Source organism: Rana temporaria, chromosome 10 (assembly GCF_905171775.1).
Source record: "Rana temporaria chromosome 10, aRanTem1.1, whole genome shotgun sequence".
NCBI lineage: Eukaryota > Metazoa > Chordata > Amphibia > Anura > Ranidae > Rana > Rana temporaria.
This window is the reverse complement of record NC_053498.1, coordinates 12,584,884-12,729,062: the sequence shown is the minus strand read 5'-3', so window position 1 is coordinate 12,729,062 and position 144,179 is coordinate 12,584,884. Positions and strand designations below refer to the sequence as shown.

The following is a 144,179-nucleotide window of genomic DNA, read 5'->3' as shown; positions in this document are numbered from 1 at the left end:
CCTCCTCCCAGTCCCCCTCCGTGTCCTCCTCCAGGCCCCCCTCTGTGTCCTCCTCCGGGTCCCTCTCTGTGTCTTCCTCCGGGTCCCCCTCTGTGTCCTTCTCCAATCCCCCTCCATTTCATCCCCTGGGTTCCCCTCTGTGTCCTCCTCCGGGTCCCTCTCTGTGTCCTCCTCTGGTCACCCCCCGTGTTCTCCTCTGTGTCCTCCTCTGGGTCCTCCTCTGTGTCCTTTTCTGGGTTCCTCTCTGTGTCCTCCTCCCAGTCCCCCTCCGTGACCTCCTCCAGGCCCCCTCTGTGTCCTCCTCCGGGTCCCTCTCTGTGTCCTCCTCCAGTCCCCCTTCATGTCCACCTCTGGGTCCCCCTCTGTGTCCTCCTCTGGGTCCCCCTCTGTGTCCTCCTCCGGGTCCCTCTCTGTGTCCTCCTCTTGTCACCCCCGTGTTCTCCTCCGATCCTCCTCTGTGTCCTCCTCTGGTCCCTGTCCTTGTCCTCCTTTGGTCCCCATCCGTGTCTTCCTCCGGTCCCCATCTTTGTCCTCCTTTGGGTCCCCCTCTGTTCTCCCAGGTCCTCAGTGTCCTCCTCTGGTCACCCCCCCCACCCCAGATTTGGATGCAGCTGCAGGCATAATTCAGATATCACCACAGAAAGACCATATGAAGGCCAGTGGTCAGCAATTGGTTAATATAAAAATAAAGAAATTCTTCAAATACTAACCCCTTTGCCTATCATTTGCACCGATACTGAGCATTTGCATGAGAACTTGTATCCTACTCTGGCTCGCTGGGTCCTCTGTGTCTATCTCTGGTCCCCCTCCGTGTCCTCCTCCGGCCCGTGTCCTACTCTGGTCACCCTCTGTGTCTTCCTCTGGTCCCCCTCCGTGTCCTCCTCCGATCCCCCTCCGTGTCCTACTTCGGTTGCCCTCCATGTCCTCCTCCGGTCCCCCCCTGTGTCCTCCTCCAGTCTCCCTCCGTGTCCTCATCCGGTCCCCATCTTTGTCCTCCTCCGGTCCCCCTCTTTGTCTCCCTCCGGTCCCCATCTTTGTCCTCCTCCGATCCCCCTCTTTGTCTCCCTCCGGTCCCCCTCCGTGCCCTACTCTGGTTCCCCCTCTGTGTCCTCCTCCGGTCCCCCTCTGTGTCCTCCTCTGGTCCCCCTCTGTGTCCTCCTCTGTGTCCCCCTCTGTGTCCTCCTCTGGTCCCCCTCTGTGTACTCCTCTGGTCCCCCTCCGTGTCCTCCTCTGTGCTCCCCGGGTCCTCAGTGTCCTCCTTTGGTCACCCCCCCCACCCCAGATCTGGATGCAGCTGCAGGCATAAATGAGATATCACCACTGAAAGACCAGGACGTCACATGACGGCTAGCCGTCTGCATATGGTTAATATAAAAATAAATAAATTCTTCAAATACTAACCTGAATGTTTAAAAAGGCTTTTCCTTCTTGAATCGTAAGGATTCAGAATAGCGATCTTGCGAGGAATGAAACCCGCTTGTATATATCTCTAAGATTTTCCTTTATTCGCTCATGTTTGGAGGTAAACAAGAAGTGTTGTGTTATACTTGATTGCAACATAAAGTGTTGATGGGGAAGAAGTGGAGGGTGGGGGAGAATAATTTAATATATAAAAATATGTCCTCCACCGGTCCCCATCTGTGTCCTCCTCCGGTTCCCCCTCTGTGTTCTCCTCCAGTCCCCGTCCGTGTCCTCATCCGGTCCCCGTCCATGTCCTACTCTGGGCCCCGTCCGTGTCCTGCTCCGTTCCCCCTCTGTGTCCTCCTCTGGTCCCCCTCTGTGTCCTCCTCCGGTCCCTGTACGAGTCCTCCTCCGGTCCCCGTCCGTGTCCTCCTCTAGTCCCCGTCTGTGTCCTCCTCCGGTCCCCCTCTGTGTCCTCCTCCGGTCCCCCTCCTTGTCCTCCTCCGGCCCCCCTCTGGTCCCACTCCTTGTCCTTCTCAGGTCCCCGTCCGTGTCCTCCTCCGGTCCCTGTCCGTGTCCTCCCATGGTCCCCCTCTGTGTCCTCCTCCGGCCCCCCTCTGATCCCCCTCCTTGTCCTTCTCAGGTCCCCCTCCGTGTCTTCCTCCCGTCCCCCTCCGTGTCCTCCTCTGGGTCCCCCTCTGTGCTCCCCAGGTCCTCATATGACAGCCAGCGGTCGGCAAGTGGTTAATATAAAAATAAATAAATTCTTCAAATACTAACTTAAAGCGGGGGTTCACCCTAAAAAAAAATTCTAACATTACATCCAGGATACTAACAACATTTACAGTATGCAGGTCTTTTTTTTTTTTTATCGCCGTACATACCGTTATATTGTGATTTTCTCCCCGGCTTCCGGGTTCTGATTCCTGCGGGACTGGGCGTTCCTATCCCTGGGCTAGATGATTGACGTCTGGTGAAACAGTTCCCATGTCGCACAAGGCGCGTCACCAGATTTCTGTAAATAGCCGAGCTGCGAGTCGGCGCTATATGGCACCTGCGCAGTCAGCTCTACACGGCGGGCGCAGGCGCTGTATAGCACCGACTCACAGCTCGGCTATTTACGGAAATCTGGTGACGCGCCTTGTGCGACATGGGAACTGTTTCACCAGACGTCAATCATCTAACCCAGGGATAGGAACGTCCAGTCCCGCGGGAATCAGAACCCGGAAGCCGGGGAGAAAATCACAATATAACGGTATGTACGGCGATAAAAAAAAAAAAAGACCTGCATACTGTAAATGTCGTTAGTACGCTGGATGTAATGTTAGAAAATTGTTTTTAGGGTGAACCCCCGCTAAATGTTTAAAAGGGCTTTTTCTTCTTGAATCGTAAGGATTCAGATCAGAGGTCTTGCGAAGAATGCATTAAAGATTTTCCTTTATTCGCTCATGTTTGAAGATAAACAAGAAGTGTTGTGTTATACGTGATTGCAACATAAAGTGTTGATGGGGAAGAAGTGGAGGGTGGGAGGAGAATAATTTAAGATATACAAAAAAAAGAGAACTATTTTATTTAGGATATCTATTCCGTCACCAACTGAATGTCAGTACTGTATACGGTGGCAGACAAATGTCAATGACCATGTTTGGGTGACGGAGGAAATTACGTAAAACACGAAGAAGCTACAATTTATTCTGAACATTGCGGTGGACCACTTACTGCCTAGACTCTGGAGAAGAAGTAAGTACCAACCTGATTTCCATCTTTTTTTTTATTGTTTAAAGTGTTACAGGTTTTTAGTTGTTTTAAAGGGGTTGTAAAGGTACAATTTTTTTTCCCTAAATAGCTTCCTTTACCTTAGTGCAGTCCTCCTTCACTTACCTCATCCTTCCATTTTGCTTTCAAATGTCCTTATTTCTTCTGAGAAATCCTCACTTCCTGTTCTTCTGTCTGTAACTCCACACCGTAATGTAAGGCTTTCTCCCTGGTGTGGAGTGTCGTGCTCACCCCCTCCCTTGGACTACTTTTTTCATGGTTTCTTGCTTTCGAATAAATAAAATATAAAAAAAAATGTCACTCATCCCTCATAACCTATAATGAATTTTCAGTTATAGGTTTTTATAATTTGTATAGCAATAAAGGGATACAGAGAGGGATTGCGGCACTTAAAAAAATAATAATATTTAGCCATTTACTTTCTGAGATTTGTTGTTTACTAAGGGGCCACGCCCAACCCATGAACAGCGACCCCACACCATAATCCCCCCTCCACCAAATGATTTGAACCAGCCCACAAAACAAGGCCCATAAAGACATGGATGAGCGAGTTTGGGGTGGAGGAACTTGACTGGCCTTCACTGTTACTTGAATTATGCAGTTTTTGCAATTTTCTATAATTATTATTATTATATTTTAATAGGTGAACATCATTCAACTAAAACTAGAAGTGTACAACTTATCACATTGGTCGTTTCACAGCTATTGTATGTGTCAGCATGAATGGAAACAATATTTGTATCATTTTTCTTCTTCTTCAAGGTAATGTGTCGTGTTTTGTTTCTTCTGGTCATGCACCGAGAAACTGAAATGACATATGGGATTTGGATGTGTGTTTAGAAGGGTAACGTGTATAAATTGGGTGTGTACAGTACTGAATTCAAGAATAGAAGGTGGTCGGGGAAATTAAAGGGGTTGTAAAGGTTCTTTAAAAAACCCCGCAAGAGCTAACCCCCGTTCTGGGAAGTGCTCTCCCAAGGGGGTTAGCTTGCGGGCGCGCTCCCATGTAAGACAGTGGCGGCTATAGTGTATCACTCTGGCCCGCCCCCCGGCGGGCCGCGTCATTGATTAGATTGACAGCAGCGGGAGCCAATGGCTGGACTGCTATCAATCTCCAATGAAGAGCCGAGAACACTTTCACGACGCGGGATATTCGAGGGCTCAAGTGAGTAAACCGGGGGGCTTGTAAGCTTCGGAAGTTTTTTTACCTTAAAGTGGAGGTTCACCCAAAAACTTAATTTTTAACATTATATTGATGCTCATTTTGTCTAGGGGAATCGGGTGTTTTTTTATAATCGAAACAGTACTTACCGTTTTAGAGAGCGATCTTCTCCGCCGCTTCCGGGTATGGGCTGCGGGACTGGGCGTTCCTATTTGATTGACAGGCTTCCGACAGGCTTCCGATGGTTGCATACATCACGTCACGATTTTCCGAAAGTAGCCGAGCGTCGGTGCGCAGGCGCCTTTTAGAGCCGCACCGACGTTCGGCTTCTTTTGTATGCAACCGTCGGAAGCCTGTCGGAAGCCTGTCAATCAAATAGGAATGCCCAGTCCCGAAGACCATACCCGGCGGAGAAGATCTATGTCTAAAACGGTAAGTACTGCTTCGATTTAAAAAAAAACACCCGATTCCCCTAGACAAAATGAGCATCAATCTAATGTTAAAAAAAAAAATTCGGGTGAACTCCCGCTTTAATGCATATGATGCATTAACCACTTAACCCCTGGAACATATTGCTGGTCAAAGACCAGGCCAGACCAGGTTCCCAAACAAAATTGGTGTCCTTTTTCTTCCCCACAAATAGAGATTTATTTTGGTGGTATTTGATCACCTCTGCGGTTTTTCGTTTTTGCGCTATAAACAAAAACAGAGCGACAATTTTGAAAAAAATGAATATTTTTTACTTTTTTCTATGATAAATATCCCAAAAATATTTTAAAAAAAAGTTTTTTTCCCTCAGTTTAGGCCGATACGTATTCTTCTACATATTTTTCGTAAAAAAAATCGCAATAAGCGTTTATTGATGGGTATGCGCAAAAGTTATAGCGTTACAAAATAGGGGATAGTTTTATGGCATTTTTATTAATATTTTTTTTTTTTTTACTAGTAATGGCGGCGATTATCGATTGTTTTCGGTAATGCGAGAATATGGTGGACTCTTCGGACACTTTTGACACATTTTTGGGACCGGTGGCATTTTATGAGCGATCAGTGCTATACAAATTCATTGATTACTATAAAAATGCCACTGGCAGGGAAGGGGTTAACACTAGGGGGCAGGAAAGGGGTTAAGTGTGTTCCCTGGGTGTGTTCTAACTGAAGGGGGGGTGGACTGACTGGGGGAAATGACAGATCGCTGTTCATACATTGTATGAACAGACGATCAGGCATTCCTCCCCTGACAGGACCGGGAGCTGTGTGTTTACACACACAGCTCCCGGTCCTCGCTCTGTAACGAGCGATCGCGTGTGCCCGGCGGCGATCGCGCCCACCGGGCACGCGCGCCAGGATCAGGGACGAGCAGGGCGCCACTATTGGCTGTTCGGAGAGATGTCGTATAGCTACGTGATCTCGCCCAGCAGAGCCGACCTGCGGCTGGTCGGCAAGCAGTTAAGGTGAAAAAACGCAAAGCTTTACAACCCCTTTAACCACTTACGGACTGCCCACCGTGGATATACGTCGCTACTTTGACGGTAAAATATTTTAACCACTCACGGACCTTTGGACGACAATATACGTTGGCTGTTTGAAGAGGGATATCTCTGTTATGGCAGCAGCTGGCTGACTGACATAACCCTCTTCTTCAGCGGGCGGTCCGGTTTCCAATAATGGTGGTCTCTGTGACGGATTTGCTTCAAGATCACTGTTATCGGTGTCGGGAGAGGGGGCCCCCCCACCCGCCACTCTCATGTGCCCTCCGCCACTTACCGAAGCCATTGCCAGGGTATGGAGACGAGTGAGGGTAAGATGGCCCCCACCTGTCTCCATACCATAGCAGGGCGGAAGGGATGTTAAAACGTCACTTCCACCCATAGCTGTTAAAGCGATTTTTTTATTTATTTTTTGCATTTTTGTGTAAATATGAGATCTGATGTCTTTTTGACCCCAGATCTCATATTTAAGAGGACCTGTCATGCTTTTTTTTCTATTACAAGGGATGTTTACATTCCTTGTAATAGGAATAAAAGTGACACCATTTTTTTTTTTTAAAAGAACAGTGTATCGCCACGATCGGTAGAGCGAGAGCAATAATTCTAGCACTAGACCTCCTCTGTAACGCAAAACATGCAAGCTGTAGAATTTTTTAAATGTCGCCTATGGAGATTTTTAAGGGAAAAAGTTTGTCGCCATTCCACAACGCAATTTTGAGGAGTGACATGTTGTGTATCAATTTACTCGGCGTAACATTATCTTTCACAATATAAAAAAAATTGGGCTAACTTTACTGTTGTCTTATTTTTTTATTAAAAAAAGTGTATTTTTTCCAAACAAAAGTGCGCTTGTAAGACCGCTGCCCAAATACAGTGTGACAGAAATTATTGCAATGACTGCCATTTTATTATCTAGAGTGTTTAGAAAAAAAAATGTATAATGTTTGGGGGCTCTAAGTCATTTTCTAGCACAAAAAAAAAGTTTTTAACTTGTAAACAAATCTCAGAAAGAGGTTGGATCCTTAAAGTGTTAGTAAAGGAATATTTTTTTCTTTTTTAAATAACAAACATGATATACTTACCTCCAATGTGCAGTTAGTTTTGCACAGAGTGTCCCCGATCCTCGTCTTCTGGGGTCCCTCGGCGGCTGTCTCTGGTCCTCCCCGCAATTAGTCACCACAGTCATGCGAGAGCTCGAATGGTGGTCAGTAATTGCGGGCGCGCTCCAGTGATACAGCGAGCGGACATAGCTCGGCCCGCCCCTCGGCGCGGCGCGTCATGGATGTGATTGTGATTCAATCCATCCGCTCCAGCCAATCAGCGGCCAGGCTGAGTGGCGAAGAGGTTCGTGGGACCGCGCGCGTGACTTTCGAGCGGTCAGGTAAGTATAAGGGGGGCTCGGCAGTATCAGATGTTTTTTCACCTTAATGCATAGATTGCATTAAGGTGAAAAAACATTTTCCTTTACAACTCCTTTAAGTGGTTAACTTGTAAAAACCAATAGCCAGATTCAGAGAGACTTACGCTGACGTATCAGTAGATACGCCGTCGTAAGTCCGAATGAGCGCCGTCGTATCTATGCGCTCATTCTTAAAATGAGATACGCCTGAATTTTGCCAATATATGACCGACGTAAGTCTCCTACGCCGTCATATCTTGGGTGCATATTTACGCTGGCCGCAAGGGGCGCTTCCGTTGATTTACGCGTTGAAAATATGTAAATGAGCTAGATACGCCGATTCACGTACTTGCGCCCGTCGCTGTAATCTACGTCGTTTACGTAAGGCGTTTTTCCGGCATAAAGTTAGACCACCAAAAAGCTGGTCTAAGTCGTTTAGGGTATGGACGTCGGAAGTGCCATCGGATTTTACGTCGTTTACGTAAGTCGTACGTAATTGGGGCTGGGCGTAAGTTAGGTTCACGTCGTACGCATTGAGCCGTCGTATCGTAGGGAGTATTTGCGATGTGATTCTGAGCATGCGTGCATGCGCCGTTCGTTCGGCCATGCATTCACATGGGGTCACGATTCATTTGAATACAACACGCCCACTGCCTTGCTACTTTGAATTAGGCGGGCTTACCGCGGCCCATTTACGTTACACCGGCGTACATATGGGAGCAAGTGCTTTGTGAATACAGTACTTGCCTCTCAATGTTACGTTGGTGTAGCGCATATGAGATGCGCTACGCCTAACTAAAGATGCGCATGTCTCTCTGAATCTGGCTACAAGTGTAAAAAATAGGCCCAGTCTTATTTAAACCACCACCATTGCAGCTGTTTGTAGTTCTTTTGGCCCTACACCAAAAACTTCCAATACTAAAGGAGACACTGAACAAAAAATTAGCAAATGGGCAGGTTGGCTTGAAAATACTATGACAAATCAGTGGCTGAAAATCTGCATTATACTTTTATATATATATATATATATATATATATATATATAGATTTATATACTGTGTATATATATATACTGCTAACTCATTCTTACTCATGGTAAGAAGTAAAAGTAGAATCCAACAACTTCTCTTATTTGTTCTATTTTGATCTGTGACAAATATCGTTGAACGTTTTTTTTATATCTATGCAAAAATAAAATAATAAAATCCTGGGTTGATACTGCCAAAAATATAGCGTTGTCCTGTGCACGCTGCTGTCTTATCTTATGGAGGGAAAGAAATTACCTGCTGTTTGTAGTCCACATCAAGAGAGCAAACTGGTGTGACAATACTGCTGCTCCTCCATAGATAACAGTGGTCACACTAGGGCAGGAAGTGTGTTGCTGGTGGGATCACCAGGTAAAAGTAAAGGGGAAAAACGTCTTAAAGAATAGACATGTGCACAACAAAAATTTTCGTTTTTTTTTTTGTTCCGTTTCGTCTCATTCCGTAGATTCGTAAAGATTTGTAATTTCGTAAGACTCAAGTTTTCCTATTCGGACCCGTTCGTATTTCGTAACAGTTTTATTTTCGTATATACTGAATGATTCGTAAATTCTGTCTAATTTATTTTCGTTGATTTGAAATTCGTAATTTTGTTAGATAATAATTTTCGTTTAATGTATTCGTAATTTTGTACTTTCATAAATACATAGCAAAAAGCGGATAATCCATATTAAAATAGACTTTCTCTTAAGCCCCGTACACACGGTCGGACGTCTTGCCAACAAACGTCAAAATTAGCGTTTTCCCAAAAATCCGACCGTGTGTACGCTCCATCGGACAAACTTTTTCGGTTTCAAAAGTCCGGCCAACTCCCTTCAAAAATCCACTGAAAAGTTTGTTTGAAGTCCGATCGTGTGTACGAGGCTTTACACTGTCCAATGTGACTCAAAAGACACACAAAAGAGATAAGCTGATTGGCTAAGATATTAAGTAATCACTCACTAACTACACTGCCCAGTGCCCTTTCGAAAGAACGATACAAGTACACAAATTTACGAACAGACAAAGAAACGGTTTTACAAAACACACAGATGAAAATACAAACATACGAATGAAAATACAAACAGACAAAGAAACGGATTTACAAAACACACAAATAAAAATACGAACATACGAATGAAAATACGAACAGACAAAGGATTTAAAATACGGAATGCAAATCGTTCGTTATAGATGTCATTTTCGTTCTTTTGCATTTTCGGTGTTTCGTATTTTAGTAAGATTATCCAATCATTTGTTTGTATTTTTGCTTGTTCGTTATTTTGCTTATTCGTAATTCCGTAATTTTCGTATTTTGGGTCTTTCAGCTTTTCGGATGTACGAAAACTAACAAATTCGTACGAAAATTCAGTGTGAAAGGGGCCAAAGAAATAAAAAATGGGTGACAAGTGTTGTGACGGTATCGGTATGATATCCCCGTCAAAGATTCCCTTCTTCCATAAGAACATCACCCAATATTCCACTATCAGGAATATTCCTGAGATCGCCCATTAAGCCACACATTAGTCCAGGCTTACTGCTAGAACAAGACAGAGTTTAATGTTGTAACACACACAGCTTATATGTCATTTCCAAAACTGTTACAATGACAAATCTCCGCCCCCCCCTTACACAGTGGGGGGTCTTCAATACAGCTCCCTTGAAATAAAGATATTTCTTTGAACTACTCAGTATCTAGCCGGTTCGGCTCCGCATATAGAGAGATAATTACCACAATGAAGCAATCAGCATAATTAACATGAGCCACTTATCTAATCACAGTAACCAGTAAACACAGGGCTAGAACAATTAACATTTGAAACAGGGCTGGCTGCAGAAGGGTAAATACAATTAACAGCCTTAAACAAGCAGGGAGGATTAACCTGAAGCATATAGGTAAAAAGTCCTTCACAATGGCCCCCCTTCTTCTCCCTGCTCCGGAAAACCCGGTTGGACCTTTCCTGGTCCAGTAGGGTTGACAGGTTCAGAGCTTTTAGTCCGAGGTTAACTCCGTTTGGCGTGACTGACCTCCCTTGGCAACTGCTTCAGACTCAGGTATGCCACCGGGTCGTCAGATCACACGCCGGTCAGTCCCCAAGTCTTTGTGCGATCTGCAAAGTCACCAGAAGTCAGTGTGAAGACGGCGAATGGGTCTGTGCGCCGCCATCTAGGTGTCCCGCTATGGGAGGGGCAGGTTATGGCTCTGAAGTGACAGTCACAGGAGATTCATAAAAAGAAAAAGTTATATTTGTTGAAATGCTGTAGCACTGGTGCTCAGAGTCCGGGGGGGGGGAAGGGGACTCAGAGCCCCATAAGGTCAGCCACCCCCTGCTCCTTCCGCAGCCGCCGGTTCTCCTCTTTGAGCTTCTCCAGCTCCATCTCCAGTTCATGGAGCCTGGGGGGGTCAGCCCGCTGTGACCTCAGGTGGTTGTTCTCCTCCTCCATGCGGCTTATGCACTCCTCCAGCTCTATGTACTCACGGATCAGATCCTGCTTGCTCATGTCCTGCAGGCTTTCCACGTGGTCCTTCATCATCAGGAACTGGGTGGTAGTGTAAGGGGCCACCGGTGGGCCCTTGGCGAACACCTCGGCCCGCATCTGCGGCGCCCGCTGCGATTCCATCTCCTCCAGTCGCTTCTTCTCCTCCCAGGTCCGCTGGTTATATGACTTCCAGGACCTCTTCTTCTTGGAGGGTAGCTGGCGGTGCCTCTTTCTGCCCAGCTCCCTCCAAGGCCCCTCCGGCTCATGGCTGTCGCCCATGACCAGCTGACAATGGTGTTCCCTGTTGTCCGTAATAACAGATTGTACCATGAGGGCTTCGTAAGGGGTGCCCAATGGTTCTTCCTGACCCAGCTCCTGGGGATCCCAAGCCGAGTCTACACAATGGGCTGCTGCTGGTGGGCGGTACCCAGGTTGAGACCAATTTGACCTGGTGTTGTCATTCATGGGGCAATTCTGCTTGAAGTGACCCAACTGTTTGCACCGGAAGCAGCGTTGTTCGTTGTCCTCCTGGCGTGGGTAGCGAGGGCTAGATGTCATCGGTCTGTTAGGCGGTTGGTATCTAGCGGCTGGTGGGTGTGAGGGCGCCGTTGGTTGTGGAGGTTGTACCCGTGGTGTGACCTGGTTTGTCTTGCGAGTATCCGCATATTCATCCGCCAACTTCGCGGCCTCTGGTAGAGTTATGGGCCTGCGATCTCTCACCCAATCCTTGACGTCCGTCTGGATGTGATTGTAAAATTGCTCCAGGAGCATTAGTTGCAAAATGTCCTCTGCGGTGGTGGCCTGGCTGCTGTTAACCCAGTTAGAGGCCGACAGGGACAACTGGCATGCCCATTCCGCGTAAGAGTCTTTCATGGTTTTGCGTGAGTCCCTGAACTTCTGTCGGTGGGACTCTGGGGTTACTGCATAACGAGCCAGGAGCACTTCTTTAACCCTGGCGTAGCTATGGATATCCTGATCTGGCACGGTCCGGAAAGCATCAGAAGCTTTGCCTGACAGTTTGCCCGACAATATTGCAACCCACTCTCTTCTAGCTATTCGGTGCAGGTTACATTGTCGCTCAAAATCCGCCAGGTAGTTATCAATTTCACAGTCCTTTTCATCAAAAGCTTTAAAAGCGCTAAACGGAATCTTCCTTGTGTCTGCTGTGCTGTACTCACTGTTTGGAGGATGTGCGGCTGCTTGTTGGACTGCTGCCAGTTTTAACTGTAGTTCTGCGTCCCTTATTTGTTTATCCTTCTGTAGTTCTGCGTCTCTTATTTCTTTATCCTTCTGTAGTTCTGCGTCTCTTATTTTTTTATCCTTCTGTAGTTCTGCGTCTCTTATTTGTTTAGCCTTCTGTAGTTCTGCGTCTCTTATTTGTTTATTTTCCTCCGCTAACAGGTCCATCACTTTCAGCACCACATCCGGCGTTGGGTTCGGGCCGAACCACGCTAGCTTCTCTCTCATTAGCTTGTTGGCTGGCGATTCCTCCTCCTGAATCACTGGTGTCTCCATCTCTTGTACTGCTGGCGTTGCTGCAATCCCGTCCTCCTGGTCTATCTCCATTGATTCTGCTATGATGACCCGCTTGGTTTTGTTGCTAGCAATCCTTCCACGAACTTCCAGTAGTTCTTCCAGTGTCTGCTTGGAATCCGGGTGTGAAGGGGAATAGAAGGGAAAATCCCACTGCTACCAACCAATTGTGACGGTATCGGTATGATATCCCCGTCAAAGATTCCCTTCTTCCATAAGTACATCACCCAATATTCCACTATCAGGAATATTCCTGAGATCGCCCATTAAGCCACACATTAGTCCAGGCTTACTGCTAGAACAAGACAGAGTTTAATGTTGTAACACACACAGCTTATATGTCATTTCCAAAACTGTTACAATGACAAATCTCCGCCCCCCCTTACACAGTGGGGGGTCTTCAATACAGCTCCCTTGAAATAAAGATATTTCTTTGAACTACTCAGTATCTAGCCGGTTCGGCTCTGCATATAGAGAGATAATTACCACAATGAAGCAATCAGCATAATTAACATGAGCCACTTATCTAATCACAGTAACCAGTAAACACAGGGCTAGAACAATTAACATTTGAAACAGGGATGGCTGCAGAAGGGTAAATACAATTAACAGCCTTAAACAAGCAGGGAGGATTAACCTGAAGCATATAGGTAAAAAGTCCTTCACAAGTGTTCACGGTAATTGATAGTGATTAAGCGAATTAGGAATATGTCATCCATTGAGGGTTTAAGTCTGTTTTTAAGGATACTATCTCTACTTTTCCACTATGTTTAATTCTTACCGAGAAAGGATGCATGATTTAAAAGAGATATTTTAAAGTGGTTGTAAAGCTTTAAATTGCCCCGCCCCCCCGGCCCTCGCGTCATTGGAGTTGATTGACAGCAGAGCGAGCCAATGGCTGTGCTGCTATCAATCTATCCAATGAAGAGCCGAGAAAACCGGGCCGAGATCAAACCCATTCTCGACGTGGTACTTTCAAGGGCTCAGGTAACTAAACTGGTGGGCTGGGGGGCCGGAAAACATCAGAGGTTTTTTCACCTTAATGCATAGAATACATTAAGGTGAAAAAACATGAACCTTTACAACCCCTTTTATTTTAACCCACATTTTGTGGATGAGCATTTTCAACCTCAAAACTCTTTTTTTTTCTTGTTTAACAGCAACTTACACTGTTCAGCAAAAGGAATTTAATTTCCCATCCGAGATCCAAGCATTGATTGGTTCCTGTGTGGAGATCCCTTGTGCGGTAAGAACATCTGCAACAGAACCCAAGAATGACAAGGTGGTGTGGCACATAGTGAAACGTAATCCTGGTTCCACCAGGATTATATACAGCTCAGATCCTTCTGAAATATCAACAGAGTATAAAAACCGAGCAGCACTCATAGGCAGTCCAGAGGACAGCTGTACGCTCCTAATTCATGAAGTGACAAGAAAAGATGAAAAGACGTATTATCCAAGCGATAGAAAGTTTCCGTATAAAAGAAAAGTTTCGGAGTATGTTCAGTTACGGGTTACAGGTAAAAAAATATTGAACGTTCCATTTGGCATTGTGTTTTTCAGAGGAAAAATAATCTCAAACATTTTCCATGTTCCCATGTACATGGGTGTGAAGGATTTAGGGAATCACAACGAGTACCAGAAGGAGTTGTGACCTTAAGGACATAGGCTGGGTACCAGGGTCTTTGAGATGACCAACTAAACATTTTAAAGCTTGCACAAAACTAATTTTAATTTAAAGGAAATCTCTTGAAGTGTAGGCATATACCAGGACAAGTACATTCAATGGCCTTCAAAACCCTTCTGAGCCCTATCCTGGTACTGCTGAAACTTTCCCACCCCTTTCTGCCTCCCGTGTAGTCCTATCTGCCAGTGATGCTGCCCATCCTAGTAATAGGTCAATAGGAATGTTGAGGGCAGGCCTAGTGGCTGGCTCCAATGCTAGCCAGAAGTGTTGGAACTTTGCCTGCCAAAACGATCCTGCATTTGACGACAGTGCCGGATTTATAAGGGGCAAAAAAGGAAATTGCCCCAGGCCCCCTTATCATGTGTATTCTTACAGTCAATAAAATTGAGGAAAAAAATCTGAATAAGTGTCTTCTTCAGAACCTAACATAAATGTACTGCATTTATCGATGTATAATATGCACTTTTCCCCCTGACAATAGGGGGAAAATCACGGGTGCGTGTTGTACGCCAATAGTGTACCTCGACTCGGAGGGGAAGGAGGGAGACGAGCGCCGCCGAGCGCCGCCAGAATTCACCAAGCCGCCATCTCCTGTTTACTTGGCTCGCAATCGGCTCTGACATCACACACAGTCCCGCCTCCGCCACCAGCATTGGACCAGTGTTCTGTCAATCGCAGGAGCTGGTCCAATGCTGATGGCGGAGGCGGGACTATGTATGTGACTGCCGACACGACTGAGCCGAGCGAACAGGAGATGACGCCTCAGTGATTCCCTCACTGCACGAGGGATGGTGAAGCTAAAAATGGGCATCAGGCTGCATTGATGAGAGACAATTAGATGGGCACATAGGCTGAATTTAGGCTGCAGATGGGCACATAGGCTGCATTGAGGCTGCAGATGGGTATTGATCAGGCTACAGATGGGTATTGATCAGGCTGCAGATGGGTATTGATCAGGCTGCAGATGGGTATTGATTAGGCTGCAGATGGACACAAATAAGGCCGCTTTGAGGCTGCAGATGGACGCTGACCATTTTTTTGCTTCAAAGTGGTTTATTTAAAAAAAATTATTCCTGAAACTTAGACCCCTTTCACACTGGTGCTGCCCATAGCGTCGGCGGTAAAATAGCAGTAAAACGCTGCTATTTTACCATGGGATTTGCGGCACATTTCAGCCGCTAACGAGACACTTTTAATCCCGAAAAAGGGTTAAAACCGCCCCCAATGTGCCGCTACAGCGGTGTATTGCCGGCACAACAGTGGCGCTGCCCATTGATTTTAATGGGCAAGAGTGCATTAGTAGCGATGAGTTCACTGCTCCTAATGCACGCCAAAGCTGCTGGCAGGAATTTTCTAACTCCCTGCCAGCACACCGCTCCAGTGTGAAAGCCCTCGGATTTTTACACTGTAATGAATAGAGCAGCTGTTTAAGGGCAGATTGCAGGTGCTATTTTTAACGCTATAGTGCCTGCAAAACACCCTCAGTGTGAAAGGGGTCTTAAATTGAAGGTGCGTGTTATACGCCGACAAATATGGTATATTTTTTTTAGAACAAATGCTCTATCATTCATTTCAGTTCCCTTTTTTTATCTGTCATATACTTGAATATCTATGTTGAGGGGCCCCTAAACCTGAATTACCCCAGACCCCCCAAGGTCTAAATCCAGCACTGTTTGGTGGTGGTATTCCTGTTCTTGTTGAATGTCAAACATTTCATAATAATACTAATCATAGTATCTCATACTTTTTTTCAGTTGCAAACTTTCAATCTTTACTTTTCTTCAGAAATATTTAAACATAACATATAACCATAACTCTTTAAACTTCATCAATAGATGTTCCACCTCATCTGGTGTTGTCCGTGCCTGGAGAGATAATTGTCGGAACACCAACTTTGGTCAACTGTTCTGTAGAACATACCTGTTCCACCAGTCCACCTTTTTTGAACTGGAACATCTCAGGATTGCCCTTGTCAGAGTATAACAAGGACCTTGGGAACGGGAAGTATCTAAAAACATCTGAACTAACCTATCTATCTTCTGAAGATCATAAGGGTTCAAGCATCTTTTGTACAGCAACATTCCCTAATGGGCAAACAAGTCGAACTTCAGCTAAACTCAACATTATTAAAAGTATGTTAATTAGTGTATTACTGTGGTAGAGTCTAAGACATTAGTTTGTTGGTAACATTTGTTTGGAAAAAAGTATTTTCAACTTTTTTCCTCTTTTGGTATATCTCAGTGATTCTTATCTCCTCTAGGCTCTTTCAGACACTTCCTGTCTACATGCTCTAGTTCCAGTTATGGCTGCCCAACCCGGCTCTGTACTTGTTTCCTGTGACGATGGTGGTCCAGACCTGTGTAATGTGTGTTGGCATGGCTGGTTGTAGTCTCCCCCAAGGGCTCATGGGAAGATGACAATACAGAAGCAGAGACTGGGACAGAACAGTGTCACCCAATAACAGGAAGTGCCTGAACAAGGACATTTAAGTTAGGATCACCAGGGAGGATTAGTTAAATTAAAGATGCAGATTTAAAATGATTAAAGTGGAACTTTAGTCAGAAAAATAAGTCCTGTTAGATCAGTTCAGGCTGGCCCCTTTTGCAGGTATATGAAAACATTTAAAAATAAGTGCCTATACTGTTGAAAATCCAGAAATATATTGTCTCACCCTGCTCTGCACATGCTCAGTTGTTTTCTGTTCTCGGCACTGTGCCAAATTTGTTGAATACAATCTGCTGACTGCCCAAAGATTTACTGCTTCTCACGGTCTCTGGGCTTCAGCAAAATGGCCACCTCCAGCAAGAAGAGACAGGAACAATGCTGGATTAACAGTGCACACTAATTTTGGTAGCGTAATTATTAATGTGACATGTATGTTCCTTGCTAAAGAAGAGTATTTTTGTCAATTGGTTATGGGTAAAGTTCCACTTTAAAATTACTTTTGAGAGGACGTTAACATGTTAAAGCTCGTATGAGATTTTAGTAATCGGGTCATGTACTTTTGTGTGATTGGGTCTGATTAAAGCTTGGTGATAGGATGGTAGTCTGGACCGTTGTTGGACATTTAGGCTACGCCGACGTAGTGCAGAGCGGCAAGCACAGTATTATCAAAGCACTTGCTCCTGACGTTGCGCCAGCGTAACGTAAATTCTTTGGTGTAAGCCGGCCTAATTAAAAGTAGGTGGAAGTGGGCGTGATCCATTTAAATGATGCGTGACCCCATGCAAATGATGGGCCGAACGAATGGCGCATGCGCCGTCCCGTGGAAGCATCCCAGTGCGCATGCTCAGAATCACGTCGGAAATACTCCTTAAGATAAGTTGAATCACTGCCTATGACGTGAACGTAACCTACGCCCAGCCCTATTCACGTACTACTACGTAAAAGACGTAAAATACGACGGCTGTTCCCTGGTCCATACCTTAACATGACTTACACCTGCTTTATGAGGCTTAACTTTACGCCGGACGTAAGCCTTACGCAAACCGCGTATATGATGCGCCGGGCGCAACTACATTCGTGAATCGCTGTATCTCCCTCATTTGCATATTTGCAATGAGGCGGCCAGCTTAAATATGCGCCCAAGATACGCCACGTAGGAAAGTTACGTCGGTCGGAGGAAGCCTATTTTCAGGCGTATCTAATTCTATGGGCACAGCGCATAGATACGACGGCGCACATAGACACTTACGCGGCGTATCTTGAGATACGTCGGCATAAGTGCTACGTGAATCCGGGCCTAAATGTTTATTTCCTTGTATTTGGTGCTTAATGCACAGCACTGAGAACCAACAAATCTGGAAAACAACCTGCCCAAAAAAAAGTTATAGTAGTGGTTATAAATAGACATTTATAATAGAACATTAGTTTTGTTCCGAATTAATATTTGAACAAATTTTTAGTTTTTCAGAGATTCAGATATTTCATTACAATTCATTACAATTGTAAACAAATTTTACCGAATGCTCCGAATAACGTAACTAAATTCGTCCCCATTTTTGGAAATTCAGACTGAAATTCAAATCAAATTTTACATTGAACTCCAGTCGAATTCTAACTATACATAATGCTGAAATCACAGACTGTGTATTATTAGAGTACCATTTCGAAATAATGCAGTTTTTGTTAATCCAACGGTGATCTAAAAAGTCATTGCAATCATTTAATGAAGATTTTTCTTTTCTTTGTTCACTTTGCTGCATTCAAATCGAAAACAATATAATTTTTTTGTTTCGAACGATTTGAAAATTTATTGATTTGATCGTTTTGAATTGAAAAAAATCTGTAAATTCAAAGAAAATTGTAAAATTCCGTATACGAAATCCGAATACAAATTCTTAATACGAATTGAACGAATCAACCAAAATTAACTAAACAAAATAACTAGATCAACTAACCAAAATGAAATGAAACAAAACAATTGTTTTCATCATGCACTTGTCTAATTCTAAATAATAGCAATGAAACAAATTTCATTACAATTCATTACAATTTAAAACATTTTTACCGAATGCTCCGAATAACGTAACTAAATTTGTCCCAATTTTGGAAATTCAGACTGAAATTCAAATCAAATTTTACATTGAACTCCAGTCGAATTCTAACTATACATAATGCTGAAATCACAGCCTGTGTATTATTAGAGTACCATTTCGAAATAATGCCGTTTTTGTTAATCCAACGGTGATATAAAAAGTCATTGCAATCATTTAATGAAGATTTTTCTTTTCTTTGTTCACTTTGCTGCATTCAAATCGAAAACAATATCATTTTTTTTTGTTTCGAACGATTTGAAAATGTATTGATTTGATCGTTTTGAATTGAAAAAAATCTGTAAATTCGAAGAAAATTTTTAAATTCTGTATACGAAATCTGAATACAAATTCTGAATACGAATTGAACGAATCAACCAAATTTAACTAAACAAAATAACTAGATAAACTAACCAAAACGAAAGGAAACAAAACAATTTTTTTCATCATGCACTTGTCTAATTCTAAATAATAGCAATGAAAATTGAATTCACAAAATAAAGGAAGAAATGCAATGAAGTCAGAGGGGCGCTATAACAAAAATATACAGTATAGTGATGATTACTACAGCAGCCTACGGTCAGCACAGGTGATGATAAAACTAGCAGATAAAACAATCATTTTAGATTGATTTTATAAATAAAATAAAAAAGATTTAATGATGGTTCAAACAGCTGGCAAACAAATTTACAGATGCAATGAAAACTGACCAATTAAAAGTGATAAGGATGATGATGATATATATATTTTTTCTTTTTTTTACAGTGGAAAAAAATGTGAACAAGCATATTAGGATGATTATAATTGTTGCATGCCTAATCTCATTGTTACTGACCGCCTTCTGCATTTGGAGGTACAGTATACTATTACCGATTAGTAATATTATACAGAAAACGATCATAGAAATGCTGTATTCATTTTTTTTATTAATTGACACAATTGATTGAAATGTGGAAGTCAACATTTCTCAGCCCACCGTTTCTTCTTTAGGAATGAACAAAACTTCCTGTGTTCAGTACACAGGCAGTTGTGTGAATTCTGTTTGAAATGTTTTGCTCATTCTTGTTGTGACCATTATTAAATTCTATGGGGGGGGGGGGGGTGTTGTTGTTAAATTCTGGCTATTTGTTGGACCAATAAATAAGATATTGTCAAAGAAAAAAAAAAACATGGAAGGCTGGACATTGCCATTAGGGACTGCAGGGGAGAGGACAGAGCACTCAACAATGGCTGGTAATGCCTGGGAGCCGTGACATCACCCATAAGTTCTGATGGCCCATCCGTTGTTGGCATTGCTTCCTCTTCCCTGCAGCAGTTGCTGACTGACACGGGGGAGCTGGATCATTTGACATGGGTTAATCAGCAAAGGTGTTAGGCTAGGAGGAGGGTGGGTGGGGGGCATTTTTAAGACTAGTTAGGTTTTGCCTGAAAATCTACTTTAAAGCGATTGTAAAGCTTTAATTTTTTTTTTTAAATAACAAACGTCATACTTGTTTTGTGTTTTGTGCAGTTCGTTTTGCACAAAGTGGCCCTGAACACCGACTTCTGGGGTCCCTCGGCGGCTCCTCCCCACATCCCCCTGGGAGAATCACTCTCCCGGGGGGTTACCTTGCAGGTGCGCTCCGGAGTCCAGCATTCGGTGTCCATGTATGACTCGGCCCTGCCCCCCCCGGTGCCCGTGTTATTGGATTTGATTGACAGCAGCGGAAGCCAATGGCTGCACTGCTATCAATCTATCCAATCAAGAGCCGGGAGAGAGGAACACCATGTCCCCTCCAAGGGAAATTTGTGGTTCAGGTAAGTAAAACAGGGGGGGTGACTGCCAGGTGTTTTTTCACCTGAATGCATAGGATGCAACATGAGGGTTTACAACCCATTTACACCGTGGTCGGTGTTTTTGTCTTGCCTTTTGCACTTGCAATACTTTTTCTTTATAAAGACATTTTCTTGGTACTTTTATGACTTAGCGTGCCATAGCAGAGTGCTAAGTTTGTTTCTTCATTTGCCACTGAAATATAAGTTCAATTATGTCTCATGGTGTTTGTCGACTAAATCATACTGCCTATAAATGACACCAAACCTTTCTCTTTGTTTAAGATTCCTTCTAGGTAACCAAGATTCCACATCCAGAGCCCCTAATTCCTATAGAAGAAAAAATGATTCTTTTGAGACAAAAGGCACCAAGGTAAGTGTATCTGAAGGAGTAGCAACCTAGTTAAAGGCAACCCCCTCCAACCTATTAAATATACAACTTGTTTATTCGTTTGGAGGTTCAAGTACTTGGGCGCATAACCAATTAAAATCCACCCTGCTAAGGTCCATTAAAGACCATTAAAAAGTAAATTCTGACTGGTTAAATAGGTTCCTGCACTTAAAGTGTCCCTGTCACTTATTCACCCAAGTAAAAAGTGTGATAGACTCAGAGGCTTTTGGAGGGAACTGAATGCTAGCCTCTTGCCTACCGACTATGTGCCCTGGCATTTGAGGGAGCTGCAAGCAATTGGGAAGGTATTCTGTTATTTAACGCAAAAGGACTTATTAAAAAGGCAATGATGGTCTCTGACAACTTGGGACTCATAGGGGTTTGGACGCTGTTGCCCACGGCCCACCCGTTCCCCAAGGTACCAAACCTTGGACATCCCTCTGCTACATTTCTTTGGCTTTAATGTTAGTTCCACAGCCCTGATGCGGTCTAACACAGTACCCAGGTGGAGTAGATGTTCCTCCCAGTTATCGCTGTAGATTGCAATGTCATCCAGATATGCACAGGTTTAATTCTGGAGGCCATCAAGGTGTTGATCTACCATCATCTTCATCCCAAATGGCTTGACCTTAGACTGGTACAAGCCAAAGAGGGTGATGAATGTTGACCTCAAAACAGATTCCGGATCCAGAGGAATCTGCCAGTACCTTTTGCATAGAAACCAAGTTTTTTTTGTCAAAGCTTAAAGGGGTTGTAAAGGTTCGATTTTTTATTTTTTTTAAATAACAAACATGTCATATTTACCTCCACTGTGCAGTTCGTTTTGCACAGAGTTGCCCCAATCCTCCTGTTCTGGGGTCCCTCAGCAGCTCTCTCGGCTCCCCCCCACTTCAGATAACCCCCTCTGGGAAGCGCATTCCCAACGGGGTTACCTTGCGGGCTCGCTCGCAAGTCCTGCATTCGGCATCCATAGCCACCAATTGCAGGACTCGGCCCCGCCCCTTGGGGCCTATAATAACTGAGAGAAGAAATGGGGAATGAGTTAGGACTAACTGATAGTTATTAAAGGGTTATGCATTTTTGGGACGCGTTTTATTAAAAAGAAAAAGAAAAAAAAGATGTATATATATATATATATATAGTAAAATTGTGTGGCAGGGGAAGGAAGGGCAAGCCAAAGACGTGCTATGTATGTCTTCTATAATTTGGTAAAAAAAAATTGAGCATATGTAGCATGCCTATGGTATGAGATTGGTTAAGATATGCGAATATTAATCTTGCTATGAGAGTGTTTTTTTTTAGAAACTCACTCAGAAAATCAACAAATCTCCAAATAAATCATTGTTTAGTAATTTTTTTTCCTTATACTATATTATATATAGGATGCCAGGTATACGGATCTTATGGAGAGAGAAAATACAGTTTATTGTGTAATAGAGGTAAGGAAGTTAAAATAATCATGATTTATTTCATATATTTTCTAATTATTTCTGGTATAAATATCCACGTGTGACAAGGAGAAATTTATATAAAGATAAATCACATATTGATACTGCAATTGATCCAACTGTTCTTATTTTCTACAGCCAGGAACTCGGAAGATGATACAAGGAAAGAGCAATTTAACTGAATACAAAAACACATATGAGTATATGAGGCCCTTATCCGGAACTCAAAAACTCTAAATACTGTCTAAAATATCAAATAAAAGTCCTTTTCAATATTAATACATGAGTAATGAAAGCGGATTTGTATTTCCCCCCAGTTTTTTTTTTCCGGGGGGGGGCAAGTCTACACCCTGATTTGGGCTTTCATAGGTATTCTAAATTCTGCATGAAACTAAAATCAGAGCGAGTTTCAAGAATTTCAATCTCCAAACTTACCTCTAGAAACTAACCTTTCTTTATTTCTCATATAAAATGTACATTTCTCACCTCTGTCCAGCATCTATAGAGACAGAGAATGAAGTTGGGTACCGAGACAACATAAGTCCTGTGCACATACAGTATCTGGCAAATCAATGGTCAAAAAGGACTTGGAAGTCCTAGTAGATGATAGGCTCAGCAATGGCATGCAACGCCAAGCTCCTGCTAACAAAGCAAACAGAATATTGGCATTAAAAAAGGGATCAACTCCAGAGATAAAACAATAATTTTTCCGCTCTACAAGACTCTGGTCCGGCCGCACAATGTGTCCACACACTAGCAGCCAGACTCCCTTTGTTATCCTGGATGTTCTTTTGTGGTAAAATAAATGTGGCCTCTGAGGAAAAGGACTTGATCCTTAAAACACGTTAGCCATTCCTAGACCCTTTGAGGTCTTCCCTATGGTGATTTGGTGCATCTCTAGTTCTGCTTGTGCATGACATGTGTTTGTGAGTATTCACTTGTTGTTTATTTCTTAATAAAATAGATTCATGGTAATGCACTAGGTTGATGGGCCCTCTCCTTTGTTGTTTTGTGTTCTCTTTTTATACCCAGTGCCTACCAGCATTGTCTATGTGACCCATGTTCCAGGTGTGTGCTTCTTTGCATGCTTCAGCCAGCTACTTGTTCTGTGATCTGTACTTCCTTAATCCTACACACTTGCACCTGCACCCTGCATCCTGTGACCCCTTTGTGATTCTGTGCAACTCAACCCATTCTCCATGCCCTTGTGTGTTTGTACACTCTTGCTTGCCTGGTTTGTGTTACCCAATGGCCTTTGAGTCCTGAACTCCAGAACTGCTAAGGACTCTCTCCAGTAACCTACTCACAGTTCCTAGTAGTTGCATGCTCAGGTTAGTCAGAGGGCCACAACCTGGACCTCACCTGCAGCCAAGTCCATCTCCACCATTAGGGATGAGCTTCGAGTTCGAGTCGAACTCATGTTCGACTCGAACATTGCCTGTTCGCCTATTCGGCGAACAACGAACAATTTGGGGTGTTCGCGGCAAATTCGAAAAGCCATGAAACACCCTGTTAAAGTCTATGGGAGAAATCTAAAGTTCTAATTTTAAAGGCTAAAATGCAAGTTATTGTCCTAAAAAGTGTTTGGGGACCTGGGTCCTGCTCCAGGGGACATGTATCAATGCAAAAAAAATATTCCTTTAAATTTCGTACCTGGGGGGGGGGGGGGTGTAAAGTAAGCATGTGAAAAAGTGCATGTTTCCTGTACTTAGAACTGTCACTGCGCAAAGTGTCTTTTCTGAAAGAAAAAAAGTCATTTAAAACCGGACTTGCAGCTATAATGAATTGTCGGCTCCTGGCAATTCAGAGAGAATTCATTCATAAAAAAAAAGCGTGGTGGTCCCCCCAAATTTAATTACCAGGCCCTTCAGGTCTGGTATGGATATTAAGGGGAACCCCGCCATCAATTTAAAAAAAATGACGTGGGGTTCCCCCCAAATATCCATTCCAGACCCTTCAGGTCTGATGTGGATTTTAAGGGGAACTCCACCCCAACATTTTTTAAAAAATTGCATGGAGTTCCCCCCTTTATCAATAAAGGACTTTTTTCCACGGTGTGTGTGTGTGTGATTTTTACAACTATTTACACTTCCTTCGTGAAATGGTAGGGGTACAATGTACCCCATTACCAATTCACATAGGGGGGGCAGGATCTGGGGGTCCCCTTTGTTAAAGGGGTCTTCCAGATTCTGATAAGCCCCCTGCCCGCAGACCCCCACAACCGGCCAGGGTTGTGGGGATGAGGCCCTTGTCCCCATCAACATTGGGACATCCTACCCATGTTGAGGGCATGTGGCCTGGTACGGTTCAGGAGAGGGGGGCGCACTCTGTGCCCCCCTCTTTTCTGCGGCTGGCCAGGTTAACGTGCTCGGATAAGGGGTCTGGTGTGGATTTTTGGGGGAACTCCACGCCATTTTTTTTTATTTGGGGTGGAGTTTCCCTTAAATTCCACACCAGACCTGAAGGGTCTGGAATGGATATTTGGGGTGAACCCCACGCCATTTTTTTTTAAATTGACGGCGGGGCTCCCCTTGATATCCATACCAGACCTGAAGGGCCTGGTAATTTAATTTGGGGGGACCCCCACGGTTTTTTATTTTTATGAATGAATTCTCTCTGAATTGCCGGGAGCCGACAATTCATTATAGCCACCAGTCCGGTTTTAAATGACTTTTTTTCTTTCAGAAATGACACTTTGTGCAGAGACAGTTCTAAGTACGGGAAACATGCGCTTTTTCACATGCTTACAGTACTTTACACCCCCCCTAGGTACAACATTTCAAGGAATATTTCACTTTTATTGTTTAACTCATTATTAACAGCATTATTAAATTCACTGCTCCCGAAAAAACTGCAGTTTTTAAAACTTTGTTTTGCATTGATACATGTCCCCTGGGGCAGGACCCAGGTCCCCAAACACTTTATAGGACAATAACTTGCATATTAGCCTTTAAAATTAGCACTTTAGATTTCAAATGTTCGAGTCCCATAGACTTTAACAGGGTTCTAAAGTTCACACGAACATTTGGTGTGTTCGCAGGTTCTGGTGCGAACCGAAAAGGGGGGTGTTTGGCTCATCCCTATCCACCATTAGGGGCTCTGGTGAAGACAATACGGCACCTTAGACTCTGTGCCTTAGCACTTCTAAAGGCTCTCACTTCTACTCTTGAATGTTCACCATGGGTTCACTCCATCAGTGTCTTCAGGTATCCAACCCAGATTCCACATAGTCACCTGTGTCTCCTCTGTGGCCAACGCTGCTACCTGGTTTCAGCTGCTGATATCAACTCCTGATTGCCTAGTCTTCTTCCTAGTGGGAGCAAATTCCCTGATCCATGACAGATCCAATCCACAATCAAAACCGGTTGGGAGTGATGGAAAAAATCTGAAATGTTTCACATTGGACCTGCATATGCATGCCAAAGCTGCTGGAAGCAACCTAGACTGAGGTTAACTGCAAATGTAAAGACTCTAAAGCCTCATACACATGATCGCACTTCCGACTATTCTGTGGATTTTTGTCCGAAGGGGCGTTAGCCGTGAACTTGTTCTGCATACACACGGCAGAACTTTTTCAGCCAACATTTACCAAACCACATGGTTTTTCAACTCTTTACCGTCACTCTTTGGGCAACTTCTGCTATTGTTGTCTGATGTTTAGCATTGGTTCTGAGCATGCTCGTTTAAACTTTGGATTTTAGTCCGATGGACTTGTGTACACACGATCGGATGATCCTCCATCGGACATTTGTTGTCGGAAAGTTTGAGAGCATTAACAGCGAACATTTGTCTGTTGAAAACTGAAAACAGTTGGCCCGATGGAGCGTACAGATGGTCGGATTGTCCGATCAAACACGTCCGTCGGACTATTGTTAAAAAGTATGATCGTGGCGCGATGCAGGGAGGACTTGCTTGAGCAGAGCTCCGTTGGTCGCGGTCCCTCCGGGCGGATTACCCAGGGCTAAAACGCACTTTCAGCGGCGATTTCACCCAGCACCCCTGTGGGAACACTTTGTGCATGCCATCAGCGCGGAAGAAGGGGAAACGGAGCTCCGGCCATTGCCTCACAAACTTCCTTATTGATATGGAGCAAAGACACAGCAAGGTGTCCCAAGATGGCGCCGGACAGCACGAGGAATCACAGGCCCACAAAGAATTTACATCCCCATACGTCCACTCTAATCACCAGAACAGTGAGTACGATGCCCCGCTCTCCAAAGCAGACTTGGATGCTAGCCTGACCAACATTTTTAACAAATTGGTGGACAAGATAGAGAAGGAGGTTCATAGCTCCACGGCAGCCTTATCACAAGAAATAGCTAACATTGGCAACCGTACTGACATGTTAGAGACCAAACATGATGAGCTCTCCCTAGCTCACAATGACCTCAGAAAGGATTATGAAAACTTGGCTGACAATTTTGCTTTTATGCAAGCACAGGTCGAGGACCTTGACAACCGTAATCGACGCCATAATATCAGGCTTCGCGGGGTCCCTGAATCAATCACAGACCTTATGCCAGCAGTAACAAAATTTTTTCATAACCTCCTGCCGGATAAACCCCCATCTGCTTTCACCTGTGACAGAATTCACAGGGCACTTCGCCCCAAACCTCCCTCTGACAGCCCCCCCAGAGATATCATCATGTACATGAGAGACTTCCTGGTCAAAGAGGACATTATGAGGGCCTCCAGGAACACACCCAATCTTACAATGGAAGGCAAGAGAATCCAGCTATACCCAGACATATCCCCTGCCACCCTGGACAGAAGGCGTAGGATGAAGGAGGTCACAAATGTTTTACAAACAGCCAGAATCAAATATAGATGGGGATTTCCATTTAAGCTCACGATCCCACATAATGGATCAACATACACAGTATTTAATGTCATTGAAGGCAAAGAACTATTAATAAAATTGGGCCTGCTGGCCCAAGACCCCCAAATCCGCCCCCCATCTACGCCCAGGCCCTCACCAATCTGGTCTACTCCTCCCACCAGACGCAACCAGAGGGATCAAAGAAGACTAATCAACTCCTTTCAGAACCAGCACTACTAAGTCCATCATGAACAATGAACAGTCCTAACATCTAACCTATTCTTTAAGACATACCCTATATCTGATTTTCTTGTACCTGCATACTGGTCGGGGTCTCCTTTTGTTTTTTTTTTTTTTTTCTTTTTCTTTTTCTGTTTTTTTTTTCTCCTCCTCTAGATGGAAATACTCACCAGAGACACCTCAAGATTCTCAGATACATCCATCCATGCAACAGCGAACTTCTTAAACTACTCACCAGTTCTGAATCTATCTTTGTTGGACTGTATGGATCTGCACACTGATCGAGTGTGTGTGGTTACCCCATCAGGTTATGTTGTACACACTCAGTTTTATGTTTCTCACCAAGTATGCCAGTGGTTATATTTGTTCTATGGTTATATCTCATTATGACCATTTTGTTCCAAACCAACTATATCTAAATGAAGCGCATATTTTACACTCTATAGTGGTGATATTGTCTGTGATATCTATAATTATCCACAATACGCACTATAATGGTTATTGGTGCATGTTGCACCTCATATATGGCATTGACAGTTTCGCCACAATGCACTCATCTTTAAAAATTAAAATGCCCGGTGCACCCGCCGCCGCTTGATTGACCCCACCCCTACAGCTACACTCGGCTGCTGCCCCATCCCCATATGGGGCATCGCCCGGCCGGCTGTTGGGATAAGGACATTTTGTCCTTCTTTCTGTTCTTTTTTGTTTTATTTTTTAGTGACAGACTTTTCTCTGTCCCCATTATCTGTATGTTCCTAAACAGATTTATGATACTCACTTTAGAGGCTTATGAGACCTCACGTTTGTTTTACATGGTACATGACCCACAAGACATGTGGACCCATACATTGCTATACTACTGTTACTTTAATTTTCTATATAACTTGCTGCTCACCAAGGTGCATATATATTTTGAATTGTTGTTGATACCCACGGGGTTGCTGACCACACTCCTGACAGGAACTGTATACGGGCCCGGTCGGGATGGTGGTCCGCCCCTGGAATTATATATAGAGATGTCGTACTTTCAGAAGTTATTTCATGTAAGGTTTTCCCATGAATCTTAAAATTATATCTCATAACACGCAAGGCTTTAACTCCCCCCAGAAACGGAAAAAAGCGTTTCAACACTACAAAAGACTGGGGGCGGACATTGTCCTAATCCAGGAAACCCACTTTGCCACTTCTAAACACCCCACCTTCTTTAACAGATCATATAATCAATATCATTATACAACTTTTACCAATAAAACACGAGGGGTAGCGATATTTATTAGAAATACAGTGGTTTTTGACATTCAACACATCTATAAAGACCCAGATAGCCGTTTTATAATTATTAAAGGCACCATTAACAACAAAGTAATCACAATTGCGTCTGTTTATGCCCCGAATGATGCACAAACTACATTCTTTTCCAAATTTTTTGACATCCTAGATAAATTTCAAGCCCCCCATGTCATCTTGGGAGGAGACTTCAACCTGGCCGCACACCCTGCCCTGGATAGGAGCAGGATATCCCCCTCCTCTAAGGCATTTTCTAAATCCATTAACAGACTCATTAACAAGTTCCAACTTATTGACTCATGGAGAGCACATAACACTGGTATTAAATCCTATACGCATTATTCACACCCTCACGATTGCTATGCCAGGCTGGATTACATCTTCTGTACCCCAATTTTATTAGCCAACTCATCACAAGCACATATACACCCCTGTCCTTGGTCCGACCATGACATTACTTCGTTTTACACGTCCCACATAGGCCTGGCCCCCTCTATATATAATTGGCGACTTAACGACTCACTCCTAACAAACCCTGACATCAAGAACGCTATAACTACCCATATTGAGAATTATTTTTTGGAAAATATAAATGTTGACACCCCCCCTACCTCCCTCTGGGTTGCCCATAAGGCGGTCCTGAGGGGTCACATTATCCAAATTGCGGCGACAAAAAATAAGGAGAGACTAGCGGGAATTAAAAGTTTAACTAAGGATCTAAATGAACTGTACAAAAAATTACAACACTCCACTTCCCAAGATATTACTGATCAGATACAAGCTAAGCGTCGAGATCTCGACCTAATACTATCCGCCAATACCGAAAGATCTTTGAGATTCTCGAAGGCCAAGTTTTTTCTGCACAGTAACTCCCCATCAGCCATGTTTGCTAGGAAGTTAAATCAAGATGGAAACCCCACCCATATATATAAATTAAGAGATAATAATGGGAACCTCATCACACATCCTCAAGAGGTTTTAAAAATTTTTACCACCTTTTACAAAGATCTGCTATCTGATTCAGGTGGCAGACCAAATGCTCTCTCCAAATCCTGGCTGGACAACCTCCAGCTTCCCACCTTAGATCAAAACCAAAAAGACTCGCTAAACGGTCCCTGCACCGCAGATGAAATCTCCCAAATTATAAAATCACTCAAAACATCCACGGCCCCGGGTCCAGACGGATTCACTTCTTCCTATTACAAAAAATTCTCCCCTCTTCTAGTCCCCAACCTAACAAACCTTTTCAATCACATCCTTGAGGGTAACAATTTCCCAGAAGAAATGCTCCTTGCGAACCTTTCCCTGATCCCTAAACCAGACAAGGACCATACTCTCCCCCAAAATTATCGTCCCATTTCAGTATTGAACAACGATCTAAAGATCTTTGGCAGGATACTAGCTGACAGACTAGCTAAGGTTATATCCCCCCTAATTCACCCAGATCAAACTGGTTTTATACCAGGTAGACAAATAGTAGACAACATTAGATTAGTAACGAACATTGTCCAAGATGCCAATCTAAATTCCAAGCGAGCCTGTCTCCTAAGCCTTGACATCCATAAGGCTTTCGATAGCGTTAGCTGGTCCTACCTAAATGATCTTCTCCCGAGATATGGAATCTCAGCCCAATTTCTGCAAGGATTTAACGCTTTATACCACTCACCCCAGACTCGTGTTAAAATTCCGGGCAACAACTCGAACTTCTTCCCACTAGGCAGGGGTACGAGACAGGGCTGCCCACTATCCCCACTCTTATTCGCACTTGCCATAGAGCCTCTGGCACAGGCCATTAGAACCAATACGGATATCAGAGGATATATTAAAAATGACTCAGAATTTAAGATAAGTATGTATGCAGATGATGCTTTAGTGTTCATCTCAGAACCTTTGTTGTCCATACCGGTCCTCCTAGATACCCTAAAAATATTCCATGATATATCAGGCCTTAAAATTAACGCCAATAAATGTTCTGCCCTTTCACTTAATATTCCCTCTGATATGCAAAAATTATTACAACAAAATTTCCCTTTTATATGGTGCCCCCTCTCTTTCAAATACTTGGGGGTTAATATTACAGCCTCACACTCGCTACTCTATAAATCCAACTTCCCTCACATTATAGCTCGAATTGAAAACCTTCTTAAATCATGGTCCTCATATCATATCTCTTTCTTAGGAAGAGTTTGTGCGGTTCGAATGACTATCATACCTAAAATACTCTACTACTTTCGCTCCCTCCCTATAACAGTCCCCAAATCCAAGATAGAAGGCCTTCAGAGAACAATAAATAAATTTCTATGGGCAGATAAAAAGCCTAGGTATGGCTATGCACTTTTACACCGCCCCCAGTCCATGGGTGGTTTGGGACTCCCAAATCTCTGGCATTACTATTTAGCTACTAAATTATCCCAGATTTCCCAATGGTTCCCCCCCTCATATGATATACCGTGGAAAAGATTCGAAGCTAGCTCGATCCTCCCTTTCCATCTTCAGGGAACTATTTGGTCCAACAACATTACATACATGAAACTCTCAAAACTTAACAGAATAGTTGCACAATTACTCCAACTATGGCTGAAAATCAAAGATATTTATCTTCTCTCCTCACCCATCTCTCCCCTAACCTCCTTCTTAGGAGATCCTAGGCTCAGGCTTTCCTTTGACAACAGACAGAGGTTCTCTGCATGGATTGATAACAATCTCACCACACTATCCTCACTTCTAACCAAGTGGGTATTTAAACCCTTTACACAGATACAGAGAGAAAATGGCCTACCCTTCAGAGAACTAGAAAACTATGAATTAATCAAATCTTTCTATGCCCAACATTTCTCTCTCACCATTCCCTCCACGAACACAACATTTGAAAGGATATGCATCTCATCATCCAGGGATAAAGGGATGATCTCCCGCATATATTGCTACCTTAATAACCTTAACCTACAAGATAAATCCAATCAAATGCTCCATTGGGAGAGTGATCTTAACATTACCTTCACCCCCGATACATGGCACGCCATGGCAGAAAATCTAAGAAAATGTAACAAGGCCATATCCTTCAGAGAAACACCAACGAAACTCTTTACCAGATGGTATCTCACCCCTACAAAGCTACATACATTTTATACCTCAGTTTCCCCGAACTGCTTTAGAGGCTGTACGGAACCGGGCACACTACTACACACCTTCTGGAGCTGCCCCTCCTTAAGTCATATTTGGAATCTGGCGGCTGCCAGATTCAAAGACTCCTCGGGCCATACAGTCACCCCCACCCCCCAAATATGTATATTATATGACAAGATCCCAGAGATCCCCACCCACTCTACTAGACTATTTCACTCATTATGCAGCTCCATTCAGTGGATGATTGCACTCAATTGGAGATCTAGTAGTGTCTCCTGGACCCAGGTACTTGAGAGAATGGAAACCCTCAAACTCTCCGAAAAAGTTTATCACACACTTAATGATAGCATTCAGACCTATAACACTAAATGGTCATGTTGGAATATTCCACCACATTATTAACCCCACCCTATCTACCTTTCGGTGTGCTCCCTTTATTCAAATCCTACTAGACAACTGATTCTACCAATATCTCTTTTTGATGTTATGATATGCAATGTACCCCACATATGTTCTTACCCACCATTCAATAACTTTGTACTGACATCTATCTTTATCAACCTGTATGATTGTCCATGTATTACTACTATTATTTTCTTCATTGAAAATTTTCAATAAACTTTTGTAAACAAAAAAAAAAAAGTATGATCGTGTGTATGGGCCTTTAGAAAGAACTCAGACATATTTAAAAATGTATTCAATCAAGTACACAGTCCTTTACTGTCTATGTTGTGCTGAGTGTTATGAGGAAGTGCAAGATGAAGGGCAGCAAAGGGTCATCTTTGTCATAACAGAATCTTTCACAATCTTTTGCAACATCACCTTCTCTACATATACATTTCCTATTAGCTGTCAAGGGTGGTTAATAGAGCTGCACAAGGTCATGGAACTATCTGGCAGTCCAGCTACTCTTTGCATGATTCAAATTTTCTTAAAACCCAAATTTGTTATGTTGAAGTTATGTTGAGTTAGAGGGGGCGACCTAGGATCCGACTTCGGGTCGCCCCAGGTCACCCCTAGTCGCCTCAAGTCACGTTGCATGAATAAATTAATGTAAGTGAATGGAGCCGTCTTAATGTACACTACTGCAGTCGCTCTGACTTGAAAAAAGGTTCCTGTACTACTTCAATCCGACTTGTAGGCGACTTGTACCCATTGATTTCAATAGAAGTCGCCTCCAAGTCGGATACCCGTTCAGAGTGAGGCAACTTTACAGGAAGTCGCCCCAGTGTGAACCTGTTCTAAGGCAAGCCCCTCCCTCCCACAGGGGAACTCCACGCCAAATTTTAAATAAAAAACTGGCATGGGTTCCCCCTGTAGGAACCTACCAGGCCCTTAGGTCTGGTATGAATTTCAAGGGGAACCCCCTACACCGAAAAAACGGCATGGGGTCCCCCCCAAATCCATACCAGACCCTTGTCCGCACACGCAGACTGGCCCGTCGGGAAAGGGGGTGGGGATGGCGAGCACCCCCCTCCTGAGCCGTACCAGGCGGCATGCCCTTAACATGGGGGGGTGCTTTGGGGCAGGCCCCCCCACCCCAAAGCACCTTGTCCCCATGTTGATGGGGACAAGGGCCTCTTCCCGACAACCCTGGCTGTTGGTGGTTGGGGTCTGTGGGCAGGGGGCTCATCGGAATCTGGGAGCCCCCTTTAATAAGGGGGCCCCCAGATCCCGGCCCTCCACCCTATGTGAATGAGTATGGGGGACATCGTACCCCTACCCATTCACCTGGGGGAAGAAAAATGTCAATAAAAAAACACTACACAGGTTTAAAGTAGTTTATTAGGCAGCTCCGAGGGTCTACTTCTGACTTCAGGGGTCTTCTTCCAACTTCTCCCTTCTGCCGGGCACCACCGCTGTCTTCTTTCAGCTGTTTTACCAGCAGGGGCCCGGTTTTCTCCCTTCTTCCGACTTCGGGGGGTCTATTTCCGACTATGGGGGGGTCTTCCTACCTCTCTGCTCTCTTCTCCCGCTCTCCGGGTTTTTTTCTCTTCTGCCGGGCACCACCGCTGTCTTCTTTCAGCTCTTTCACCAGCGGGGGCCCGGTCTTCTGCGTCGCCTTCTTCTCTTCTTCTCCTCTTCGATGTTGACTCGACGCTCCCTCCTGCTGTAATGCCGGGTGTGCAGTGTGCAGCGATTTATATAGGCCTCTTATGACGTTACAGTCCCAGCATGCTCGAGGTGGTGACGACAAAAGGGGGCGGGGTAATTATGTCATCACCACCTGGAACTAGATCTCCTGAAGTTGGAAGAAGGGAGAAGACCAGGCCCCAGCTGGTATAAGAGCTGAAAGAAGACAGCGGTGGTGCCAGGCAGAAGGGAGAAGTCGGAAGAAGACCCCCAAAGTCGGTAGAAGACCCCCGGAGCTGCCTAATAAACTACTTTAAAAACCTGTGTAGTGTTTTTTTATTGAAAATTTTCTTCCACCAGGTGAATGGGATGTACCCCATACTCATTCACATAGGGTGGGGGCTGGGATCTGGGGGTCCCTTTATTAAAGGGGTTTCTACGCAGAAGTGAGTCTGACTTTGCACTCAGGCTTTAGTAAATAAACCCCATATTGTATAAGACAGTAATATCCAGATAGATATGGATGGACCCCAAAAAAAAAACGCTCCGCTTCGATGGGAGGGGTCCTGTTGACTGCTGTCTCTTGGCTGTGACAGCTGTTATATAGGCAAGGATGGGGCCACCCAGTGACATAACCGAGTGACCCCGCCCCTTCTGACGTTGTGTGCCGTCAGAGGGGCGGGATCATCTGGTTACGTCAGCGGGTGTCCCCGCCCTTGCCTATATAACAGCTGTCAGAGCGAAAAGACAGCAGTCCGCAGGAGGCCTTCCATAGAGGCAGAGTATTTTCTCTGTCGGGCGGCGTGAATGACGATGGATGTACATCACAGGACACTTTTTTTTCTTTTTTAATAAAAACATTGTCAAACTGTCTTTTGTGGTTTTTACTTTTTGACACTTTTTTTGGTGAATGGGTAGGGGTACAATGTACCCCAAACCCATTCACATAGGAGGGGGGGCAGGATGTGATTTTTATCTATATTGCCGGGAGTCGGCAATACATTACAGACGCAAGCAATTTTAAATGACATTTTTTCCATTAGAAATTTTATTTTGGTGCGGCACTGTAATATAAATCATACAGATGTGCCACTTTACAGGCAGACTAAGGCCGGATCTATCCGCTGGGATTGATCCGCGGATCAGTTCCAGCAGACAAATCCGGTCGTGTGTACAGCCTAGCGGACATTTTTCGGCGGAGATTTCTGCAGCCGACGGTTTTCAAGCGGATAAAAATTTCTTAGCATGCTAAGAAATCTATCCGCTGGAAACCTGTCTGTTGGACTGATCCGGTCGTCTGTACAGACTCACCGGATAAGTCCAAGCGATCCCCATCCCTCGCATGTGTCGAAGTGATTCGACGCATGCGTGGAAGTATTTACCTTCCAGGGTCGCGCACGTCGCGGCACGTCACCGCGTATGTTTTCCGCTGGGATTTTGATCTGATGGTGTGTACAGCCCATCAGCCCATCAGATCAAAATCGGGAATCAGTGATGGAAGGTTGACCAGTTCGCTGCTGTTACCAGGAGGATATCTTTTAATATTGAGCCCATAAGATCTCCGTTATAGAGATCCAACCTATCTGGTAAGCGGCCACTTTGCACTTTTAGTATCCTGTGTTTGCAGCTTGGAAACAAAGGAGGAAGATTTGTATCTTTGCTTCCTGGATCATCACCAAGCTTTAGGAGCTGTTCATAATTGGACTTTTCCTTTTCATCTTAATTGGACTTTGTTGTTCCCTATGGACTTTTTTTCTTTTATTTCAGAATATTTTTTAAAAATATTTTTCTTTCTTTTTTGCACTGTGTTTTGCAATATTTTAGGTTGCGCATCTATTTTAACTTTTTTACATTAATACATGTCCCCTAGGGTAGTACCCTGGTCCACTTACACTTTTTATGGCAATACCTTGTATATAAACCTTTAAATACAGCACTTTTGATTTTTCATGTTCGTGTCCCATAGACTTTAATAGGGTTCGCGTGTTCGCACACATTTTTTGCCTGTTCGCATGTTCTGGTGCGAACCAAATCAAGGGGGGGGGGTGTTCGGCCCATCTCTACTTACAACTACTCCAAGGCGTACCAGGACATTTTGGACAATTTCATGGTCCCAACTTTGTGGGAACAGTTTGGGGATGGTCCCTTCCTGTTCCAACATCACTGCACACCAGTGCACAAAGCAAGGTCCATAGATCCAAGACATGCACAGAGTCCTGACCCCAACCCGATAGAACACCTTTGGAATGAAGTAGAGTAGAGAATGCAAGCCAGGCCTTCTCATCCAATATCAGTGCCTGACCTAAAAAATGTGTTTCTGGAAGAATGGTCAAACATTCCCATAGACACACTCCTTAACCTTGTGGACGGCCTTCCTAGAAGAGTTGAAGCTGTTATAGCTGCAAAGGGTGGGCCAACTCAATATTGAACCCTACAAATTAAGACTGGAATGCCATTAAAGTTCGTGTGTGTGTAAAGGCAGGTTTCCCAATACTTTTGGTAATATAATGTGTGTGTGTTATTATTTTTTTACATTACATAACTAAAGACAATTAAAGGGATTTTAAAGGTTCTTTTTTTATTTTCTAAATAGGTTCCTTTAAGCTAGTGCATTGTTTGTTCACTTGCCTTTTCCTTCGATTTCCCTTCTAAATGTTTTTTTTTTCTTTGTCTGAATTTCTCACTGCCTGTAAGCTTGCCCCCATCATCTGGCTGGGGGTTAGTCAGCCAGAACAGCTTACTGAGGAGAAACAAGAAGTGAGAAATTCAGACAAAGAAAAAAAAAACATTTAGAAGGGAAATCGAAGGAAAAGGCAAGTGAACAAACAATGCACTAGCTTAAAGGAACCTATTTAGAAAATAAAAAACGAACCTTTACAACCCCTTTAATGTAAAAAAAAAACGATATTCCCTATAGGATGCTGAAGATCAATAATATCAGAAACAAACATCTTTGATTGCTAAGCAGGTAGGTAAGTTTCAGCTTTATTACCTTACATTGAGCCAGGAAGCATGGATAAAAACAAAGTACCAAAATGTACATTGGAGCAAAACCAAGTTCTTTTCAGAGTTACGCTATTACTTATTTCAGCAAGTAGTGATGACATGTTGAGCCAGGGCAGCCATCAGAAATGTTTGGGCCCCTTACACAGCTTTAAGCCTGGGCCCCCTCGAGCCTGACCACCAACATTTCCCATGGCTTGCCCATGGGGAGCTGCGAGATCGTTTCTATAGTGCACAACACGGCTACCCTTCACCCATCCTGCCTTCCTCTGGCCCGCGCGGGCCCCTTACAGTTGTATTGGCTGTATCCCCCTGATGGCGGCCCTGTGTTAAGCACATGAGACCATTTAAGTCACTGCTATTCCTTAAAGGCCAACTTCCATCATCATGTGAGAAGTTCAAAGCAAAATGAAGTACCATTAAAGGGTAAAACTAATTTAATATAGCAGAGGACTGGTGAATCCACAAAAATAAGTAAAAATGTTGAACGTTAGGCAATGCTGTATCCTGGCCTAGGCCAACATGGCCCAGGCCTAGGGCAGCACAGAAAGAGTCCCCGCCGGCTTCCGCTACACTGTTAGGGTAGCGCCAGTCATATGGGCAGGACTGGGCTGAGAGGCAAATTAGTCCAACGCCCCCATAAAGCAGCCACCCTGCTTCCGGTATGTGGACGGCCGGAATTCCGCAACTTTGGGGGGGGGGGGGGCTGCGTTGCTTCTAATTTTGACTATCCTATCATCCTGGACCACAAACCTTCCTCACTGTGCTATATGCTTTCTGCTGTACAATTGGCATTGATATATCTTCTTAGTCCTCTCCATAAAATTATCAGAAATTTGTGCTTAAAGTAGAACTATAGGCAACACTTTTCATTTTGGATACTAGTGTCCCCACTCGAAAATTTCAGGGTGTGTCTTAAACAGAAAGGGGTGTGACCTTGCCAGGAAGGGGTGGGCCATATTTTAATTAGGGGGTGCACGAGTTTAGTCAGGACTAGAGCAGCACAAAACCTAAATACACTACTGACGTTAGAGCTTTAAGCCTCTCGCACCTTCCAGAACGTACTGTTAGCATTACCAGGCTATTATTTGACAGAGCAAGCAGGCCAGTTAGATTTGGGAATTATTGAAAATGTAAAATATCCAACATCCATGGCATCCATTAATTGGTTAAGACCTGGACCATTATGCAGGTTAAGGACCTTGCCCCTTTTTGCGATTCGGCACTGCGTCGCTTTAACTGACAATTGCACGGTCGTGCCACGTGGCTTCCAAACAAAATTACAAACAAAATTGGCGTCCTTTTTTTCCCACAAATAGAGTTTTCTTTTGCGCTATAAACAAAAATAGAGCGACAATTTTGAAAAAAAAGAATAATATTTTTTACTTTTTGCTATAATAAATATCCCCAAAAAAGATATAAAAAAAACGTTTTTTTTCCCCTCAGTTTAGGCCGATACGTATTCTTCTACCTATTTTTGGTAAAAAAATCGCAAAAAGAGTTTATCGATTGGTTTGTGCAAACTTTATAGCGTTTACAAAATAGGGAATAGTTTAATGGCATTTTTATTAATATTTTTTTTTTTTACTACTAATGGCGGCGATCATTTCGTGACTGAGACATTATGGCGGACACATCGGACACTTTTGACACATTTTTGGGACCATTGTCATTTTCACAGCAAAAAGTGCTATAAAAATGCACTGATTACTGTGAAAATGTGAAGGGGTTAACCACTAGGGGGTGCTGAAGGGGTTAAGTGTGACCTCATGTGTGTTTCTTACTGTAGGGGGGGCGGGGCTGGACGTGTGACGTCAGTGATCGTCGTTCCCTATATCAGGGAACAGACGATCACTGCCACTGCCACAGAGAAGAACGGGGAAGGTTTGTTTACACTCACCTCTCCCAGTTCTTCAGCTCATGTGACCTGATCGCGAAACACTGGCAGCAATCGGGTCTGCGGGTCCCGCGGGCGCGGTCAGGGAGCTTCGGACCGGGTCGCGAGCTGGGCTCTTAAAGAGGACGTATATATACGTCAATGTGCCTAGCTGTGCCATTCTGTCGACGTATATCATCGTGCAGCGGTCCTTAAGTAGTTAATTCTGTACTTCTTCCACCTGTCAAAGTTTTTAGTGAACAGAATTTCCTAGAACTGATCAATATCTTGGAATTTATTACTATTTGTGTAGTTCAGAAGAATGTGTTGAAATCAGAAGTTGGCTTTTCTGAGGAAGTTACAAACTGACCGCAATGGTTCATAGGAGTTATTACTTATAACAGTGAAGTTCCTTCTCTAACATTGCCATATTCTCTTCCTTCTCCGAGTCTGACTGCTGAATCTCTGTGAGTACCAGTTTTATTGTCATTATTTTACTTAATATTCTTTCTATTAATTCTCGGTGAATGTAGAAAGTGATATCGTTTTTTCCTGGAAACCGTTCTCTAGCTTCACACCATAGTATACCATAAAAATTTACATTTATGATGTTGTATATGTAGCAAGGTCCCAGGCCTCCTTCAGTCTAATGAGAACTTCCAGGGCCAGAGATAGCTGACATCCTTCTGTATATGGTGGGTTGTGAGGCATGGTGGGTGCAAGGTAGTTAAAGTTATTGGGTGCCAGACACTTCTTGAATGCAAAAAAAGATTTTATTTCTCTTAACAGACTTTTTGGAGGAGAGAGGGTTAGGGCCAGGACACCTTTAGGCTAAGATGACCAGATTTTTAAAATGAAATCCGGGGACATATATTTTTTTTACTAGTAATGGCGGCAATCAGTGACTCTCTGCCCATCGCCGCCGCCTCACAGCCTGTTAAGTCTTACTCTTCGGGCCCCCCCCGACTACTACTCGATGGGGAGCCGAGGAAGATCACTCCGCCAGGGAAAGCAAGGAGATAAGCAGGCAGGCTGCTGGCCGGGACTTCAGCCAAGGCAGAAGAACATCTGAGCGGAGCTGAATGGCCATGCCCACGTAACTGAAGAAATATTCCCTCCGCTCCAACCAGCACATGATCATCAGAAAGGGGCACACATAATAGAAAAAAATACACCCCCCTAAGCTAGTAGGAGCGGCAGAGCGGGGGTGTGTAATTCAGAATTTTTATTTTTAATTCTGCACTGAATGTCTTTGAAATTGCCCCAGCCCCTGTTCAAATCCAATCCGGGGACAAAACTGGGGACAGTGTCCTCAATCTGGGGACTGTCCCCGGAAACCAGGGATGTCTGATCACCCTATCTCAGGTAGTTGCAAGATTTACCCTTAGGTAGTTGCAAGATTTATTGGCAAACCTTGAGACTTAAACAACAGGAGGACAGCCATGCATAACAGTTCTATTACTTCCACTACAATCACTTCTGGTAGTTCTTCAGATTACTGAGCTCCCAGTCTCTCTCACTAGACTAGATAATTCACTGCCACTGAATCCTTTGATTCCTCAAGCGTCACCCTCACCTCTCTTCCCCTATCTTGGCACTCCAGATACTTCTCAAGCGTCATGCCACTGGCCTGCTCAGTCCCTGGCTTGACAAACAAGGCTGCTCTGCAAGCGTCACCTCCGCTGGCTGGGTCCCTGGCTTGATACCCACTGAAGTTTCCAGATTTTTCACAGTCCCGGGGTTGGTGAGAATTCTGCTCCGGTACTTGCTTCAGTTACTCATGGTGGTCCCTGGTAAAAAGGTGGTTGGTGCCTTATTGGCGACAGCTTCCCCTCTACCTCCGACCACGACAGGTTCTCCGGCTGGGAGAACCGTGACTTTTGGTTGGACTGCAAGCTGCTATCCCAAACCTGTACTGCTCACTTGCTTCTGGATAGTCCCTCAGACAGCCTAGTAGCCAGATGTGCCCAGTATAGACCCAATCTCTGGCCTAGCAGCCTGGGCATTACAACACACGTCCGCCCAGACAGTTGTCCAGGTGGCACAGACCATCGATCACCTGACCTCACCCAAATATATAGGTTCTCCTAGCAGTCTAAGGGATTCAAGAAAACCCCTGCCCATTGGCTGAGACACCCCACATACCCATAATATAACCTTGCATGCCCCTCTCCTATCTAGTACCACCAGGTACCTGGCCACCTAGCAGTATAAGAGAAAAATGCAACAAGGCCAGACTTAGGGAGAAATCAATTGATCTCTAACAATTAGCCAAGATGACTATTCCTGGCAAGTAAATTTTGGGGAGCAACCCTGCCTAAACCTCAGGGTGCTACATATACAGTATCTGTGAAGGTTCTAATTTATCCTGGTTGTGGTATATCTTGTAGAAATGAGTCACATTCAGCTGGACTTGTTGGAAACCTTAAGTAGCTTCTCCAACCCACTTATTCAGTTCATTTGAAGTACTGAAGACTAGTGTTGCTCACGAATATTCGTATTGCGAATATTCGGCTCGAATATGGCATATTCGAGTATTCGCGAATATCTCGAATTTCGCGGCCAATATTCGCTATTCCGAATATTCGCATTTTTTTCAATTTTATTTTTAAAACAGATCACATCCTAGTGATCTCCATCGACGTCTAAAAGCATTGCTGGTATGATTAGAGACACTGGGCCGAGTAGCTGAAGCGATCATTTTATATTGCCGAATATTCGCAATGCGAATATTCGGCAATAGGAATATTGCGCGATTATTTTCTCCGCCCATCTTTTGCATCAGAGTTCTCCTACCACAGTTGTTAAAATTTCGCTATCATTTTCGCATCCGCATTAGCGCAATTTCGCAATATTGTTTTTTGGATAAAATGTCACGAATATTCGATTTCAGAATATTAGCGAATACTTTCTCCGCCCTTCTTTTGCATCGGAGCCAATCAGAGTTCTCCAACCAAAGTCGTCGAAATTCCGCAATCAATTTCGCATTCGCATTTGCGAAATTTCGATAAAATATCACGAATATTCGATTTCAGAATGAGCCAATCAGAGTTCTCCTACCGCACGTGTCGAAATTTCGCAATTATTTTCGCATTTGCAATAGCGAAATTTCGCAAAAATTTCATTTGGATAAAATATCACGAATATTCGATTTTAGCGAATATTTCTCAAATATTCGGCTATATATTTGTGATTAAAGTGACAAGTGCTTCCGCGCTATTATAGATCCTTAAAATACAAACACCTCAACAAATAATATACAGTGCAGCAAAATCTAGCAGTGTTTTACCAAACACAAAAATAGAGATAAGATAGTGAAAGTGATTCTGCGCAACGTATCTCACATTGCTGTGACACATAAATATAACACAAATCAAAGTGAAATAACACTGAATGGGTAAATATATATCCACTAAATAGTCCGTGTATACAGGTGGTATAGGAGAGCTGAGTCCTGCTCAAATAGTGTCTAAAACTACTAAAATAAAATAAAAATCCGAACCAAAAAATGGTAAATAAAAGTGATGTGGAAGAAAACCAAAACGAATCCTTCAGTGAAACAAATTCAGTGAAACAAAATTATTCAAAATTGTATAAAAGCTGCCAAATGATCCAATCAATATGCTGAGTATGCTGGATTAGATGTAGAGTGAGTGACCAGCAGATGAAGATCGAATCCTCCACTAGGCTCACTAGCCTCTTACCTCTAGGTAGATATAGATGAGCATCCGATCTCTCACACCGTGGTAATCTTTAAAGGGTAGTCCCTGTCCTTTCTCCCCTTGCGCTGGCACAACGTCTATAGATCCGTATAGTACTCCGCCAAGGCCGAGATGCCGAGAGCGGTTCGCTGCTGCGACTAAGCGCAGTCCGCCCCCTGGAGGTGGTACAGAGGGTGGATGGCACCAAGAGGCACAAGCTACCAGCAGGCAGGGTAGAGCTTGTGTGGAAGTCCTGTAGAACTGGAGCAAGGACTGATGGGTATCAGGGTCCAGCAGAAGAAGACTGGTAGAAAGTCCAGAGCAGGCTGAGGCTCAAACACAGGCAAGCAGACAATCCAGGTCACAGACTGGGGATCAAGGCACTGGAGACAAGAGGCAAAACTGGATCACAAGCAGAAAGTCAAAGCGCAGGAGACTAAAGGTGAATCCGGGTCACAGGCCGAGGGTCAAACACAGGAGGCAGGAACAAAGTCCATAAAACAAGCCAAGGTCGGGTGCAGGAGAAGATCAGAGTAGGTCAGGGTCAATCCGGGTCACAGCAGGTAATCAATCAATCAATCAGGAATCAGGAACTCAGCTTAAGACAAACCAGCTGGTTTGTCTTAAGCTTCCTGTACCTGAGTTCCTGATTCCTGATTGATTGATTGATTACCTGCTGTGACCCGGATTGACCCTGACCTACTCTGATCTTCTCCTGCACCCGACCTTGGCTTGTTTTATGGACTTTGTTCCTGCCTCCTGTGTTTGACCCTCGGCCTGTGACCCGGATTCACCTTTAGTCTCCTGCGCTTTGACTTTCTGCTTGTGATCCAGTTTTGCCTCTTGTCTCCAGTGCCTTGATCCCCAGTCTGTGACCTGGATTGTCTGCTTGCCTGTGTTTGAGCCTCAGCCTGCTCTGGACTTTCTACCAGTCTTCTTCTGCTGGACCCTGATACCCATCAGTCCTTGCTCCAGTTCTACAGGACTTCCACACAAGCTCTACCCTGCCTGCTGGTAGCTTGTGCCTCTTGGTGCCATCCACCCTCTGTACCACCTCCAGGGGGCGGACTGCGCTTAGTCGCAGCAGCGAACCGCTCTCGGCATCTCGGCCTTGGCGGAGTACTATACGGATCTATAGACGTTGTGCCAGCGCAAGGGGAGAAAGGACAGGGACTACCCTTTAAAGATTACCACGGTGTGAGAGATCGGATGCTCATCTATATCTACCTAGAGGTAAGAGGCTAGTGAGCCTAGTGGAGGATTCGATCTTCATCTGCTGGTCACTCACTCTACATCTAATCCAGCATACTCAGCATATTGATTGGATCATTTGGCAGCTTTTATACAATTTTGAATAATTTTGTTTCACTGAATTTGTTTCACTGAAGGATTCGTTTTGGTTTTCTTCCACATCACTTTTATTTACCATTTTTTGGTTCGGATTTTTATTTTATTTTAGTAGTTTTAGACACTATTTGAGCAGGACTCAGCTCTCCTATACCACCTGTATACACGGACTATTTAGTGGATATATATTTACCCATTCAGTGTTATTTCACTTTGATTTGTGTTATATTTATGTGTCACAGCAATGTGAGATACGTTGCGCAGAATCACTTTCACTATCTTATATATTTGTGATATATCGCGAAATCGAATATGGCGTATTCCGCTCAACACTACTGAATTCGTGGTTTGGAGAACCTGCAAATTGTCTTGACCATAAATCTATGTTTTTGTGGTATACTATGGATGTGAAGCTAAAGTAAAGATTCCAAAAACTCCAGCAAAAAAAAAAAACGATAGCACCTTCTACTTTTACCAAGCATTAGTAAAAAGAATATTAAAGCGGGGGTTCACCCGTACATAACACTTTTTCCCCTTAGATGGATGCTCGTTTTGTCTAGGGGAATCGGCTAGTTGTTTTAAAATATGAGCCGTACTTACCGTATACGAGATGCATCTTCTCCGCCGCTTCCGAGTATGGGCTGCGGGACTGGGCGTTCCTATTTTGATTGACAGTCTTCCGAGAGGCTTCCGATGGTCGCATTTATCGCGTCATGATTTTCCGAAAGAAGCAGAACATCGGTGCGCAGGTGTAGTATAGAGCCGCACCGACGTTCGGCTTCTTTCGGCTACTAGTGACGCGATGGATGCGACCGTCGGAAGCCTCTCGGAAGACTGTCAATCAAGAAGGAACGCCCGCTCCCGAAGACCCATACCCGGAAGCGACGGAGAAGATGCATCTCGAAAACGGTAAGTACAGCTCATATTTTAAAACAACTAGCCGATTCCCCTAGACAAAACGAGCATCCATCTAAGGGGAAAACTGAAAAAAAAACATCATTTGGTGAACTCCCGCTTTAAGTGTGGTAGAGGCAATAGCACAAAACATTTGTTTTTAATGTAAATTCGGTTTGCTTGTCTACGAGGACTGTTATTGCTTTCTGCATCTCCTTATGCAAACACAAAGCAGAAACCAGTAGATTAATTAGTTTTAACTGGTAGAGTTAAGGTAGCCATAGAAGAGAGGATGTGGTTACAAGAGAGGTTACAAACATGGTCTGACCTACCACAGGAATCTTTGATGGCCAGTGCAAAAGTACAAGAAAATACTTTACTCATTCTTTATGGCTATAGAAAGGGAGAAGTGAATGTAAGCACCGATGTATTACAGATGAAACGTTTTGGACCAAGACTATCTTTACATACAGTGGGGATCGAAAGTTTGGGCACCCCAGGTAAAAAAATTTATTAATGTGCATAACGAAGCCAAGGAAAGATGGAAAAATCTCCAAAAGGCATCAAATTACAGATTAGACATTCTTTTAATATGTCAAAAAAAGTTAGATTTTATTACCATCATTTACACTTTCAAAATGACAGAAAACAAAAAAATGGCGTCTGCAAAAGTTTGGGCACCCTGCAGAGTTAATATCTTGTACTGCCCCCTTTGGCAAGTATCACAGCTTGTAAACGCTTTTTGTAGCCAGCCAAGAGTCTTTCAATTCTTGTTTGAGGTATCTTTGCCCATTCTTCCCTTACAAAAGTCTTCCAGTTCTTTGAGATAACTGGGCTGTCTGTCACGCACTGCTCTTTTAAGGTCTATCCATAGATTTTCAATAATGTTGAGGTCAGGAGATTGTGAAGGCCATGGCAAAACCTTCAGTTTACGCCTCTTGATGTAATCCCCCGTGGATTTTGAGGTGTGTTTAGGATCATTATCCATTTGTAGAAGCCATCCTCTCTTTAACTTCAGCTTTTTCGCAGATGACATCAAGTTACCATCCAAAATTTGCTGAAATTTTATTGAATCAATTTTTCCTTCTACTCGTGAAATGTTCCCTGTGCCACTGGCTGCAATAAAACCCCAAGGCATGATTGATCCACCCCCATGCTTCACAGTTGGACAGAGGTTCTTTTCATTAAATTATGTGCCCTTTCTTCTCCAAACGTACCTTTGCTCATTCCGGCCAAAAAGTTATATTTTAACCTCATCGGTCCACAGAACTTGTTTCCAAAATGCATCAGGCTTGTCTATATGTTCATTTGCAAAGTTCAAACGCTGATTTTTGTGGTAAGGACGTAGAAGAGGTTTTCTTCTGATGACTCGTCCATGAAGACCATGGCCCGGATTCAGAAAGGAGATACGAGTGTGCGTGGTTGTAACTATGCGACTGATTCAGAGAATCAGTTACGCATAGATTTTCCTAAGATCCGACCGGCGTAAGTGTCTTACCGTCGTATCTTAGGCTGCATATTTACGCTGGTCGCAAGGTGGCACTTCCGTACCAGAGGGCAAGCAAACTGAGCATTTTGGCTTAACGTGGTGACGTCCTTCCAGACGCTTTTCGTCATCAATGGACGTTCTCAATGAGAACGTCCATTGATGATGAAACGCGTCTGGGAGGACGCGCAGTGATGTCACCACGTTAAGGAGGAAGGGCTCCTTGTATCTGCCGGCTGGCTTACTCTGATTTTAAACCAAACGTTTTTACTGCAATGTTTGTGAGTACCTCTTATTTGTACTTTTAATAAAATGCCTTTTATGTAACGGAATCACGCTATGGTGCACCCTTCTTTTGTTTCATAAACTGTGCATATTGGAGAGTGTTACCCATCGAGTTTCTGAGAGCTGCTTCTCCCCCGGGATCCTGTGGATTAAAGGCTGTGGCTGGGTTATAGCCAAACGCTCAGTTTGCTTGCCCTCTGGTAAGCGGCCTCATTTATTGGTGGAGGGATCACTTCAGTCAAATTTTACCTGTCACTGTGGTGGTGTGGCGTTTCATTAATACCTGCATGAGTGTATCCACTAGAGGATCCATACTGACTGTTTTGATGCTGTTAATATTCATTTATGGACTGACCAATTTACCTCAATCGTTATTATTTATTTAATTATAATTTGTATTTGCTTGCAGTCTGATGAGCCACTGAGGGATGGCTGAGGCAGGCAGAACTAAGCTTGTTGTATTCAGATGAACGGAGATACCAGAAGCCAGGCCAGGGGTCAAACACAGGTAGGTCAGTCCAGAGCATATACAGGGGCGAGCCAAGGTCATACACAAGTAGGGTCCAGGTACAAGCTGAAGGTCAAGCCAGGTGGTCAGGAAGCAGAAGCAGAGTTCTGAAGCAGGCCAAGGGTCAAACACAGGAGATCAGAAAGCGAGGTCAAGGCAAGCCGGGTCACAACGTATAAGCACGGATCAGGAGACAAGGTCAAGGTACACAGGAGACTGAGGCCCCATACACACGATAGAATTTATCCGCAGATACGGTTCAGCGGACCGTATCCGCGGATAAATCCTCTCTAAGATTTCAGAGGATTTCAATGCGATGGCGTGTACACACCATCGCATTGAAATCCGCGCTGAAATCCTCTGCCGATGACGTGTCGCGCCGCTGTCATATAAGGAATTCCACGCATGCGTCTATTCATTACGGCGCGTGCGGGGAATCCCTTTGGACGGATGGATCCGGTAAGTCTGTACAGACGAGCGGATCCATCCGTTGGAATGGATTCCAGCAGATAGATATTCTGTGCATGTCGACAAATATTTATCTGCTGGAAATCCATTCCAGGGGAGATTTATCTGCGGATAAATATCCGTTGGCGTGTACACACCATAGGATCTATCCGCAGAAACCCATTTGATGGGATTTATCTGCGGATAGATTCTATGGTGTGTATGGGGCCTCAGGAGATAATCCAGCAATGAGCAGCTCCAGCAGCAGGCTTAAATAGACCAGGAAGTTAGTCATGTGATCTGTTCAGGTTACAAGGAGGAAGTACCGCCCACCTTAGTCACGCTGTGCACCATGGCGGCCATGATTGTGTTGGGCGGAATTGCCAGTCCTTCTTCAGCCATTTCCCTGACAATATAGCTGTAAGTGGTTCTGTGCTGGCAGGTTATTTTTAATGTGCTAAATGATAAACGATCCTTTAAAAATGTAAAAGATTGTACAGTATGCATTGGATCAGTTAAAGTCTATGTCAAGGCTAAACTTTTCTTTGTAGGTTAGAATAGAGTGGGGGAAGGGTTAGACCTCCTAACAGCTTCTTACTGCTATCTGAGACTTCTTTACAGAGATTTCCAGTGAAAGACAAAACGAGGCAAACTCTCCAACAGCAACGCAGGAAGAAATGATGAAGTTTGTAAATAACTCGCAACTCAATTCTACCGTTTGAAGATTTTTGCCAATATGTAAAGATGTTCCTCTTGTATTGTAACTGATGACTAATTAGGCTTTCATCTTTCTGTAGAGAAGTAAATATAAGTGAACCCAAGAAAAGAAAGAGAAACAGAACTCTGAATAATGAAACCGGCGTCCTGTTATTTGTTAGGATACATTTTCATATTTCTTCTTCAAGGTAATATAAATAGAATGAATAGTTTCTTATCAATTTCCAGCATATTTTTATGGCTATGTTTTAGTTTTTTCTACATTTTTATTGAATTTTCACATTGTACAGCAAAATGTAAAACAAAAAAATAAACAACATAAATAAGGAAAAAATTATAAGACTTTAGTTTGTCATGTTAATTAGACCAACCATGTTGCCATTTAATTTGTTTGTCTGAGCTTCTGGCAAACAGTCGAAACCAAAGACCTAATGCATTGGTATAATATGAAGGCTCAAAACTAAGGCCTGGTTCACACCTAAGCATTTTTTTTAATTTTGCAGAAAAACACTACAGTCCATTTAACATGGCTTCCTATGGGTCGCGTTCACATCTGTGCATTTTATAGAAAGCGCCAGGGACCAGCAGGTTTTGTTTTTGTTTCTATACACTTCTATACACTACATTACAGGTCTTGACTTCTGGTATATTAGGCCATAATTTGTACCCACTTGAAGAATATTGTACTGAACAAGGTTCACTCTCACATACTCTTTCGAAGATGTATTCCCACTTAGTTTCACCTTCAGAAGACTACCAGTTACCCTTTCTGGGTAGAACTTTTTCAAAAGGGCAGCGCACCAACATGACCCCCCTTTTTCAATAACTTTTATCTTTATTGCCGAGACCCGACAATTCATTACAACTGCAAACAGTTTTAAATTACTTTGCTGTGGGACTGTTCTAAACACGGGAAAAATGCGCCACTTTACAGGCATACTATAGACATTTAGCTATAGAAATTTAAAGGAATATTTCACTTTTATTGTTTCACTTTAAAGGGGTTGTAAAGGTACAATTTTTTCCCCTAAATAGCTTCCTTTACCTTAGTGCAGTCCTCCTTCACTTACCTCATCCTTCCATTTTGCTTTTAAATGTCCTCATTTCTTCTGAGAAATCCTCACTTCCTGTTCTTCTGTCTGTAACTCCACACAGTAATGCAAGGCTTTCTCCCTGGTGTGGAGTGTCGTGCTTCCCTCCCTTGGACTACAGGAGAGTCAGGACGCCCACTAACACACAGCTCCTTTCTCTATCTTCAATGTAGAGAGCGTACTGACTCTCTTGTAGTCCAAGGGAGGGGGGCGAGCACGACACTCCACACCAGGGAGAAAGCGTTGCATTACTGTGTGTAGTTACAGAGTGACAGGAACAACACAGAGATCGCTGTTCCTGATCTCTAGGAACAGCAAATCTCCATGTTGTCCCCTGTCAGAATGGGGATCTGCTTTGTTTACATAGGCAGATCCCCATTCTGCCTCTCTGTACCGCTGGTCCACCGGGCACATGCATTGGCTCCTCCTTTGTGCAGTGGGAGCGCGCCCACACTATCTATTGCATGAAGCGATATAGGTACGTCGTTTCACGCAATAGAGCCGCTCTGACGCAGTACATATTCGGTATCTCAGGTGGATATTGGATGCATACATTTTAGAAGAAGTTTTTATACCCCACAACAACAGTGTAGCACTACCTTAATAATTATCAGAATGTATAATTGTTGGGGTAGTTTGCCAGCACATTTAAATAAAAAAAGTTAATCAAGGATGGTATGGCACCTCCAGACAACAGCAGTGGCAACCAAATAATCATTAACGCTTTTTAAGGATCTTGCCACAATATGGATATAAAACAAGTACACAGTCACTTTTCTAAGATGAACCTGTTTCATGAAGGAAAAAAAAACATGACCTGTAAGCATTGTTATTAGGCTTGGCTTCAATTCCTCGCCCATATTATCTATGATATCTTTTACACTGATGTGGAATTATCTCTGTTTTTGTTTCTCATAGCGGTGTCATCAGATGAGGACAGAAAGAAATGGTCCTTCTCATTTATAGACTCCATTAAAGCACAGAAGAATTCTGATATGTCCATTCCCTGCACATTCACTTCTCCTAAAGACAGCAAGAACATCAATCTGATTTGGTATAAGTACGATGTTTCAGGACACCCCCAGGTCTTCAATAGTAAAGACCCCTCTCGGGTTATAGAAGAGTACAGAGGACGGACAAGTCTTGTTTCTACAGGAACAAACAACTGCACACTGAGAATCAAGGATGTGAGAGAGACAGAATGGTTTTATCCAGGAATAAGTGAAGACATAAATTCCTACAGCCTTAATAACAGCCAGAATGCCATGGTCAAAGTCACAGGTAATGTTGTATTCCCTTTATTGAATTACACTAATGACAAAGGAATGTCAACACAGTGGCAGTTAGTAAGAAAACTCCTTCCATCCATCTCATGTTGTATAAAAAATGATCTGTAGAAGTAGAATGTGTTCATAAGAAATCTCTCTCTCCATGATCACCTCCAGGACTTCTCCAGAGCCTCCCCCATTCTCTGCAACTCTTTACCCCAACCCGTTCCCCAATCTCCTGCTCTGTCCACATGTAAATGATCCCTGAAATCTCATCTCTTCAGAGATCCACCTCCACCCAACAACTGAACTTTTACATTCTCCGTCAGTTTTCTCCCATACATTTGTTACTTTTGTACCACTTGCTCTTCACTTTTACATTGTAATTACTCATGAGCAGGGCTCTCTTAAAGCTCTTGAAGTCACGTGATCGTGACGATACGCGTCGGGATTGGTAGGCAGGACACACCACAGCATCTGACGAACGGACATACGAGTTCGCCGCTCGTAAGGATTGTTGCAGAGTTCCTGTATCTATATGTGAGTTTTAACTTTTGTTTTTAATAAAATCGGTTTACATTGCTGACTGGGCTATACTATGGGTATGTTTCTTTCACCCCTTTCCCATTACAACGCCACCTGAGCGCTCCACCTGAGCTAATGAGAGAGGGATAGGAGTTACCATAAGCCCACAGCAGCTGAGACAGCGTTACACACTGAAAAATCCTGGGGAGATCAAAACAGCCAGCATCTGAACCCTGAGAATTAGTGGAAAGAAGCAGAGGAAAGATAGAGGGACCGACGAGTACGGTACTCGTGGATATGAGTCTGAGATCTCTCACTCACATGTGAGTGCACTCCCACCCGCCAAGATCCCAATTGCTAATATCTTTTTTGTGACGGTATTTCACCATCAGCCTCTTTTTGTCTTTTTGCTTTGTTTTTTCATGTTAAACATTGGATGGAGATTTACATGTGTTATTTGTGGACTGTAACCATCTAGACCAGTTTGACCTGGACATATTGTGGTCAACTCGAGGTGAGCAGCTGGGTTCACCAAAGGTGTTTACATGTAACTTTGGTGTTGGCTCAACTATCCTATTTCACCTATATTACGGATCTAAGGGTCTCATATATACTTCCTTCAGACCTTTTTCCCTGTACCTTTTGCATTTTCATTTTTTGATTTTTATTTTTACACAATACCTGCACCGTTGGAGATTAGGATTTATCTCTGTTTGGAGCACACTAATACACGGCAGGACTGCACTGGATCTGGACCTCCTCAGAGTGCAGATTTTTTCATTAAGGACTATCCTTGTATTGGTTTTATTGCTATATATGTCTTATAATACTGTTTTCACTAAATAATATTTTCACTAGTCACTTATAAATATTACCGCCCATTACATACTCCCTGCCCCACACTTTACAGCGCAAGTATTGCAATTTAATCTTTCTATTGTATCTGTCCTGTCTTACTTTCTTTGCATTGCACAAGCTTTTTATGCCAAACAATTCCTGTATAATAATACAATTGTGTTCAAAATAATAGTATGTTTAAAAAAGTGAGTAAAGCTCAAAATCCTTATAATAGCTATTATTTCCATACATGCACATACATTGAGAACACTGCACAGTCTTAACAGGCTGGTAGGAGAAACCAATTCAGACTAATTGCTACCACATGTTTGAGCTCTTTAGAAAAGTACAGGCATACCCCCACGCATATAACACAATGTTTACTATGAAGCCTCGTAGACACGACCGAGGAACTCGACGGGCGAAACACATCGTTTTCCTTGTCAAGTTCCTTGTTGGGCTGTCGAGGAACTCGACAAGGCAAGTTTCTCCATTCCCGTCGAGGAAAAAGAAGACATGCTCTTTTTTTGGCTCGACGGGATTCTCGACAGTTTCCTCGTCGGAAAATGTACACAGGACCGGTTTCCTCGGCAAAAAAAAAATCCCAGCAAGTTTCTTGCTGGTTTTTGCCGAGAAACTCGGTCGTGTGTACGAGGCCTCACAAGTATAAAAGTCTATATAAATATTGTCACTTTTTCCATATTTAGAAGGTATAAATATTTTAACCACTTCCAAACGGCCGTACGTCTTTATACGGCCTAACTTTAAAGATTGATATCTCGGTAACGGCAGCAGCTGCTGCCACAATCGAGGTATCCATCTTTAGTGTCAGCGGTTCTGTTAACGATAACTGCGGTCTCCGCGTCGTATTCGCCGCGAGATCACCGTTATCGGCGGCGGGAGAGGGCCCCCCCCTCCCGCCGCTCTCCCGCACCCTCCGCCGCTTACTGGAGCTGTCGGTAGCGGCGGAGGAGATCGGGACCGTTCGGCAGCTGAGCGGGGACGAGACTGAAGGAAAAATCTCCTTCGCCCGTCCCCATAGCTCTGCTGGGCGGAAGTGACGTCAAAACGTCAGTCCCGCCCAGCCTCTTAAAGAGACAATTTTTTTTTTGTCATTTGAAAAAATTACAGTTTCAATTTTTTTTTTTTTTTTTTGCATTTTAGTCTAAATATGAGATCTGAGGTCTTTTTGACCCCAGATCTCATATTTAAGAGGACCTGTCATGCTTTTTTCTATTACAAGTGATGTTTACATTCCTTGTAATAGGAATAAAAGTGACACCATTTTTTTTCCAGTGTAAAAAATAATAAAATAAATAAAAATAAATAAGAATTATTTTTTTTTTTTTAAAGCGCCCCGTCCCGACGAGCTCGTGCGCAGAAGCGAACGCATGGCCTTGTACACACGACCGAGGAACTCGTCGGAAAAGACACATTGTTTTTCTCGACGAGTTCCTTGTTTGGCTTGTCGAGAAACTCGTCAAGCTTTCTTTGTCAAGACCAAATCTCCTTGTTCTCAAACGCGGTGACGTACAACACGTACGACGGCAGGGCAAGTTCGATTCCACTGGCACAACTCTTGGGGCTGCTTTTGCTAATCTCATGTTACTGCGTGTTAAGTAAAAGTTTGGTGAGAGTTCAGTCTGTTACAGTGTGACAAATGTGCTATCTCCATTACAAACGCTACTTTTACCGAAGGTGCGCTCCCGTCTCATACTTTATTCTGAGCATGCCTGGGTTTCGAAGCATACACACGAACGTGTTTCTCGTCGAAAACCAGCCCGACGAGGAACACGACGAGGAAATTGAGACTCCCGGCGAGGAAAAAGAGAACTTGTTCTCTTTTTTCCTCGTCGAGTTCCACGACAGTTTCCTCGATGAAAAACGTACACACGACCGTTTTCCTCTGCAAAAAAGCTCTGCCACCAAGTTTCTTGATGGATTCTATCGAGGAAAACGGTCGTGTGTATGAGCAGGGGGTGGGCTGGGCCGGGGGGCAGGGTGGCAATTGCCCCCCAGGCCGCTCTGTCGAGGAAAATGGTTGTGTGTATGAGGCCTCAGTAATAGCTTTGCTTGGGCTTATGAGGAGATTGACATTGGGGATGATTTACTAAATGCAAATTGTCAGTTTATGTTGCAAGGAGATTTTCCCCAGAGCTTAGTGAATGTGGTGAAAATTCACTTTGCAAAGATTGATTGGATGAAGAAAGTCAACAGAGCTTCATCTCATTTACTAATCTCTGGGGAAAATTCACTAAAATATGACTAAAACTATTGAGATGACTACATCGCGACTAAAACTAAAATGACAATTTAGTCAAGAGTATGACTAAAGCTAAATTGAAAGTTGATGTCAAAATTAAGACTGGCCTGTAGTGCATGTTCAAACCTAAATACCATAAATAATAACATATTCGATTTTTTACTTCATCAGTATGTAATGAGTTTGTAAATTGTGGAAAAATACTTAAATAATGCATTACAATTTAACTACATCCATTAGATTTTAGATGACTAAAATTTGTTTTTAGTAGACTAAAATTATTTTAGTTGACTAAAATGTACTTCAGATTTAGTCGACTAAATACAACTAAAACTAAAACAATTGCAGAAGACTAAAATGGGACTAAAACTAAAATGCAATTTAAGTCAAAAGACAAAATGCCGCGTACACACGTCCGTTTTTTGGGTTCTAAAAAATGACGTTTTTAAGGGTCTAGAAAAAAACGATTTTTTTTTCAACTTGATCATTAAAACGGCCTTGCCTACACACGATCGTGAAAAAAAAATGCTCTAGCAAAGCGCGGTGACGTACAACACGTACGACGGCACTATTAGGCTGCATTCACACCTGAGCGTAGAGTTTTGCGGCGTTTTTTACCGCGATTTGCTGCGACAAAACGCATCGTTTTTTACCGCGATTTTGTACAGGTCTAGGGTCACCAATGTAAAACGCCCAAATACGCTCAATTCGAGCGACAAAAAAGGGTCCAAAACTTGTTTGGGCTTCAGGTGTTCGGCGTCAGGCGTTTTGTAGTGGAGATGTAAGCCATCTCCATAGAGAATAATGTATTTTTTCCCCTCTAGCGTTTTGGGGCGTTGCGCTTCAGGCGACAAAACGCTCAGGTGTGAATGGCCACTATAGGGGAAGTTCCATTTGGATGGCGCCACCCTTTGGGCTGCTTTAGCTGATTCCGTGTTAGTAAAAGACGATTCGCGCTTTTCTGTCTGTTACAGCGTGATAAATGTGCTTACTCCATTACGAACTGCAGTTTTACCAGAACGAGCGCTCCGTCTCATAACTTGCTTCTGAGCATGCGCGTTTTTTTCACGTCGTTAAAGTCCACACACGACAATTTTTTACAACCTTAAAAACGACAACGTTAAAAACATCGTGAAAAAATAGAGCATGTGCGGAAAAAAACTGGGCATTTTTTAGATCGTGAAAAATGCTCTGAAGCCAGCACACGATCATTTTTAATGACATAAAAAAAAAAAAATGTTGGAACCCGAAAAACGGTCGTGTGTATGCGGCATAAGACTAAAACGAACTCGAAATTTGCTGCCAAAATTGTATATGCTCCAGACATAAATAGTAGAGCGGGGACAAATTAATCCTTAATACTTTTTATTATCTTACTACAAAAAGGCACTTCCTTTTTTAAATTCCCCAAGATGATCCTCTTTCATGAAGCAAAAAATAAAAATAAAAGACCCGTGTACCTTACAGTATATGTATCTTCCTTGGTTATAGTCACCTTCCATTATTTGTCCCTTATTATCTATGATATATTTTACACAGAATTATGTCTGCTTTTGTTCTTCATAGTGGTGTCATCAGATGAGGACAGAAAGGAATGGTCCTTCTCATTTCCAGACTCCATTAAAGCACTGAAGAATTCTGATGTGACCATTCCCTGCACATTCACTGCTCCCATAGACCTCAGTGAGGTCAATCTGGTTTGGTTTAAGTATCAACGTATAGGATACCCCCAGATCTTCAATAGTAAGGACCCCTCTCAGGTTATAGAAGAGTACAGAGGACGGACAAGTCTTGTTGATAACGGAACAAACAACTGCACACTGAGAATCAAGGATGTGAAAGAGACAGAAGGGTTTTATCCAGGAATAAATAAAGAGATAAATTCCTATGACCTTAATAACAGCCAGAGTGTCCAAGTCAAAGTGACAGGTAAAGATGTTAAAAAAAAATGTTAAAATATAACTAAAGGCAATGATTTTTTTTTTTTTTTGTGACAAGCTGGTGCACGGCAGTGACTGTGAAGAGGAATTTTATTTAATGATTTGGAGACACTGTCATTTCTCTGGATGCACTTCTTTCTTCTTCCTTGTTTTTTTTTTTTTTCAGAGACTTTGATGACATAGCGAACCAAAACTTTATATACATACTAGCTGAATACCCGGCGTTGCCCGGTCTTCCTATCTTAACCTTTTGGGGAGGAAAATCATAGTAATATAAATATACCCATCTTTTATATAAGGGTGTAGGTAAGGGTTAATTTAACTGTCATATATTTTTATTTGGCATATAAGTAATATGTGTACCAGGTATTATTGAAATATCTCCAGGCGTACAGAAGTTATGTGGGAACATACATTTCCCATTGATTTGCATGGGACTTTAACCACTTAAGCCCCGGACCATATTGCTGCCTAAAGACCCAAGGGGTTTTTACAGTTCAGGACTGCGTCGCTTTAACAGACAATTGCGCGGTCGTGCAACATGGCTCCCAAACAAAATTGGCATCCTTTTTTCCCCACAAATAGAGCTTTATTTTGGTGGTATTTGATCACCTCTGCGGTTTTTATTTTTTGCGCTATAAACAAAAATAGAGCGACAATTTTGAAAAAAATTCAATATTTTTTACTTTTTGCTGTAATAAATATCCCCCAAAAACATATATAATTTTTTTTTTCCTCAGTTTAGGCCGATACGTATTCTTCTACCTATTTTTGGTAAAAAAAAACGCAATAATCGTTTATCGGTTGGTTTGCGCAAAATTTATAGCGTTTACAAAATAGGGGATAGTTTTTTTGCATTTTTATTTTTTTTATTTTTTTTACTACTAATGGCGGCGATCAGCGATTTTTTTCGTGACTGCGACATTATGGCGGACACTTCGGACAATTTTGACACATTTTTGGGACCATTGTCATTTTCACAGCAAAAAATGCATTTAAATTGCATTCTTTATTGTGAAAATGACAGTTGCAGTTTGGGAGTTAACCGCAAGGGGGCGCTGTAGGAGTTAGGGATCACCTAGTGTGTGTTTACTAGTGTAGGGGGGTGTGGCTGTAGGAATGACATCATCGATCGGGTCTTCCCTATAAAGGGAATCACCCGATCGATGCGCCGCCACATTGAAGCACGGGGAAGCCGTGTTTACACACAGCTCTCCCCGTTCTTCAGCTCCGGGGAGCGATCGCGACGGAGCGGCTATAAACAAATAGCCGCGCCGTCTTCCCGGATCGCTCCCCGAGGGGACCCGACCGCCGCAAGTCGCGGGGGGGTCCCGATCGGACCCCCCACCCACGTCTAGGCAGGGACGTACAGGTACGCCAATGTGCCTGTACGTGCCATTCTGCCGACGTATATGTACATGCGGCGGTCGGGAAGGGGTTAAACAAAAACCCCGACCCTCACAAATGGGGGTAGTTAAGGGATAAATGAACTATCCTATAGTTTAAGTGGACATATAAGTAACATGTGACCAAGTGTTATCGAAATATCTACAGCCGTTTGGAAGTTATGAAGTAACATGTATTTCTCATAGAGTTGAATGGGACTTTAAAGAAAAACCCCGACCATGGCAAATGGGGGTGGGTAAGGGTTAAACCACCTATCCTATGTTTGTTGCTGACATATAAGTAACATGTGTGCCAAGTTTCATGTTAATATCTTTAGCCGTTTGGACGTGATGCTGGAACATACATACATACACACATACATACATACACACACGTTGAGTTTTATATATATATAGATATAATTCCAATGTTCAAATTCTAATCTGAATTGTTGACACTATCACATCAATGTATTTTGTGTTGATCATTTTTATGACAGTGCAACACCCTTTTAAGTGTATTTGTGTTATATAATATGTTTTTTTTTGTGTGGGTAATAGTAAGTGCAGCTGTTTTGATTTTTTCATTTTATTATTTGTCTTTTAAAAATGTTTCCTTAGGAATTCTAGGTTCTGTGACAGTTCTGAGGTTTAATTTCTAAATCTCTAAATAAATACAACAATTGGGGGACAGTTGGGAGCTATGGGGCTTATCTCCTAAATCTGTCTCTCCAATTAGTTTAGTTTTTCTTTGTTAATGTTTTTTTTATCTCCTTCTTTATATATATATATATATATATATATATATATATATATATATATATATATATATATATATATATATATATATATATATATATATATATATATATATATATATTTTAGAAATATAGGATGTAATGCTCAGGAACCCTTAATCCAATGAAAATGAAGGGATTGTATTGGACTTATTCAATAGCACCAACATGCTGCATTATTACTAGGGATGAGCCGTACACCCCGGTTCGGTTCGCAGCAGAACATGCAAACAGGCAAAAAATGTGTTCGAACACAAAGGGCCTGGTAATGGACTAAGGGGGAACCCATGCAGTTTTTTTTTCAATGAATTTTATCTGTATTGCTGGGACCCGGCAATTCATTATAGCGGCGAGTAGTTTTGAATTACTTTTTCCTTTAGAAATTTCATTTTGTGCAGGGACTGTTCTGAGCACGGGAAACATGCGCTACTTTACAGGCATACTATAGACACCCCCCAGGTACAAAATTTTAAGGAATATTTCACTTTTATTATTTCACTTTAAGCATTATTAAAATCACTGCTCCCGAAAAAACGGCCATTTTTAAAACTTGTTTTTGCATTGATACATGTCCCCTGGGGCAGGACCCAGATCCCCAAACACTTTTTATGACAGCAACTTGCATATTAACCTTTAAAATTAGCACTTTAGATTTCTCCCATAGACTTATAACCCCTGGGACGTCCTCGACTTTGTGCGGTAATATCTGAATGATGCCTGCAGCTACAGGCATCATTCAGATATCACTGTCTTCAGCCGGCGATTCTCTGCATGATAAGAACGATCAAAACGGCAGTTCCACCGCTTGATCGTTCTTATAGGCAGCGGGAGGGGACATGCGGTGCTCCTCCGGGCTCTCCCTCGCCATCTGGGGCCCGGAGAGTGAATCGGTCGGCGCTGGCTGGGAAGCATAGACCTCTATGACCGCCGGAGGCCCAGGAGCGACGTTATGACGTCACGCCCACTACCGCTAAACAAAGCCGCAATCGTGGCTGTCGGCCTGAGATCGGTGAATTTTTTTTCACAATCTCATGCTTGTAAGCCTGGAGGAGAGATGTGGGGTCTTTTTGACCCCACATCTCTCCATAAAGAGGACCTGTCATATGGATTCCTATTGCAAGGGATGTTTACATTTTTTGTAATAGGAATAAAAGTGATCAAAAAAATAAAATGTAAAAAAAAGTGTAAAAAAAATAAAATTAAGTAAAATAAAAAAAATAAAAAAATAAATTTTAAAACGCCCCTGTCCCCGATAGTTCGCGCGCAGAAGCGAACACACATTCAAGTCCCGCCCACATACAGTATGTAAACGTCGTTCAAACCCCACATGTGAGGTATCGCCGCGTGTGTTAGAGCATGTGCAACAATTCTAGCACTCCTCTGTAACTCGAAAATAGTAACCTGTAAAAAATGTTAAAGCATCGACTATGGAGATTTTTAAGTACCGAAGTTTGGCGCCATTCCATGAGTGCACAATTTTAAGCATGTCATGTTAGGTATCTATTTACTCGGCGTAACATCATCATTCAAATTATACAAAAAAATTGGGCTAACTTTACTGTTTTGTTCTTTTTTAATTCATGAAACCGCTTTTTTTCCCCAAAAAAGGTGTTTGAAAAATTATTGCGCAAATACCGTGTGAGAAAAAAAGTTGCAATGACCGCCATTTTATTCCCTAGGGTGTCTGCTAAAAATATATATATAACGTTTGGGGGTTCTGATTTATTTTCTAGCAAAAAAAAATTGATTTTTACATGAAGGAGAGAAGTGCCAAAATAGGCCCGGTATGGAAGTGGTTAAAGGGTGTTCCGCGGCTTTTCCCAATTATCCCTCGAACACCCCAAATTGTTCGCTTTTTGGCGAACGGGCGAGCAGACAATATTCGAGTCGAACAGATAGGCCATCCATAATAATTGCAGAAAGTATTTGTTATTGTATGATAGACTTCCCAGTGCTGAAGACACATGTGGTCAAAGGTTTTATCAAAAAAGGGATTTACCCAATAATGTTTATTGATATACAGTTAAAAATTCGATATATAAAAATTAGGACTGTGCAAATTAACTTTTAATTAATCGATTAATCTTAAATTTTTTTGATCGATTAAAATGATTTTGGTTGGTACTCACCTCTCCAGGCTTCTGGGCCTTCAGGGAGTTCCGTCGGAGATCCAGTAACGTCACGGACACCGGCGGGGCTTGCCGTGTCTATCTGAAGGGCTCCTTTGCTGTGCCTTACTATCTGCCACACGCAAGGGCTGTTACACTTCCCTCTATCACTTCCCTCTATCAACCTGGGATTCTACAACCATCCACTGGGAGTTGTGATAGTTCCCTTCATGGGACATCTACATGCCGACGGACTGATGTTAACCCCTCCTCATCTGGATTCAGCAGTGGCATCGTTGTACACATTTTTATACCAGTATCATACTTAGCTACATGTTTTTATGACTGCTTTTGGTACCGTTTGGTATTACTCGCACCATTTTTACAGTTTATGTAGCTACATCGATTTTATCTCCAGTGCAATATTTATTTGGTGACCTACTTGAAGACTATAAAAGTTTTAATGCTATTCCCATCGAGCGCTGCCTTTGTGTGTTTTTTGTATCCTTCTATCCATTTTTCCAGTGGTTGGTACCTGCACTGGGAATCAGCCTGCAAGGAGATCAGCTAAAAGTAGTTGGATCTGTATGTGCGTTATAATTAATCACAATTAGTCGACTAATCGATTAAAAAAAAACGATTAATCGAACAGAAACATTTTGATCAGTAACAGCCCTATTTTTAATTCATGAAACCGCTTTTTTTCCCCAAAAAAGGTGTTTTAAAAATTATTGCGCAAATACTGTGCGAGAAAAAAAGTTGCAATGACCGCCATTTTATTCCCTAGGGTGTCTGCTAAAAAAAATATATAATGTTTGGGGGTTCTGATAAATTTTCTAGCAAAAAAAAATAGATTTTTACATGAAGGAGAGAAGTGCCAAAATAGGCCCGGTATGGAAGTGGTTAAAGGGTGTTCCGCGACTTTTCCCAATTATCCCTCGAACGCCCCAAATTGTTCGCTATTCGGCGAACGGGTGAACAGACAATGTTCGAGTCGAACAGATAGCCCATCCATAATAATTGCAGAAAGTATTTGTTATTGTATGATAGACTTTCCAGTGCTGAAGACACATGTGGTCAAAGGTTTTATGAAAAGGGATTTACCCAATAATGTTTATTGATATACAGTTAAAAATTAGATATAAAAAAAATCCATTCCATTCCATAGGTAACTTTTGACTACGTTTTCCTTCAGCACCCCAAAAGTCTATTATACAATGACAAATACTTATTTCATATAATGAGCTTCTCAGATTTTTTAGTATCTCCATGGCTTTCCATTCATAGGCAGGCAATTTGTAGTAGACTAGACTGTAGTTTGCTCACTTCTACCACTTACAGTAGATGAATTGGATATGTTTTGATAGAACATATATATATATTTTCAACATTTGTTCTTCTCTCAGGTTGCTCTGATGACAAATCATGTGAGGACTGGAAATTTACATTCCCATTAGTTATTTTTGCTGTAAAAGGTTCCTGTGTGGACATCCCCTGCACATTCACCCGTCCTGAAGATGCTAAAGATTATAATTTCTTCTGGTACTCAAGAGATGATCAGGCCAAAATCTTCAACAATAAAACCCCGAATGATGTGGCCGATGAATACAAAGGACGGACATTTCTTACTGGGAATACAGAAAATAATTGCTCCATAAAGATCATCAATGTGGAGAAAACAGAACGTTATTATCCAGGAATAAATATTGATATCAATTCCGATAAACTCGAAAATAGATATGTTTTAGTGTCTGTGACAGGTACTTATTTAATAATATTCAACAGTCCATAATGTAAAATATTCATTCAGGATTTGGTTTACAAAGCCATTCTTACTTAAAGTGTCAATGTAACAATAGAAGAAAGGGATCTCATGTGTTGTTAAAGTGAACCTGTCATAAAATTAGAAATGTTGTCTGTGAAGGTTTATTGATCCCCCTCCGCACTCTGTGCTTCCTTCCACTGGCCCCTATGTGACAGCAAGACATGGTGGTGATAGAGGTTGGTTTAGGTTGGAAAGGAAGAGGAAAAGACAAGGGAAGCACTCCCCTAGTGTAAAACCTCCTTTATTTTGACACAAAAAGAAAAAACTATTTAGATGCACTCAAGTTGTGCTACTGCCTGAAGAAGAAAGCCACACCCCGAGAAACGCTTTTCAATATCCATAGCATCTTGGAGTACACAGACTTGTGTTCTGAGACCCCCTCGACACATTGGTCTGGCATTTACAGCCGCCTCGGCTCCACACCGCACCACCACAAGGTTCAGTGCTTGAGTTGCGGGACTCTCCATCCTGAGTCCCTTGGCTCAGAGCCCCAGGCTGCAGGCGGCGCACATTGTGGATCAGCCATTCAGCTTGGTGGATGGGCTCCATTTCAACTGTGACAGGCGTGTTGTTACCTGGAACCATGTGAGTGCATTTTAACTGCTTGCCAACTAGCGTACGACTATATACGACGACAGCATGGCACGGACAGGCAAAGGACATATATATACGTCCCCTTTAAGAAGCCGGCATTGTGGGTGCGTGCGTGCGCTGCCGGGAGCTCCGTGACTCCGATCACAGGTCCCGCTGACTCGCTGTTCGTGGCCATAACTGAGATCGTGTCATGGGGAGGAAGAAGGGGGAAATGCTTATGTAAACAAGCATTTCCTCAGTCTTCTTAGTGACAGGACACTGATCACACCTTTCTGTAATAGGAAGCTGTGATCACTGTAGTGTCACAGTAAGCCCATCCCCCCTACAGTTAGAACTCATCCCTAGGCACACTTAAAGGGCCACTAAAGGATTTTTTTTTTAGCTAAATAGCTTCCTTTGCCTTACTGCAGTCCTGGTTTCATGTCCTCATTGTTCGTTTTTGCTCTGATGTTGCTGTAATTCCTCTCTGTTCTGGACACTTCCTGGTTGTCTGTTTCCTGATGACCACAGTACTGGGAGATTCTAGTTTCATTTTCCAAACCATCACTGCTCTATGGCTCTGTACATGCACAGAGGCAGGATAACATGCAAAAACGAAACTAGATGCAAAAACGAAACTAGAGGTACATTATATGATTGATTTTTATCTATTTTTAATCAATTTTAAAAGGAATCAGTTAACTATTATGTCTCTATACCCTGTAAACAGTCATTTAAGCAAAAAAAATGTTTTTCCTTTACAACTCCTTTAACCCCTTCAGCACAACCTAGTGGTTAACCCCTTCACTGCCAGTGTAATTGTCACAGTAATCAGTGCATTTGTATAGCACTGATAGCTGTTAAATTGACAATGGTCCCAAAAATGTGTCAAAAGTGTCCGATGTGTCCGTCATAATGTCGCAGTCATGATAAAAATTGCTGATCGCCGCCATTACTAGTAAAAAAAAAATATTATTAATAAAAATGCCATAAATCTATCCCCTATTTTGTAGACGCTATAACTTTTGTGCAAACCGATCAATATACGCTTATTGTGATTCTTTTTACCAAAAATATGTAGGAGAATACGTATCGGCCTAAACCGAGGAAATTTTTTTTTTATTATATATTTTTGGGGGATATTTATTATAGCAAAAAGTAAAAAATATAGTTTTTTTTTCAAAATTGTCGCTCTAATTTTGTTTATAGCGCAAAAAATAAAAACCGCAGAGGTGATCAAATACCACCAAAAGAAAGCTCTATTTGTGGGAAAAAAGGACGTCAATTTTGTTTGGGAGCCACGTCGCACGACCGCGCAATTGTCAGTTAAAGCGACGCAGTGCCGAATCGCAAAAAGTGGCCCGGTCATTTGGCCAGCAAAATGGTCCGGGGCTTAAATGGTTAATGTTTATTCTTATTTGTGTAAAAATAAAGGAGGTTTTACACTAGGGGGAGCTCTTCCCTTGTCTTTTCCTCTTCCTATCTTCCATTACAGATTCCAGCACAGATCTTGTTGGCAATTTTTGTTGGGAGAACAGCTGAACCCAGTGAAGGTCACCCAATCACTGGTTGATTAGGTTGAAGAGCACAGGACTGGAACCCTTTTTTCCCAGTGGTTGCTAGAAGGAACCTATAAAAGTCAAATTTATATCACAAGGATTTATTTTTCAGATAAAATGTTTCTATTTCTGATTTCAGACACACCACCAGAACCATCAATATCAGGAACTGAAAATCTGGAAGACAAGAAGATGGTGATCATCTCCTGTGCTGTAAATCACACCTGTCTCTCCCATCCCCCGACTCTTACATGGAACATCACTGGTCACCCCATAATGGAGAATCATAAAGATCTGCATTTTCTAGGAAGGTGGACGATGGAGTCCAGAATGACCTATACTGCTTCCTATACAGATGACAAGACGGTTCTGCAATGTGCAGCTACTTTTCCTAATAATAAAACATCTGTTAAAATAATTACACTAAATATTAAATGTAAGTAAATGTAAATTTACATATGTGTGGGCAGTGCCTACTCTCCCTGTAGATGAGGACTCTTCTGTGAACGCTCTCACTAATTCCTGGGACCAGGCGGGGGCGTGGTCATGCGTTAATCAGCACTGAGACGACGCTCCGTACTTAGAAGTGAGCCATTCACCTTACACAGATATACATTAAACTTGAGGTTCCTTACTGTGAGACACTCTTCCCATGACACTGTAGACCTTCTCCTCCTGAATGCAGAATTTTGAGGAGGACACCACAGAGCAGGTGTCCCCCACTCCACCAGACCAACTTCAATTGTCACCTCACTCCCAGTGACCATGTGGTAGTCCTGCGGTCCACAAAGTGCGGACCTCTATCTGTAGACCACGTTAACTCTTTAACTCTCTCGTACCTCCATCTAAGTCCATAGGTTCTCTGGGTTCAGCCCTGGATACTCTATGGGCCCTGACCTTTATAGACAGAGTCAGTACATCAACCCCATCGCTAACCAGAGGACACCGACACCCACGCCCAGTACCACACATGCTGGCTGGCTGTTATTGCGTTTCCACCAGTCCTGGTTACCCATAGCATGTTAGACATGACTTCCTGACAACTCATCTTTATGGTTAAAGAGGAACTGCGGTCTGCTCACATAATTTATAATAAATACATCTTTGCCATTCTGAACTTTCCCTCCAACCACTTTCCATATTAGTTTATATATATTGTGATTCTGTACTTGCCAAATATGCTTCAGAAATCTCTCTCCGCTGAGTCTGGCTGCAACCATTTCAACTGTGGGCAGCTGAATCTGCTGCCTGTTCACTTCCTGGATTAACACAGACACAGAGAGGCGCACCTAGAGCCCTGCAGCTCTCATTGGCCCTCTTATGACTCACCCCCTTTCCTTCCTTGCAAACTCTCACAAGAGCGAGAGAGAGAGAGAGAGCTGTGCATCATGTCATAATCCTGGGCTAATGACCAGACAGGAAACAGGAAGTGGGCTGTATAAGGTATTTACTGGCATAAACTATCCAAAGTAAAAACAACAAGAGCAGAAGATTTAGTAGATGAAAAGTAGAAAAAATTACTTAAAGCGGGAGTTCACCCGAAAAAAACATTTTAACATTAGATTGATGCTCATTTTGTCAAGGGGAATCGGGTAGTATTTTTAAAATCGAAGCAGTACTTACCGTTTTAGAGAGCGATCTTCTCCGCCGCTTCCGCGTATGGAACTGGGCGTTCCTATTTTGATTGACAGGCTTTTCGACAGTCGCATACATCGCGTCACGAGTAGCCGAAAGAAGCCAAACGTCGGTGCGGCTCTATACGGCGCCTGCGCACCGACGTTCGGGCTACTTTCGCAAAATCTTGACGCGATGTATGCGACCGTCAGAGACCTGTCGGAAGCCTGTCAATCAAATAGGAATGCCCAGTCCCGCAGCCCATACCCGGAAGCGACGGAGAAGATCTCTCTTTAAAACGATAAGTACAGCTTCGATTGTAAAAAAAAACACCCGATTCCCCTTGACAAAACAAGGCTTAATCTAATGTTAAAAAAAAAGGTTTTTGGGTGAACCTCCACTTTAAATTCCGCTTCAACCCTTCAAGTGGCACTCTTTCTCCTCCTTTTGTGTTACAATCCCAGTTTTTTAGATACACCATATACCTCCATGTACCCCTTTGAAAAGACTTTTGACCAGGCAATTAAAGTGTTACTAAACCCACAACAGTAAAATCAGTCTGTATATGCAGCAAAGCATGCTTGTTATACTCACTGTGGAACCTAAGAGTATAATTCTATGTAGTGTGTTAAAAGGCTGTTTAATTCGGTCTCCTCTGATCCTCTCCTTCTTCTACAGTCCCCAGTCCATCTCCTGATAGAACAGAGTCTTGGGGGCACTCTGCACATGCTTAGTTTTGTATGTAATGCTTTGTTTTTGTTTTTCTTGGGAGGGTTCATGGGTCACAATCAGCACTGTCCAGACAGAGGGTCAGGGGCCCTGCAGCCTCATAGGACAGTCAGAGGAGAATGAAAACCCCTCCTACAAGCGTTAACCAGACACTGATAGAAGTCACAAAACTTCTATATACTGCTGATGAGAAAAGGTTTTTTATCAGTTTATATTTACTAAAATAATTGCATTTCAATGTTCTGTGTACTGGGGGAGATCAGATATAGTGAATGCAGGATCCTGGGTTTAGTAATGTTTAGCAGAAGTTTTCTGAAGCTTCTTAGCCAGTACAAATTAATACAGCACAGTCTCTCACAGTTCTTCTTACACAGTCCTAATATAAGGTGACCAGATTTTTAAAATGAAATCCGGGGACATATATTTTTTTTCTCTGCCCCCCGCCTCACAGCCTGTCAAGTCTCACTCTCTGGGCTCCGGCTACTCCTGGGTGGGGAGAGGAGGAAGATCACTCCACCAGGGAAGGCAAGGAGATAAGCAGGCAGAAGGTTGGCCGGAACTTAAGTCAAGGCAGAAGAACATGTGAGCGGAGCTGAATGGGCATGCACCTGAAACTGAAGAAATATTCCCTCCGCTCCGACCAGCACATGATCATCAGAATATAATGTAATTCAGATTTTTTTTTTATTCTGCACTGACTGTTTTTAAAATATTGCCCCAGCCCCTGTTCAAATCCAATCCGGGGACAAAACCGGGGACAGACTTGGTCCAGGGTCAGTGTCCTCACCAGACTGATATTCTGCAAAAGGTACAGGGATTGGACTGCTAAGGACTGGGGTAAAGTTATTTTCTCTGATGAATCCCCATTCTGATTGTTTGGGGCATCCAGAAAAAACCTTGTCCGGAGAAGAAAATGTGAGCGCTACCATCAGTCCTGTGTCATGCCCACAGTAAAGCATCCTGAGACCATTCATGTGTGGGGTTGCTCCTCAGCCAATGGAGTAGGGGGCTTACTCACAATTTTGCCTAAGCACACAGCCATGAATAAAGAATGATACAAAATCATCCTCCGAGAGAAACTTCTCCCAACCATCCAAGAACAGTTTGGTAAGGGACAATGTATTTTCCAGCATTATGGAGCGCCTTACCATAAGACAAAAGTGATAACTAAGCTGGGGGAAGAAAACATCAACATTTTGGGTCCATGGCCAGAAAACTCCCCAGACCTTAATCCCATTGAGAATTTCTCAAGAGGCAGGAGAACAAAAGAACTCCACAAAACTCCAAGCATTGATTATGCAAGAATGGGCGGCCATCAGTCAGGATGTGGCCCAGAAGTTGACTGACCTTATGCTGGGGCGAATTGCAGAGGTCTTGAAAAAGAAGGGCCAACACCCTCCTATGTGGAAAAATGGGAGAGTGATCTTGGTTTTCACATGGATTCATCCAAATAGGACAAAATCTGGGCCAATACCAAAATATCTTCTCAAAATGTAGTAGCCCTAGAGGCAAACTATAAAATATTTATGCGTTGGTATCGGGTCCCTGTTAGGATTCCGAAATATGCTCCCCAATATTCTCCACTTTGCTTTCGCGGCTGTGGTGATCCAGGAATACATTTTTATATCTTTTGGGATTGCCAGGTAGCAAAAAATGATTGGAAAGAAATCTTACAAATTCTCTCAAAATTATTCAAGAAAACTATCCTCCCAGATCCGACAATTGCGCTTTTCTTGCATAATCAATGCTTGGAGTTTTGTGGAGTTTTTTTGTTTTCCTGCCTCTTGAGAAGTTCTCAATGGGATTAAGGTCTGGGGAGTTTTCTGGCCATGGACCCAAAATGTTGATGTTTTCTTCCCCCAGCTTAGTTATCACTTTTGCCTTATGGTAAGGCGCTCCATAATGCTGGAAAAATACATTGTCCCTTACCAAACTGTCGGAGGATGGTTTTATATCATTCTTTATTCATGGCTGCATGCTTGGGCAAAATTGTGAGTAAGCCCCCCACTCCATTGGCTGAGGAGCAACCCCACACATGAATGGTCTCAGGATGCTCTACTGTGGGCATGACACAGGACTGATGGTAGCGCTCACATTTTCTTCTCCGGACAAGGTTTTTTCTGGATGCCCCAAACAATCAGAATGGGGATTCATCAGAGAAAATAACTTTACCCCAGTCCTTAGCAGTCCAATCCCTGTACCTTTTGCAGAATATCAGTCTGTCCCTGATGTTTTATCCTGGAGAGAAGTGGCTTCTTTGCTGCCCTTCTTGACACCAGACCGCCCTCCAAAACTCTTCTCCTCACTGTGCGTGCCGATGTCCTCACACCTGCCTTCTGCCATTTCCGAGCGAGCTCTGCACTGGTGGTGCCCCAATCCCGCAGCTGAATCAACTGTAGGAGATGGGCCTGGCGCTTGATGAAGCCTTCGTCACAAATGCAGTGGATTTTTTTTTTTATAGGATTACGTTTATTTTTTCATGGCAAAGAGGGACTTTGCAATTAATCGCAATTCATCTGATCGCTCTTCATAACATTCTGGAGTACATGCAAATTGCCATCATAAAAACTGAGGCAGCAGACTTTGTAAAAATTAATGTTTGTGTCATTCCCAAAACTTTTGCCCATGGTGCTGCTCTTCTTTTTCTCCTACACGGTGCAGCAGTCCTTCCTCTATTCCCATGTGGAAGAGAATGAGGCTCTGAGCCTTTCCCTTGTATTTATGGCTCACCAAGACGGAGGAGATCCATGAACACCTGGGAGTGGGCAGACTGAAGCCTTGGGCAACTTACTGACTCACTACATATTACATTACAAAGCACAGTAATACAGAACTTTATCTCTTGTAAATATTTTCTTTCAGCAATATATTTTATGCTATTTTATTTATATGAGAGTATATTAACTGTGCCATATATTATCTATTACTACACAGATCGTCCTAGGAGCGTTACCATATCAGTTGATGATGACAAGAACGCACAAGAAGGTGATGATGTCACATTACTTTGTTCAAGTCAAGCCAATCCTCCGGTAAATAATTACACCTGGTACCGGATTGGTGAAGGTGGGAAATTATTACATGGACACGGGGATAAAATATCTGTGAACGATACAACAACTGAAAAATATATCTGCGCTGCAACTAATTATATGGGAACAGAAGAGTCCTCTGTGTTCGAGTATTCTAAGCAATGTGAGTACTACAAAAATAATGTATACTACTTCTATTTATCTTTATTTCACTTCCATATGTTTCTATTATTTAAAGCAGATCTCCAATGAAACCGAAAAAGTACAAAAATAAAATATCCTATTAAAGGATTGAAGGGGTTGTAAAGGTAATTTTTTTTCCCTAAATAGCTTCCTTTACCTTAGTGCAGTCCTCCTTCACTTACCTCATGCTTCCATTTTGCTTTTAAATGTCCTTATTTCTTCTGAGAAATCCTCACTTCCTGTTCTTCTGTCTGTAACTCCACACAGTAATGCGAGGCTTTCTCCCTGGTGTGGAGAAAGCCTCTTGAGGGGGTAGGGGGCGAGCAGGAGTGTCAGGATGCCCACTAACACACAGCTCCTTTCTCTATCTGCAAAGTAGAGAGTGTCCGGACACTCCTGCTCGCCCCCTCCCCCCTCAAGAGACTTTCTTTACACCAGGAAGAAAGTCTCACATTACTGTGTGGAGTTACAGACAGAAGAACAGGAAGTGAGGATTTCTCAGAAGAAATAAGGACATTTAAAAGCAAAATGGGAGGATGAGGTAAGTGAAGGAGGACTGCACTAAGGTAAAGGAAGCTATTTAGGGGGGGGGGGGATTTACCCTTACAACCCCTTTAAGTTAAATAAACAGATTTTGCTACAATACTCACCTCCAAACCACAGCTCTCCCCCACAGTGCTTATTTTCCATCACTAGATGTCCTCAGTTTTCCATGTTGAATGACAGCCGGGATCGTTCAACCTTATTCATCTGAGCCCAGGCTGTCATGGGCCCACCCTCAGTTTGTTGAAATTCAACAAATTCGTTTATATCAGAAATATTCGAATTTACAAAAACCTGTTTGACGAATGTTTTCTAAAAGTCATACATTCGTAAATTTGTAAATTTGTAAATTTGAAAATCCGAAAATTAAAAAATTTGAATATTCAAAAGAACGAAAATCTGAAAATAACAAAAATCCAAAATAATAACTAACTAACAATAATAACTATTACTAACTATTTAATTATAGTTATTGGAATTTCCTTTCAAATTTGGTTGTTAGTGAATTCCTAAATGAATGGAGCGTAACAAATTAATAATAATAAACACTTTTTTTTTATTATTTATTATTAATTTGTTAAGTTCCATTCATTTACATGCGGTATTCATTATTTCGGATAATTTGTAACTTAAAATAAATTTGTATTTGTTACGTTCACTAACAGCCAAATTTGAAGGGAAATTCCAATACCTATAATTTAATAGTTAGATATTATTAGTAAGTTATTATTTTGGATTTTTGGATTTCCAAATCCTCAAATTTCTGAATTTTCGGATTTCCGAATTTCCAAATACCTCATCTAAACGAATGGATAATAATGAATTCGATTTTTTACGAATATATACAAAATAACAAATTTCAATCATAACGAATGACCCGGAAAAACAAATAAAAAAAACAAATGAAACAAAAGAACAAATTTTTCGGCAGCGTACATGTCTAGTGATTGGACAGTGAAAGGAGAAGCAGCAGGCTGATGAGCTCATCTCACTTATCACTTGCCCCTTATTAGCATTTTCGTTTGTTGGCATATGAGCACCTGCAGCACAGCAGACTGCTTCACCTTCTCTCCGGTAAGCGGCGGAGGGCACTGGAGAGCGTCAGGAGTGGGGGCCCTTTCCTATCATCGATAAAAGTGATCTTGCTGTGACTCCGCCGTAGAGACCACTTTTATCTTGAAGCGAACCGCCCACTCTTGAAGGGGATACCGGGGTTATGGTAGCTATCTGGTACCATAACAACGCATTTCCTCTTCAAAGTTGAGTTGAGAGGTATCTTAATATAGTGCGGTCTTACCCCGAAGGGTCCCGACGCACATGGCAGAGTTCCTGGGAAAAGAGGACCCAGGAACCAAAAGCAGCACAGAGCGGCAGAAAGGGTGGAAGAGCGGCTACGCGGGAAAGGCTTGCGTGAAAATTCAAGTCTTCCTGCAGAAGACTGGAGCTCAACAGGGAGGCTATTCCATAATACGGCACCCTGGTGGGAGAAGGCCCGACCACCACGCCGAATCTTCTTGGGCACCGAGATGTAGAGGAGATCTCTGCCGGTAGATCTGAGTGATCTGACACAAGCTCGTTTGTGAAAACAAGAGCAAAAATAGCTAGGGGGCAGGCCTCTTATAATCTTAAACATGATACATCCTGCCTTAAATAAGGTGCGATAGTGGACCGGCAGCCAGTGCAAGGCACGGAGGACAGGGGTGATATGATCCCTCAATGGGACATTCATGAGTAACCTAGCCGCAGTATTTTGAATAAGTTGAAGCTTCTGCACTAATATCTTTGGCAATCCCAGATAAAGAGAGTTGCAGTAGTCGAGGCAGCTACCTATCGTAACACAGATGACAGTTTTAAACAGCCCCCAAAGTAGCGACGTAAAACGAAGGCGGGTGGTCCGGAAGAGCTAGGAGACGCACGTGTGTGGTGAGAGGAAGGATGGAGGTGGTAAAAGAAAAGCGCTGAAGCACCTGGAATTGGGATGTACTGAGTGGGCTGGATTCAGATACATTGGGCGTATCTCTGCGGCAGTGTAACGTATCCGATTTACGTTACGCCGCCACAAGTTTTTCAGACAAGTGCTTTATTCACAAAGCACTTGCCTGTAAAATTGCGGCGGCGTAGCGTAAATCACCCGGCGGAATTCAAATTCGGCGGGTAGGGGGCGTGTATCATTTAAATGAAGCGCGTCCCCGCGCCGAACGAACTGCGCATGCGCCGTCCGTAAAATATCCCAGTGTGCATTGCTCCAAATGACATCGCAAGGACGTCATTGCTTTCGACGTGAACGTAAATTACGTACAGCCGTATTCGCGAACGACTTACGCAAACAACGTAAACATTCAAACCTCGTCGCGGGAACGACCGCCATACTTAACATTAGTTACGCCTCATATAGCAGGGGTAACTATACGCCGGAAAAAGCCGAACGCAAACGACGTAAAAAAAAAGCACCGGGCGAGCGTTCGTTTCTGAATCGGCGTAAATCCTAATTTGCATATTCCTCGCGTAAAACATACGGAAGCGTCACCTAGCGGCCAGCCTGAAATTGCAGCCTAAGATCCGACGGTGTAAGACACTTACACCTGTCGGATCTTAGGGATATCTATGCGTAACCTGATTCTATGAATCAGTCACATAGATACGACCGAGCGCAAGCAGAGATACGACGGCCTATCAGGAGATACGCCGTCGTATCTCTTTCTGAATCTGGCCCAGTGAGTCTTGAAGTGTGCTGACCTGGACTTTGATACTCGGTTTTGACTGGACCAGATCAGGCAATTCAGTTCAAAGCTTCTCCTGATCCTCTGTAGTAGGGGGGGGGGGGGGGGGGTCACGGAGATCTGGCATTTGTTACCATTTTGGTGATGGATCTCACAAGATTGCTTCATGACAAGAAAATCTATTATATGGAAGAATTGATCAGAGACTTTTATGCACGGGTGTTTTAAAGTTCTTTTCACTTCACCAGTACACATCAATGCAGTTGTGTGTTGATTTGTTCACTGTATCTGTTATTGTATTTTCTTTAGGTTTTTTATGTGGTAGCAGGTGGGATTAATTTTTTGCCTTTATTTATTATCACATTTCGTGCATTTAATGGGTTATTTATTTACTCACATTTATCATTTGTCACTATGGGTCTATGCACTTTTTGTGCTACTGTTATGTAGTTAGCGCAACCTATATTTATTTTAACCTCACCTACTATGTAACTATGTATGTAATATGACAGTCTCTATTAGAATCCCCTCTTACATCATAATTCAGAGGGCTGGATTCTGCCTAAGGGCCATAGTTTGGAGACCTCTGGCATAGATCATGAATACTAAGGTTATACAGAAGATTTATTATTATCACCCTTTGAAATGTATGTTTCCTTGCAGATAATCCAAGTTACGCATATTTGGCTTTCCTTGGCGTCATCTGCCTTCTGTTGCTTGCACTGATCATCTACTTCTGCTGGAGGTAGGCTGATTTTTGTTAGATTTATGGTCCTTTCACACCTTACTGCACTTAAAAACTCACCGCAACACATTGAAAATGTGAGCGCGCCTAATTTAAATGGCACACGCCCATTTAAATTGGCCCGCCTTGCGCCGGAGGCCGCCGGCGTAGTTTTCATCGCAAGTGCTTGGTGAATCAGGCACTTGCGATGAAAAATTGCGGCGGTGTAACGTATCTAGGATACGTTACGCCGCCGCGATTCTACGTGAATCTGGCCCTATGTACCCTTGCAGTGACCTGAGTTGATCAGGTGCAGAAAAATGCAGGTCACTCCACATGGTGTGAACGAGTCATAAAAACTATTCCTGGCCTTAAAAGTACTTAAATTGAACTATGGGCAACAATAAAAAAAAATATAACACACTGCAGTCTGTCACTGGCATTAACAGTGTTTTTGTTTATTTGAGTCCCCTGTATTTTATTTTTCTTACTCAAAGATCCTGTCAGTAGATCTATTTATTTCCAGTTTCTTGAAAGGCCGGGTTCACACTGGTATGACACAACAGCCCTCCTTGTGACAAATCATCATGCCACGGGCGGTGACATTACAAGGGGGCACCAGGTGGCCATGCCCCATTGCTATATAAGTAATGGCACATAGCGGATCTATCATTGTAGCGGAAGGGGAACGTCAGGAGAACATCGGAGGAAGAACCACAGAGGGGGAAAACAGCGGAGAGGGGAGAACCAACAGTGGAAGAAGACAGCGGAGAGAGAAGAACCAGCAGCTGAAGAAGACATCAGCGGAGGAAGAAGAACCGAAGGATAAAGACATCAACGGAGGGAGAAGAAATCGGAAGGAGAAGAGACGCTGGAGCTGCTTTAATAAATTACTTTGTCAAAAACCTGTGTACTATTTTTCTTTTTGCCACTTTTTTGGGTGAGTGGGTAGAGGTACAATGTCTCCTATACTCATTCACATAGTTTGAGGGGCCAGCGATCTGGGGTCTCTGCCCGCAGACCCCAACAACCACCGCCCAGGTTTGTCGGGAAGAGGCCCTTGTCCCTATCAACATGGGGACAAGGTTCTTTGGGGTGGGGGGATAAGGGTCTGGTATGGATTTTGGGGGGGACTTCACTCAGTTTTATTTTATTTTATTTTAGTGTTGGGGGTTCCCCTTAAAATCCTTACCAGACCGAAGGGTCTGGTGTGGTCTTGAAGGAGGACTCTATGCCTTTTATTTTCAATTTTGGCGTGGGGTTCTCCTTCAAAATCCTCAGAGCACAAGTGGCATGCCAAAGTCGGATCAGTTAAAACGGCGATGCGACTTTGATCCAACTTTAATGATGTTCAATGGGCTGAAATAGAATCAAAGTTGGACCAAAGTAGTGCAGGAACCCTTTTCAAAGTTGGACCGACTTGTGTCGGACCAGTTAGGACGGCTCTCCTAGGGAACCATTGATTTATACACGTCATGCGACAAGTGCTCTCAATGTCTGAGGCCTCGTACACACGACCGGTTTCCTCGGCAGAGTCCATCAAGAAACTTGGTGGGAGAGCTTTTTTGCTGAGGAAACCGGTCGTGTGTACGTTTTTCATCGAGGAAACTGTTGAGGAACTCGATGAGAAAAAAAGAGAGCAAGTTCTCTTTTCCCTCGACGGGAGTCTGAATTTGCTCGTCGAGTTCCTCATCGGGCTGGTTTTCGACGAGAAACTCGAGCGTGTGTATGCTAAGAAACCCGCGCTTGCTCAGAAAAAAGTATGAGACGGGAGTAAAAGTAGCATTTGTAATGGAGATAACACATTTTTCAAGCTGTAACAGACTGAAAACTTTTACTTAACACGCAAACACATGAGATTAGCAAAAGCAGCCCCAAGAGTTGTGCCAGTGGAATCGAACTTCCCCTGCCGTTGTATGTGTTGTATGTCACCGCGTTTGAGAACAAGGAGATTTTGTCTTGACAGTGTGTACGCAAAGCAAGCTTGTCGAGTTCCTCGACAAGCCTAACAAGGAACACATCAAGGAAAACGATGTGCCTCGCCCGACGAGTTCCTCAGTCGTGTGTACGAGGCCTGAGTGTTTGCCGTACCAGTGTGAACCCAGCCTCAAGAGTGACAAAACTATTTGTTCTGCAGTTAGATCACTGAAGCATTTCCCTAAGATTACCTGTAGGGTAGCTTTAGATGAACACAAATGGTTGCATTTATAAAACAATTATTGCACAGCAATTTGCCTAGTAAAAGTGCATGTAAATCCCTTTTGTACAAATGGGGCAAAAACAAGTGCTATTAGGATATTTCTTGTGTTGAATGAATTTAAAAAGAAAAATTCCACATTTGCGCACTAGATGACTCTAAGCCTAGGTTCGCACTGCTGCGAATTCAAAATCGCGGTAAAATGCGCGATTTTACTGCGATTTCGCACCCGCGATTTTGCCGCGATTTTGCCGCGATTTCGGCCGCAATTTAATGTAAATCGCGGCCCGAAATCGCAAAAAGTAGTACAGGAACTACTTTTTGAAATCACAGATGCGGCGTCGCACTGATTAGGACAGTGCCATTGCCGACAATTGCCGCCGATTTGAGATGCGATTTGACATGTCAAATCGCATCTCAAATTGTTCCAAATCGTACCCAGTGTGAACCAGGGCTCAAGGGGAGATTTACTTAAGCTGGAGCGCTCAGAATTTGGTGCTGTACCTGGTAGCCAATCAGCCTCTAAATTCAGCTTGTTCAATTAAACTTTGGCAATACAACCTGGAAGCTGATTGGTTTCTATGCAGAGCTACACCAGGATTTGCACCGTGCAGTTTTAGTAAATCTAGTAAATTTAGTAATGAGTAGTTATGCTTGACAGCATGTAAGAAAAAATATTAAATATATATATATTTATATATGTATATATATAAATAAAATAAAAAAAAACTATAATTAATTCTGTTACTCCTCTTCCTTTGCAACCACAATGACAATCCTACTTCTTGTTTCCAATTCTTAGAAAGAAAACATTCCTCGGAGCAGCGAGTCCTCAGGTATGATAAGAATTTTATTTTTCTCAGATTATAGTTACTTTCTCTTCTGTATAAATAAATATATAGTGAATCTGGTGAAAAAGTAAAATTCCCAAATAATTGAAAACGTACAGTATACAGTAAAGTGGTCTTTCCCCAAACAACACCCAGGGAGAGTCAGTCGGGATCCCACTTTAAAGTTGAAGTTTAATCTGCTTACATTCTCCCATCCCATCAAAATGCTGATGAGATTTTTTAAATAAAACCTTTCTGATTTCATTACATAGCTTATTTTAGAATCCGTGATGTCATCACTGGGTCTCTGTGCTCTGTGCAATAAAGGCAGTATGTGGTTGGTAGGAGGGGCCAGCAGGGTGCTGTACAGAGCTTCCTGAAAACATCTCAACACCCGGCCTCTGTACTCCTCTCAGCCCTCAGCTCAGTGAGCTGGCTCTGTCTTGGGTGGAGTTATGTAAATAGAAAAAGGGCTTAATGGCTGGATGTCAGTCTGGAGGAGTGGACGTTTCTAGGCAGGCTGTTTTTGCATGCAGGCCGACCTGTGACAGCGTCTCCCCCCAGGGATGTAGTCCCAAGGGAGGAGGCGAGCACGCTGACTAACCCCCAGCCAGAACGGCTCAGATGATGGGGGCAAGCTTACTGAGGAGAAACAAGAAGTGAGAAATTCAGACAAAGAAAAAAAAAACATTTCAAAGGGAAATGGAAGGAAAAGGTAAGTAAACCAACAATGCACTAGCTTAAAGGAACCAATTTAGAAAATAAAAAACAAACCTTTACAACCCCTTTAAAGAAGGATCCCACTATTTTCAGGGGGGCACTTATAATCTATTCAAAAAAAGAAAAAAAAACACCACTTTATCCAGATCACTATAACTCTGGGGAATGTGAATTAAGCAGTAGGGCTCGCCTTGATTATTCCAATAGAGAATAAGTCTCTATGATGACATCTAGGGGGACAATAAGGTAATACACGTTCTGAAATAAATCTCAGAAATACCAGTATTAAAGATAAATAATAATATGAATATCGACCTTTGAGTTTAAAAAGTTAAATTTTTTTCAGTATAATTCTTTATATCTCCCGAGCAGCCCTCTGATACGACATACACTTCTCTCAGGAAAAGGGAAACAGAGGATGAATATACTACAATACAGGTAAGTCACACTTGAACATATAGGAATCACGGCAAACGCACAACATGCTTGCGTTATTTGTTAATTAGAGCTCAAATGCGGTGCAATTTTGCTGCGACTGTCACAATTGTGCCTGGCTCAGTGCCAAAATTTGCAACATGAGCTTCTTTTTTTTTTAAAGGGGTGTTTATTTATACGTTTCGCAATTAAACACAAAAGTCATATTACAGTAAAGTGAATAAAAAGGGAGAGGGGGTAACAAGGCACCAGTTACGCTTTGCATAAAACAAGCACATTTTTGGGGTCTTGCTGACCCATTGAGAGCAATGTCATGACACAATAATCACAATCATAATCCCAAATCCCTGGGAAAGTATCCCCCTTTTTCTCCCATAGCTGTTGCTTGATTTGCTGGTTTTGGACCCTCTGGTTGCGAACAGCCACGGAGTAATCTGGAAATAGCGAGACCACCGCATTGTTTATTTTGAGGCTCCCCTTCAGGCGAGCGGCATGAAGGATGGAATCCCGGTCTCTGTAGTTCAGCAGATGGATCACCATGGTGCAGGGAGGATTTCCTACTGGAAGAGGCCGACCTGGGACCCTTTGGGCCCGTTCAATCTCGAAACACGCGGATAAGTGGTCAAGGCTGAAGTCCTGCTCCACCCAACTCTCCAGGAAAGCCACCGGGTCAGACCCCTCCACCCATTCAGGCAGACCCACTAACCACAAGTTGTTGCGGCGGAGTCAGTTCTCAAGGTTGTCCACCTTATTCTCTAGGGTTGTGATCTTCCCGCCAAATGTACTAAGTTTAGGCAGTATGAGGTTAACAGTGTCCTCCAGATCACTAATGCAGCGTTCGATTTCAGTAACCCGACCCTGTATCTTTTGTAAGACTTGCTGCATGATTGCAAAATGATTGCTTAATTTCAGCCAGCATCCCCATTAGATCAGTATAATTTACCTTGATGGTACAAAGAACATCTGACAGTGTAATCCCAGGCCCGCCGTCTGTGCCGACCGCACCATCAAACGTCATCCCCTTCATGCTCGGCAAGGGATATTTAGAAGGATGTATGCGGAGGGTCCGGGACACCCAGAGAGGACTGCGGAGAGGAATCAGAGGCCTCCCCAAAGAGATCGGAATAGATGCAGGTGAGACATACTGTAGTGTGCTGCTGTGCTGCAGTGGCCATCTTGGCAGGAGCATGTAGTGATGTTCATCTTGGGCGGCGGTTGCTTCTTATGAATGCCCATCCACCAGAAATACACACCTCACTGCAGAGCAGGGACTCTCGGCATCAGGGTGGGATTTGTGGTTGGTCAATTCGGACGCTTGTGACCCAGGATGGCGTAGGATTGTTGCAGGAGAGACCGGAGCTGCTCTGAGATGCGTCCGTTCACATGCTCCGCTAGGCCATGCCCTCAACATGAGCTTCTTTAGTGTGTTTTTAGAGTGGAGGGAGGCCCATTCAAAATTAATGGTGCCACTTCAAAATGTGGTCCAAAAATGTGATGTGGCAGCGGCACTCAGGTGTGAACGGAGCTGAAGGGTGGAGTTTAGGTTTAGATATTTTTACATAGTTCCATTGGTCCAGCTTGGAGCAGTGTAACTATGTGTCTACCATACCTGTGGGATCCCCATGGAAGCTGGGGTCTTGTGCCAAGTGGCTGCCCTACTGTTTAGTAACCACAGGAGGTGGTTCAATTGTTCACAATCAATACATAACATTGTGATGTTCTGAAGGCTCTGTGATGCTCAGAAGCAGCATGGTATGAGCTAAAAATACCCTTTAGTGCCCATTCACCCTTGTGTTTTGCAGCAACTGATGGTAAAACATGAGTACTGCCACACGTTCCAGCTATCCATGGGAACGCGACAACTCTATATTCTGTGCATTGTGGTGCTATTCATTGTGAATGAAATCCCAGTGCACGGTACAGTAGAGTGCGATGACGCACAGCACTCCACACATACCATGCATTGTGGTGTGCTGCATTACTATTAAAGGGTCATGTGTGTTTTTTGATCTACAGTGCATCTGGAAAGTATTTACATCACTTCACTTTTTCCACATTTTGTTATGTTACAGTCAAAATTGTTTAAATGTATTATTTTCGTCAAAATTCTGCAAACAATACCCCATAATGACAATGTGAAAAAAGTTTGTTTGAAATCTTTGGAAATTTATTAAAAATGATAAATTCCCATTCCCAAAGTACATAAGTATCACAACTTTTTTTCAATACTTTGGTGAACAGTGGCGGTGCGTCTATAGAGGGCACTGGAGCGCTGGTCCCTCTATATTGCATTGCATGAATCTATGTTATTGTTGCCGGCCGCTGCCGCAACTATTCAGATGGCCGAACGGTGAGCGCCGACCACCTGAATAACGGCAGCTGGTTGGCTGTGCGGAAGTGCCAGACTGGGCGACAACAGAGGACTTGGAGACAGAGGGCTGGGTGATAGCAGGGGACTGGGCGACAGCAGGGGACTGGGCAACAGCAGAGGACTTGGTGACAGCAGAAGGCTGGGTGACAGCAGAGGGCTGGGTGACAGCAGAAGGCTGGGTGACAGCAGAGGGCTGGGTGACAGCAGAGGGCTGGGTGACAGCAGGGGACTGGGTGACAGCAGAGGGCTGGGTGACAGAGGGCTGGGTGACAGAGGGCTGGGTGACAGGGGGCTAGGTGACAGAGGGCTGGGTGACAGTGCGCTGGGTGACAGGGGGTTAGGTGACAGAGGGCTGGGTGACAGCAGGCAGAGGACTGGGAGAAATTGGGTTGAAAACTTACATTCAGGGCAGTGCTACAGGAAAACCAGATACCATCTTGATCTTTGTCAGCTAACAGAACTTTTTTACTTCTATGTAAAAGTCTAAAGATAGAAATTAATGAAGTTGACAAAGATCAAGATGATATCTGTTTTTCCTGTAGCACCGTACTGAGTGTAAGAAAATTGAGCAGAGCAGTTTTCAACCCAATTTCTCTCAGTCCAGTCAGTGACTGCATAGAAAAAAAAACAGCATTTTTAGAGCCTTTTTTTTTACCTCCATGTTGCTCTGCCCAGAAGGACTGTGCGATCATCCCTGAAGCCTGTTACTCCGTCTCTGCAGCTGGGGGAGCTGGGGGAGGCATCTGTCAGTGTACCACATCATGCAATAGTTCCCTCCCCGCTCCCCTGCGCGATCCCCGGCCGGCAGCATACATTCTCCGTCCACCCCCATCTACACTCCCACCGGTAGCGCCCTCCCTGGACCCTGGATAGGGCCCTAGGTGAATGTGGGGCCCCTGGGCTATGCCCAGGGGTGCCCGCTCAGAAAGACGGCCCTGGTCCAGAGCGCTCTGGAGCAGGTTTTCATCAAGTATGCTACATTCATCCTTCCCTCGATCCTGACTAGTCTCAAAGTTTCTGCCACTGAAAAACATCCCCACAGCATGATGCAGCTGCCACCGCCATGCTTCACTGTAGGGGTGGTATTGGCCAGGTGATGAGCGGTGCCTGGCTTCCTCCAAACATGACACTTGCCATTCAGGCCAAAGAGATCAATCTTTGTTTTATCGGACCAGAGAATTTTGTTTCTCATGGTCTGAGAGTCCTTCAGGTGCCTTTTGGCAAACTCCAGGCGGGCTGTTAGCTGTCTTTTACTGAAGAGTGGCTTCCGTCTGGCCACTCTACCATACAGGCCTGATTGGTGGAGTGCTGCAGAGATGGTTATTCTTCTGAAAGGTTCTCCTCTCTCCAGAGAAATTCTGGAGCTCTGTTAGAGTGAAAATCGTGTTCTTGGTCACCTTCCTGACTAAGGCCCTTCTCCCCCGATTTCTCAGTTTTTAACGGGCGGCCTGCTCTAGGAAGAGTCCTGGTGGTTTCAAACTTCTTACATTTTCAGGTAATGGAGGCCACTGTGCTCATTGGAACCCGCAGAAATTTTTCTGTACCCTTCCCTAGATCTGTGCTTCGATACAATCCTGTCTCGGAGGTCTACAGACAATTCCGTGAACTTGATGGCTTGGTTTGTGCTCCGACATGCACTGTTAACTGTGGGACTTTATATAGACAGGTGTGTGCCTTTCCAAATCATGTCCAATCAACTGAATTTACCACAGGTGGACTCCAATCAAGTTTTAGAAACATCTCAAGGATGATCGGTGGAAACAGGATGCACCTGAGCTGAATTTTGAGTGTCAAAGCAAAGGCTGTAAATACTTATGTACATTTTTTATTTTTAATACATTTGCAAAGATTTCAAACACACTTCTTTTACGTTGTCATTATGGGGTATTGTCATACTATAAGTCGCTGATCATGGTCACTACCAGTTTTATGTCTATGGCTGTGTAAATTACAGAATATATTTACCATAGTTTGTAGATACTATAACATTCACACAAACCAATTAATATATACTTATTGAGATTTTTTTTTTTTTTTTTTACCAAAGACATGTAGCAGAATAAATTTTGGACTAAATTTATGAAGATTTTTTTTAAATGTAATTGTATTTGTTAATTAACAGAAATGAGAAAGTATTGGTATTTTAAAAAAATATATATATATTTTTCATTTTATTTTATAAAAAAAAAACAGTTGTGATCAAATACCCCCAAAAGAAAGCTCTATTTGTATGAAAAAGCGATGTAACTTCATTGGGTACAGCGCTGCATGGCCGTGTAATCACCAGTTAAAGTAGCACAGTGCCAAATAGCAAAAAATGCTCTGGTCATGAAGGGGGTAAAACTTTCTGGAGGTCAAGTGATTAACATATTAATGCACCAAAACATATCACTAAAGTGTGATATACAGGCAAGACATCTTCTATTTAATAAAAAAGAAGACCATAGGATGTCTTCTTAACTTATCTTTCCCGCCGCAGGGTACAACTGGAATATCACAGTAACCCAATCTTCACCCATCACGGCGGGTTGGTGCCATGCCAGACCTTCAAGGACATGGTCCTCTCTATATGTAGGGTCCACTGCCTTGGACCTGTATAGCGCCATGCCGGAGCAAACCTTTGGTACAGCAGTGTGACCAAGGTGCTGGATCCCAGGGCCCAGCTCTCCCGAGAGAAGCGTTACAGGCAAAACCTCGTTCTTCCATACCAAGGCTCAGGTATCATCCACCTTTGTCTTTGTTTAAAGACTTTTTTAATGGATCCGATAGCGAAGCTCTCTGACCCTGACCAGGTCATCTATGGAGCACTTTTTAGCATAAGAATTAACTGTGACCAACACCTTAGACACTGGCGAAAAAACTGAGGTACTCCCTGTATGGAAGGGGTTATATAGGGAGGGGACTTCCTGTCTTGATTATGCCAGTGTCCATCACCTGAAGGTGGGCGTATAACCCATATAGTAATTACTATGGTGCTCTGTGTCCCGTGATGGACGATAAAGAAAATGCTCTGGTCATGAAGGGGGTAAAACCTTCCAGATGTCAAATTGATTAACATATTAATGCACCAAAACATATTGATAAAGTGTGACTCAGCTGTAAAAGGGGCCAGGTTTGTGCAGTTTTCTTTACTGTAATCTAGTGAGTATAGGCAGAAAATCAGGGAATATTAATGTATATAATGTATTAATTCATTCAACGAGGGAAGAAAATAAATATTGCATATGTGTACTGTACAGCACAGATATAAGTTTTAATTAAAATAAAATATATATATTTTTTAAATGTAAATTTTTATCCCAATATTTCTACTTGATGTGCCTGATTTATTTTACAGCCCGCACCCCCTGGTGGACCCATTACCCAAGGCAGAGATGTATCTAAAAATGCTGACTATGAAAATCTTCACAAGAAGACCTAAAAAAAATCTGAAGATTATATTTCCTCTGCTTTATAGGGAAATAATAAAGCGTTTGGGGCAATTTTTTTTCCCTAAATCCATTGTTTTACCGAATAGAAAGATACAATGAAATGAGGATCAGGATAGGTGTATATTGTGTGTGTGTGTGTATATATATGTGTGTGTGTATATATGTGTGAACTGAAATGAATATCTGTGCATTATAAATATAGTATTAATAATAAAAAAATATGTGCAATATTTTAGTTTAATGCTGAACCCCAGGCAAACGGTTACAGTAAGTGTTTTTCTTTTTTATTTCTATGTATTTAGGGTGGTTTATTTTATTGATTTTCCTTTATAAATATTTTTTTCCTTCCTTTTAATGTGTATATATTTAATTATTATACATATATATATATACATATATATATATATATATATATATATATATATATATATATATATATATATATATTTTACATTTTTTTCTCTGCCTGATTTTATTATTATTTGTGTGACATACATAGAGGGAAGGTTCAGGATAATTTTAAGCAGCTTCTGTAACACTTGGGTGTGCAATTTAAAGTATGAATAAAAGCAAAAATGTTTGTTTTTTTTTCTCAATTTTGAATAGAGAGGTTTTTATTGCTGTCTGTGCCCCCATTAGGGAGATTCACCAAAACAAGAATAGCCAATAAAACTGCCAGTGGAGACTTTGGAGAGATTTTCTCGCACTTCCTGTTTTGACTAAGGGGACAAGAATTGAACGGAAATCTCCCCAATGGGGACACAAATGGCAATAAGAAAAAAAAAGTGACAGGGGTTATAGCTCTCCCTGGCTCTATTTATTATGGTTTCTACTAGGGTTGTCCCGATACCACTTTTTTAGGACTGAGTACAAGTACCGATACTTTTTTTCAAGTAGTCGCCGATACCGAATACCGATACTTTTTTAAATGTGTCCCCAAATGCAGCCATGTCCCCCCACAGAATCACAGATGCAGCCATGTCCCTCTAGCCATGTCCCCCCACAGATGCAGCCATGTCCCCCCACAGATGCAGCCATGTCCCCCCCCATTATCCAGCCATGTCTCCCCCCCCATTATCCAGCCATGTCTCCCCCCCCATTATGCAGCCATGTCTCCCCCCCCATTATGCAGCCATGTCTCCCCCCCCATTATGCAGCCATGTCTCCCCCCATTATCCAGCCATGTCTCCCCCCCATAGCCCGCCATGTCTCCCCCCATTATGCAGCCATGTCTCCCCCCCATATCCCGCTTACCTGCATCCCCGCTACCGCCGACTGTGCAGTGCGGGCCCAAGACATTGTGCTGCCTGGGACCAAGAATGAAATGCTGTCCCCCCCCCCCCAAATAAATCACGCCCAAAAAAAAAGCCCCAATATTCATGATTTTATATCATGATAACTAAAGGGGACACGTCATGGCTCTATACATGTATAACAGGAGGGGGCTGACGGGGGTTGCTGACACAGAGGGGGCCGACGGGGGTTGCTGACACAGAGGGGGCCGACGGGGGGTTGCTGACACAGAGGGGGCCGACGGGGGGGGTTGCTGACACAGAGGGGGCTGACGGGGGTTGCTGACACAGAGGGGGCCCCACATTCATGATTTTATATCATGATAACTAAAGGGGACACGTCATGGCTCTATACATGTATAAAAGGAGGGGGCCGACGGGGGTTGCTGACACAGAGGGGGCCGACGGGGGTTGCTGACACAGAGGGGGCTGACAGAGAGGGGGCTGACGGGGGTTGCTGACACAGAGGGGGCCGACGGGGGGTTGCTGACACAGAGGGGGCCGACGGGGGGGTTGCTGACACAGAGGGGGCCGACGGGGTTGCTGACACAGAGGGGGCCGACGGGGGTTGCTGACACAGAGGGGGCCGACGGGGGGTTGCTGACACAGAGGGGGCCGACGGGGGGGTTGCTGACACAGAGGGGGCCGACGGGGGGGTTGCTGACACAGAGGGGGCCGACGGGGGGTTGCTGACACAGAGGGGGCCGACGGGGGGGTTGCTGACACAGAGGGGGACGACGGGGGGGTTGCTGACACAGAGGGGGCCGACGGGGGTTGCTGACACAGAGGGCGCCGACGGGGGGTTGCTGACACAGAGGGGGCCGACGGGGGGGGTTGCTGACACAGAGGGGGCTGACGGGGGTTGCTGACACAGAGGGGGCCCCACATTCATGATTTTATATCATGATAACTAAAGGGGACACGTCATGGCTCTATACATGTATAAAAGGAGGGGGCCGACGGGGGTTGCTGACACAGAGGGGGCCGACGGGGGTTGCTGACACAGAGGGGGCTGACAGAGAGGGGGCTGACGGGGGTTGCTGACACAGAGGGGGCCGACGGGGGGTTGCTGACACAGAGGGGGCCGACGGGGGGGTTGCTGACACAGAGGGGGCCGACAAGGGGGTTGCTGACACAGAGGGGGCCGACGGGGGTTGCTGACACAGAGGGGGCCGACGGGGGTTGCTGACACAGAGGGGGCCGACGGGGGTTGCTGACACAGAGGGGGCTGACATAATAAAAAAAAGTATATATATAATATTTATATATATATTTCTGTTACCTCCATCCATGAGAGCTCTTATCTTTGAACTGTTGTGCGGCACCACCAGCTATTTCAGATATATCAATTTAAAAATGTTATTGCAAGCAAATTATAGCTGTTTTATGATAAAACAGCTATAATTTTCTTTGCAATAACATTTATAATTTATATAACTGAAATAGCTGGTGGTGCCGCACAACAGTTCAAAGATAAGAGCTCTCATGGATGGAGGTAACATAAATACTTTTATGCTGGTTATTACCTTCCTTAAACAAAGTGCCCTACCTTTCCTGTGGCAGAGGCACTGGCGGGCAAAATATGGTATCCGATGATGGTACAGTAGTTGTAGCACGCAGTAGGCTGGCTCTGAGCTGTTCTTCCGAGAGTCACTGACTCCACCCCCCGGGAGCAGGGAGTTGAGCATGTAGCCGGCGGCGCCGTGAACTACAACTCCCATAACCCCTAGCGGCGACCATCTCACGCGACGTCACCTGACAGACTGACGTGAGTCAGGATTTCATCCCTGCTTCGGCGGCGGCCAGAAACTCCAGTACAGACACAGGCAGCGGAACGGGCTGGCAGGGGTGTCAGAATGCGGCTCCCCTAAATGTGTAATACGCGCCGGGAACATTACAGCTTAGAATAGCTGTAATGATTGGCGCCGCGCATAGTCACTCCCCTCGCTCGGGATTGGACAGTTCACCCGAGCAAGGGGGAGTGTCTATGCGCGGCGCCAATCATTACAGCTATTCAAAGCTGTAATGTTCCCGGCGCGTATTACACAGTCGGCGGTAGCGGGGATGCGGCGAACGGCGGCGGGAATGCAGCGTGACGGTGACGGCGGCGGCGGGGGGAGGGGAGTATTCTATTTGGGTATCGGGGGTATTTTCGGGAGTACGAGTACTCCCGCAAATACTCGGAATCGGTCCCGATACCGATACTAGTATCGGTATCGGGACAACCCTAGTTTCTACTTTAAAGCCAATTGCACTCCTAAAAAATCATTCGTTTTGAATTTCCAATTGACTCCAGAGCATTTTGTCAAAATGGCAAAATTTTTACTGAAATCTTTAGATCTTTACATTTGGCTCAAATTTTGGGGAAATCCAAACTCTCAGGCCCGGATTCACATAGGAGAGCACATCTTTGTGCGGGCGTAACGTATCCTATTTACGTTACGCCTCCGCAACTTTGACAGGCAAGTGCAGTATTCACAAAGCAAAGTGGCGGTGGCGTAGCGAAAATAGGCCGGCGTAAGCCCGCCTAATTCAAATGTGGAAGATGTGGGCGTGTTATGTAAATTTATTGTGACCCCACGTAAATGACGATTTTTACGAACGGCGCATTCGCCGTCAGTGAAAGTATCCCAGTGCGCATGCTCCAAATTAACCCGCAAAAAGCCAATGCTTTCGACGTGAACGTAAATGACGCCCAGCCCTATTCGCGAACGACTTACGCAAACGACGTGAAAATTTTGACGCTGTTCCGACGACTATACCTAACATTGGTACACCTCATCTACGCCTCATAGAGCAGGGGTAACTTTACGCCGGAAAAAGCCTAACGTAAACGGCGTATCTGTACTGCATCGGCCGGGCGTACGTTCGTGAATAGGCGTATCTAGCTGATTTACATATTTCTAGGCGTAAATCAGCGTACACACCCCTAGCGGCCAGCGTAAATATGCAGTTAAGAAACAACGGCGTAGGGGACTTCTTTGAATCAGGCGCCAAGATACGACGCCTCAAACGCCGTCGTATCTCCTACGTGAATCCGGCCCTCAATTTTCATCTCTAAACTTTACTTTAAAACCAGTTATAAACAAGCCCCCAGCCTACAGACCCCCACAACCACCGGCCAGGGTTGTGGGGAAGAGGCCCTTGTCCTCATCAACAGGTGTCCTTAGTTACAAAGGTTTATTGAGATGGATGGAGAGGATATTTTCAAGACATAACTGACAGATGTCCGATGTACTGTATATATTCACGAGTCCATTAACAAGACATGTTTGGGTTTAAAATTAACTTGATAGGAATCCTGTGTACTGCAAAACTTTTTTGAAACTTTTGTAACTTTTTAAAATTCCTATAACAGTTCAAGCTAGACAAAGAATGATGTAAATACAGGCAGATTGCATGAAGATCCCCTACAATAGAAGGAGTTATAAATATGGTGACATTTTTAGAGATTATGCAAACATTTTATATGATGTCAGCAAAATAAATATATGGATTTTTTTTACAAAAAAAAACTTGATATGAATGGGAATCATGTGTACTGCAAAACTTTGAATAAAACTTTTCATAAAGTGCTTGACTTTACTGCAGGTAATTATTTATTTCAGATGATAAGTACTCATATGGAAAGGTAGAGAAGAGCTTTCAATGCTTAAAAATGTATAATAATAATCATATACTGTAAGGGATGGTAATTTACTGTTTAATTAGCCTTAACTAATATTTCCACTTTATTTTACATCCTGTCGCCAAAGGCAGAGTTGTATCGAATTACACTTAATATGAAAAACATTCATCGGAAACCTTAAAGTGGATGTAAGACGCCTTTCACACTTCTGCGACTTCAAAATCGTGTGATTTTACCACGATTTTTCTGGCCACGATTCGCGGCCGCAACTTTGCAGCAATTTCAGGGAATGCCTGTGTGAGTGGCATCAAAATCGGACCAAAGTAGTGCAGGGACTACTTTGAAGTCAGAACGACTTGAATTGGTACTAATATGAATGGTTGTCATTAGAAATCATGGGAAACGACTTGTCATGCTACTTTGCCATCACAAATTGTAAAAGGGGCCTAAACCCAATTCATGAAATTTGAGCTGGACACATATATCTGCAGTATTTTGTTATCTCTCTTCAAAGAACTAAGTCCCGTAGTGTAACAGCTCTGGTGAATGTGAGTGAACCACAACTGCGGTTAGCAAGGATTTCAATGCACTTCCTTATGTGAGAAATCAGTATTGGACCCCAGGCGTCACTCCACACAAACAGAAGTTTGGGGGTTCTCTACATCATCTCTCACTCACATAAAGGAATGAGTTGAGCTACTAGGGGTGTATGCATTACAACATGCGACCAAACCCTAGCGATAAAAAGATACAATTCACGTGGAGATTCCAATGCACAACTGTATGCAAGTGATTATCAGTATTGGACCTCATGCGTCACTCCAATTAGAGAACAGGAGTTTGGGGGTTCTCTACATCATATCACTTAAACATACCGTAGTGCATTTGGCCACTAAGGGAGTAGGCATGAATTATCTTCAACCCTTAGCATAGAAAAGTTAAAGCGAACATGTTCAGTAACTTAGGGCACAGGCCCTTTACAAGTAACAACTTATGTCAAGCACGTAGTAAATATGGATAGTGATAGCAACTAGTAATTACATAAGAGAGGCATATATAGCTCAGCTTATTTGTAAGTATATGTTCCTTTAAAACAGCCAAGGCACAACACTCAGTTCCAAGTAATGAGATGATACTTTACAAGCCAACGTTAAGTACAGCAATTGTTCAGCAACAATATGTGTAGCAGATCTTCATAAAACACTACAAGTTAATCAAGTGTTACTTATCCGTTTGCAGGGCTTGTGACATGGGATTCTGTAGTGTAGGATGTCTGCAAGGAATTCCTCTTAGGGTGCCAGTAGCAATGGTTGTCCGGAGATAGATAGGATAGTGGCTTGTAGGCATGGAGACTCCTAGTAAGGTATATTGTAGCGTGGAGAGCATTGGCAGCAGTGTTGTAGTGTGACGGAGCTACGGCTGACAATAATAGAACGGGGTGTATCATACACGCCATTCTGTTTATACACAAGCAGCATGTGTGCCGAATGCAGCTGATTGCAATCAGCAATCATTAAAGTTCATGTGCATGTAAAGGTAGGTGTCCTAATATTTTTGGTAATATAGTGTGTGTGTGTGTATATATATATATATATATATATATACAGATATATATACAGTATGTCACAAAAGTATCTCACAAAAGTACCTCACATTTTTGTAAATATTTTCTTCTATCCTTTTATGTGACAACACTGAAGAAATTACACTTTGCTTCAATGTAAACTAGTGAGTGTACAGCTTGTATAACAGTGTACATTTTCTGTGCTCTCAAAATAACTCAACACATAGCCATTAATGTCTAAACCGCTGGCCGCAAAATTAAGTACACCCCTAAGTGAAAATGTCCAAATTGGGCTGTCGCAGCGTCTCCTCGCTGGGATGTAGTCCCAAGGGAGGGGGCAAGCACACTGACTAACCCCCAGCCAGAATGGCTCAGATGATGGGGCAAGCTTACTGAGGGGGAATAGGAAGTGAGAAATTAAGACTAAAAAAAAGGAAAAGGTAAGTGAACCAACAATGCACAAGCTTAAAGGAACCTATTTAGAAAATAAAAAAACAAACCTTTACAACCCCTTTAAAGGCCAACTACCATCATCATCATGTGAGAAGTACAAAGCAAAATGAAGAACCATGAAAGGGTAAAACTAATATAAATATGGCGGAGAACTGGTGAATCCACAAAAATACAAGTGAAAAAGTTGAACGTTAGGGCTTTGAGCCTCTCGCCTCTTCCAGAACTTACTGTTAGCATTACCAGGCTACTGTATTATTGGACAGAGCAAGCAGCCCAGTTAGATTTGGGAATTGTTGAAGATTTAAAACACCCAACATCCATTAATTCTGTACTTCTTCCACCTGACAAAGCCTTTGAGGTTATTAGTGAACAGGATTTTAAAGAACTGATCAATAGCTTGGAATTTATGGCCATTTATGTAGTTCAGAAGAATGTGTTGAAAGGAGAAGTTGCCTTTCCTGAGGAAGTTACGGACTGACCGCAATGGTTTATAGGAGTTATTTCTCATAACAGTGAAGTCCCTTCTCTAACATTGCCATATTCTCTTCCTTCTCCGAGTCTGACTGCAGAATCTCTGTGAGTACCAGTTTTATTGTCATTATTTTACTTAATATTCTTTCTATTAATTATAGGTGAATGTAGAAAGTGATATCGTTTTTTTCCCCTACAGTTCTTAGAAACCGTACTCTAGCTTCACACCATAGTATACCATAAAAACACACATTTATGGTGTATATCGGTGAAGGGTCTTATTTATCCTGGTTGTAGTATATCTAGCAGAAATTAGTCACATTCAGCTGGACTTGTTGAAGACCTTAAGTAGCTTCTCCAACCCACTTATTCAGTTCATTTGTACTGAAGACGTGGCTTGGAGAAGCTACACATTGACCATAAATCTATGTTTTCGTGGTATACTATGGTGTGAAGCTAAAGTACAGTTTCCAAAAATTTCAGCAAAAAAAACGATAGCACCTACTACATTTAACATGGATTAGTAGAAAGAATATTAAGTGTGGTAGAGGCAATAGCACAAAACATTTGTTATTTTAATGTAGATTCGGGTTGCTTGTCTACGAGGACTGTTATTGCTTTCTGCATCTCCTTGTGCAAACACAAAGCAGAAACCAGTAGATTAATTATTTTTAACTGGTAGAGTTAAGGTAGCCATAGAAGAGAGGATGTGGTTACAAGAGAGGTTACAAACATGGTCTGACCTACCACAGGAACCTTTGATGGCCAATGCAAAAGTAAAAGAAAATACTTTACTCATTATTTATGGCTATAGAAACGGAGAAGTGAATGTAAGCACCGATGTATTACAGATGCAACATTTTGGACCAAGACTATCTTTACATATATGCATTTGATTGGTGAACTTGATAATATTGTTGACAAGAGTTGACAATATTTGTCAGGAACGAGTATGGAGATCGAAATGCTAAGAGGGCTCCCCTTGCGGCTGAGTGCAGCGCGACCCTGGAGTTGGGAACAGGGAGCGCGGTGCCCACAGAAGCACGGTTGGCCAGGTGCTTGCTTGCAGTCTGATGAGATCAGCCACTGAGGGATGGCCGAGGCAGGTAGAACTGAGCTTGTTGTATTCAGATGAACGGAGATACCAGAAGCCAGGCCGGGGGTCAAACACAGGTAGGTCAGTCCCGAGCATATACAGGGGCGAGCCAAGGTCATACACGAGCAGGGTTCAGGTACAAGCCGAGGGTCAAGCCGGGTGGTCAGGAAGCAGAAGCAGAGTCCAGAAGCAGGCCAAGGGTCAAACACAGGAGATCAGAAAATGAGGTCAAGCCAAGCCGGGTCACAATGGATAAGCACGGATCAGGAGACATGGTCAAGGTACAAAGGAGACAATCCAGCAATCAGCAGCTCTAACAGCAGGCTTAAACAGACCAGGAAGTTAGTCATGTGATCTGTTCAGGTTACAAGGAGGAAGTACCGCCCACCTTAGTCACGCTGTGCACCAAGGCGGCCATGATTGTCTTGGGCGGAATTGCCATTCCTTCTTCGGCCATTTCCCTGACAATATAGCTGTAAGTGGTTCTGTGCTGGCAGGTTATTTTTAATGTGCTAAATGAAAAACGATCCTTTAAAAATGTAAAAGATCGTTGGATGGATTACAGTATGCATTGGATCAGTTAAAGTCTATGTCAAGGCTAAACTTTTCTTTGTAGGTTAGGATAGAGTGGGGGAAGGGTTAGACCTCCTAACAGCTTCTTATTGCTATCTGAGACTTCTTTACAGAGATTTCCAGTCAAAGACGAAACGAGGGAAACTCTCTAACAGCAACGCAGGAAGAAATGATGACGTTTGTAAATAACTCGCAACTCAATTCTACCGCCAAATTGCAAAGATGTTCCCCTTGTATGTAATCAACTATTGACTAATTAGGCTTTCATCTTTCTGTAGAGAAGTAAATATAAGTGAACACGAGAAAAAAAAGAGAAACAGAACTCTGAAGAATGAAACCGGCGTCCTGTTACTTGTTAGGATACATTTTCATATTTCTTCTTCAAGGTAATATAAATAGAATGAATAGTTTCTTAACAATTTCCAGCATATTTTTATAGCTGTGTTTTTTTTTCTAAATTTTTATTGAATTTTCACATTGTACAGCAAAATGTAAAACAAAAAAATAAACAACATAAATAAGGAAAAAATTATAAGACTTTAGTTTGTCATGTTAAAGCGGAGGTCCGTAAAAAAAAAAAAAAAAAATTAAAAGTCAGCAGCTACTAACACTGTAGCTGCTGACTTTTAATAAGGACACTTACCCGTCCTAGTCGCCAGCGATGTCGCCCCCTGCCGAGGCCGATCCCTCGATCCTGGCAGCTCCAAGCGCCGCCATCCAGAGTAAGGGAAACAGACAGTGAAGCCGTGCGTTTCACTGCCCGTTTCCTACTGCGCATGCGCGAGCAGCGCAGTGCTTTGTGAATGGGCCGGCTGCTTTCTTGGATACACACAGTTCCCAGAATGCAGTGCGCCCCATTCACAAGAAGAAACCGAGGAAGAGAATCTACTGCGGAAGATGAAGAGGCAGATTTGGCACTTCCACATAGCAACAGCTATTTTTAGATTTTTGGTGGAAATTTTTTTTTCAGGGTGGAACTCCGCTTTAATTAGACCAACCATGTTGCCATTTAATTTGTTTGTCTGAGCTTCTGGCAAACAGTCGAAACCAAAGACCTAATGCATTGGTATAATATGAAGGCTCAAACTAAAGCCTCGTACACACGACCGAGGAACTCGTCGTAAATGAAACATCGTTTTCCTAGACGAGTTCCTTGTTAGGCTTGTCGAGAAACTTGACAAGCTTTCTTTGCGTACACACTGTCAAGACAAAATCTCGTCGTTCTCAAACGCGGTGACGTAAAACACGTACGACGGCACTATAAAGGGGAAGTTTGATTACACTTCTGAGCATGTGCGGGTTACTAAGCATCGAAAACCAGCCCGACGAGGAACACGACGAGGAGATTGAAACTCCAGACGAGAAAAAAGAGAACTTGTTCTTTTTTTTTCTCATCAAGTTCTTCGACAGTTTTCTCGATGAAAAACGTACACACGACTATTTTCCTCTGCAAAAAAGCTCTGCCACCAAGTTTCTTGATGGATTCTGTCAAGGAAAACGGTCGTGTGTACGAGGCCTTAGGCCTGGTTTACACCTAAGCATTTTTTTAATTTTGCAGAAACACACTTCAGTCCATTTAACATGGCTTCCTATGGGTCGCGTTTACATCTGTGCATTTTATAGAAAGTGCCAGGGACCAGCAGGTTTTGTTTTTGTTTCTATACACTTCTATACACTTCAATGGGTCAAAAAACGTATATGTTGAAAAATGCATTTGTGGAATCAGGATTTTGGCCTACATTACAGGTCTTGACTTCTGGTATATTAGGCCATAATTTGTACCCACTTGAAGAATATTGTACTGAACAAGGTTCACTCTCACATACTCTTTCGAAGATGTATTCCCACTTAGTTTCACCTTCAGAAGACTACCAGTTACCCTTTCTGGGTAGAACTTTTTCAAAAGGGAAGCGCACCAACATGACCCCACTTTTTCAATTACTTTTATCTTTATTGCCAAGGCCCGACAATTCATTACAGCTGTTCTAAACACGGGAAAAATGCGCCACTTTACAGGCATACTATAGACATTTATATATAGAAATTTAAAGGAATATTTCACTTTTATTGTTTCACTTTAAAGGGGTTGTAAAGGTACAATTTTTTCCCCTAAATATCTTCCTTTCCCTTAGTGCAGTCCTCCTTCCCTTACCTCATCCTTCCATTTTGCTTTTAAATGTCCTTATTTCTTCTGAGAAATCCTCACTTCCTGTTCTTCTGTCTGTAACTCCACACAGTAATGCAAGGCTTTCTCCCTGGTGTGGAGTGTCGTGCTTCCCTCCCTTGGACTACAGGAGAGTCAGGACGCCTACTAACACACAGCTCCTTTCTCTATCTTCAATGTAGAGAGCGTCCTGACTCTCTTGTAGTCCAAGGGAGGGGGCGAGCAGGACACTCCACACCAGGGAGAAAGCGTTGCATTACTGTGTGGAGTTACAGTGTGACAGGAACGACACAGAGATCGCTGTTCCTGATCGCTAGGAACAGTAAATCTCCCTGTCAGAACAGGGATCTGCCTTGTTTACAGTTCTGTCTCTCTGTACCGCTGGTCCTCTGGGCAGGTGCATTGGCTCCTCCTCTGTGCAGTGGGAACGCGCCCACACTATCTATTGCATGAAACGACGTACAGGTTTGTCGTTTCACGCAATAGAGCCGCTCTGACGCAGTACATATTCGGTATCTCAGGTGGATATTGGATGCATACATTTTAGAAGAAGTTTTTATACCCCACAACAACAGTGTAGCACTACCTTAATAATTATCAGAATGTATAATTGTTGGGGTAGTTTGCCAGCACATTTAAATAAAAAAAGTTAATCAAGGATGGTATGGCACCTCCAGACAACAGCAGTGGCAACCAAATAATCATTAACGCTTTTTAATGATCTTGCCACAATATGGATATAAAACAAGTACACAGTCACTTTTCTAAGATGAAGGGAAAAAAAACATGACCTGTAAGCATTGTTATTAGGCTTGGCTTCAATCCCTCGCCCATATTATCTATGATATCTTTTACACTGATGTGGAATTATCTCTGTTTTTGTTTCTCATAGCGGTGTCATCAGATGAGGACAGAAATGAATGGTCCTTCTCATTTACAGACTCCATTAAAGCACAGAAGAATTCTGATGTGACCATTCCCTGCACATTTGCTGCTCCTAATGACCGCAAGAACATCAATCTGATTTGGTATAAGTACGATGTTTTAGGACACCCCCAGATCTTCAATAGTAAAGACCCTTCTCAGGTTATAGAAGAGTACAGAGGATGGACACGTCTTGTTTCTAAAGGAACAACCAGCTGCACACTGGAAATCAGGAATGTGAGAGAGACAGAATGGTTTTATCCAGGAATAAGTGAAGACATAAATTCCTACAGCCTTAATAACAGCCAGAATGCCATGATCAAAGTCACAGGTAATGTTGTATTCCCTTTATTGAATTACACTAATGACAAAAGAATGTCAACAAAGTGGCAGTTAGTAAGAAAACTCCTTCCATCCATCTCATGGTGTATAAAACATTCTCTGTAGAAGTAGAATGTGTTCATAAGAAACCTATCTCCATGATCACATCCAGGACTTCTCCAGAGCCTCCCCCATTCTCTGCAACTCTTTACCCCAACCCGTTCCCCAATCTCCTGCTCTGCCCACATGTAAATGATCCCTGAAATCTCATCTCTTCAGAGATCCACCTCCACCCAACAACTGAACTTTTACATTCTTCATCAGTTTTCTCCCGTACATTTGTTACTTTTGTACCACTTGCTCTTCACTTTTACATTGTAATTACTCATGAGCAGAGCTCTCTTAAAGCTCTTGAATTCTATTGTATCTGTCCTGTCTTACTTTCTTTGCATTGCACAAGCTTTTTATGCCAAACAATTCCTGTATAATAATATGTTTAAAAAGTGAGTAAAGCTCAAAATCCTTATAATAGCTTTTATTTCCATACATGCACATACATTGGGAACACTTTACAGTCTTCACAGTCTGGTAGGAGAAACCAATTCAGACTAATTGCTACCACATGTTTGAGCTCTTTAGAAAAGTATATAACAAAATGTTTACTATCACAAGTATAAAAGTCTATATAAACATTTTTCCATATTTAGAAGATATACCGTATTTATTCGAGTATAACGCGCAAAATTTTATACCCCAAAAAAAATCAAAGTTTGGGTGCACGTTATACACGAGGACTGGGGTGGGGTGGCAGTGGCGTTCCACTTTAAACCTAGCCTTTTGTATCACCTTGCCCCCCCCCGCCGCCGCCGCCGCTGCCGCTGCCGCTACCGCCGCCGCCACCGAAGCCACCAACGCCGCTACAACGTTAATCACCGCGGCGCTGGGGAACATTACAGACAGCTTTAGTTTGAATAGCTGTTTTCCCCGCCGCGCGTAGACACTCCCCCTTGGACGGATCTGTCCAATCGCGAGCAAGGGGGAGTGTCTATGCGTGGCAGGGAAAACAGCTGTTCAAACGAACGCTGTCTGTAATGTTCCCGCGCCGCGGTGATTAACAGTAGGTGGCTGCATATACAGGGGACATGGCTGGACATACGGGGACATGGCTGGTTATACAGGGGACATGGCTGGACATACAGGGGACATGGCTGGACATACGGGGACATGGCTGGTTATACAGGGGACATGGCTGGACATACAGGGACATGGCTGGACATACAGGGGACATGGCTGGATATACAGGGGACATGGCTGGATATACAGGGGACATGGCTGGATATACAGGGGTCAATACATTGTCAATAAATTATTTTTGGCAATTACAATGATTTTATACCGATTTTTAATCGAAAATTAGGGGTGCGCGTTATACACGTGTGCGCGTTATACTCGAATAAATACGGTACATATTTAAATGTATCCAAGTCCATCATTCTCAGAGATATAATCCATTCATTTATTTGTTAATATTTGTTAATTGATGAATATTAGATATTAGACTAAAGAAAACTTTCTAACATTTGGCATAAAAAGCTTTTGCAATGCAAATAAAGTAAGACAGGACAGATACAATAGAATTCAAGATGGTGTACTATTCACGGTGTAATATGGCTTAAGTTCAGTGTTTAGGGATCGTCTGACAAACTGTCTGTGGCCCCTAGACCCAAAATAGAACGATCTTGCTTTTATCAGTCTACAAAATGTTGCGCCACTTCTATTTAGGCCAGTCAATGTGTTCTTTGGCAAATTGTAACCTCTTCAGCACATGTCGGTTTTTCAACAATGGGACTTTGCGGGGTCTTTTTGCTGATAGCTTGGCCTCACATAGGTGTCTTCTAATTGTTACAGTACTCACAGGCAACTTTACACCTTTTTTAAACACCCTGGAGCTGATCATTGGCTGAGTCTTTGCTATTTTGGCTATTCTTCCATCCATTCAAAAGGTAGTTTTAAGTTTTCTTGCATGTCTTTCTGGTTTTGGTTGCCAATTTAAAGCATTTGAGATCATTTTAGCTGAGCCGACTATCAGTTTCTGCACTTCTTTATATGTTTTCCCCTCTCCAATCAACTTTTTAATCAAAGCATGCTGTTCTTCTGAACAGTATCTGAAACAACCCATTTTACTCAAATTTTCAGAGGGCAATGCACCATACCAGGCATGTACATTTGCTGCCTCCCTCCTTAAATAAAGGCCACCTGTGTGACAGTGACACCAGTTTTTTTTTTTTTTTTTACAGACTGAATGACCTTACTAATTGAACTCCACACTGCTATTATTCCAATTAATGATTCAATTACACAGAACCAGCAGCATGCCGTGGCTGTTGGGTCTTTTGGTTTTCTATTGCTCTACTACACCTACTAGTAAATTATTTGCCATGTAGAAATATAATTTATACCAACAACAGCGATTGATCTGGTTAGTGATGTTGGACTGCTATTATTTTGAACATGTGTAATATAGGGTACAGCGCTCATATAATTGAAAATAGATTCTAATAGTGAACAAATCAATAATATAACCGTGATAACTAATGAGTATTGAAAAATGCAATATCACAAAAATTAAGAATGTAATAGAACCAATCTATATATAACTCTAAAAACACCAAAAGTGAACACAAAAACTGAAATAAAAAAATGAATAAAGAAAGGAAGGGTTTACACTAATTGTGATGAGTGAAAAAAACACGTGGAACCAATCCACATGGAAAAATAGTCCCAAGAGAGTTAATCCAAATGATCATCCATATGCTGGGTAAAGGGATAGAGTAAACCTCATCCACCAGAAAAGACACCCGGAAGTAGTATTGTAGTCTCCTTACCCTGTTTAGATGACCACTATGACGGTGGTCTCAGCAAACATGGGGATTTTAGGTCTCCCTCTCTGTGGTGTATCTGAAGTGCTATCTTGGGAACACAGGCAGTGCACGATCAGCTCATGGAGAGTCCCATTAGTAATCCACTGAGAGGGATCTCTTGGGAAAGACGGATCCAGTAGGCTGTGGTGGGCAATCCTTAGTCATCACTACACATAGAAGGCAATGGGGATCGCTGCACTTTGTTGTGTCTGTAGAGAGATGTGCCATTCCTCTGCTAGCAATCCACCCAGCAGCGCTCAACCAGGGTACACGCCCTCTATAGGACAAGAATGGACAGGTCAGCCTTTTCCTCCATACTCCCTGCGATCTCCTCAGACCCAAAGCTTGCTCCTCGTACTTTGTAGCCATTAACTGAGACCATGGTCATGGAGTTGAAGTAATAGCTTTGCTTGGGCTAATGAGGAGATTGACATTGGGGATGATTTACTAAATGAAAATTGTCAGTTCGTGTTGCAAGGAGATTTTCCCCAGAGCTTAGTGAATGTGGTGAAAATTCACTTTGCAAAGATTGATTGGATGAAGAAAGTCAACGGAGCTTCATCTCATTTACTAAGCTCTGGGGAAAATTCACTTGTAACATGAACAGCCTATTTGCCTTTGGTACATCAACCCCATTGCCTTTCAATGGTCCACTCGTCTTATGGTGGAAACCGAGGACATTTAATAATATTACATTTAATATGTACAATATTCTAAATTGTCAGGGCAGTTTTCAGAACATTAAAAAATAAAAATAAATAGTCAAGGATGATATGGAGCCTCCAGACCAGTGTTAATTTTGACAACGAAAATATTTTCGTCAACTAAACTAAAACTACTTCTACTACAGTACTACTCAACTAAAATACAACTAAAACAGCTGAGATGACTAAAACTGCATTTTAGTCAAAAGACTATGACTAAAACTAAATTAAAATTTGATGTCAAAATTAAGACTGATCTGTAGTGCATGTTTAAACCTAAATTTCGATTTTTCACTCAGTCAGTATAAAATGAGTTTGTAAATTGTAGAGAAATGCTTAAATAATGCATTAAAATTTAACTACACTTATTAGATTTTAGAATACTAAAATAAGTTTTAATCTACCAAAATGTACTGGAGATTTAGTAGACTAAATACAACTAAAACAATTGAAGAAGACTAAAATGGGACTAAAACGAAAATGCCATTTTAGTCAAAAGACTAAAGACTAAAACTAACTCGAAATTTTCTGCCAAAGTTATATATGCTCCAAACATAAATAGTAGAGCGGGGACAAATTAATCCTTAATACTTTTTATTATCTTAATACAATAAGGCTATAAAACAGGTGCACTTCCTTTTTTAAATTCCCCAAGATGATCCTCTTTCAAAATAAAATAAAAGAGCCGTGTATCTTATATGTACCTTCCTTGGCCCAGATTCTCAAAGGAGATACGACGACGTATCTCCAGATACGCCGTCGTATCTCTGTGTCTGAGCCGTCGTATCTTGGCGCCTGATTCAAAGAATCAGATACGCCAAAATTTCACTAAGTCTCTTACGCCGTCGTATCTTAACTGCATATTTACGCTGGCCGCTAGGTGGCGCTTCCGTTGTTTGCAGCGTTGAATATGCAAATGAGCTAGATACGCCGATTCACGAACCTACGCCCAGCCGACGCATTACAGATACGCCGTTTACGTTAGGCTTTTCCCGGCGTAAAGTTACCCCTGCTATATGAGGCGTAGATGCGGCGTACCAATGTTATGTACAAACGTTGTTCCCGCGTCGAATTTTGAAAATTTTACGTCGTTTGCGTAAGTCGTTCGCGAATAGGGCTGGGCCTCATTTACGCTCACGTCGAAAGCATTGGCTTCTTGCGGGTTAATTTGGAGCATGCGCACTGGGATACTTTCACGGACGGCGCATGCGCGGGGTCACATACAATTTACATAACACACGCCCACATCTTCCACATTTGAATTAGGCGGTCTTACGCCGGCCTATTAACGCTACGCCGCTGCAACATACGGAGCAAGTGCTTTGAGAATACTGCACTTGCCGTCTAAGTTGCGGAGGCGTAACGTAAATCGACTACGTTACACCCACACAAAAATACGCCGCTGTACGTGAATCTGGGCCCATGTCTATAGTCACCTTCCATTATTTGTCCCCTATTATCTATAATATATTTTACACAGAATTATCTCTGTTTTTGTTCTTCATAGTGGAGTCATCAGATGAGGACAGAAAGGAATGGTCCTTCTCATTTCCAGAATCCATTAAAGCACTGAAGAATTCTGATGTGACAATTCCCTGCACATTCACTGCTCCCATAGACCTCAGTGAGGTCAATCTGGTTTGGTTTAAGTATCAACGTATAGGATACCCCCAGATCTTCAATAATAAGGACCCCTCTCAGGTTATAGACGAGTACAGAGGACGGACAAGTCTTGTTGATAACGGAACAAACAGCTGCGCACTGAGAATCAAGGATGTGACAAAAGCAGAATGGTTTTATCCAGGAATAAATAAAGCGATAAATTCCTATGACCTTAACAGCAAGAGTGTCCTGGTCAAAGTCACAGGTAAAGATGTTAAAAAAATTGTTAAAATATAACTGAAGGCAATGGGTTTTTTTTTGTGACAAGCTGGTGCACGACGGTGACTGTGAAGAGGAATTTTATTTAATGATTTGGAGACACTGTCATTTCTCTGGATGCGCTTCTTTCTTCTTTCTTGTTTTTTTCTCAGAGACTTTGATGACATAACTAACCAAAAATGTATATACATATATAATTCCAATGTTCAAATTCTAATCTGAATTGTTGACACTATCACATGTATTTTGTATTGATAATTTTTTATCACAATGCAACACCTTTTTAAATGTAATTGTGTTATATAATATATATTTTTTGTGTGGGTAATAGTAAGTGCAGCTGTTTTGATTATCTTTAAGTCCCCTTTCACACTTATACGACTTGTAGCGCGATTTTGGACTGCAAAATCGTATGACAAGTCATTCTTCATGATTTTCAATGACTACCATTCAGACTGGCATGACTTTAAGTCGTGCCGACTTCAAAGTAGTTCCTGCATTACTTTTTTTCTGAAGTCGGGTCAAAGTTAACAGATCCAACTTTGGTATGCGACTTGTACATGACTTGTGCACGAAGGGGAACTCCACGCCAATTTTTTTTAAACGGCATGGGTTTCCCCTTCATGAGCATACCGGGCCCTTCAGTCTTGTATAGATTTTAAAGGGCACTCCCATGCCTAAAAAACTGCGTGGGGTCCCCCCCAGAATCCATACCAGACCCTTATCCAAACACCAGCCTGGCCGGTCAGGAAATGGGGTGGGGACGAGTGAAAGCCCCCCTCCTGAGCCGTACCAGGCCACATGCCCTCAACATGGGGGGGTGGGCACCTTGCCCCCATGTTAATGAGGACAATGGCCCGTTCCCAACAACCCTGGCCGTTGGTTGTCGGGGTCTGTGGGCGGGGGACTTATCGGAATCTGGGAGCCCCCTTTAAAAAGGGGTCCCCCAGATCCCGGCCCCCCCCACCCTATGTGAATGAGTATGGGGGTACATCGTACCCCTACCCATTCACCTGGAAGAAAAGTGTCAAAAAAATAAACACACTACACAGATTTTTAAAATCATTTATTAGTCAGCTCCGGGGGTCTTCTTCCGACTTCTCCGCTCTCCGGGGGTCTTCTTCTGACTTTGGGGGTCTTCTCCGCTCTCTTCTTCTGCTCTCCGCGCTCCCCGGTTCTTCTCCCACTCTCCGGTGCCTTCTTCGGGGCTGCCGCCGCTATCTTCTTTGAAGCTCTTTTACTAGCGGCGGCCAGCCCAGTCTTCCTCGTCGCCTTCTTCCCAGCATGCTTCGGGTGGTGACGAAATAAGGGGGCGGGGTAATTATGTCGTCACCACCCGGAGCATGCTGGGACTGTGACATCATAAGAGGCCTATATAAATCGCCGTGCACCGCACACCGGGCATTACAGCGGGAGGGAGCGTCGAGTCAACATGGGAAGAAAAGAAAAAAAAAGAAGGCAGAAGGCGATGAGGAAGACCAGGCTGGCCACCTTATTAAAGAGGGCTCCCAGATTCCCATAAGCCCCCGCCTGCAGACCCCGACAACCAACGGCCAGGGTTGTCGGGAAGGGGCCCTTGTCCTCATCAACATGGGGGCAAAGTGCTTTGTGGTGGGGGCACGCACCCCCCCATGTTGAGGGCATGCAGGCCCGGTACCGCTCAGGAGGGGGGGCACTCGCTCGTCCGCACCCCTTTCCTGACCGGTCGGGCTGGTGCTCGGATATGGGTCTGGTATGGATTTTGGGGGGACCCCACACCCTTTTTTCGGCGTGGGGGTTCCCCTTAAAATCCATACCAGACCGAAGGGCCCGGTATGCTCATGAAGGGGGAACCCATGCCGTTTTAAAAAAAAAAAAAATTGGCGTGGAGTTCCCCCTTATTGGGGGATCAAAGTCGCGTCCCTGCTCATTGAAGTCGTAGTTGTGGGGCAAAGTCGGATCCACAGTCGTATAACTGTCTTGTTAAAATGGCGGACGCGAATCGGGGCAAATTTGCGGTAAAATTGTGCGACTTTGAAGTCGCACAAGAGTGAAAGGGGCCTTTAATATTCGTGCACTAATTTTAGTGTAGGATTTTCTCATTTTATTATTTGTCTTTTAAAAATGTTTCCTTAGGAATTCTAGGTTCTATGACAGTTCTGAGGTTTAATTTAATCTCTAAATAAATACAACAATTGGGGGACAGTTGAGAGCTATGGGGCTTATCTCCTAAATCTGTCTCTCCAATTGGTTCAGTTTTTCTTTGTTAATGTTTTTTTACCTTCGTTATATATATATATATTTTTTTTTTTAAGAAATATAGGATGTAATGCTCAGGAACCCTTTATCCAACGAAAATGAAGGGATTGTACTGGACTTATTCAATAGCACCAACATCCTGCCTTATTACAGAAAGTATTTGTTATTGTATGATAGAATTTTGCGGTGCTGAAGATACATGTAGTCAAAGGTTTTATCAAAAGGGATTTACCCAATAATGTTTATTGATATACAGTTAAAAATTAGATATATAAAAATCCACACCACATAGGTGTGGATGTTTGTATAGCTAATTTTTTTGTTTACAAAAGCTTTATCTATAGCTAATTTTTACCTGTATATCTAATAAAAGTTGTTGGGTAAATCCCCTTTAAATATAACTTTTGACTACGTGTTGCTTCAGCACCCAAAAAGTCTATTATACAATGACAAATATTTATTTCATATAATGAGCTTCTCAGATTCTATAGTATCTCCGTGGCTTTCCATTCATAGGCAGGCAATTTGTAGTAGACTGAGATTGGAAGTTTGCTCACTTCTACCACTTACAGTAGATGAATTGGATACGTTTTGATGGAACATATATATATATATATATATTCAAAATGTTTTCTTCTCTCAGGTTGCCCTGATGACAAATCATGTCAGGACTGGAAGTTTACATTCCCATACACTATTGATGCTGTAAAAGGTTCTTGTGTGGAAATCCCCTGCACATTCACCCGTCCTGAAGATGCTAAAGATTTTAATTTCTTCTGGTACTCCAAAAACAAACAAGCCAAAATCTTCAACAATAAAACCCCGAGTGATGTGGCCGACGAATATAAAGGACGGACATTTCTTACTGGGAATACAGAAAATAATTGCTCCATAAAGATCATCAATGTGGGGAAATCAGAACATTATTATCCAGGAATAAATGAGGATATCAATTCCCATAAACTCAAAAATAGAAATGTTTACGTGTATATGACAGGTACTTATTTAATAGTATTCAACAGACAGACAACAATGCAAAAGATTCATTCAGAATTTGGTTCACAAAGCCACCCTTACCTAAAGTGGAGTTCCACCCAAAAATGGAACTTCCACTTTTTGGAATCCTTCCCCCTCATGTGTCACATTTGGCACCTTTCATGGGGGAGGAAGGAGTAGATATCTGTGTAATACAGGTATTTGCTCCCACTTTCGGGCATAGCTCACCTCAGTGATCAAGGTGACCTACACCACTTCCGGTGCCTACTCTGTCCTCCCCCGCTGTCTTTTGGGAGACACACAGGTCCCAGAAGAAAGCCAGGACCAGTGAGGACCCGCAGCGTGACTTGCACACGCACAGTAGGGAACCAGGAAGTAAATAGCGGCGGCGACTGACAGCTTGGCTTCGACTGCCGACATCGCGGGCACCCTGGACAGCAGTATTTGTAGCTGCTGGCTTCTAATATATTTTTTCGGCGGACCTCCGCTTTAAAGTGACAATGTAAGGAATGGATAGAAGAAAAGGAGCTCATGTGTTGTTAAAGTGAACCTGTCATAAAATTAGAAATGATGTCTATGAATGTTTATTAAACCCCCTCCGCACTCTGTGCTTCTTTCCACTGGCCCCTATGTGACATCAGGACATGGTGGTGACATAGAGGTTGGTTTAGGTTGGAAAAGACAAGTTGGAAAAGAAGGGGAAAAGACAAGGGGCTAGATTCACATAGATCAGCGGATCTATCTGATTTAAGATCCGCTGCCGCAAGTTTGAGAGGCAAGTGGGTAATTCACAAACCACTTACCTCCAAACTTGCGGCGGCGTATCGCAAATCCCCCGGCGGAATTCAAATTCCGCGGCTAGGGGGAGTGTACTATTTAAATCAGGCGCGTCCCCGCGCCGATTTAAATGAGCATGCGCAGTCCGTGAATTTTCCCGGCGTGCATTTCTCCCACTGACGTCACTAGGACGTCAGTGGTTTAGACGCTTACGTAAACAACGTCCATCCGTATTACAGAACGATTTACGCAAACAACGTAAAAAAAATCAAAATCAACGCAGGAACGACGGCTATACTTAACATTGGCTGCGCCTCATAGAAGCAGGGGTGAGTATACGCCGGGAAAGCCGCTACGGAAACGTCGTAACAACACTGCGTCGGGTCCGCGTACGTTCGTGAATTCGCGTATCTCGCTGATTTACATATTATTCAGCGCGCCATTTTTAAATTGAAAATAAGATCCGACGGTGTAACACAGTTACACCTGTCGGATCTTAGCCATATCTATGCGTAACTGATTCTATGAATCAGGCGCATAGATACGACCAGTGTAAGTCAGAGATACGACGGCGTATCAGGAGATACACCGTCGTATCTCTCTGTGAATCTGGCCCAAGGGAAGCACTTCCCTAGTGTAAAACCTTAGTTTTGACACAATAAGAAAAAATATTAAAATTAATTAACAATGTGCTACTGCCTGTCAGCTGAACCCAGTGAACCTCACCCAATCAATGGTTGATTAGGTTGAGGAGCGCAGGACTAGAACCCTTTTTTTTCCGTGGTTGGTAGGAGAAACCTATTAAAGTCAAATTTATATCACAAGGATTTATTTTTTAGATAAAATGTTTCTATTTCTGATTTCAGACAGACCACCAGAACCATCAATATCAGGAACTGAAAATCTGGAAGACAAGAAGACGGTGATCATCTCCTGTGCTGTAAATCACACCTGTCCCTCCCATCCCCCGACTCTTACATGGAACATCACTGGTCACCCCATAATGGAGAATCATGAAGATTTACATTTTATAGAAAGGTGGAGAATGGCGTCCAGAATGACCTATAATGCTTCCTATACAGATGACAAGACAGTTCTACAATGTGCAGCTACTTTTCCTAATAATAAAACATCTGTTCAAATAATTACTCTTAATATTAAATGTAAGTACATTTTAATTTACGTGTGTGTCTACTCACCCAGTAGACTCTTCTGTGAATGAGCTTGCTAATTCCAGGGACCAGGCGGGGCCGTGGTCATGTGTTAATCAGCATTGAGGTGGCGCCAATGCTGTATTCTGACCTAGGCCAACAAGGCCCAGGCTTAGAGCAGCACTTTGCAGGGGGTCAGCACGGAAAGAGTCCCCGCCAGCTTGTGCTACACTGTTAGTGTATGTAACGCAAGCTGCTTCTAATTTTGACTGTCCTATCATCCTGGACCACAAACCTTCCTCACTGTGCTATATGTATTCTGCTGCACCAGTGGCATGGTTATATCTTCTTAGTCCTCTCCATAAAATTATCAGAAATTTGTGCTTAAAGTAGAACTATAGACAACATTTTTTTTTTTCATTTTGGATGGAGTAAGGGAGGGTTATAGCCCCTGTCAGTTTATTTTTTACCATCCCTGTCCCATTGCAGAGATTTCCCTTCACTTCCTGCCCCATAGCCAAACAGGAAGGGAGAGGAAATCTATGCAAATTAAGGGAATTCATTGCCCCCCCCCCCCCCCCCCAGACCGTAAGAACTAGTGTCCCCACTCGAAAATTTAAACAGAAAGGGGTGTGGCCTTGACAGGAAGGGGTGGGTCATATTTAAATGAGGGGGTGCATGAGTTTAGTCAGGCCTAGGGCAGCACAAAACCTAAATACACTACTGGCGTGGTGCTCTGTACTTAGAAGTGAGCCATATACCTTGCACAGATACACATTAAACTTACAGCTCTTTACTGTGGACACTCTTCCTGTGACACTGTAAACCTTCTCTTCCTGAATGCAGCATTTTGAGGAGGAGACAACAGAGCTTGTGTCCCGCTCCACCAGCCCAACTTTAATTGTCACCTCACTCCCAGTGTGGTAGTCCCGTCGTCCACAAAGCGCGGACCTCTATCTGTAGACCAAGTTAACTCTTTAACTCTCCCGTACCTCCATCTAGGTCCATAGGTTCTCTGTTCCATGGGTTCGGTCCTGGGTACTCTTGGGGCACTGACTGTTAGGGAGGGAGTCAGTACATCAACCCCATCACTAACCAGAAGACACCGTAACCCATGCCCAGTGCCACTCTTACGCTGGGTGGTTGTTATTGCGTTCCCCAGTCCTGGTTACCCATAGCATGTTATACATGACTTCCTGCCAACTCCTCTGTATTGTTAACCCTTCAGTGGTGGCACTATTTCTCGTCCTTTTCATCCCCTTGTGTGTTAAAATCCCAGTTCTTCGGATATGCTTTGTACCTCCATGCCCCCCTTTAAAAAGATTTCAGACCAGGCAATAACGGTTAACAGAAATTTACTGAAGCTTCTTTGCCAGTACAAGTTAAAGCGGTGGTTCCCCCTTAAAAACAACATTTTTTTATTCCACTGCCCCCCCACATTCCATCACGATTAATGCTCTTAATATTTTTTTCCTGCTGTACATACCTTAGTACAGCATCTTCACCCGTCCATCCGGGTTGCGAGTCCCGCGGGAGTGGGCGTTCCTCACAGGCTGTTGATTGATGTTTTCCCCAAAAACGAGCTCTCCCCCCGTCGCGTAAGCCGCGTCACGATTGGCGAAAGGAGCCGAACGCCGATGCGCATGCGCAGTATAGCGCTGACTCGCCGTTCGGCTCCTTTCGCCAACCGTGACACGGCTTACGCGACGGGGGGAGAGCTCGTTTTTGGGGAAAACGTCAATCAACAGCCTGTGAGGAACGCCCACTCCCGCGGGACTCGCAACCCGGATGGACGGGTGAAGATGCTGTACTAAGGTATGTACAGCAGGAAAAAAATATTAAGAGCATTAATCGTGATGGAATGTGGGGGGGCAGTGGAATAAAAAAATTTTGTTTTTAAGGGGGAACCACCGCTTTAAATTAGAACAATTGGCAAAACTTTTTTTTTTCATTTTGTAAAAGCAAGGGAGGGTTATAACCCCTGTCAGATTTTTTTTTCACCATCTGTGTCCCATTGGGGAGAGTTCACTTCACCTCCTGTCCCATAGCCAAACAGGAAGGGAAAAGAAAACCCTGCAAATCAAGAAATTTAATGGGTTCTATAGGTCAGTGTTTCAAAACTCCAGTCCTCAAGGTGCCCCAACAGGTCATGGTTTCAGGATTTCCTTTAGATGAAACGGCTGTGGTAATTACTAAGGCAGTGAAACTGATCAAATCACCCTGTGCAAAATAATGGAAAGCCTGAAAACATGACCTGTTGGTGCGCCTCGAGGACTGAAGTTGAAAAACACTGCTCTAGGTCACCATTGGAAGATTTCCCCTCTAATACTTTTGTGAGGACAACCCACAATTTGGGATTTTCTTTTACTTTCACTTTCAATGATAATGGTAAACAGGACAAATAGAGAGGATAAATCTCGCTATTGGCGGTACAGATAGCAATACAAACTGACACGTGTTCTAATCACTACAATATCCAAAACAGAAAATTGTACTTTAATACAGTCTCTCACAGTTCTTCGTACACAGTCCTAACACTAGCTAACTCCGGCTGCCCATGTCATGCCTTCAAGAAAAACTGAGTTCATTCAGCATAAGTCCATTAACTGTAGAATCCTTGCCCGGGGAAACCCAAAATCCCACTAGGCGGCCACATGCTCCAGTAGGACTACATGGTGCAGCAGTCCTTCCTCTGTATTCCCATGTGGAAGAAAATGAGACCCTGATGCCCCATACACACGACCGGGTTTTCTGACAGGAAAACTACGAGGAGAGCATTTGGCTGGGAATCCCTGACATGCGTATGCTCCCCTCGCTGTTTTTCCAACAGGAAACCTGCCAAACCCGCCGGCAAAAAAAAGAGAACCAGCTCTCTTTTTTCCCGTCGGGATTCCCTACTGATTTTTTCCCTTCGGAAATCCCGAGCGTGTGTATGGGGCATAAGCCCTCCCCTGCTATTTATGGCTCACCAAGAGGGGGCAGAGCCATAAACACCTGGGAGTGGACAGAAGTAACCATTGTCCATTGGGCAACTTACTGACTCACTACGCAGTATATTGCAAAGCACAATAATATAGAACTTTATCATGGTTCACATTATCAGTAAAGAGCACAAAAATAAAATGTACTTCATTTTTAAATTACACCCCTGTAAGCACCTCCTTGTGTGTTTATTCTGGCCTTCCCTTCAGTTTTGCACTGGTGTAAAGGGCAGTGTTGCCAACCTACCAATTTACTGGCACGACACCCAAAATTTACTGGCACAGCCACATTTTTACTGGCATTTCACAAAAGGTACTAAATTACATTTTTAGGTTAAAAAAATCAGTATTTAGGCTACAAACAAGTACGCTAGGCAAATAGCAATGTGATTTAAGGTAGATATTAAGGTAAAAAAACATATTTTTGTTATTTTCGATATAATAAGGGCAAATTATTTAGTCACATCACCCCCTGCTTCCATCCCCCTCTGCCACCAACACCCCCTGCCTTCACCCCCCTCTGCCACCAACACCCCCTGCCTTCACCCCCCTCTGCGGTGCCACAATCTCCCCCTGCCTCCAATCTCCCTCTGCCTCCAATCTCCCTCTGCCTCCAATCTCCCCCTGCCTCCAATCTCCCTCTGCCTCCAATATCCCCCTGCCTCCAATCTCCCCCTGCCTCCAATCTCCCCCTGCCTCCAATCTCCCTCTGCCTCCAATCTCCCCCTGCCTCCAATCTCCCCCTGCCTCCAATCTCCCTCTGCCTCCAATCTCCCTCTGCCTCCAATCTCCCCCTGCCTCCAATCTCCCCCTGCCTCCAATCTCCCTCTGCCTCCAATCTCCCCCTGCCTCCAATCTCCCCCTGCCTCCAATCTCCCCCTGCCTCCAATCTCCCTCTGCCTCCAATCTCCCTCTGCCTCCAATCTCCCCCTGCCTCCAATCTCCCCCTGCCTCCAATCTCCCCCTGCCTCCAATCTCCCTCTGCCTCCAATCTCCCTCTGCCTCCAATCTCCCCCTGCCTCCAATCTCCCCCTGCCTCCAATCTCCCCCTGCCTCTAATCTCCCCCTGCCTCCAATCTCCCTCTGCCTCCAATCTCCCCCTGCCTCCAATCTCCCCCTGCCTCCAATCTCCCCCTGCCTCCAATCTCCCCCTGCCTCCAATCTCCCTCTGCCTCCAATCTCCCCCTGCCTCCAATCTCCCCCTGCCTCCAATCTCCCCCTGCCTCCAATCTCCCTCTGCCTCCAATCTCCCTCTGCCTCCAATCTCCCCCTGCCTCCAATCTCCCCCTGCCTCCAATCTCCCCCTGCCTCCAATCTCCCCCTGCCTCCAATCTCCCTCTGCCTCCAATCTCCCCCTGCCTCCAATCTCCCTCTGCCTCCAATCTCCCCCAGGCCCCCTGCCTCAAATCACCCCCTGCCCCCATTGTCCCCTGCCTCCATCCCCCTCTGCGGTGCCACCAACAACCCCTGTCTCCATCCCCCACCCTCTGCGGTGCCACCATCCCCCTCTGCCTCCAATCACCCCCTGCCTCCAATCACCCCCTGCCACTAACACCCCCTGCCACTAACACCCCCTGCTTCCAATCACCCCCTGCCTCTAATCTCCCCCTGCTTCCAATCACCCCCTGCCTCCAATCACCCCCTGCCTCCAATCACCCCCTGCCACTAACACCCCCTGCTTCCAATCACCCCCTGCCTCTAATCTCCCCCTGCTTCCAATCACCCCCTGCCTCCAATCACCCCCTGCTTCCAATCACCCCCTGCCTCTAATCTCCCCCTGCTTCCAATCACCCCCTGCCTCCAATCACCCCCTGCCTCTAATCTCCCCCTGCTTCCAATCACCCCCTGCCTCCAATCACCCCCTGCCTCCAATCTCCATGCGCAGTTCCAAGCCCAACCGATCACGGACATTTACGAACAGGGAAAAATAGTACAGTTTTTTTACGAACTGTCTGTAAAAATATGGACGGTTGGCAACACCGGCACAGGGTTCTCTCCTGTGCTAAGATTACTTACTCTGCATACTGTGAGCTTCTCACAATGTGCATTGGAAGCTGCCACAAGTCAGATAGAGCCCACCTTATTTCCTGGCTGAAGGACGTCCAACAAAATCGCTTTCCATCCCTCCCAACTTTTTGAGGGACACCTATTAGCAAAAGTAGGTCACACCCCTTGCCACGCCCCCTTAAAGGAGAATTGTACTAAAAAACAAGATTTGTTAAACCCACAAGTGTTTTTTTTTTATACCACTACTATTATTTCATATTGGCTTTTGGAATTTATAAATGCAGCAATTTAGAACTCAGATGAAAGGTTTAGCTCTGGGAAACACTGTTTGATAGATAAAAAGGGCATTTTATATACAATTATATGGATCAGACCAAAATGAGGGACAAATGAGGAGGAAAGAGGGACAGAGGGACATTGCTCCAAATCAGGGACAGTCCCTCGAAATCAGGGACAGTCCCTCGAAATCAGGGACAGTCCCTCGAAATCAGGGACAGTTGGGAGCTATGTCTTTGCCCCAGACTAACTGTCCCCAGTCTACCCCTTTCATTCCATGGTTTTCATTTTTACCAATCATGGAGACTCAGCATCACAAGTAGGGCATTACTTAGGGTGGGATGTATGGAAATGCAGTCTGCCTGGGACCTAGGGTGACCACATTTCCAAATCGCCATTGAGGGACACCCCCCTCTCTCACGTTCCCCAAAAAAAGATGAGCAGGGGGTGGGGGAAATGTAGTCTCGGGATTGATGGGGAATTTGGAGGTGGGTTATTTGTCAGGTGAATGTGCCACTTGCCACCAGATGCAGTGCCTCTTGCCACCCATAGCCTGCCACCAGATGCAGTGCCTCTTGCCACCCATAGCCTGCCACCAGATGCAGTGCCTCTTGCCACCCATAGCCTGCCACCAGATGCAGTGCCTCTTGCCACCCATAGCCTGCCACCAGATGCAGTGCCTCTTGCCACCCATAGCCTGCCACTAGATGCAGTGCTGCTGTCACTCCCTCTGCATGAGCCACGTGCGTAGAAGGAAAGTGGCATCGCTATCTAGAGAGTGAAAATCACACCAGTCCCTGTCACTTTCCGCTGGGTGCCGGAGAAGGAGGAGGTGCCAAGGTGGGTGGGGACAGCGGTGCTGCACTAGGCGCAGGCCTCGCTCCCGGTCTCACTGTCTGAGAGTAAATTGTCACTGGTTGCAAGACGCCAGGCAGCGCCGGCCCTAGCAACCAGTTCCGGAAATGTAGTTAGTAGGGGGTGGCTGTGTCCTCTATTTCATTCCGGGACATTGTATTGTCCCTGAATGAAGGTGCCCGGGACCAGGGACAGACATGTCAATTGCGGGACAGTCCCGGGCAATCCGGGACACGTGGGCACCTTACTGGGACCACCCACTCCTCCAGACTGACATCTATCCATCCATCAGGGCATTTTGATATTTCTGTAACTCCTCCCAAGAAGCAGCTCACCGCTTACATCAGGACTGAGGGCTCTTGACATGCTGTGATGTTTTCAGGAAGCCATGTACGTCCCCTCCAGCCATAAAACATGTTGTAAACATTTTCTTTCAGCGATATATTTTATACTATTTTATTTCTAGTACTATATAAATCATACCATAAATTATCTATTACTGCACAGATCGTCCTAGGAGCGTCACCATATCAGTTGATGATGATGACAAGAACGCACAAGAAGGTGATGATGTCACATTACTTTGTTCCAGTCAAGCCAATCCTCCGGTAAATAATTACACCTGGTACCAGATTGGTGAAGGTGGGAAGTTATTACATGGACACGGGGATAAAATATCTGTGAAGAATACAACAACTGAAAAATATATCTGCGCTGCAACTAATGAAATGGGAAAAGAAGAGTCCTCTGTGTTCGTGTTTACCAAGCAATGTGAGTACTACAAAAATAATGTATACAGTGAGTGACCGCGATATTGTGTCAATCTCGCTCCCTTTCTCGGCGAGATTGACCACCTACGAGCCCCATCGCGGGAGCCAGCGCCGAGCTGGCTTGCCGCGATGGAGACAAAGCCGTCATAGAAGCGACGGGAGATCCGACTTGGATTCCCGCCAATTCTAGCGTCGGCATTTGGTATGCATTCCCGAGGGTCGCATACACCGCGTCCCGATTTTCCGAAAGTAGCCGAACGTCGGTGCGCAGGCCAGTGATGTATTATGGCCTAGGCCGACAAGGCCCAGGCCTAGGGCGGCACTTTGCGGGGGGGGCGGCGAAAAAGCGATGTCCTCATCCCACCCTGTCCTCATCCCACCCTGTCCCCCTGTCCTCATCCCACCCTGTCCCTCTGTCCTCCTCCCATGAAAATGATAGGGCGGGTCTTAAAAAGGAAGGGGTGCGTCATATATAAAGTAGGGGGTGCGCGAGTTGCACCAGGCCTAGGGCGGCACAAAACCTAAATACACCCCTGGCGCAGGCGCTGTATAGAGCCGCACCGACGTTCGGCTTCTTTCGGCTACTCGTGACGCGCTGTATGTGACCGTCGGAAGCCTGTCAATCAAATAGGAACGCCCAGTCCCGAAGACCATACCCGGAAGCGGCGGAGAAGATGTATCTCTAAAACGGTAAGTACTGCTTCGATTTAAAAAAAAACACCCGATTCCCCTTGACAAAATGAGCCTCAATCTAATGTTAAAAATAGTTTTTCGGGTGAACTCCCGCTTAATGGGCCAGATTCTTGTAGAATCTGCGGCGGCGTAGCGTAAGCCATTTACACTGCGCCGCCGCAAATTACTGGAGCAAGTGCCGTATTCTCCAAGCACTTGCTCCGTAATTTGCGTCGGCGTAGTGTAATTGGCCCGGCGTAAGGCCGCGTAATTCAAAGGGGGCGGCTTGTATTCAAATTAAGCGCGCCCCCGCGCCGATCGAACTGCGCATGCGCCGGGCGGAAAAAAAGCCCAGTGCGCATGCTCCAGCTCACGACGGAAAACGTCAATGACGCCGACGTGAGCGTCATTGACGTAAAGTCGTATTCGCGAACGACTTACGAAAACGACGTAAACGACGGAAAAACCGACTCTGACCCGACGCCATACTTAACATGGCATACGACGGACCAACGTAAACTTGCCCCTCAGTATAGCAGGGGCAAGTTTACGCTTACGGAAACGTCGTAAAATCACTGCGTCGTGCGCGCGTACGTTCGGGAATCTCGCGTAACTAGCTAATTTGCACAGACGACGGGGAAAACGACGATGCGACACCTAGCGGCGGGAAAAAAATTTGCATTTAAGATCTGACAGCGTAAGAGCCTTACGCCTGTCGGATCTAATGGGTATCTATGCGTAATTGATTCTAAGAATCAGTCGCATAGATACCCTGGGCCAGATTAGGACTTACGACGGCGCAAATGGCGTTGCACCGTCGTAACGCCTTTGATAATCTGGCCCTAAGGTTTTATATGCTGTATCAGCACTTTGGTTTTGAATAAAACAGTGTCTTGAATCTTATATTTGTTGACATCATTACCCTACTTCTGTGAATATGAAAGTTTGTTTACTGATACTGTACATACAGGGGAGGGCTGGCGGCCTTAGGCCTGGGGGGGCAAGTCCAGTCGAGTGGCCCATAGAGCGTGGAAAAGTGATGGATCGAGGAAAACAGTCTAAGATTTTTCATGATCACAACAGTCCGCACAGAGCCTCCCCTTACATCAGAGTCCGCACAGAGGCTCCCCTTACATCAGAGTCCTCACAGAGGCTCCCCTTACATCAGAGTCCTCACAGAGGCTCCCCTCACATCAGAGTCCACACAGAAGCCCCCCTTACATCAGAGTCCGCACAGGGGCCCCCCTTACATCAGAGTCCGCACAGAGGCCCCCCTTACATCAGAGTCCGCACAGAGGCCCCCCTTACATCAGAGTCCGCACAGAGCCTCCCCTTACATCAGAGTCCGCACAGACCCCATATACATAAGAGTCCGCACTTCCTGTCCAGTGCCCACACATGCCCAGGGAGTGTGGGCAGGGCAGACTCAGAAGGAGGAGGAGCAGATGAGCTCTATTTCTCCTCATGTCTGTGCAGAGAGCGAAGGGGATGTCAGCGCTGGTGTGCGCTGAGGCTGAGCTATGTGTGAGACGAGACATAGCTCAGCTCTGCAGCCATCTACCTTGGAGCTGACACAGGCACGGCTGCACAGTGGGAGGTGAGCAGCGTTTGTGACCTGTGTTAACAGAGCTTCAGCAAGCATATTCCTGCTCTGCAAAAACAGCATTTGGTAGTGGCAGGCCGGAGGCTGTGCATAGTGTCACCAGCCTGGGGGGGAGATTTCCACCCTGCCCCCCCTGCCAGCCCTCCCCTGTGTACATAGGATTTAGGATACAGCATAGATCACCTAAATCATAGGTTATTTCACTGCACATTCATGTTAAAAGAGATTCCTCCGCCCCTTAGGTTTGGGTTGATAAAGTAGATACAAAGTTGGTGACTCAAACCTCAAGGAAACGTACAGAAAACCACCAACTTATCAGGAATTACGAGCTGCTTCCTGTGGGGCTGGTAATTGTACGGTTGTTAATGTTAGTGCATGTATCTTCCATGGAGACCCAAGGCTTGATGTAATTATCAAGAGGGGAAGATCACTTTATAGACGGAGACATCTAATGAAAAAGTAGAAGTTTTAGATCGTATGCTAATGAACTGATATAAATAATGGAAGAAGAAGAAGAAGAAAAATGGTAAAGAGAGGACGGTAACGTTTTGTTGGGTTAAAAAGGGGAACTAGCAATGATTACTTCACAACAAGATGCCAGAGATATCAGGTAGTGTAAGTGCCGATGTGCGTAAATACTTCCTCATCGCCTATGTCCTCTTTCCACGAAATTTAATAATACATCTATTTTCTCTTTCAATGTATCCTTTAACTACTTAAGACCCGGACCAAAATGCAGCTAAAGGACCAGGCCAGGTTTTGCGATTCGGGACTGCGTCGCTTTAACAGACAATTGCGCGGTCGTGCGACGTGGCTCCCAAACAAAGTTGGCGTCCTTTTTTTTCCCCACACATAGAGCTTTCTATTGGTGGTATTTGATCACCTCTGCTGTTTTTATTTTTTGCGCTATAAACAAAAATAGAGCGACAATTTTGAAAAAAATGCTATATTTTTTACTTTTTGCTATAATAAATATCCCCCAAAAATATATAAAAAAACGTTTTTTTTCCTCAGTTTAGGGCGATACGTATTCTTCTACCTATTTTTGGTAAAAAAAATCGCAATAAGCGTTTATCGGTTGGTTTGCGCCAAATTTATAGCGTTTACAAAATAGGGGATAGTTTTATTGCATTTTTATTAAAAAAACTTTTTTTACTACTAATGGCGGCGATCAGTGATTTTTTTCGTGACTGCGACATTATGGCGGACACTTCGGACAATTTTGACACATTTTTGGGACCATTGTCATTTTCACAGCAAAAAATGCATTTAAAATGCACTGTTTACTGTGAAAATGACAGTTGCAGTTTGGGAGTTAACCACAAGGGGGCCCTGAAGGGGTTATGTGTCACCTAATGTGTGTTTACAACTGTAGGGGGGCGGGGCTGTAGGTGTGACGTCATCGATTGTGGATCCCTATAAAAGAGATCACACGATCGATGACACCGCCACAGTGAAGAACGGGGAAGCCGTGTTTACACACGGCTCTCCCCGTTCTTCAGCTCCGGGGACCGATCGCGGGACTCCAGCGGCGATCGGGTCCGCTGGTCCCCGCGGTCCCAGTCACGGAGCTTTGGACCGGGTCGCGGGAGCACGCCCGTGACCCACGGCTGGGCCTAAAGATCAACGTACATATGCGTTGATGTGCCCAGCCGTGCCATTCTGCCGACGTATATGTGGCAGTCCTTAAGTGGTTAAAGTGAACCTGTGCCCAGACTATGCACACTAAAGAACCGTGTTTCCCTGAAAATAAGCCCTACCCCGAAAATAAGCCCTACCCCGAAAATAAGACCTACCCTGAAAATAAGACCTTGTTTAAAATGCTTGTAAAATCCTATAATCCAGTGGTCCCCAACCTTTTTGGCACCGGGGTCCGGCTGCGTAAAAGAAAATTATGCCAAGGCCCTGTGAGGGGGGGGGGGTGTACGCACACGCAGGGGGTAACCAATTTTTTTTTGCAGGCAATTTATCAGGGCAATAGCTGGTGTTCTGCTGTTGGCGATTCAATCATCACGGAACCGGTATGGTGCCAGAATGATTGAAGCGCATTATTTCTTATATTACATTGTAATATAAATGAAATAGTTCAACTCACCATAATGCAGAATCAGTGGGAGCCCCGAGTGTGTCACTTGCCACGTCGCCTGCCACCAGATGACCAATTCCACTTGCCACACTGCCTGCCACCAGATGAGCAATGCCACTTGCCACACTGCCTGCCACCAGATGAGCAATGCCACTTGCCACACTGCCTGCCACCAGATGAGGAATGCCACTTGCCACGCTGCCTTCCACCAGATGCTTAATGCCACTTGCCACACTGCCTGCCACCAGATGAGGAATGCCACTTGCCACGCTGCCTTCCACCAGATGAGCAATGCCACTTGCCATGCTGCCTGCCAACAGATGAGCAATGCCACTTGCCACACTGCCTGCCACCAGATGAGCAATGCCACTTGCCACGCTGCATGCCACCAGATGAGGAATGCCACTTGCCACGCTGCCTGCCACCAGATGAGGAAAGCAACTTGCCACACTGAATTTTAACTCAGATCACACTGGGGGATTCCTGACAGGCAGGGAGGGAGAGGGAGAGAGAAGACAGCACATTACATGTAAGACCTACCCCGAAAATAAGCCCTACTGTGTCCTTTGTTGCCAAAAGCAGTAAAAACACTTTGAAATAAGACCCATTAACCTCTGAAGCCATAGGCATTGTGGAGAAATTTGACTTTATAGTTCACAACTGAGGCACTGAAATCTTAGTAAATTCCCTAGTACTTTTTATTGCAGCAGAATCTTGGCAGCCCTCTATTGTAAACACACATCAGGTGTTTTTAAACCAGTTGTCCTCAACTAAGGTGCCTAACTGAGGTTGTTAGTCATTCCCTGAGCTGTGGCAAATTGACCACCTATTTGGTGGTGCTTGGATAGTTCCAGGCCAAACCCCACTTGGCAATAGCATCAGCATGGCACCAATGATAATTTTTACTGTCTGGAAGGGTTGAAATGTTCTTACCGACCACAATGGTAAGGGATATTCTTCTATTTACTCCCCAAGTGGATTGGCTTGAGTAAAGGTTCTCAGAGACCTGAAAATTATTTTAGGGGGTGGATTGAGATCCACCCAATCCAGGGTGGATTGAGAAAGACTGTTTTAAACTGATCGAAACCCGCATTTAGAGTCTTTTTTGTGATCTTTGTAGATGAATTAATCCACAATACATGCAGCTATAGAGGTCAGTGAAAAAGTTAAAGTTAAAGGGGTTGTAAAGGATTTTTTTTTCTCCCCTAAATATCTTCCTTTACCTTAGTGCAGTCCTCCTTCACTTACCTCATCCTTCCATTTTGCTTTTAAATGTCCTTATTTCTTCTGAGAAATCCTCACTTCCTCTTATTCTGTCTGTAACTCCACACCGTAATGCGAGGCTTTCTCCCTGGTGTGGAGAAAGCCTCTTGAGGGGGAGGGGGCGAGCAGGAGTGTCAGGACACCCACTAACACACATTTCTCTATCTGCAAAGAAGAGAGTGTCCTGACTTGCATGCTTGCCCCCCCCCCCCCCTCAAGAGGCTTTCTCCACACCAGGGAGAAAGCCTCGCAGTACTGTGTGGAGTTACAGACAGAAGAACAGGAAGTGAGGATTTCTCAGAAGAAATAAGGACATTTAAAAGCAAAATGGAAGGATGAGGTAAGTGAAGGAGGACTGCACTAAGGGAAAGGAAGATATTTAGGGAAAAAAATTCCTTTACAACCCATTTAAGTGTTTTTATCTTTCCCGTATGTGTTTGTTGCTTACAGCTAACATTAAATGAAATCATGTTATGGTCACTGCTACCCAGATGTTCTTTTATATGAATATAGGTAAAAAGCTCTGCGTGGTTTGAGATTACTAGGTCCAGCAAAGCGGCATTACTAGTCAGGGTCTTAATAAACAGGACCATCAAATTGTTTTGTAATAGGTTTATAGGGGCCAGATTCTCAGAGCAAGTACGCCGGCGTATCTACTGATACACCGGCGTACTTTCAAATTTGCCACGTCGTATCTTTAGTTTGAATCCTCAAACCAAGTTACGACGGCTTCTGGCTTCGATCCGACAGGCCTACGGCTTCGTACGCCTTCGGATGGTAGGTGCAATACTTCGGCGCCCGCTGGGTGGAGTTCGCGTCGTTTTCCGCGTCGGGTATGCTAATTTGCTTTTTCCGGTGATCCACGAAGGTACGCGCGGCCGTCGCATTCTCTTACGTCGTCGCTAGTCGGCTTTTCCTGGCGTATAGTTAAAGCTGTTATTTCGTGGCGTATAGATAGACTTGCCATGTTAAAGTATGGTCGTCGTTCCCGCGTCGAATTTTAATTTTTTTAATTTTTTTGCGTAAGTCGTCCGTGAATAGGAAAGGATGTAACTCACGTCGAAGTTCAAAAAATGACGTCGGTGCGACGTCATTTCGCGCAAAGCACGGCGGGAAATTTCAAAACGGAGCATGCGCAGTTCAATCGGCGCGGGGACGCGCTTCATTTAAATGAATCACGCCCCCTTTGAAATACGCGCCGAGAAATACACTACACCGACGTAACTTACGGCGCAAAATCTTCCTGGATTCGACTTAGAGCCAGGTAAGATACGGCGGCGTAGCGTATCTCTGATATGCTGCACCAGGGCAATTCTATGTGAATCTGGCCCTAAGTGTTTGGCCTTTACTGTTCCAGCAGTGCCATTACTCCAGTCAATTTCCGGGTATTTAACCACTTGCTGACGGCGCACCGTCGAAATACGTCCACAAGGTGGCTCTGCTGGGCGAGAGCACGTAATATGACGTCCTCTCTCCCAGCCGACTCCCGTGCGTGTGCCTGGCGGGCGCGATCGCCGCCGGGCACACGCGATCGCTCGATACAGAGTGGGGACCGGGAGCTGTGTGTGTAAACACACAGCTCCTGGTCCTGTCAGCAGGGGAAATGCTGATCTTCGGTTCATACAATGTATGAACCAAGGATCAGTGTTTCCCCTAGTGAGGCCACCCCCCCCCCCCCCCCCCCCACAGTAAGAACACACCCAGGCATACTTAACCCCTTCCCCGCCCCCTAGTGTTAACCCCTTCACTGCCAGTGGCATTTTTATAGTAATCCAATGCATTTTTATAGCACTGATCGCTATAAAAATGCCAATGGTCCCAAAAATGTGTCAAAAGTGTCCGAAGTGCCCGCCATAATGTCGCAGTACCGAAAAAAAAATCGCTGATCGCCGCCATTACTAGTAAAAAAAATATAATAAAAATGACATAAAACTACCCCCTATTTTGTAAACGCTATAACTTTTGCGCAAACCAATCAATAAACGCTTATTGCGATTTTTTTTTTACGAAAAATATGTAGAAGAATACGTATCGGCCTAAACTGAGGAAAAAATATGTTTTTTTATATATTTTTGGGGGATATTAATTACAGCAAAAAGTAAAAAATATTAATTTTTTTCAAAATTGTCGCTCTATTTTTGTTTATAGCGCAAAAACTAAAAACCGCAGAGGTGATCAAATACCACCAAAAGAAAGCTCTATTTGTGGGGAAAAAAAGGACGCCAATTTTGTTTGGGAGCCACGTCGCACGACCGCGCAATTGTCTGTTAAAGCGACGCAGTCCCGAATCGCAAAAAGTACTCTGGTCTTTGGGCAGCAATATGGTCCGGGGGGTAAGTGGTTAAAATCCCCCAATATCATCGCTGTCCCAGCCCCCGCAGCCCTTTCCATCTGTGCAAGTAGCTGAGTCTCCACCTCCTCATTAACACTGGGAACATTGGCAATACTTACATAAAATGTGTTTTTTAAATCACAGCGGGAAATGAAAGAAGAATCCTGTATGCCGGGATCGGAACTGGAGCGGGACTTGTGTTTATAATTGTATTGATCGTCTTTTTCTGCATATGTAGAAGGTATGTAATGACTGAAACATTGTTAGAAGATAACTTGTTATATAATGTGCCAGTGTAAAATGAAACTATATTTACTAAGAGATAAATAGGGTGACTAGTTCAGTAAAGCATTTTTCCCATTGAAGAAGACGATGTTAGACGAATATTTTTCCCCGTTTCAATCGTTTTTATTAAACAAATTGTATATAAGTTGCATTGTATCTTTTTGGTTTCACAAGGTTCACTTGCTTAAAGCGGAGGTTCACCCAAAAAAATCATTTTTTAACATTAGATTGAGGCTAAGTATGCGAAGCAGAATCGGGTGTTTATTTTAAAATCAATGCAGTACTTACCGTTTTAGAGATAGATGTTCTCCCGCCGCTTCCGGGTATGATCTTCGGGAATGGGCGTTCCTACTTGATTGACAGCCTTCCGACGGTCGCATACAGCGCATCATGAGTTGCCGAAAGTAGCCGAACGTCGGTGCGCAGGCGCCGTATAGAGCCGCACCGACGTTCGGCTTCTTTCGGCACCTGGTGACGCGCTGTATGCGACCGTCGGAAGGCTGTCAATCAAATAGGAACGCCCATTCCCGAAGATCATACCCGGAAGCCACGGAGAGCATCGATCTCTAAAACGGTAAGTACTGAATTTATTTTAAAATAAACACCCGATCCTGCTTCGCATAATTAGCCTAAATCTAATGTTAAAAAAAAAAAATTTGTGTGCACTCCCGCTTTAATCACTTTAATACCGGCGTATGAAGTCCACAAGGTGGCTCTGCCATCCTGATTGGACGTCATATGAGGTCCTTGGGCCTCCCGGCCGCTAGGGGCGTGCGCACACGTGCCTGCCATGTCCCGCACGTGCCTGGCGGCCGCAATGTCCGCCAGGTTCACGTGATTGGCAGTTACAGAGCCAGGGAAGTGGATCTCTGTGTGTAATCACAGAGATCCACGTCCTGTCAGGGAGAGGAGACCGATGATGTGTCCCTTGTACATAGGGACACCGATCGGTCCCCTCCCCCAGTCAGTCCCCTCCCCCCCACAGTTAGAATCACTCCCTAGGGAACACATTTAATCCCATGATCGCCCCCTAGTGTTAACCCCTTCCCTGACAGTCACATTTATACAGTAAGCAGTGCATATTTATAGCACTGTTCGCTGTAAAATGTGAATAGTGTCAAAAGTGTCCGAACTGTCCGCCGCAATATAGCAGTCCTGACAACAATTGCAGATAACCGCCATTACTTGTAAAAAAAAAAATAACAAAAAAAAATTCATAAATCTATCCCCTATTTTGTAGGCGCTATAACTTTTGCGCAAACCAATCACTATATGCTTTTTGTGATTTTTTTACCAAAAATATGTAGAAAAATACGTAACGGCCTAAACTGATAAAAAAAATGTTTTTTGTAAAAAAAAATTGGGATATTTATTATAGCAAAAAGTAAAACATATTAGGCCAGATTCAGAAAGACTGGCTTAACTTTGAGGCGGCGTAGTGTATCGCATATACGCTACGCCGCCGTAAGTCAGAGAGGCAAGTGCTGTATTCACAAAGCACTTGCCTCCTAAGTTACGGCGGCGTAGCGTAAATGGGCCGGCGTAAGCGCGCCTAATTCAAATGAGGAACAGGGGGGCGTGTTTTATGTTAATGACTAGTGACCCGACGTGATTGACGTTTTAAACGAACGGCGCATGCGCCGTCCGTGGACGTATTCCAGTGCGCATGCGTCGGATAGAATGCCTAAGATACGTCGAACACTGCCTACTACGCGAACGTAACTTACGCACAGCCCTATTCGCGTACGACTTACGCAAACAACGTAAAAAGATACGCTCGTTCCGACGTCCATACTTTGCATCTAGAGACCAGCTTTATCTTTACGCCGGCGTACGTCTTCCGTAAACGGCATAACTAATTGCGACGGGCGTACGTACGTACGTTCGAGAATCGGCGTATCTAGCTCATTTGCATATTCAACGCAGAAAACAACGGAAGCGCCACCTAGCGGCCAGCCTAAATTTGCCTCCTAAGATACGACGGCGTAGGAGACTTACGCCGCTCGTATCTTAGCCTAATTTAAGCGTATCTGGTTTCCAGAATACGCTTAAATTTACGACGGCGTAGATTCAGAGTTACGACGGCGTATCTACTGATACGCGGGCGTAACTCTACGTGAATCTAGCTAATTGTGTTTTTTTTCAAAATTGTGGCTCTTTTTTTTTGTTTATAGAGTAGGTGAAAATAAAATACTGGCTAAAAAATGGGCAAATATTGGCAAAAGTTGTGCAAATCCAAAATAATGAAAAATAGACCTACTGTATGTATGTTTGCACGGCAACACTATGTACCAGAAGACGCACTATCAGTGTTAATTCCCGAAATTCAGTCCTTTTTTTTTTTTTTTTTTTGCTGTTTTCAACAAAACACATTACGATCCTATATGGATATTTTTAAAAGTCAAATGTTTGCCAATGTATTAATACATTTTTTTATTAATGAAAATATTAATGTGTAATATATTTATCTGACACATAGAAGTCCCGATGTTATTAGACTTTATGATCTTGATATGTTAAGTGATGTAGTGCCCATTGTTACCCATCAATCTTTTTGGTTTCTTTTGGTTCACTGCAACACAAAACCTCACCAACAGATGGTGCTGTGAGTGAACTTTAGACTGTAGCTACCATCACTATGTGTGCAAGAGCACTGGCAAGAATTTGTATTTGTTAAAAAAAAACATATTTGTAAAAAAAAAAAAAAAATGTAACATTTTGAAAATAGCAGTTACAGTAGAAAAAAATATATATATTTTTGCTGAACTATAACACATAACAAATTGTAAAAATGTTGTTTATTTTTAAAGAAAAAGAAAGACTTCTGTTTTAAAAGTGACGACTGCAGAGAAGACTCAACAGGTATTGTTTGATTGCCATTTAAACATTTTTAAATTTATAATTATTTTATATTAACAACTCTTGTCTGTAGTATTTTTTTTTATAGGAGACAAAACGTAGATTGCCTACAAAACCAAAAACCAAAACCAAAACCTTGATCAGTTTAATGAGTGTGACAATATATATATATATATATATATATATATATATATATATATATATATATATATATATATATATATATATATATATATATATATAGATAGATAGATAGATAGATAGATAGATAGATAGATATATATATATATATATATATATATATATATATATATATATATATATATAGATAGATAGATAGATAGATAGATAGATAGATAGATAGATAGATAGATAGATAGATATACTATATGAAATATGACATATAAATATATATATATATATATATATATATATATATATATATATTAAAGCGGTGTTTCACCCTAAAAAACAAGTTTCTAGCAAGCATGCCATCCAGCATACTAGCGCGAGCTACAGTATGCCTTTATATATTTTTTTGGCGCCGTACTCACAGTTTAATCGCGTAGTAAAGTTTCAGACTCCCCGCGGGGAATGGGCGTTCCTATGCAGAGGGAACGTGATTGACGGCCGGCTATGGCGCGTCACGCTTCCCGAAAATAGCCGGAGTGGGTCTCGGCTCTTCACGGCGCTATACGGCGCCTGCGCACAGACATCGGAGCTGACTGCGCAGGCGCCGTGAAGAGCAAACTCCTATTTCGGTTATTTTCGTGAAGCGTGACGCGACATAGCCGGCCGTCAATCACGTTCCCTCTGCATAGGAACGCCCATTCCCCGCGGGGAGTCTGAAACTTTACTACACGATTAAACTGTGAGTACGGCGCCAAAAAAATATATAAAGGCATACTGTAGCTCGCGCTAGTATGCTGAATGGCATGCTAGGAAAACATTTTTTTTTTTAGGGAGAACCCCCACTTTAAATATATTATGTATATTTATATGTCATATTTCATATAATATATATACAGTGTGTGTATATATATATATATATATATATATATATATATATATATATATATATATATATATATATATATATATACATATACACACACACACACATATATATATATATATATATATATATATATACACATATACACACATATATATATAAATTCAAAAGTATTGGGACACCTGCCTTTACACGCACATGAACTTTAATGGCATCCCAGTCTTAGTCTGTAGGGCTCAGTATTGAGTTGGCCCGCCCTTTGCGACTCACAAATGCGCTTCTGGAAGAATGGTCAAACATTCCCATAGACACACTCCTAAACCTTGTGGACGGCCTTCCCTGAAGAGTTGAAGCTGTTATAGCTGCAAAGGGCGGGGCCAACTCAATATTGAACCCTACGGACTAAGACTGGGATTCCATTAAAGTTCATGTACTTGTAAAAGCAGGCGTCCCAATACTTTTGGTAATATCGTATAAGTAAATATGGCTAACTGCAATCCATTAATTACAATAATTTTTACAATATAGTGTATATGCGTGTGTGTTTTCTTTTCTTTTTTTTGGTGAAGTGTATATTGTAGAATTTATTAAAGCTTTTGTGTTGTTGCATAATAATTGGTTCAGGAGACGATACCGATGGATGATCATCTGTATGGAAATATTGATCAGCAACAGAGGGCTATACCCAGAGAAAGTTCTTCAGAATTACAGTGAGTTCCGCTAATTATAATTACTATATTCATGCAAATTAAAAGTTAATAGTGATTTTTTAGAGGGTATTATTTTCAGCTGAACTGACTCTTCAGGAGCTCATACAGAAGAAAAAATGACCCCATCCAAGGTTCTTGTCTAGATTTGGGTATAGCATATTTTACTTCTGTGTTGGACTTAAAGTGGAGTTCCACCCATAAATATAACATTACATCAGTAGTTTTAAAAAAATGTCATTAGTCCTTTAATACATTTTTTTTTTTTAGATGCCTTCAAATTGTTGTTGCTAGGCAGAATAGTTAATCTTCCCACTTCCTGCACCTAGGTGCTTAATGCTTCCTAACCTACACCGCACAGACTCCTGGGAATGTAGTGGGTGTAACTTTCCAGGAGTCTGTGCACTCCCCAGTCTCGAAGAATCATGTGACTTGGACAGTACAGGTGCTGAAACCTGATCTGAAACCTATTACACTGCTTGTGCAGCACTGAGCATGTGCGAGATCTGCAAGGCTGAAATCCAGGAAGTCATACAGTCTGGCTTCATGATGCCCACACTTAAGATGGCCCCAGTCAATTTCTATTTTTATAAAGTGTCTAAATGCTGTAACAACCTAACAAAACGGACCTTAGTTTACAGACAAACTTTACTAGAATGCATTAAGCTTGTGTATTACAGGGGTATTTATATATAAAAAGTGAAATTGTGGCCGGAACTCCGCTTTAAAGTGGTTGTAACCCCTCACATATACCCAGTGAAGTGACTATTCTTAGGTGATACACATAGATGAAACAAATCCTCCTACATACTGTAAGATGTACCTGTTTATTTGCAGTCCTCTCTTCTCTACCTCAGTTCGAAGTGCTGATATTATAAAGTTTGTCCGAGAGTTCAGAAAAAAGGGGGTGGAGAGCTGAAATTACACTCTACAGAGCTTAGCGAGGAGAGCTCTGACAGCTGATTGTAGGGAAAAGACACCCCCCCCCTTTACACAGCAAACAGGAACAGAGCTGAGGCTGCCAATCAGCTGGAGATCCCTCCGCTGTCACCATTGTTCTCTTGGTGTCAGGAAAACTTGTCAGAATTGACTCATGCTAAAAGCAGAGGAAGGAAGCAGCAGACAAAAATGACACTTAGTGCTCTTGCTAGAGATGAGGGTGGGTGGGCCATTTATATGGAACCACCCGGGTGTGCCATTTATATGGATACACCTTAATAAAATGGGAATGGTTGGTGATATTAACTTCCTGTTTGTGGCACATTAGTATATGTAAGGGGGGAAACTTTTCAAGATGGGTGGTGACCATGGCGGCCATTTTGAAGTCGGCCATTTTGAATCCAACTTTTGTTTTTGGTGTATACATATAAATGGCCCACCCCGTATAGAGGGACATGCTTTGTTCATATTTCATGTCTGAGGTTTACAACCACTTTAATAGTGCGCCTAGAACTTGCATTATCTTGCATAGTGAACACCTTTCTTGTTTTTATATTACAGGGATTCTTCTCATATATACAATAATACTGATCCAGAACGAAGCAACATTATCAAAAACACAGAAGTAGGTTATTGTACCTTTCTTTACCAAGACTCTCAAATCCAAAGACTTCACATTATTATTATTTTAAATAAAATTATCAGTAACATTTATTAGATTCTCATCTTATTAATATGTCATAATTTGGTTTATTTTCTTTGATGGGTTTTTATAGTGCGGGGCTACCTAAAGGACAGGAAAGGGTTATTTACTAAAACTGGAGAGCGCAAAATCAGGCTCACTTCTGCATAGAAACCAATCAGATTCCTGGTTTTATTGCCAAAGCTTCATTTTAAACGCTGACGTTAGAAGCTCATTGGTTGCTCATTGGTTTCTATGCAGAAGTCAGCCCGATTTTGCACTCTTCAGCGATAGTAAATAAACCCCATACTGTATTTGGTGTTCCATGTCTGGCCACTGGGAGGAGTAACAACCAAACCATGGTTGTGCCCAATTGTTTTAAGACCGTTGAAGAATGTCTTATATCACCGGGTCTGAATGCTTTTATAATAGTGTTCTGTACTTTTTAAGTTGAATGTTAGTATTTATTTGTTGATTCTTTTATTTCTATTTAAATTATCATCATAACATTTTAAACTACTATTTTCTCTGCTGCATATATGCCTTAACATCATTTTACCACCTTGCTATATATATATATATATATATATATATATATATATATATATATATATATATATATATATATATATATATATATATATAATATATATAATATATATTTTTTTAATCTCTTTTGATACACCCCCCAAAAAATTGCATATATATAGGTATAGATCTATCTTTATCTATCTGTCTATCTATCTATCTATCTATCTATCTATCTATATATAATTTGTTTTTTAAATCTCTTTTGGTACACCCCCCAAAAAAATTGCATATATATATATATATATATATATATATATATATATATATATGCAATTTTTTTTTTGGGGGGGGGGGGGTGTATCAAAAGAGATTTAAAAAGACAAATTATATATATATATACATATATATATGTATATATATATATATATATATATATATATATATATATATATATATATATACATATATATAGATAGATAGATAGATAGATAGATAGATAGATAGATAGATGGATAGATAGATAGATAGATAGATAGATAGATAGATAGATAGATAGATAGATAGATAGATAGATAAAGATAGATCTATATATATATATGTAATTTTTTGGGGGGGTCTATGAAAAGAGATTTAAAAAAGCAAATTATATATATATATATATATATATATATATATATATATACATGTATATATATATATATATATATATATATATATATATATATATATATATATATATATGTATATATATATATATATATATATATGACCAGCACTAAAAAAAATAGTTTTAATCTATTTTGATACACCCTCCCAAAAAATCTATATACATATATATATATATATATATATATATATATATATATATATATATATATATATATCTTTATCTATTATCTAAATATTAACTCTTTGTATAAACTTAATGTATAAACTTTTGACACCTATGAAGTGCTTGTAATTATACTTTAGTATAGCATAGTAACATCTGAAAAAAAGACCTAAAAACACTAAAGTAGCAGACTTTGTGAAAATGTATACAGTTGAACCTCGGATTACAAGCATAATCCGTTCCAGGAGAATGCTCATAATCCAAAGTACTTGCATATCAAAGCGAGTTTCCCCATTGAAGTCAATGGAAATGAAAATAATTTGTTCCGCATTGACTTCAATGGTATGCGGCCAGAGGCGGAGGGGGGGGGCGCTGGAGAGCCTCAGAAACAGCCGGAAAGGCCCGAAGACAGCACGGCTGCCCTCGGCAAACCTCGGAAAGGCTCAGGAACATAGTATTTCTGAGACTTTTCCGAGCGGCGCCGATTGGCTACAATCGGCACCATTGGCTCCGCTCCCCCCCCCCTTCCTCTGGCCAAACACGGTACTGCACACCGCTTTGGCCTGAATCCTGCCTGTTTTGCGACAACACTCGCAAACCGAGTTAGGATTTTTCAAAATACAGCGCTCGTATTGTGAAACGCTCGTAAACCGCGTTACTCGCAATCCGAGGTTCCACTGTACTGTACTTGTGTCATTCTCAAAACTTTTGGTCACGGCTGTAGGTGTGCGGATGTTGCTGCATTATGAACATTATTAGATTACTTTTTACAGAAAGGGGTGCCTCAAGATATATTGTTATATTATATATATTATTATATATTTTGGAAGGGTGCCTTGACTGAAAAAAAAAAAAAAATTGAGGAACGCTGCCTTTCATAAACATAACCACCTATGAAAAGTATGTTCCATGTAAAGCAACGATCTCCCTATAGTACATGTAAGACCCATACTTGTATGATTTCTTGATATTGTTGATGTTATATTCATTTTAGGAAGGGCAGACTGAGGACTCCGACGGTGTTATATACACTTTACTGGAACTACCAGCTCCAGGGGAAGGCCCACAACAACCAACATCTTTGGAAACAGAATATGCAATTGTAAAACATTAGGGACTAATAAAAATAATAATTATAATTTGGATGGGAACACGTAACAGACCTAACCATTGAGATACCCTGTTTACTATTAGATGCAAATATATATATATTTTTTTAAAGAGCCATTAATTCAATATAGTGATATTTCGTTCTTATGTTTTTTCCTATACGTTCGTTAAGTATTTATTATGTTTATATATATATATTGGGATATTGGGGAATTCTGCTCAGTAATAGAAGCATTTGTAGAGTCCACACCAGTCCGAACTGTGGTTTTAAAGGGGCTGTAAAGGTTCATGTTTTTTCACCTTAATGTATTCTTTCCGCCCAAGTGACTCTCGTCACAAGGGCCTCACATTATAAACAAATAAATATTATATATATATATATATATATATATATATATACAGTATATCTATATGTATAGATATATATCTATATATACAGATATATATATCTATATCTATATATATATATATATATATCTATATATATATTAATATATATACCGTATATACTCGAGTATAAGTTGAAAATGCCCCCCTCGGCTTATACTCGAGTCATGCTGCCACTTACTTGTCTCCGGTGTGTCGCTCCTCTAGAGCAGCGGTCTCCGTATCCCGGCCCGCAGCTCGCATCCCTCCCGCTCATGTATTACTGCTCGCTAGTCTTTCGCTTGTATGAGAGCCGCTGCCAAAACTCCCGCCCCATGCCCGTGACGCTCTGTGCTACGATTGGCACTACAATTGGCTGCTGGGACTGCCATGTCCTGGCAGCCACATTGGCTCAGCTACCCGCCTGCTGTTTGTATAGCACTGCATTTTACGGCGGGAGTTGGGAGATGAAAGAGAGCGGAACTCCGCTCTAATATTAAATAAGGCAAGCAATACAGTACCGTGTGGACATACACAAATAATGAGGACACTGATGGGACACTGGACATTGATGGGGACACTCTGATGGGGACACACTAATAAAACACTGATGGGGACACTCTTATCAGTGTTTTATCGGAGTGTCCCCCATCAGTCTTATCAGACACTGATGGGGACACACTGAAAAAAAAAACTGATGGGGACACACTGAAAAAAAAATTGATGGGGACACACTGAAAAAAAAGATTGATGGGGACACACTGAAAAAAAAAATTGATGGGGACACACTGAAAAAAAAAACTGATGGGGACACACTGAAAAAAAAAATTTATGGGGACACACTGAAAAAAAAAATTGATGGGGACACACTGAAAAAAAAATTGATGGGGACACACTGAAAAAAAAGATTGATGGGGACACACTGGAAAAAAAGATTGATGGGGACACACTGGAAAAAAAGATTGATGGGGACACACTGAAAAAAAAGATTGATGGGGACACACTGGAAAAAAAGATTGATGGGGACACACTGGAAAAAAAGATTGATGGGGACACACTGAAAAAAAAGATTGATGGGGACACACTGAAAAAAAAGATTGATGGGGACACACTGGAAAAAAAATTGATGGGGACACACTGAAAAAAAAGATTGATGGGGACACACTGGAAAAAAAGATTGATGGGGACACACTGAAAAAAAAGATTGATGGGGACACACTGGAAAAAAAGATTGATGGGGACACACTGGAAAAAAAGATTGATGGGGACACACTGGAAAAAAAGATTGATGGGGACACACTGAAAAAAAAGATTGATGGGGACACACTGAAAAAAAAGATTGATGGGGACACACTGGAAAAAAAATTGATGGGGACACACTGAAAAAAAAAGATTGATGGGGACACACTGAAAAAAAAGATTGATGGGGACACACTGAAAAAAAAGATTGATGGGGACACACTGGAAAAAAAATTGATGGGGACACACTGAAAAAAAAAGATTGATGGGGACACACTGAAAAAAAAACTGATGGGGACACACTGAAAAAAAAACTGATGGGGACACACTGAAAAAAAAACTGATGGGGACACACTGAAAAAAAAACTGATGGGGACACACTGAAAAAAAAAGATTGATGGGGACACACTGAAAAAAAAGATTGATGGGGACACACTGAAAAAAAAGATTGATGGGGACACACTGGAAAAAAAATTGATGGGGACACACTGAAAAAAAATTGATGGGGACACACTGAAAAAAAAAACTGATGGGGACACACTGGAAAAAAAACTGATGGGGACACACTGATAAGACTAGTAGTAAGTACCAGTAGCTGCTGCATTTCCCACCCTAGGCTTATATTCGAGTTTTGCCATTTTTTTTTTGTAAAATTGGGTGCCTCAGCTTATACTCGGGTTTGGCTTATACTCGAGTATATGCGGTAGATATATATATATACATATATATATTAGGAACAGGTGATAAGAATGTTTATTTATTATCCTTATGTTAGGTATAGAATTTGGCTTTTGTATAATTATTACAGTATGTTACTAAAGGGTAATGTTTTTGAATTGAACCAGTATGTGATTTAGGGAAGCTATTTATGTAACTGTGATGAATGTTACTTGTTGGCCCGATGAAGGGCTATATATTCCACTTGAGCTGTAAAATAACAAATTTATATTTTATGAATAAAAAGATGTTGACTGCACTGCTTTTGAAATTGACTGTGCTGTTCACTTTATTGTACATGACACCCGATGGGTCCTTGATGGGAGGTATGACCACAACCCTTTTTTTGGGTTGTGGTCCCTTTAAAAGCGATGAAAAGTAGCAGGATAGAATACTCTCACCTATGCAGGGTGAGGGGTTCCGGGGTGATATGGTAAAAAGGGAAAACCGACTTGCATTTATCCCAGAATTGTTAAATCATCATTAGGGATGAGCTGAACACTCACCGCTTTGGTTCGCAGGAGAACATGCCAACAGGAGATAAGGGCCAAATCCACAAATATCGGGCGCAACTTAAATCTTCCGATTTAAGTTACACCGCCACAAAATTTCTACCTAAGTGCCCGATCCACAAAGCACTTACCTTGAAATTTGCGGCGGTGTAACTTAAATGTGTCCGGCGCAAGGCGTGCCGAATCTAATGGGGCGAGTCCCATTTAAATTAGGCGCGCTCCCGCGCCGGACGTACTGCGCATGCTCCGTCGGGTAACTTACCCGACGTGCATTGCGCTAACTGACGTCGCTCCGACGTCATTTGCTTAGACGTTAACGTAAATGGCGTCCAGCGCCATTCACGAACGTCTTACGCAAACGACGTAGAATTAAAATTTTGACACGGGAACGACGGCCATACTTAACATGGCTTAAGAGAACTAGGGCTCAGCCCTAGTTTTACGCGGTGTAACTCGACGTAAACGATGTAGATTTAGAGCGACGGGCCCGTCGGAAACGTTCGTGGATCGCCGTAAGTGTTCATTTGCATATTCTAGGCCGGCCGCAATGACCTCGCCACCTAGCGGCCGGCCTACAATTGCATCCTTAAGATCCGACAGTGTAATTCAATTACACATGTCGGATCTTCTGCCTATCTATGGTAAACTGATTCTGTGGATCAGTTCCAAAGATAGAAACAGGGATACGACGGCGTATCAGTAGATACGCCGTCGTATCTCTTTTGAGGATTTGGCCCTAAATGTGTGCGAACACTGTTAAAGCCTATGGGACACAATAAAAAAAGTTGGCATGGGGCTCCCCTTAAAATCCATACCAAACCCGAAGGGCCTAGTATGAATGGGGGGGGGGGGCTCAACACAATTTTTTTCCAAATTTTTGTATTGCCGGCAATGTTTTTTTTTTCATTCAGCTGTCAACGGGTAAACCCACTGACAGCTGATGACTCATAAGTTGATGAGTCCATAACGACATGCCATCCCCTGTGCCCTGATTGGGCAAGGCCTTGCGGTCAGCTGCATTGCTCCAGCCAATCGAAGCTTAGAATGCACTGTGCAGCACGTAGTGCGTTGTGGGGTGCTCCATTGGCAAATACTGGCCTAAGTGGATGCCCTTTAGTTTGTTAAATAACTGTGTATTTAAACCCTAACTGCCGCTTGAAGCATGTGACACGGTGACAATAAAGAGGCACAGCTGGGAGAAGGTTGTCACCCTATAACAGGAAGTGCTTTCACTCGCAGGATCACCACCCCAGGTATTATTTTAACCATTTGCCGACCGCCGCACGATCATATACGTCGACACAATGGCACAGACAGGCGAATGGGCGTACAGGTATGTCCCTTTAAATTTGCGACCCTGCCGCGAGCTCCGTGATTGTGTCACAGAGCTGAAGAACGGGGAGATGTCAGTGTAAACACAGCTTCTCACAGTTCTTCCTAGTGACAGGTCGCTGATCGTCTGTTCCCTCTCATCAGGAGCAGCGATCAGTGATGTGTCACTCGTAGCCACGCCCCCTAACAGTTAAAATCACTCCCTAGGACAAACTTAACCCCTTCCTCGCCCCCTAGTGGTTAACCCCTTCACTGCCAGTCACATTTACACAGTAACCAGTGCATTTTTATAGCACTGACGCTGTATAAATGTGAATGGTACCAAAATAGCGCCAAAAGTGTCCAATGTGTCCGCCATAATGTCGCAGTTACGATAAAAATCGCTGATCGCCACCATTACTAGTAAAAAAAAAATATTAATTAAAATGCCATATAACTATCCCCTATTTTGTAGACGCTATAACTTTTGCGCAAACCAGACGCTTATTGGACCAAAAAATATGTAGAAGAATACGTATCGGCCTAAACTGAGGAAAAACATTTTTTTATACATTTTTTGAGGATATTTATTATAGCAAAAAGTTAAAAATATAGCTTTTTTTTTCAAAATTGTCGCTCTTCTTTTGTTTATAGCGCAAAAAATAAAAAACGCAGAGGTGATCAAATACCACCAATCTACTTGTGGGGAAAAAAGGACGTCCATTTTGTTTGGGAGCCACGTCGCACGACCGCACAATTGTCAGTTAAAGCGACACAGTGCCAAATCGCAAAAGTGCCAGCCAAATGGTCCGGGGCTGAAGTCGTTAATGGACGCGGTACAAAATATTGCTATGAAAAATATACTTTAAATAAAAAATGATGTTAACCTGTTAAAGCTTCTATGAGATTTCAGTGACTGTGCACTGCGTACATCTACTTTAAGATGTGTCACTAGTCTAGGTCTGCTTCCAGCCGGCCTCTATATTATAGATGTTGCAATCATTAGGTCCTTTCACCATTTCCTTTACAGATGCCAGCCCAAGGAATGATGATAACAATATTCCTGTCCCTGCTAACCCATTGGAAGTGCTTTCCGAAATAGAGGAAGTCATTTAATGGTATATTTAATGCATTGTTTTCTTTAATGTGAGTTTGGCATGAGTTCAGTGGAAAAAAACTAATTTATAATGTAGAAGATATAAGAGGGAACTTGGCTTACACTGCGGGTTTCATTTTTAAGTGTTAAAGGGCGTAGCATATAGATATGACTTTACGGCATAGCATCCCATGGATAAGCAGTACAGTACGGCGACCATATGACAAATTACTCTTCAAATATCATCTTTGAGTTATGTGTATGGTATTTATTTATGGAAAAGGCAATAAATACCACAAGGAATCTTAAAAACATAATGAATCTTAAAAAAAAAAAAAAAAAAAAGTTTTTGGTTTACCACTTCTATAGTCATCCTAGATCAGTGGTTGTTCAACACCAGGACTTGACCCACTGACAGGCTGCGGCCTCCCTCTTCCCAGACCTCCAGCTAGCTGCAGATCTTGTAACCTCCCACAATGCCTTACAGTTCCCATAGTGCCACGAACCTCCCATAATGGCCCGCAGTGCCCCAACATCCTCTTACATTGCCCTCAGCCCCCCCCCCAAGAGCTGTCTGTCCCCACAGTGCTCTCCAGCCTCTCACAATGCCCCTAGTTTGCTGCAGAGCCTACAGGCCCTCAAAGTGCTCTCCAGTCTCCCACACTGCCCTGCAAATCCCTCATCCCCCTCCAAAGACCTCACCCCCCTCCAAAGACCTCATCCCCCTCCAAAGCCCTCATCCCCCCTCCAAAGTCCTCACCCCCCTACAAAGCCCTCATCCACCTCCAAAGATCGCATCCCCCTTCAAAGCCCTCATCCCCTCCAAAGACCTCACCCCCCTCCAAAGACCTCATCCCCCTCCAAAGACCTCATCCCCCTCCAAAGACCTCACCCCCCTACAAAGTCCTCATCCCCCTCCAAAGACCTCATCCCCCTCCAAAGACCTCACCCCCCTCCAAAGACCTCACTCCCCTACAAAGCCCTCATCCCCCTCCAAAGACCTAATCCCCCTCCAAAGACCTCATCCCCCTCCAAAGCCCTCATCACCCTCCAAAGACCTCATCCACCTCCAAAGACCTCATCCCCCTCCAAAGCCCTCATCCACCTCCAAAGACCTCATTCCCCTCCAAAGCCCTCATCCCCCTCCAAAGACCTCACCCCTCTCCAAAGACCTCATCCACCTCCAAAGATCTCACCCCCCTCCAAAGCCCTCATCCCCTCCAAATACCTCATCCCCCTCCAAAGACCTCATCCCACTCCAAAGACCTAATCCCCCTCCAAAGACCTCATCCCCCTTCAAAGACCGAATCCCCCTCCAAAGCCCTCATCCCCCTCCAAAGACCTCACCCCCCTCCAAAGACCTCATCCACCTCCAAAGATCTCATCCCCCTCCAAAGACCTCATACCCCTCCAAAGACCTCATCCCCCTCCAAAGCCCTCACCCCCCTCCAAAGCCATCTTCCCCCTCCAAAGACCTAATCCCCCTCCAAAGACCTCATCCCCATTCAAAGACCTCATCCCCTTCCAAAGCCCTCACCCCCCTCCAAAGACCTCATCCCCTTCCAAAGCCCTCACCCCCCTCCAAAGACCTCATCCCCCTCCAAAGACCTCACCCCCCTCCAAATCCCTCACCCCCCTCCAAAAACCTCATCCCCCTCCAAAGCCCTCATCCCCCTCCAAAGCCCTCATCCCCCTCCAAAGCCCTCATCCCCCTCCAAAGACCTCACCCCCCTTCAAAGACCTCATCCCCCTCCAAAGACCTCATCCCCCACAACCATACCTCCCAAATTTTTGAGATGGGAATGAGGGACACCTATCAGCAAAAGTATGCAGGCAAATGATACACACATTGCCACACCCCCTTAAAGAATAATTGTACAAAAAAACAAGATTGGTTAAACCCACAAGTGCTATTTTTACCACTAATATTCCTTTATATTGGCTTTTGGAAACTACAAATGCAGCAAATTAGAAATCAGATGAAAGGTTTAGCACTGGGAAACACTTTTTGATAGATAAAAAGTGTATTTTATATACAACTATATAGATCAGACCAAAATGAGGGACAAATGATGAAGAATGAGGGACAGAGGGGCATTACTCCAAATCAGGGACAGTCACTCGAAATCAGGGACAGTTGGGAGCTATGCCCACAACTGCCACTGACTTTCACCAGAAACCTCATTCCCTACAGGGCCACCAAGTATAATGCTGTAGCCCCCCAGAGTTTAGAAAGGTTACTCTTCACAAATTTACTTGCCAGGAGTAGTTATCCTGGTTGATTGATAGAGATCTATTGATTTCTTCCTAAGTTTGGCTTTGTTGCACTTTTCTCTTCTACCATTAGGTGGCTGGGTACTTGGTGGTATTAGATATTAGATATGAGAAGGGCACCGCAAGGTCAGGTTATGGGTCAGGTTATGGGTATATGGGGTATCTCAGCCAATGTGTAGGGGTTTTCTTGAATCCCTTGGCCTGCTGGGAGAGCCTATATATTCGATATTTGATTATTCGGGGTGGAATCAGGTGATCTGTGTTCTGTGCCACCTGGATGGCTGGTCCAACATTCCCATAGACACACTCCTAAACCTTGTGGAAAGCCTTCCCAGAAAACTAAATTAAAGCGGAGGCTGTGAGCCAGGGCTTCTCGTCCACATCAGTGCCTGACCTCACAAATGCGCTTCTGAAAGAATGGTCAAACATTCCCATAGACACACTCCTAAACCTTGTGGACAGCCTTCCCGGGAAGAGTTGAAACTGTTGTAGCTGCAAAGGGTGGGCCAAGTCAATATTGAACCCTACGGACTAATAGGCAGATTCAGATAGACTTAGGCTGGCGTATCAGTAGATACGCCAGCCTAAAGCTGAATCTGCGCCGACGCGAATTTAAGCGTATTCTGGTAACCAGATACGCTTAAATTAGGCTAAGATACGAGCGGCGTAAGTGTCTTACACCTTCGTATCCTAAAGTGTAATTTTTAGGCTGGCCGCTAGGTGGCGCTTCCATTGCGGTCGGCGTAGAATATGTAAATCACTAGATACACCGATTCACGAACGTACGCCCGGCCGACGCTGTACAGATATGCCGTTTACGTAAGGCGTTTTCAGGCGTATAGTTATTCCATCAAATAGCTGGACTAGTAATGTTAAGTATGGCCGGCGTTCCCACGTCGAAATTTGAAAATTTTACGTTGTTTGCGTAAGTCGGCCGTGAATAGGGCTGGACGTAATTTACGTCCACGTCGAAACCAATATGTCCTTGCGGCATACTTTGCCACAATGCACACTGGGATATGTACACGGACGGCGCACGCGCCGTTCGTAAAAAACGTCAATCACGTCGGGTCACAGTTAATCTACATAAAACACGCCCCCCACATCCTCATTTGAATTAGGCGCGCTTACGCCGGCCTATTAACGCTACGCCGCCGTAACTTAGCAGGCAAGTACTTTGTGAATACAATACTTGCCTGGCTAACTTACGGCGGCGTAGTGTAAATACGATACGCTACGCCGCCTCAACGATGCGCCCGCCTACCTGAATCCAGCTATAAGACTGGAATTCCATTAAAGTTCATGTACTTGTAAAAGCAGGCGTCTCAATACTTTTGGTAATATCGTATAAGTAAATATGGCTAACTGCAATCCATTACATTTTTGTTTTTGAGGTTAGTGAAGAACCCTCCATTCACAAAAAGCCTTTAAATAGTGAACCTGGCGATTGAGACCGGCACCACTTTCATTTCCTACAAAACGAAATTCCTGGACTGTAACTCATTAGAACAGAAACATTCATTTTGTGGGTCTTGGATGATCAAATCTTTTTTGCACCCGTTTTATTGTTGATAGGTTTGAATGTGTTCTGTAGATAAGAGAAGATTAAACGTAACTCTTAGGAATATCTAAGCAGCCACAAAGCCAGGAAGCACTTCCAAAGAAAAATATTATGGTTTGGCCGGCGGCGAACACGCGAACAGACGACGTCCCTCAAAACCTCCAAAAAACACGGCCGTATCAACATGAGTTTAAGTACACATTGTGCTTGTCCCAGCAACAAAAATATAAAGTGAGGGGGATAGCCACATGCAGAGCCCGCGTAGGAAGGAATGTCTTTATGGAATTTTACATAGAAACGTAGAAGAGTTACAGCAGAAAAAACAACTGGTCCATCAAATTTTTATATTTTTATACTTTACTTTTTTGTTTGAGTGTAGATCAGTGTTCATTTTGGCAGCAAATTACAATTTAGTTTTAGTCTTAGGACTAAAATGGCATTTTAGTTTTAGTCCCATTTTAGTCATCTGCATTTTTTTTAGTTGTAGTCGTATTTAGTCTACTAAATCTACAGTACATTTCAGTTGACTAAAACTAATTTTAGTTGCCTAAAATCGAATGGGTGTAATTCATATGTAATTCATTAGTTAACATTTCTCTACAATTTCCAAACTCATTATATATTGTATATACTCGAGTATAAGCCGACCTGAATATAAGCCGAGGCACCTAATTTTACCACAAAAAATGGGAAAACGTATTTACTTGAATATAAGCCTAGGGGGCCAGATTGACGTAGCGCAGCGTATCTTTAGATCCGCTCGATCTACGTGAATTAAGATCCGCTCCCGCAAGTTTAGGAGGCAAGTGGCTAATTCACAAACAACTTACCTCCAAACTTGCGACGGCGGATCCTAACTCCCCCGGCGGAATTCAAATTCCGCGGCTAGGGGAGTGTACTATTTAAATCAGGCGCGTTCCCGCGCCGATTTAAATGCGCATGCGCCGTCCGCGAAATTTCCCGGCGTGCATTGCTCCCACTGACGTCGCTAGGACGTCAGTGGTTTCGACGCTTACGTAAACGACGTCCGTCCGTATTCGAGAACGACTTACGCAAACGACGTTAAAAAATTCAAATTCGACGCGGGAACGCCGGCTATACTTAACAATGGCTGCGCCTGATAAAAGAAGGGGTAAGTATACGACGGGTACGCCGCTACGGAAACGTCGTAAGAAGACTGCGTCGGGTCCGCGTACGTTCGTGAATTTGCGTATCTCGCTAATTTACATATTATTTATCGTAAATCAGCGGGAACGCCCCCGGCGCCATTTTTAAATTTAAAAATAGATCCGACAGTGTAACACAGTGTAACACTGTCAGATCTAGCCCTATCTATGCGTATCTGATTCTATGAATCAGGCGCATAGATAGGACCAGTGTAAGTCAGAGATACGATGGCGTATCTCTTTGTGAATCTGGCCCTCGGTGTCCATCTGCATGCCTCACTGTGCCTCACTTTGCCTCAGTGGGGGAGATTCAGATAGAGATACGACGGCATATCTCCTGATACGCCGTCGTATCTCTGAGTTCCGACGGTCGGATCTATGCGACTGATTCATAAGAATCAGTTCCGCATAGATCTCCCTTAGATCCGACAGGTGTAAGTGACTTACACCGTCGGATCTTAGGCTGCAATCTTCCGCCAGCCGCTAGGTGGCGCTTCCATTTGTATACGCGACGAATATGCAAATGAGGAGATCCGCCGATTCAGAAACGAACGCCCGCCCGTCGCTTTTTTTTTTACGTCGTTTGCGTTCGGCTTTTTCCGGCGTATACTTACCCCTGCTATGTGAGGCGTATCCTTTGTTAAGTATGGCCGTCGTTCCCGCACCGAGATTTGAATTTTTACGTCGTTTGCGTAAGTCGATTCAGAATACGTCCGGAGGCAAGTTACGCTCACGCCGAAACCACTGACGTCCTAGCGACGTCATTGGGAGCAATGCACGCCGGGAAAATTTGCGGACGGTGCAAGCGCATTTAAATCGGCGCGGGGACGCGCCTGATTTAAATACTACACTCCCCCTAGCCGCGGAATTCCGCCGGGGGATTTATGATCCGCCGGTGCAAATTTCGAGGTAAGTGCTTTCTGAATACTGCACTAGCCTCTCAAAATTGCGCCGGCGGATCGTAAATCAGATAGATTACGCGGATCTAAAGATCCGCTAATCTATCTGAATCTACCCTACTGTGTCCATGTGCATGCCTCACTGTGTCCATGCCTCACTGTGCCCATGACTCACTGTGCCCATGCTTCACTATGCCCATGCCTCACTGTGTCCATGCCTCACTGTGTCCATGCCTCACTGTGCCCATGCCTCACTGTGTCCATGCCTCACTGTGTCCATGCCTCACTGTGCCCATGCCTCACTGTGTCCATTCCTCACTGTCCCCATGCCTCACTGTGTCCATGCCTCACTGTGTCCATGCCACACTGTGCCTCACTTTGCCTCACTGTGTCCATGTGCATGCCTCACTGTGCCTATGGATCACTGTGCCCATGCCTCACTGTGCCCATGCCTCACTGTGCCCATGCCTCACTGTGTCCACGCCTCACTGTGTCCATGCCTCACTGTCCCCATGCCTCACTGTGTCCATGCCTCACTGTGTCCATGCCTCACTGTGCCCATGCCTCACTGTGTCCATTCCTCACTGTCCCCATGCCTCACTGTGTCCATGCCTCACTGTGTCCATGCCACACTGTGCCTCACTTTGCCTCACTGTGTCCATGTGCATGCCTCACTGTGCCTATGGCTCACTGTGCCCATGCCTCACTGTGCCCATGCCTCACTGTGTCCACGCCTCACTGTGTCCATGCCTCAATGTCCCCATGCCTCACTGTGCCCAAGCCTCACTGTGTCCATGACTAGACTGACGTTTAACATGCAGAAGAATGTGGTTACTGCGCTGGTCTAAATACGCGATGACACAAAATGGTAAATTAAATCTAATACAATAAAGTGCTGAATCCAGTGCAGTGATATGCGTGATAAAACACAATAAATAGCTATACAAATAAATAAGTAAATAAATTGCCATATCCAGCTGTCACAAGCGTGTACTATTGCGTAATGCTAAGTGCAACTACTGTGCCACCAAACAAGATTTAAATAAGTAAATAAATAACAGTAAAAAATCTCACAAGCATGTGACTAAATAAATATCAAAATTTCATTCTGTTAAACATATGAGATATATACGTGATACTGCGTGCAACTAGTTTACCAACAAACAGATCTGAATTAATATAAATATATATATAAATATGGATATAAAGTGCAAAGTCATAACATATGTGCAAAAAGCTTTTTAAAGTTCATAAGCCTGTATAACACAACTCCGCCCTGGTTCACACTGGGTACGATTTGGAACGATTTGACATGCGATTTGACATGTCAAATCGCATCTCAAATCGGCGGCAATTGTCGGCAATGGCACTGTCCTAATCAGTGCGACGCCGCATCTGCGATTTCAAAAAGTAGTTCCTGTACTACTTTTTGCGATTTCGGGCCACGATTTACATTAAATTGCGGCCGAAATCGCGGCAAAATCGCAGCCGCGAAATCGCGGTAAAATCGCGCATTTTACCGCGATTTTGAATTCGCAGCAGTGTGAACCTAGGCTCAAAGATTGCCTGGAAAACCAGCAACTTGTCAGTTTGGAATCCAGTAAAGGGAAAAAGTTTTGTGGTAATTTGTCCTGGAGTTATATCTCATACATCTAGGGTGCAGTTATCTCTTCCACCCGACGGAAACAAGTGCTACCACCAGTGTGTATTTCAGCAGTTGGTGGTGGTAGCACTTGTTTCCGTCGGGTGGAAGAGATAGCTGCACCCTAGATGTATGAGATATAACTCCAGGACAAATTACCACAAAACTTTTTCCCTTTACTGGATTCCAAACTGACAAGTTGCTGGTTTTCCAGGCAATCTTGGAGTTGTGTTATACAGGCACACGAACTTTAACCACTTGCTTACTGGGCACATATACCCCCCTCCTTCCCAGGTGAAATTTCAGCTTTCGGCACTGCGTCGCTTTAACTAACAATTGCGCGGTCGTGCGACGTGGCTCCCAAACAAAATTGACGTCCTTTTTTCCCCACAAGTAGAGCTTTCTTTTGGTGGTATTTGATCGCCTGTGCGGTTTTTATTTTTTGCGCTATAAACAAAAAAGTGCGACAATTTTGAAAAAAATACAATATTTTTTACTTCTTGCTATAATAAATATCCCAATTTAAAAAAAAACAAAACACATTTTTTTTCTCAGTTTAGGCCGATGCGTATTCTTCTACATATTTTTGGTAAAAAAAAAAAAAATTCGCAATAAGCGACTGGTTTGCGCAAAAGTTATAGCGCTTACAAAATAGGGGACAGAATTATTATTTTTTATTATTTTTACTAGAAATGGCGGCGATCTGCGATTTTTATTGGGACTGCAACGTTATGGCGGACACATCGGACACATCGGACACATTTTTGGCGCCATTCACATTTATACTG

At 43.4% G+C, this 144,179-nt stretch overlaps 3 protein-coding genes across 5 annotated transcripts; all 3 read left to right on the top strand.

Annotated features, from left to right (window-relative positions):
- Window positions 1-2,813: 2,813 nt before the first annotated feature.
- On the top strand, window positions 2,814-22,416 carry LOC120916336. Its single transcript, XM_040327246.1, has 8 exons — window positions 2,814-3,141; window positions 3,821-3,939; window positions 13,425-13,784; window positions 15,787-16,083; window positions 19,252-19,339; window positions 20,584-20,671; window positions 22,072-22,128; window positions 22,276-22,416. Exons 2-8 carry the CDS (start codon window positions 3,897-3,899, stop codon window positions 22,372-22,374), a joined length of 1,032 nt encoding a protein of 343 aa, XP_040183180.1. The 5' UTR covers window positions 2,814-3,141; window positions 3,821-3,896; the 3' UTR covers window positions 22,375-22,416.
- Window positions 22,417-38,994: 16,578 nt separating this feature from the next.
- LOC120916334 (B-cell receptor CD22-like) lies at window positions 38,995-130,967 on the top strand. Of its 3 annotated transcripts, XM_040327242.1 has the most exons (12): window positions 38,995-39,031; window positions 48,030-48,137; window positions 49,959-50,321; window positions 55,500-55,862; window positions 61,570-61,923; window positions 64,260-64,556; window positions 113,430-113,693; window positions 121,793-121,889; window positions 124,744-124,795; window positions 126,432-126,517; window positions 128,015-128,078; window positions 130,493-130,967. In XM_040327242.1, exons 2-12 carry the CDS (start codon window positions 48,083-48,085, stop codon window positions 130,610-130,612), a joined length of 2,115 nt encoding a protein of 704 aa, XP_040183176.1. In that variant the 5' UTR covers window positions 38,995-39,031; window positions 48,030-48,082; the 3' UTR covers window positions 130,613-130,967. The 3 variants fall into 3 exon arrangements, with proteins under 3 accessions (XP_040183176.1, XP_040183178.1, XP_040183177.1); XM_040327244.1 differs by lacking the exon at window positions 55,500-55,862; XM_040327243.1 differs by lacking the exons at window positions 113,430-113,693; window positions 121,793-121,889; window positions 124,744-124,795; ... (1 more) ...; window positions 128,015-128,078; window positions 130,493-130,967 and adding exons at window positions 69,398-69,658; window positions 73,605-73,686; window positions 76,665-76,698; window positions 77,785-77,850; window positions 83,556-83,992.
- LOC120916335 lies at window positions 91,101-101,674 on the top strand. Its single transcript, XM_040327245.1, has 4 exons — window positions 91,101-91,162; window positions 93,005-93,112; window positions 95,783-96,145; window positions 101,268-101,674. Exons 2-4 carry the CDS (start codon window positions 93,058-93,060, stop codon window positions 101,657-101,659), a joined length of 810 nt encoding a protein of 269 aa, XP_040183179.1. The 5' UTR covers window positions 91,101-91,162; window positions 93,005-93,057; the 3' UTR covers window positions 101,660-101,674.
- Window positions 130,968-144,179: the final 13,212 nt, after the last annotated feature.

Excerpts from the sequence above, each read along its gene's own strand:
- LOC120916335 (XM_040327245.1), top strand. The coding sequence starts at position 93,058 with ATGAAACCGGCGTCCTGTTACTTGTTAGGATACATTTTCATATTTCTT. Across the intron at positions 93,113-95,782 it reads TTTCATATTTCTTCTTCAAG|CGGTGTCATCAGATGAGGAC; the intron begins GTAATATAAATA and ends TGTTTCTCATAG. Across the intron at positions 96,146-101,267 it reads TGCCATGATCAAAGTCACAG|TGGAGTCATCAGATGAGGAC; the intron begins GTAATGTTGTAT and ends TGTTCTTCATAG.
- LOC120916336 (XM_040327246.1), top strand. The coding sequence starts at position 3,897 with ATGAATGGAAACAATATTTGTATCATTTTTCTTCTTCTTCAAG. Across the intron at positions 16,084-19,251 it reads TAAACTCAACATTATTAAAA|TGGAAAAAAATGTGAACAAG; the intron begins GTATGTTAATTA and ends TTTTTTTTACAG. Across the intron at positions 19,340-20,583 it reads ACCGCCTTCTGCATTTGGAG|ATTCCTTCTAGGTAACCAAG; the intron begins GTACAGTATACT and ends TCTTTGTTTAAG.
- LOC120916334 (XM_040327242.1), top strand. The coding sequence starts at position 48,083 with ATGAAACCGGCGTCCTGTTATTTGTTAGGATACATTTTCATATTTCTT. Across the intron at positions 64,557-113,429 it reads AATTACACTAAATATTAAAT|ATCGTCCTAGGAGCGTCACC; the intron begins GTAAGTAAATGT and ends ATTACTGCACAG. Across the intron at positions 124,796-126,431 it reads CTGCAGAGAAGACTCAACAG|GAGACGATACCGATGGATGA; the intron begins GTATTGTTTGAT and ends TAATTGGTTCAG.